This window comes from Moschus berezovskii, chromosome 12, assembly GCF_049115385.1.
Source record: "Moschus berezovskii isolate FMDL1 chromosome 12, NW_MosBer_1.0, whole genome shotgun sequence".
Classification (NCBI taxonomy): Eukaryota; Metazoa; Chordata; class Mammalia; order Artiodactyla; family Moschidae; genus Moschus; species Moschus berezovskii.
In genome coordinates this window covers 47,059,503-47,203,681 of record NC_142471.1, presented here as the reverse complement: position 1 = coordinate 47,203,681, position 144,179 = coordinate 47,059,503, and the positions used below count along the sequence as shown (strand labels likewise).

Sequence of the window (144,179 nt, the reverse complement as noted above, 5' to 3'; positions counted from 1 at the left end):
TGTTTGACAGCTACACTTGTGCCCACTTGAGTCTAGTCACCAACAGACTATTTTGCAATCCACTTGGTTTAACTTTGTATCATAAAGGCCTAAATTGTAAGAAATGTCTCCCTGAAGAAAAAGTTTTGATTCCTTAACTGAGATATGAATTGAGAATTAAAAAAGAAAATACTTTTAGTCAGCATGAACTATCTTTTTTATTTTGTTTGAATCAGTTCAAAAGTCACTTGTTTTTGATAGCTGAAGTCATTTACTAAGAATTTTTTCTTAATCACAGAAATTTTTTTAGTAAATCATGAAGTCTTTATATCTTAATTTCATCAAGTATAGCTGTAAGAGATATATTTCCAATTTTAATGCTATTTTAGAGAAGAAAATAGAAAATGAAAAGAGGAAAGAAAAGGAAACCAGCATCCTCCTATATAGCATAATATTAAAAATATTCTAAGTGAAATATTAGTTATAGAAAATTCTGCTCTAGATCTACCGAAGGAAATAGTATTAGTTACAGAAAATTCTGCTATAGATCTACTGAAGGGAAATGTGACACATTCAAAGAAACACATAAAAAACTATCTTCAAAAATGAGTACATATTTGTATTGTTGAATATGAAAAATGGCAGCTTTTCAAGATCTTACAGGCGATATGATATATAATTGAAATAAAATTCTGTTAAGGCTTTTATTAATAATCATTGTCTTCTATAAATTCAACTATTCAAACATATTTTTGAGACCTCTGAATTCTTTCTAATGTCATTAGGAGAACTTAAGATGATTAGTAGGAAGAAATTAATATAATAATAAACATTTATTAGGACTTTATTATGTACCAGGCACCATGCAGTGTGTTTTATAGGTACTAACTTAACCTACAAGTAGCCAGTGTTAGTTGACATTTATTGAGCACTTAGTAAGTATCAGATACAGTTTTAAATGCTTTATACACATGAATTCATTCAATCCTCACATCAAATCTATGAGATAGATACTGTTACTATTTTCATAAGTGAAAGTCATTCAGTCATGTCTGACTCTTTGTGACCCCATGGACTACACAGTCCATGGAATTCTCCAGGCCAGAATACTGGAGTGGGTAGCCTTGCCCTTCTCCAGGGGATCTTCCCAACCCAGAGATTGAATCCAGGTCTCCCATATTGCAGGTGGATTCTTTACCAGCTGAACCACAAGGGAAGCCCAGGAATACTGGAGTGGGTAGCCTATCCCTTCTCCAGAGGGTCTTCCCAACCCAGGATCTCCTGCATTGCAGGCAGATCCTTTACCAACTGAGCTATCAAGGAAGCCCTGATAGCTATCTAATAGCCCTAATAATTATCTTCATACTACACATTAAACACTGAGGCAGAAAGAGGTTAGGTAACCTGCTCAAAGTTATATTATCTATTAAGTGGTAGAGTTGGAATATGAACACAAGGGCTCACCTCAGAACTCATTCTTTTCAACAATTCTGTTTTTATCATTCCCATTTTGCAATGGGGAGAACTCAAGCTTTTTTAAGAAAAGTTAAGTCATTTGTCCAAGTAACACAGCTAATAAGTAATTGTATTAGTTTACTAGGGCTTTCATAACAGAGTACCACAATCTCAGTGGCAGAAATGTAACACATCATCTAAAAATTCTGGAGGCTAGAAGTTCAAAATTGAGGTGTTCACAGGACTGGTTTTTATCTGAGGACTGTGAGGGTTGGTTCTATTCCAGGCCTCTCTCCTTGACTTGTAGCAGATTATCTTCATGTTCACATGGCATTCTCACTGTGTGTGTATCAGCCTCCAAACTTTGCCTATTCATAAGGACACCAATTGCTCTGGATTTGGGCCCATCCTAACATACCTCATCTTAACTATCTCTGTACAGATGCTAACTTCAAATAAAGTCCATCATAATGTACTAGGGATTAGAACTTGAACATACAAATTTGGGGAAGATATAATTCAACCCATTACAGTAATTTGAGCTAGAGTTTAAACCTAAATACACTTTCAAGGTTCTGACAATGATAAGGAAAACATTATTTTCTCAGCAACTTAAATATAAATAAAAGTATATCCCAGGGATATTGCAAGTTCACTTCCACACTACCACAAAAGAAAAAATATCACAATAAAGTGAACCACACAATTTCTTTGGCTTCCTGGTATACATGAAAGTTATCCTTATATTATAATGTTGTCTGAGTGCACAATAGTATTATGTCTGAAAAAATTTACATATTTTAGTTTAAAATGCATTATTGGTTTACCAATCTAAGCCTTCAGTGAGTCATAGAAGTAACAAAGATCAATGATGACCCATCACCATAAGAAATATATTAATGAAAAAGCTTGAAACATTATAAGAATTATCAAAATGTGATGCAGAGACACAAGTGAGCAAATGCTGTTGAAAAAATTATTAAAATAAACTTGCCTGACACAGGATTACCACAAACCTACAATTTGTAAAAATCACAGTATCTGCTAAATGCAGTGTTAGTTAAAGTGTTAGTAGTTCAGTCATGTCGCAACTCTCTGCAACCCCATGGATTGCAGCCCACCAGGCTCCTCTGTCCATGGAATTTTCCAGGCAAGAGATGATACTGGAGTGGGTAGCCATTCCCTTCTCCAGGGGATCTTCACTACCCAGGGATCGAACCCAGATCTCTAACATTGCAGGCAGGTTCTTTACTGTTTGAGCCATCAAGGAAGCCTCAAATGCAATAAAGTGAAGTAACCTTGATAGTATATTAAAAAGCAGAGACATTACTTTGCCAACCAAGGTCCGTCTAGTCAAAGCAATGGTTTTTCCCGTGGTCATGTATGGATGTGAGAGTTGGACTGTGAAGAAAGCTGATCGCCGAAGAATCGGTGCTTTTGAACTGTGGTGTTGGAGAAGACTCTTAAGAGTCCCTTATACTGCAAGGAGATCCAACCAGTCTATTCTAAAGGAGATCAATCCTGGATGTTCATTGGAAGGACTGATGCTAAAGCTGAAACTGCAATACTTTGGCCACCTCATGCGACGAGTTGACTCACTGGAAAAGAGTCTGATGCTGGGAAAGGTTGGGGGCGGGAGGAGAAGGGGACGACAGAGAATGAGATGGCTGGATGGCATCACCGACTCTGTGGACATGAGTTTGAGTGTACTCCGGGAGTTGGTGATGGACAGGGAGGCCTGGCGTTCTGTGATTCATGGGGTCGCGGAGAGTCGGACACGACTGAGCGACTGAACTGAACTGAACAATAAAACAAGGTATGCCTGTATGACTTATACACAATTCCAGGAGACAAAGATATGCAGAGATCAGTGGCACTATATTCTCCAGATTCCTTTAACTGGAACACAATGTTCTCTCTGGGGCATTATGACATAAACATTTAAAGACCCTAATTCTCTAAGTGAAGGAAGATGATAGATAAATGGAATGACCATTTTTCTTCTCTTAGTCACAGCCATTCTGGACAGTAAATTCTGAGAATTTATCTATACTGCACATTTATTCTCTTAAATCACTTTATCAATAGTCATAACCCTGGGACTGTGGCATGTCCAGCAAGACTGCTCATGTATGTGTAGAAACCACTTAAATTATACCCCAGTCAAAGCCCTGTGAGAACTAAGTGGCTTTAATACAAATTTATTTTCTTAGCATTTCATATTTTGAATAAACTTAATTTCCTTTATGCTAACAGACTCACAATCTTAATTTTCATTTTCCCCCACCTTCAAAAAAATAGTTTTTTAGTACTCAGTAACTAGAGTACTAAAGAGATGTGATTCTGGAGGCATAAAAAGCAGACGCTTCTTTTATGAAAGAACAGAGACCACAGGGCTGCAATGTTCCCCTTAATAACATTTTTTACTTCCAGTGTGTATTTAGAACTATTATTTTGGGGGAGGGGGGGAATGAATAAAATGCTGAGCCAACATTTTAAAGTCTCAGAAAGTTTATTCTATAAGATTAGTCTTGGGTATTCCATAAAACCTAAAATAATTATTTATGTCAAGGCCTAAAGCAGGAGATATAGTTTGCACATACATTTTCAATACTGCTGTCATTTGTTCTTCAGCAAATTTTAAAATCTATGTGTTTTGATTATGGTTTGACAATAATAATTGACACTGAGAGTCCAAAGCCACTTTCTCATGCAAGATTCTACTACTGTTTTCTGAGACTCTTGCCATTTGTCTAGAATTTTTAAGCACTTCATATACATTTCATCAAATACAGTTTTAACCTATTTCTTAAAACAATTATTCAACACTGTTCTCACTCTATGTTACAGATGAAGACAATGAGACATAAAAGACTAAGGAATTGTCTAGACAGGGAAAGTGAAGTCGACTCTTTGTGACCCCATGGACTGTAGCCTACCAGGCTCCTCCATCCCTGCCTGGGATTTTCCAGGCAAGAATACTGGAGTGGGTTGCCATTTCCTTCTCCAGGAGATCTTCCCAACACAGGAATTGAACCCAGGCCTTCCGCATTGTAGGCAGATGCTTTACCGTCTGAGTCACCAGGGAAGTCCATTGGCAGGTTGGTATAAACCCCTGACAGGGTTTCTGCATAAGCCATATGAGGTCACCACAGAACTGCAGAGCAGGGCTCCTCACTTGCTTCACGCAGGGCATGTCATTCATTCACAGAAGCACACTATAGAGTTAGTAAAGTACAACAGATAACATGTTTACTAGGAGAACAAAGAACTAGAGCTCCAAGCATCCTTACCTTGTTCTAAAGAATCCCGGACGAGCCACCAAGATGAAAGGTTGCTGCTGAACCACAAAATATGCCAGGATTCTTGGTCTCCAGAAAAGAAGAATTCAATCTGGGGCCAGTGACGAGGCTTGATCGCTCAGAGCTTTTATGAAATAAAGTTTTATTAAATTATAAAAGAGACAGAGAAAGCTTCTGATACAAACATCAGAAGGGGGCAGTAATCATCTAAGGAATGGTATACTTAGAAATCAGTATCTGAAAGCTAATTCCTCTTCCTTGGTGCCTCAACTATAGCACAAGGTGCCAGAGAGACAGCTAGTCAGGAGGGGCTAGCTAGGCTTTCAATTCAGGAGGCTAGCTATGTTTTCAAAAATCAGACATTATACATATACCACAGGATCCAAGAGACAAGGAATCTAATTTCAGGACTTGTTGCTTAAACATCAGAAGTCAGTTATGATTATTCAGCCATAAAAAGGAATGAATTTGAATCAGCTGTAGTGAGGTGGATGAAACTTGAGCCTGTTTCACAGAGTGAAATAAGTCAGAAAGAGGAAAACAAATATATTAACAAATGTATATAGAATCTAGAAAAAGAGTACTGATGAACCCATTTTCAAGGAAGGAATGGAGACACAGATGCAAAGAACAGACTTATGAACACAGTAGGAAGGAGAAGGTGGGATGAATTGATAGAGCAACATTAACATGTATACAGTACCATGTACAAAATAGATAACCAGTGGGAAGCTGCTAGGTAACACAGGGGGTCGGGCCTGGTGCTCTGTGATGACCTTGAGGGATGGGATGGGATGGGAGAGGGAGCCTCCAGAAGGAGGGGATATACAATTATTGATTCAGGTTGTTTTATGGCAGAAACAACACAACACTGTAAAGAAATTATCCTCCAGTTAAAAAAAAAATTTTAAAGAGGTCAATTATGAACAAGTGCTCAGAGTTAAGCATACACAGAGTCACAAACAGCATTGTGAGTGGACCTGCTGAGCCCTATACCTCAGACAGAAGCTGCTTTTTTCGCCTTATTCAAGCTACGTGCAGGTAGACCTTAATATGTAGGTGTTGACTGCAGTTTAATGAGGATGAGACTTGTAGGTCATTATTTCCTTATAGAAAAGAAAGGAACAGAGATCTAAGTATCACTCCATGATGAGCCATGATTTAAATGTGCTAGAGTTGGGGATATGGGTATACAGTGCTCCATACACCTTCACTACTCCAGCACTGATCTCCCCAAGAAGGTTCATGCTTTTCAAGACCTAAAGGCTGGATTAAATTGCTTCTTGGTCTTTATAATTCTGAAAGTCTGCAATAGGATTGCAGTTAATGAACATCTTGAAAATCCTGGCAAATTGAAGCTTTTTCCTATGTGTGTGTTTGTTTATAAATATACTTAAAGTTTTACAAATACAAAAGCACTCTTTTTAATTTGGGGGAGAATATATATATATATATATTTATATTTATATGTATTTATGTGGACAGTTCCTTTGCTGTCCACCTGAAACTAGTAACAATATTGTTAACTGGCTATACTCCATAGAGTATAGTTAGAGTTATACTTTAACTTTAAAAAGTTAAAAAAAATAAATAAACAAAAAAAATGCCCCCCAAAAGTACTATTTTTACAAGCCTGCCAGGCTCCTCTGTCCATGGAATTCTCCAGGCAAGAATACTGGAGTGAATAGCCATTCCCTTCTCCAGGGGATCTTCCCAATCCCGGGATAGAACCCAGGTCTCCTTCATTGCAGGAAGAATCTTTACTGTCTGACTCACCAGGGAAGCCCTTAGAAAACAGCAGGAAAAGTCAATTCTTACTAAATAGAACATGTGCTATTTCCTGAGCAAAATTATTCCGGGGATGGTTGAGAGGTGTCTTGTAAATTCATGTTTAGAATTTGTAAGTAAATTATTCATAGTGAGAATGAAAAGTGTTAGTCGCTCAGTTGTGTCCAACTCTCTGTGACTCCCATGGACTATAGTTGCCAGGTTCCTCTGTCCATGGGATTCTCCAGGCAAGAATACTAGAGTGGGTTGCCATTTCCTTCTCCAGGGAATCTTTCTGGCCCAGGGATGGAACCTGGGTCACCCACATTCCAGTCAGATTCTCTACCATCTGAGCCACCAGGGAAGCCCAAATTATTCATAAATAAATTATAAATACAGATATTGATAACATTTGCAAATGAATGCTTATAAAAATAAGTATATTTTTAACTGAAATATACTCCTTATAGTTTGTATAGTCTCCAACTAGTTAAGCACATACATTTTCTTGCCAGTTAGAGAGATCTTTAATGGTTTATTATTCTGACAGAAGCTCAGTAAGCAAGTTATTTCTGTGACTGCTGCTCCAGCATCATGTCTACACACATTTTTCCCCTTATAATAGAAAGTGCTCATTTCACCCTTAAGATCCACTGCTCCCTTTAATGACAATTGATTTATGATTAAGATAGAAAAGTAAACCATTAAGGATAACTCACCTGTTCTTCAGATTTTCAAGTTATTCATTCAACTGAAAGGTGATTTTGCAACAGATGAAAGAAGGCAAGCAGTTTACGGGCAAGTCAAGCCTGTCTGTCTAACACACATTGGTCCTGTGCATGAAAAACTAAATGTTTCAGACAGTTTCCACTGTCTGGTGGTAATTTAATGAGGTAATCCTGACTTAGTAGGTGTCAGTGAGAAGGAAGTAAGCATTTTCCCCTAAATAACAAATTGGATAAGGCAAGTTTTCCCAGGGGGTTCTTGTTCAGTTTTATTTTAAAGAAAAGAAGGGAAAACACAATTCAAAGGGAACTAGAGAGACGATTCACAATCTGGAGTTTAATAAGTCATACAGTAAAATGACTTTTCAGATCAAAGCTGCTTTGCCTGTACATCACAGAGGTCCATACAAATCTCTCACTGATGTCACACAGAAAGGTGAAATCAGGTATCACTATGCAACAGGTAAACTTAGTGGGGCAAGGGTACCACTGAAGTTCTGCTTCTATTCCTCACTGTCTCTCCTCTGTCTTCACAATATCTCCCTTCTCCTCTTTCTTTCCTCCCTCATTTTACTGACAGAACCATTTCCCCAACTCTTACAAATGGCTATAGCTTGTCAGAATTCCAGCACTAGATTCTACCTAGTGTACTACAATGCAGTAGTTATGAATGGTTCAATTCAGAAGCTCCAACATCAGATACACTCCTCCCAGTTTATATGCCATATCGAAGACTCACCTACATCAAATGTGGGTCACCATCTACCTACAAAACTATGAAATTACTTCCTTCTTTACCTTCAATAATGTGAACTGTCTCTACTTTGGATCTCTACTCCACCTCACAACCCAGCAGCCATCTTCTCTACCTACTGTGGTCAAAAGGGCTACCGACCAACTCCAGCAACCTGGGATATTTTATACCTTACCAACTTGGTTGGATAGTCTTGATTAATAATCCTTAATCTCTCTATGAGCCTCTGTTTTGAGGCGAGAGAGACAGACAGACATTAAACCAGATAATCTCCAAGATTACCTCCAGATCCAATTTGTCTGTAGAACACTTTGTTCTCAATTATTTTGATAGATTCAGTATTAAATTCAGTTTGGTAAATGTCAGAGAAATGAATACAGCTTCTCTTTTTACAAAAGATTGGTCTATTTCCTAATTAACTATCTCCTGTCTCACTACATTTCATACCCTACTGAGCATGACAATATGCAGACAATACTCTTCTCTAAAGGCCAGAGCACACCAGCAACATTCCTCTGTATCTTTGTTATTACTGTTCTCTTAGTCAAGGATGTCCTTTGTACCCTTCCCTGCTATTGAAATACTATTTATATTTGAAAACCCAGTTAAAAAGTCACCTCCTCTCTGCAGCTCTTCCTGATAAGAAGAATTAATTGTCCTCTCTTCTGAGGCACAAGTTACTAATACATCTCTTCCAGCATGAATTTAATATGGATTTAAACTGTACTTACTTACTGATACATAACTAATTTATTGTTGTTTACTTGCTGTCATCTCCAATTCTTTGTGACCCCATGGACTATAGCCTGCCAGGCTCCTCTCTCCATGGGATTTCCCAGGCAAGAATACTGGAGTGGGTTGCCATTTCCTTCTCCAGAGGTTCTTCCCCATCTAGAGATGGAACCTGCATTTCCTGCTTGGCAGGTGGATTTTTTACCAGAGAAGCCCCACAGAACAAATTTCAAGTCATAAAAGCCAATTCATGCAGTCACAAAGACTTGGACACAGCTGAGTACAAATGCCTATAGCACATGGATTATTTCTTAGGCATCTTTGAATCTGCCAATAATGCCTAGCAAAGCATTTAGAATAGGGTGGGCTTTGAGTGAATGAATGAAAACATGAATAAGTGAATGAGACAATTTTCATTAAAAACATCTGAGTTCAGGAATCCACCATTCATGAGAGCACAAAACATTTTTTAGACATTTTGGAAATTCCTCCGTGGTGCAATGAGGATTCAATTTTTGTAAATATCATCACTTGATCTTATCAATATAATATCTAATCATGATTACCAGTTCAAGTAACCAGGTCAACAAGAAATAAACTAACCTCTAAAATTAGTTTAAACTAAGTAATTTTTCCCTGTTTTTAAAATATGATTTTATATTCAAACATATCAATGTTTAAAATCAGTCTCCTTTACTCACTGTTGTTCATCATGAACTTCAATGGAAATGTTAACTGTTCTATACTCAAAATCCTCTAAAAGGCAAATATTTTATCTCTTCTGCATTTTATGCCTGGTATCTTAACTATGGGGACCCGACCTTGCTATATTTCTGACTTTTTCCTCAACACCATTTAACTAGTTGTTCTAGTTTCATCTTATAAAAATGTGGTAAGGTCAGCATTCTTGAATATAATACTGTTACCCCTCCTGATTGGATTCCACAGCTATCTCTAGTTCACCCTATGAAGACAAGTTATATCCTTCTTTTGGGTATTGCTCAGTTACATGAATGTGTGTCTTCAGATCTTGGGCTGAAGTTAAGGGTCTCTTCTGAGGGATATTTAGGAAATATCAGCACCTCAGTACATGGGTTTGTAATCATCTCTCAATCTGTTGTATCCAGCCCATATGGTTGCCTGTTTGACTTTAAAAATGGATAAGCAGGAAGTGATTAGAACCAAGACAAAATTTGTCTGCAGTTTTTCAACTTATCAAGTACTTCTCCAAACTAAGCTGAAACTGTGTTTCTCCCTATAATATTACTAGTTGTATTTTTCTCTCATCACAGCTAGGGCTACTGCTTTCTATCCTCTATTCTAGAACTGGTTTAGGGGGTAAAAATGTAGGTTTTGAGAACAATTGTGCTATCTTCCCTGAAAAATACTTCTTTCAAGTAGAATACATTCTCATCTAGCTGAACTGGTTTATGTAATGTAGTTGGAACAGAGAGAAAGAACAATAAAATTTAAATGTTTCTTCTAGCTATAAAGAAGTAAAAATAGTTTACTTCAATACTATCAGAATACTACTCAGCCATAAGAATGAACAAAATAAAGCCATTTGCAGCAACGTAGATGCAACTAGAGATTACCATACTAAGAAAGACAAATGCTAATATTGCTTACGTGTGTAACCTAAAATATGGCACAAATTAACCTACCTACAAAACAGACTCATAGACATAGAGAACAGACTTGTGATTGCCAGGGGAACAGCAGGTGGGAGAGGGGTAGACTGGGAATTCAGGATTAGTAGACACAAACTATATAGAGAATGGATAACAACAAGGTCCTACTATACAGCACAAATAAATATATTCAGTATCCTGGGATAACACATAATGGAAAATAAGCCAAAAAAAAAAGAATGCATATATGTGTATAACTAAGTTGCTTTGCTGCACAGTAGAAATACAACACTGTAAATCAACTATACTTCAAGAAAAAATAAACTATAAAAATAATCATAATATCAGATTCATAAGTGAGGCCACAAGTTAGCCCCAAAGTACATGAAATTGAGATGGTTCTTTGAACACACACTAATCGAAGGTTATTGTTAATCATGTGGGTGAAGGCACTAAGAAATCATTAGTAAATGTGTAAACAAAAAGCTGCTAATGTTCCAAGATGACCCAAATATCATCTCAGGTATAGAGAATTAAGATGTATCTGCAGTTGTCCGAAACCTTTTTATATGCATCGCCCTCCGCTGTTGTTCACTCAGTTGTGCCCATCTCTTTGCAACCCCCATTGGACTACAGCACGCCAGGCTTCCCTGTCCTTCACTGTCTGCTGGAGTTTGCTCAAGCTCATGCCCATTGAGTCAGTGATGCCATCCAACATCTCACCTTGTGTCTCCCCCTTCTCCTGCCCTCAGTCTTTCCCAGCACCAAGGTCTTTTCCAATGAGTCAGCTCTTCATATCAGATGGCCAAAGTACTGGAGCTTCAGCTTCAGTCCTTACAATGAATATATTAATACTCACGGTTCATTTCCTTTAGGATTGACTGGCTTGATATCCCTGCGGTCCAATGAACTCAAGAGTCTTCTCCAGCACCACAATTCAAAAGCACCAATTCTTCAGCACTCAGTCTTCTTCATAGTCCAACTCTTACAATTGTACATGACTACCGGAAAAACCATAGCTTTGACTATACAGGCTTTTGTGGGCAAAGAGATGTTTCTGCTTTTTAATATGCTGTCTAGGTTTGAGGTAGCTTTCCTTCCAAGAAGCAAGCATCTTTTAATTTCATGGTCGCAGTCACCATCCACAGTGATTTTCAAGCCCTAGAAAATAAAGTCTGTCGCTGTTTCCATCTTCCCCCAACTATCCGTCATGAAGTGACGGGACCGGATCCATGATCTCTATTTTTGAATGTTGAGTTTTAAGCCAGCTTTTTCAGTCTCCTCTTTCACCTTTAGCAAGAGGCTCTTTAGTTTCTCTTCTCTTTCTGCTATTAGGGTGATGTCATCTGCATATCTGAGATTACTGATATTTCTCCTGCCATTCTTGATTCCAGCTCCTGCTTCATCCAACCTGGCATTTTGCATGATGTACTCTGCATATAAGCACCATACATAGCAATCAATGTATATGATTATTTTAAGTTGCTGATCTCTAAATTCCAATGCACTTTAAAAACCCTGCATTTTTACTCCCTTCCTATGTTTACCGTTTTTGACATCATATTTTGCATCTTATGTGTTTCCTTTAAATCCTATTGTGGACATAGATGATTTTACTGCTTTTCCCTTTTAACCTTCGTACCAGCTTTTTGGGCTTCCCTGGTGGCTCAGAGGTTAAAGCGTCTGCCTCCAATGCGGGAGACCTGGGTTCGATCTCTGGGTCAGGAAGATCCCCTGGAGAAGGAAACGGTAACCCACTCCAGTATTCTTGCCTGGAGAATCCCATGGACGGAGAAGCCTGGTAGGCTACAGTCCACGGGGTCGCATAGAGTCGGACACGACTGTGCAACGGAATGGAACTAGCTTTATACAATGCAGATTTACTACCTTCAATGATAATTTGCTTTTACCAATGAGATTCTTACTTTTGTAGTTTTCATATTTCTTGTGGTCTTTTCTTTATTGCATAGAGAAGCCTAACTTTTCTTGTAAAGCTGATTAGGTGGTACTGAACTCTTCAAGCTTTTGCTTGCCTGTAAAACTTTTTCAAGTTTTAAAACTTAAGTTGGAGGAGAATTGCTTTACACAATGTTGTGTTGGCTTATGCCATACAACAACATGAATCAGTCATAAGTATACATACCCTCTTTGACTTTTTAATTTTATACAGGTTTAACATGTTGATGGATTTTGAGATAGTTTCTGATTTAGAATTATTACAAAAGTGCTGATATCAGCATTATTGTTGTTCAGTCACTCAGTCATGTCTGACTCCTTATGGACTGCTGCAGGCCAGGCTTCCCTGTCCTTCACCATCTCCTGGAGCTTGTTCAAATTCATGTCCACTGAGTCAGTGATGCCATGCAATCATCTCGTCCTCTGTCATCCTCTTCTCCTCCTGCCTTCAGTCTTTCGCAGCATCAGGTTCTTTTCCAATGAGTTGGCTCTTTACATCATGGAGCTTCAGCATCAGTACTTCTAATGAATATTCAGGATTGATTTCCTTTAGGATTTACTAGTTTGATCACCTTGCAGTCCAAGGGACTCTCAAGAGTTTTCTCCAACACCACAGTTCAAGAGCATCAATTCTTCGGTATTCAGCCTAGAATCAGTATGGTTGGGGGCATATTTTTAATGGCAGAGGGGCCAGGTATAAGTATAATCAGCTTTAATAGATACTGCTACAACCAAGTCTTTCAAAAAGTTGTACTAGATTTCGCTATTACTAGCAATATGTGTTGCAATTACTACATATCTTCAAAGTGCTTTGTTATCCTCCTTTAGTCTATAAGAAATAGTATAGCCTTTTGTGCTTATCTATTGGATCTGTCTCCTACAAATATTTTTGAGTCAGAAAGCTGTGAACTAAGTGCATAATTTGCTGCCAATACTGTATTAAATTGTCATGGATGTATGAGCTCTCATAATGTATTACTGTTAAGTGATGTAGACACTTAGGTAAACATATATATTCTAACCCATCACTGGCAAATAAACAATAATTTCCTAGTAACTACAGCCTTATTACAACCTCATTCATCTCTTCAAAGTAGAAGAGAGAAATTATTTTTACCATACCGTAAAATATGAAATCCATTTTTTTTCCAAAAAAATGTTTTCAGGAACTTTGAATAGAAAAATTAAAAATCCCTAATGAAAATCCCCGTTTGGTTTGACAGTGATTTAGAACATAGCTAAAAATGAAAACGTCTTTTTGAAAAAACTTTGAAGACAAATACGCAAATATGTAGAATACAGGAAAGACAAGAATTAAGTCTCTTAATATGGCCAAAGATTGCATTTTTCAAACTAAACTCTGTTCTCATAAATTTAAAAACAACAGTAAAAACAAACAAGAATTATGTGCATGCCAGCTTTTTATGTTAACCTAAGACAACTGTGACCCCTACTATCCACATATGTTCACACATTTAACTTCAAGGGAAAGCTTTCAGTCAGTTCAGTTCAGTCGCTATTGTGTCCAACTCTTTGTGACCCCATGGACTGCAGTACACAAGGCTTCCCTGTACATTATCAATTCCCAGACCTTATTCAAACTCATGTCCATCAAGTCGGTGATGCCATCCAAACATCTCGTCTTCTGTTGTCCCCTTCTCCTCCTGCCTTTAATCGTTCCCACCATCACTGTCTTTTCAAATGAGTAAGTTCTGAGAAACCTGTATGCAGGTCAGGAAGCAACAGTTAGAACTGTACATGGAACAACAGACTGGTTCCAAATAGGAAAAGGAGTACCTCAAGGCTGTATATTGTCACCCTGCTTATTTAACTTATATTCAGAGTACATCATGAGGAACGCTGGGATGGAGGAAGCACAAGCTGGAATCAAGATGGCCGGGAGAAATATCAATAACCTCAGATATGCAGATGACACCACCCTTATGGCAGAAAGTGAAGAGGAACTCAAAAGCCTCTTGATGAAAATGAAAGAGGAGAGTGAAAAGGTTGGCTTGAAGCTCAACATTCAGAAAACAAAGATCATGGCATCTGGTCCCATCATTTCATGGCAAATAGATGAGGAAACAGTAGAAACAGTGTCAGACTTTATTTTTGGGGGTTCCAAAATCACTGCAGATGCTGATTGAGCCATGAAATTACAAGATGCTTACTCCTTGGAAGGAAAGTTATGACCAACCTAGATAGTATATTAAAAAGCAGAGACATTACTTTGCCAAAAAGGTCCATCTAGTCAAGGCTATGGTTTTTCCCATGGTCATGTACGGATGTGAGAGTTGGACTGTGAAGAAAGCTGATTGCCAAAGAATTGATGCTTTTGAACTGTGGTGTTGGAGAAGACTCTTGAGAGTCCCTTGGACTGAAAGGAGATCCAACCAGTCCATTCTAAAGGAGATCAGTCCTGGGTGTTCATTGGAAGGACTGATGCTGAAGCTGAAACTCCAATTCTTTGGCCACCTCATGAGACAAGTTGACTCACTGGAAAAGACTCTGATGCTGGGAGGGATTGGGGGCAGGAGGAGAAGCGGATGACAGGGAATGAGATGGCTGGATGGCATCACCGACTCGATGGACATGAGTTTGAGTGAACTCCGGGAGTTAGTGATGGACAGGGAGGCCTGGTGTGCTGTGATTCATGGGGTCGCAAAGAGTCGGACACGACTGAGCGACTGAACTGAACTGAAGTTCTTCACATCAGGTGGCCAGAGTACTGGAGTTTCAGCTTCAACATCACTCCTTCCAGTGAATATTCAGGACTGATCTTTAGGATGGACTGGTTGGTTGAACTCCTTGCAGTCCAAGAGACTCTCAAGAGTCTTCTCCAACACCACAGTTCAAAACCATCAATTCTTCAGCGCTCAACTTTCGCTATAGTCCAACTGTCACATCAATACATGACTACTGGAAAAACCATAGCCTTGACTAGATGGACCTTTGGTGGCCAAGTTATGTCTCTGCTTTTTAATATGCTGTCTAGGTTGGTCATAGATTTTCTTCAAGGAGCAAGCGTCTTTTAATTTCATGGCTGCAGTCACCATCTGCAGGGATTTTGGAGCCCAAGAAAGTAAAGTCTGTCACTGTTTTTATTGTTTCCCCATCTATTTCCCATGAAATAATGGGACTGGATGCCATGATCTTAGTTTTCTGAATGTTGAGTTTTAAGTCAACTTTTTCACTCTCCTCTTTCACTTTCATCAAGAGGTTCTTTAATTCTTATTTGCTTTCTGCCATTAGGGTGGTGTCATCTGCATATTTGAGGTTATTGATATTTTTCCTGGCAATCTTGATTCCAGCTTGTGTTCATCCAGTCCAGTGTTTCTCATGATGTACTCTGCATATAAGCTAAATAAGCAGGGAGACAATACACAGCCTTGACATACTCCTTTCCTGATTTGGCACCAGTCTGTTGTTTCATGTTCAGTTCTAACTGTTGCTTCTTGACCTGCATACAGATTTCTCAGGAGGCAGGTCAGATAGTCTGGTATTCCCATCTCTTTAGGAATTTTCTACAGTTTGTTGTAATCCACACAGTCAAAGGCTTTGGTGTAGTCAATAAAGCAGAGGTAGATGTTTTTATGGAACTCTCTCACTTTTTTAATGATCAAGCAGATGTTGGCAATTTTATCTCTGGTTCCTCTGCCTTTTCTAAATCCAGCATGAACTTCTGGAAGTTCATGATTCACATATTATTGAAACCCAGTTTGAAGAATTTTAGCATTATTTTAATGTGTTAGATGAGTGCAATTATGTGGTAGTTTGAGCATTCTTTGGCATTGCCTTTCTTTGGGATTGGAATGAAAACTCACCTTTTCCAGTCCAGTGGTCACTGCTGAGTTTTCCAAATTTGCTGGCATATTGAGTGCATCACTTTCACAGCATCATCTTTCAGGATTTGAAATAGCTCAACTGGAATTCCATCATCTCTACTAGCTTTTTCGCAGTGATGCTTCCTAAGGCCCACTTGACTTCGCATTCCAGGATGTCTGGCTTTAGGTGGGAGATCACACCATCGTGGTTATCTGGGCCATGAAGATCTGCTTTGTATAGTTCTTCTGTGTATTCTTGCCACCTCTTAATATCTTCTGCTTCTGTCAGGTCCTTACTATTTCTGTCCTTTACTGAGCCCATCTTTGCATGAAATGTTCCCTTGGTATCTCTAATTTTCTTGAAGAGTTCTCTAGTCATTCCCATTGTATTGTTTTCCTCTATTTCTTTGCATTGATCACTGAGAAAGCTTTACATCATTACTGACTATTCTGTAAGTTTCTAGTGAAAAAGACCACTACTAGAAACCAATATGAAATCTAAAAATATGATTCTTGTTCTCAAGAAACAGATAATTCAACAAAATTTGAATGAAGGACAGATGTGTCAGCATGTAATAGTTCTTTTCCTCAAAACTCCCTGAAAACAAGCCACAGGAATTGCAGCTGTCCCTCCTCAGCTCCCACTGTATATGGCTACGACTGCAATGTAAGATGTTATGAAAAAACCCAAATGAACTTTTTGACCAACATAATAAAAAGAAAGGTTCAATATGTTAAGTTTAAAAGGGCATATTAAGAAATGTCTAATATTTGTTCAACCACTCATTCTGGGCTGCCTGAACATGCTTGACATTATTCATATAGCCTAGATGATCATGACCTCTGCACATCACAGACACTCACACTTCTCACCTATTTTGGGCTCCAGTTTTTTCTAATCCCACTTTGGTTTAACCTTTTTCAGTATGAAGAACATCCTCCTTGACACAGAAAACAGACTCAGTTCTGCCTGCTCTGTCACCTATTTATATTACACAGTTGGCCCCAAGCACCAAACCTAATTCTTTATCCTTTTCCCTCTAAGTATGATTTATAAACCTCTTTTATTTGTCCTTAGTAGCAGGTCTGCAATTCTCAACTCACAATGGGCTTTAGTGTTCCTGATGCTTTTTTTTTTTTTTTTTTACAGATTTAGGCCATTCTGTCTATTCATCCTTAACTATATTTCCTTATTAACATCATTTGCAAATTTTCAATTAAAATGTGAACTAAACAGAAAATACCTTTATTTTAGGCTTTAAATAGGCTTTCAAACTAGTTTCTTCAAACACCTCCTCTTCATTAGGATCATCCAAATTTATTTAATCAGAATTGAATATTTGAGAGCAACTCAATTCTCTTGATCATGGTACATCTAGCACAATACATGCAAAATAAATGTTTAATGAGTAAAGATAAATGAATGAAAATCTCTAACAAGAAAAAAGAAATGTCACCCACAGATGCAACACTTATCTTGATTGGTTGTTTAGATTTTTTAGTGTAAATTCAGTAAAGACAAGTTTTCCCAGGAAGAGAAATATACTTAGTTGTAAATCAAGCATACTAGTAGCCCCTCCACATACCTAGATGGGGTTTTAATGCAACATTTGATGAAAAAGATTAACTGGACACCTTATCAGACCAAAGCAATGTTTACATACACAGTTTGAGATAAAGGGTATGGAAAAAAAGAACTGTTATTATTATTATAAAGCACTTTCTACTTTACAGTCACTGTACTAAATGCTTTAAGCTTACTTCTCAAGTTTATACTTAGAACTTTATGAGTTACTAGGTATTATCTAAATTTCAGAAAGTCTGAGTAAATTTTCAATGGTAATGATAGAGTGAAAGAGCCAGGACCCAAACCCAAGTCTGCTGCTGCTACTAAGTATCTTCAGTCGTGTACGACTCTGTGCAACCCCGTAGACGGCAGCCCACAAGGCTCCCCCGTCCCTAGGATTCTCCAGGCAAGAACGCTGGAGTGGGTTGCTATTTCCTTCTCCAAAACCCAAGTCTCAGTTCAGTTCAGTTCAGTTGCTCAGTCGTGTCTGACTCTCCGCGACCCCATGAATCACAGCACACCAGGCCTCCCTGTCCATCACCAACTCCCGGAGTTCACTCAAACTCATGTCCACAGAGTTGGTGATGCCATCCAGCCATCTCATTCTCTGTAATCCACTTCTCCTCCCGTCCCCAACCTTTCCCAGCATCAGAGTCTTTTCCAGTGAGTCAACTCATCGCATGAGGTAGCCAAAGTATTGCAGTTTCAGCTTTAGCATCAGTCCTTCCAATGAACACCCAGGATTGATCTCCTTTAGAATGGACTGGTTGGATCTCCTTGCAGTCCAAGGGACTCTCAAGAGTCTTCTCCAACACCACAGTTCAAAAGCATCAATTCTTCGGCGATCAGCTTTCTTCACAGTCCAACTCTCACATCCATACATGACCACGGGAAAAACCATAGCCTGGACTAGACGGACCTTTGTTGGCAAAGTAATGTCTCTGCTTTTTAATATACTATCAAGGTTGGTCATAACTTTCCTTCCAAGGAGTAAATGTCTTTTAATTTCATGGCTGCAATCAGCATCTGCAGTGATTTTGGAGCCCAAAAAAATAAAGTCTGACACTGTTTCCACTGTTTTTCCATCTATTTCCCATGAAGTGATGGGACCAGATGCCATGATCTTTGTTTTCTGAATGTTGAGCTTCAAGCCAACCTTTTCACTCTCCTCTTTCACTTTCATCAAGAGGCTTTTGAGTTCCTCTTCACTTTCTGCCATAAGGGTGGTGTCATCTGCATATCTGAGGTGATTGATATTTCTCCCTGCAATCTTGATTCCAGCTTGTGCTTCTTCCAGCTCAGCATTCCTCATGATGTACTCTGCATATAAGTCTACCTGACTCCAAAGCATAGGCTCTTGCACAAAACCATCCTGCCTCCCACATCCAACAACACTCAGGATTCAGATAACAGCACAAAGATCAGTTTTAACAAATGCACCATTCTGGTGGGGGACACTGACAATGGAGAAGGCTACACATGTGTGGGTGCAGGAGCAATATGAAAAATCTCTGTGCCTTACTCTTAATTTTCCCATGAACCTAAATCCGCTGTAAAAATCAAGTCTTTTAAAAAACAACTCACATAAAACGAGGAGGGAAAAGGGTTTCTTCAAAGATCAACAGAACACATTTTTCCTAATTATGAACAAATATTTATTTATTGCCACTATGTAACCAGAAGGAAATGGCAACCCACTCCAGTGTTCTTGCCTGGAGAATCCCAGGGATGGCAGAGCCTGGTGGGCTTACATCTGTGGGGTCCCACAGAGTCAGACACGACTGAAGCAATTTAGCAGCAGCAGCATGTAACCAGAAGTTTGCCCCCATTCTAAAGAGAATTCAAAATGTATAATAAAAACATGCCATGAAGTGCAGATACATAATTCCCCCAAAAAAGAGATACCTAACAGACCTTGGAAAACATGCTCAACCTCACTATTACTAAAGGATTGGATTTAAACAATAATGAGATAACAGTTATGTTTCATACTGGCAAAATTAACATTTGGCCCTTGTAAGTAATGACAAAGATATGTGGAAAGTAGTTTTGTCCTATATGGATAATAAGACAATAAGATGGTTCAACCTGCTGTGACCTGTGGAGTAATTTTACAAAGTCTAATGAAATTGAAAAGAAATATATCCTATGACCTACCAGTTTCATCTCTAGTAATATATCCTTCAGGAAATTTTTACACAGAACCTTGAGCAAGATATATATATAAACATATTTCTGCAGCATTTTTTGTTACACTGAAGAATCAAAACAACTTAGAAGTTTATCACTCAGGGAATAGATAAATTAAATATGGTCTATTAATATAATGAAATATAGCAATGACAAGCCATGAACTACATTTAAAACTACATTACAATAAAGAAATAGGTAAAATTCACATTTGGCCCTCGTAAATACTGACAATTCAGATATGACCTAAATCAAATCCCTTATGATTATACAGTGGAAGTGAGAAATAGATTTAAGGGACTAGATCTGATAGAGTGCCTGATGAACTCTGGACGGAGGTTCATGACATTGTAAAGGAGACAGGGACCAAGACCATCCCCATGGAAAAGAAATGCAAAAAAGCAAAATGGTTGTCTGAGGAGGCCTTACAAATAGCTGTGAAAAGAAGAGAAGCGAAAAGCAAAGGAGAAAAGCAAAGATATAAGCATCTGAATGCAGAGTTCCAAAGAATAGCAAGGAGAGATAGGAAAGCCTTCCTCAGTGATCAATACAAAGAAATAGAGGAAAACAACAGAATAGGAAAAACAAGAGACCTCTTCAAGAAAATTAGAGATTCCAAGGGAATATTTCATGCAGAGATGGGCTCGATAAAGGACAGAAATGGTATGGACCTAACAGAAGCAGAAAATATTAAGAAGAGGTGCAAGAATACACAGAAGAACGGTACAAAAAAGATCTTCACAACCAAGATAGTCACGATAACATGATCACTGACCTAGAGCCAGACATCTTGGAATGTGAAGTCAAGTGGGCCTTAGAAAGCATCACTATGAACAAAGCTAGTGGAGGTGATGGAATTCCAGTTGAGCTATTTCAAATCTTGAAAGATGATGCTGCAAAAGTGCTGCACTCAATATGCCAGCAAATTTGGAAAACTCAGCAGTGGCCATAGGACTGGAAAAGGTCAGTCTTCATTTCAATCCCAAAGAAAGGCAATGCCAAAAAATGCTCAAATGCACTCATCTCACATGCTAGTAAAGTCATGCTCAAAATTCTCCAAGCCAGGCTTCAGCAATATGTAAACCGTGAACTCCCAGAAGTTCAAGCAGGTTTTAGAAAAGGCAGAGGAACCAGAGATCAAATTGCCAACATCTGCTGGATCATGGAGAAAGCAAGAGAGTTCCAGAAAACATCTATGTGCTTCATTGACTATGCCAAAGCCTTTAACTGTGTGGATCACAATAAACTGTGGAAACTTCTGAAAGAGATGGGCATACCAGACCACCTAGTCTGCCTCTTGAGAAACCTGTATGCAGGTCAGGAAGCAACAGTCAGAACTGCACATGGAACAACAGACTGGTTCCAAATAGGAAAAGGAGTACCTCAAGGCTGTATATTGTCCCCTTGCTTATATAACTTATATGCAGAGTACATCATGAGGAACGCTGGGCTGGAAGAAGCACAAGCTGGAATCAAGATTGCCGGGAGAAATATCAATCACCTCAGATATGCAGATGACACTACCCTTATGGCAGAAAGTGAAGAGTAACTCAAAAGCCTCTTGTTGAAAGTGAAAGAGGAGAGTGAAAAGGTTGGCTTGAAGCTCAACATTCAGAAAACAAAGATCATAGCATCTGGTCCCATCACTTCATGGGAAATAGATGGAAAAACAGTGGAAACAGTGTCAAACTTTATTTTTTTGGGCTCCAAAATCACTGCAGATGCTGATTGCAGCCATGAAATTAAAAGACGCTTACTCCTTGGAAGGAAAGTTATGACCAACCTTGATAGTATATTAAAAAGCAGAGACATTACTTTGCCAACCAAGGTCCGTCTAGTCAAGGCTATGGTTTTTCCCGTGGTCATGTATGGATGTGAGAGTTGGACTGTGAAGAAGGCTGATTGCCGAAGAATTGATGCTTTTGAACTGTGGTGTTGGAGAAGACTCTTGAGAGTCCCTTGGACTGCAAGGAGATCCAACCAGTCCATTCTAAAGGAGATCAATCCTGGGTGTTCATTGGAAGGACTGATGCTAAAGTTGAAACTGCAATACTTTGGCCACCTCATGCGATGAGTTGACTCACTGGAAAAGACTCTGATGCTGGGAAAGGTTGGGGATGGGAGGAGAAGTGGATTACAGAGAATGAGATGGCTGGATGGCATCACCAACTCTGTGGACATGAGTTTGAGTGAACTCCGGGAGTTGGTGATGGACAGGGAGGCCTGGTGTGCTGTGATTCATTGGGTCATGGAGAGTCGGACACGACTGAGCGACTGAAATGAACTGAACTGAACTGAACTGAAATACTGACAAAGATATATGGAAAGACAGAACAACATGTCTAGTTCATGAATAATGATGTCTACACTAGCATTACATGAATTACTTCCCCTAGAACTGTGCAGTGCCTTAAACAGCATTCATGGAGATTTGCAAGATGAATATTTATGATAGCAGATAGAAGACAGGATAAATTTGAGCATATATCTATATATAGTCCGTGGGGTCACTGAGGGTCGGACACAACCGGGCAAGTTCACTTCCACTTTTCACTTTCACACATTGGAGAAGGAAATGGCAACCCACTCCAGTGTTCTTGCCGGGAGAATCCCAGGGATAGGGGAGCCTGGTGGGCTTCCGTCTGTGGGGTTGCACAAAATCAGACACGACTGAAGTGACTTAGCAGCAGTAGCAGCAGCAGTGATGTTTCTATATTTATTTTTATAGATATCTATCTGTAAGAGAATAATGACCAGAAGAAAACATACCATATTCATGATAAGATTACCTCTATGAATAGATAGAAGTGAATTTAAAACCAAGAGTGGTTGTTAAAAGAAACTACTTTCATTTGAAAGATGCTTACCTTCTTTAAGAAAATGTAGTAACAAACATATTTTTGGTAGAACTATAGTACTTACTTTTACTCATTCATTCAAAACAAATATTTTTGTTTCAACATTCCATCCTTCTTAGTGATATGAATAAGTGGAGAATAAATAGACCCACCCCCAAAAAGCTTATATTCTATTTTTTTATATTATTCATTTTACTTCTAAAAATTAAAAATTAGAAAACTTTGACAGTTATTTAACAAAATGATGGGCAACTTTGGGCTGAGGAATCCAAATCTATTAGAACAAGGCCACTTTCTGGCTTACTTGTATTCCAGCTATCCTCCATCTCAACCTGGTTTTCAGCTTTGAAAAGAAATGGAGAGTGAGAAGCAAGAACTTTACTCTTTGGCTTTTTAGGCTATTAATTTATGAAGCCACCACCTCCTGCCATCCTATTAACATGTATTGTAACATCTAACTCTGTTTTTGTTGGGTTTTTTTCCTTTAGCACTTTAAAATATCATTCCATTTTCCAATGGCTTGCATAATTTCTAAAAAGAAATCTGTTAATTATTCTTATCCTTTTTCTCTGCATATACATTCTTTTCTCCAGCTGCTTTTAAGGTTTTTTCCTTTATCATTGGATTGCAGCAATTTGACAGTGTGCCTCAATGTTGTGTTTGACCTGCTTGGAGTTCACTAAGCTTTGTATATGTGGAAGATTTTCAGCCATTATTTCTAAGAATAATTTTCCTTCCCCACCCTACTCGTTTTGGGACTTCAATCAACACATATGTGAAACTGCTTGATAATTTCTCATCATTTATCAAGGCTCTGTGTTTTTTCCCAATCATATTGCTTTCTAGTTTTCATTTCAGATAATTTCTATTGCATGCATTGAAATTAACTGATTTAATTTAATGAGTTAATTTAAATCGAATGTCATATCTGCTGTTTACTTTATCCAAAGAAATGGTACTTCAGACACTGTGTTTTTTGTCCCTGGAAGTCCCATTTAGTTCTTGTTTATTTTCCAGTTCTTCCCTCATTATGTTCATGATTGTACTTGCATCTTTGAGCATACAGAGCATACTTATAATAGCTGACGTGTTCTTTTTGTGATACTATTATCTCTGAATTTGTTACCTGTTTTTGTTTGTTCTTCATATTATGTCACATTTTCTGCTTCTTTACATATCAAGAAAATTTTCTTTGAATGATAGACATTTACATTGTTGCATACTAGATTGTATATTTCTTACAAGTGTATGAGTTTTATTTTTTTTCTCTAGAAGGAAGTTAAGTTATTGCAGGCCAGTTTGATCATTTCAGGCCTTATTTTTAAAATTTCTTCTAGCAAAACTCAAAAAAACTTTTTTTGTTTTTTTAAGTTGCTCAGTCGTGTCCTACTCTTTGCAACCTCATGGACTGTCGCCTACCAGGCTCTTCCATCCATGGGATTTTCCAGGCAAGAGTACTGGAGTGGGTCGCCATTTCCTTCTCCAGGAGATCTTCCCAACCCAGGGATTGAACTAATTTAATTCCACTTCTTAGTCACAACCCATTTACATTCTCTATTTTAATGCCACATATAGTCAATAAGATCTGTCCACTTTGGCTGGTGAGAACTTGTATGATCACCAGCCCTTTGTAAACCTATAAACTATACAGCTTTCAGATGTTTTCCATAGAATTTGTTCTTTCCTGACCTCACAGGGTTTTATCCTATACATTCTCAGATTTGTATTTAACCAAAATCTCAGGGAAAAAAATCCCTATGCAATTTTCTGGCATTCTTTCTCTATGCACCCCTCTCCTATTGGGCACTATGCTCTCAAAATCCTGTGTTGGCTTCCAGAATTCAGTTGTATCTTCTCTTTGGGTTCTGTCTTTCTTCTTCACAATCTGGAAAGTACCTTCAGGTGGAGATTCTAGCTTATGTAGTAGAGATAAACATATTCCTCCTTCTCAGGAATCATAGTTTCATGCTGCTTGCTTTCTAATGTCTGAAAATGTTTGCTTTCTATAGGTTTTTCTGGTTTTTGTTTGTGATGGAAGGGTAATTTCAAGCATTCTTACTTCACAGTTAAAAAGAAAAATTGGATTTTTTTTTTAATAAGAAGAAATGTGGGTTTCTATTGGGAGAAGGAAATGGCAAGCCACTCCAGTGTTCTTGCCTGGAGAATCCCAGGGACGGGGGAGCCTGGTGGGCTTCCGTCTATGGGGTCACACAGAGTCAGACACGACTGAAGTGACTTAGCAGCAGCAGCAGCAGTGGGATATTAATGCTAGTAGGAAAAAAAAAACAAACAGGTAATATTTGATAAAGTACAAGAAGAATTACTAGAACTAGTGCCTTGCTGGCAAAGGCAAGAGGATGTAGTATCTGTAGAACTGGAGGGTTTCAGTTCAGTTCAGTTGCTCAGTATCGTCCAACTCTTTGCGACCCATGGACTGCAGCATGCCAGGCCTCCCTGTCCATTGTCAACTCCCACAGTTTACTCAAATGCATGTCCATTGATGATATGATGATCAAAGTCAGTGATGCCATCTAACCATCTCATCATCTGTTGTCCCCTTCTCCTCCCGCCTTCAATCTTTTCCGGCATCAAGGTCTTTTCCAATGAGTCAGCTCTTCACATCAGGTGGCCAAAGTATTGGAGTTTCAGCTTCAACATCAGTCCTTCCAATGAACACTCAGGACTTATCTCCTTTAGGATGAACTGGTTGGATGTCCTTGCAGGCCAAGGGACTCTCAAGAGTCTCCTCCAACACCACAATTCAAAAGCAACAATTCTTCAGTGCTCAGCTTTCTTTATAGTCCAACTCTTACATCTATACATGACTACTGGAAAAATCTCAGATAAAATCACAAAAACTTTGTGTATGTGATTATGGGAGAAGAAATATTAGAGGTTTGAAAGAAGAGAAACATAACTCATCAAGGAAAATAGTAGAGTAAATGAACTAAAGTAGGATTTCTAAGCAACAATGAAAGTGAACTTGAGATTTAGTAGTCCTGAATTTTAAATAAGAAAAGAAATGTGTGTTTTTGACCAGTCGTATTAAAACAGTATAGTTACAGATACAAGCAGGGCAAAAATTTTGATTTAATCAATGTTAAATTCCACTTTGGTGATCCAGAATTATATGCCTTTCTAAATTACTTACTCATTAATTTACGTATTCATTTTCTTGCCCTATATACTCATGGTCCCTATAACATTTTTTTAAATGTATCTCTAAGGTAAAATAGACCATTCAGTTCAGTTCAGTTCAGTCGCTCAGTCGTGTCCAACTCTCCGTGACCCCATGAATCACAGCACGCCAGTCTTGGAATGAAAGTCATGTACTGTGTCCTGAAGCATGCTCAAATCTATTGAACTCAGGATTTTAAATAATTTTATTGCATAATTCTCATGTTTAACTTTCTCAGCTTAGCTTGATTTGTATATAAGGGAAATTTAAAAACTCAAGGAAATACATGTACTTTGCTTCTGATAATATCCTGATAGCTTCAACAAATCACAGAAAGAAAAGATGCTTTAAAGTTTGCAATTTTATCTTCAGAAAAATAAGATTCTTAATTTATAATAGAATATGTTTATCATTAAATATTCACAGACAGATTGTTCTGCTATCACTTTTTGTACACTTTTCCTGGTTATAGATAGTTACTATATAGAAAGTTACTATATAATCATTTTTTAAAATATCAAGAGACATAGCCACACTGACCCATTGTTACAGGACACATTCTTTGGATATTATCTCATCTATTCCTTTAAGAGTAATAGTAACAGAGCAGTCTCAGTGCTGCTTCTCTTTCACTTGAAGTGTTTTAAGAAGCAAGGATAAGCCTGACATGCTGCAGTTCATGGGGTTGCAAAGAGTTGGACACAACTGAGCAACTGAACAGCAACAAGAAGCAAGGATTACAGCTTATTTTTCAATCTAGCATGTCCCATCATTTCTGGGGAGAAGAGGAGACTTCAAATCATAAAAATATGTATATTCTCTTTGCCCTTAACTTCAAAATTTATAAAGTAGTAATGTTAAACTTTTAAACTTATTAAATGTTATACTATCAATGCATGAATATGTATGATTTTATAATAAATCAGTACTTGAGCCAAATAGAAAACAAGAAAATATAAAGTGAAATCTTAGCAATATTCACACTTTCTTCATCACGTTCCTATTCTTCTAAAGTCATAAGTTATAGAAATATAGTGAATTCTCAAACTCAAAGCCAGCACCTATAATCTAACAATACTTTCTTCTTGAGGTAAACATTCCTCCATCACAAAAATCAGTTTTCTAATATTAAAGAACTACCTAATTTGAGAGCTAGAATAGTGCAGTATAGTCTTCATATTAGTTTTAAGCTTTTATTGCCTTGACAGCTTTTCTCCAAATATGGAGAAATGGCAAGTTTGTCATAGCCATTCTTTTAAATGTTGCACTAAGAACCATAAACAATTATCCAGAGATTCCAAAAAAATGCAATGAGACCAGTGGAATTGTCAGTCCACGGTTCTTGCTAGGATAACCCATGGACAGAGGAGTCTGGGGACTACAGTCCATGGGGTTGCGAAGAACTGGGTGTGACCGAGCACGCACACAGCATTGAACACTGTTCCCATCTAAATAGTGTCTTTACTTCTGACATACGTGAGCTCCTTCTGAGGCGGTATTGCCATTTTAGTATGATCTTTCCCCTCTTGTCCTTAGACATTTGATTATATGAACTCAGTACAACCAATTATAGTTTTCACTATTTAATATCCTATTATTAAGGAGAGTTCTTCCAACCTGTGAAGTTTTGTTTTTTTTTTTAACTGATATTAACATTTTTGGCTTTCATTCATAAGTATAATAAAAATGTCTCAATCATGGAATCAAGACATATTTAGTGTTTTCTGTCTTAGGTATGCTAATCATACAGGTTAATTCATTGCTGGCACTCATAAAGCTTGCTCTTTGTAGATTTCTAGGCGTTCATATGATTTCATAATAAAAAATACTGAATGGAGAAGTTGTGTGGCTCAGCCTAGCCCAGTTATCAGTCTTCTGGCAAGTCATTCCTATCCTCTGAGGCCAATCAAAGGGCCCTCCTCTGTGCTTTTGCAGCCTTGTTTGTTCAGGATCCAGTATACAAGCTTTTAACATACAGCATTCAGCACAACATTGAATTTACCCACGATGTGTCTCTTCCACTACTGGATACTGAGTCTGTGTCTTTTTTATCTCAACATCCCTATCACCAAGCACCAAGCAGTAATCACAATTACTGACTTTGAGTAAATGTCAGTTTAGCTATTGAACTGGGCAAACCAGAGCAAGTTTACAGACTTGGAACATGATATCCATTCATACAATACTTTCTCTTTCTCAACCATCAACTTTTTTTTTTTTAATTTTTTATTTTACAATATTATATTGGTTGGTTTTGCCATACATTGACATGAATTCGCCCTGGGTTTACATAAATTCCCCCTCCTGAACCCCCCTCCCACCTCCCTCTTCCCTTTATCCTCCCTCTGGGTCATCCCTGCTCCCCAGCCCCGAGCATCCTGTAACATGCATCGACCCTGAACTAGTGATTCGTTTCACATATGACAACATACGTGTTTCAATGCCATTCTCCCAAATCATCCCACCCTCACCCTCTCCCACAGAGTCCCAAAGACTGTTCTATACATCTGTGTCTCTTTTGCTGTCTCATATACAGGGTTATCATTTGCATCTTTCTAAATTCCATATATATGCATTAGTATACTGTATTGGTGTTTTTCTTTCTGGCTTACTTCACTCTGTATAATAGGCTCCAGCTTCATCCACCTCATTAGAACTGATTCAAATGTATTCTTTTTAATGACTGAATGATACTCCATTGTGTATATGTACCAAAGCTTTCTTATCCATTCATCTGCAGATGGACATCTAGGTTGCTTCCATGTCCTGGCTGTTGTAAACAGTGCTGCAATGAACATTGGAGTACATGTGTCTCTTTCAATTCTGGTTTCCTCGGTGTGTATGCCCAGGAGTGCGATTGCTGGATCATATGGCAGTTCTATTTCCAGTTTTTTGAGGCATCTCCACACTGTTCTCCATAGTGGCTGTACTAGTTTGCATTCCCACCAACAGTGTAAGAGGGTTCCTTTCTCTCCACATCCTCTCCAGCATTTATTGCATGTGGACTTTTGGATAGCAGCCATTCTGACTGGTGTGAAATGGTATCTCATTGTGGTTTTGATTTGCATCTCTCTGATTATGAGGGATGTTGAGCATTTTTTCATGTGTTTGTTAGGCATCTTTATGTCTTCTTTGGAGAAATGTCTGTTTAGTTCTTTGGCCCATTTTTTGATTGGGTCATTTATTTTTCTGGAATTGAGCTGCAGGAGCTGCTTGTATATTTTGGAGATTAATCCTTTATCAGTTGCTTCATTTGCTATTATTTTCTCCCATTCTGAAGGCTGTCTTTTCACCTTACTTATAGTTTCCTTTGCTGTGCAGAAGCTTTTGATTTTAATTAGGTCCCATTTGTTTAGTTTTGCTTTTATTTCCAATATTCTGGGAGGTGGGTCTTGGAGGATCCTGCTGTGATTTATGTCGGAGAGTGTTTTGCCCACATTCTCCTCTAGGAGTTTTATAGTTTCTGGTCTTACATTTAGCTCTCTAATCCATTTTGAGTTTATTTTTGTGTATGGTGTTAGGAAGTGTTCTAGTTTCATTCTTTTACAAGTTGCTGACCAGTTTTCCCAGCACCACTTGTTAAAGAGACTGTCTTTTCTCCATTTTATATTCTTGCCTCCTTTGTCAAAGATAAGGTGTCCATAGGTGCGTGGATTTATCTCTGGGCTTTCTATTTTGTTCCATTGATCTATATTTCTGTCTTTATGCCAGTACCATACTGTCTTGATGACTGTGGCTTTGTAGTAGAGCCTGAAGTCCGGCAGGTTAATTCCCCCAGTTCCATTCTTCTTCCTCAAGATTGCTTTGGCTATTCAAGGTTTTTTGTATTTCCATACAAATTGTGAGATTATTTGTTCTAGTTCTGTGAAAAATATCGTTGGTAGCTTGATAGGGATTGCATTCAATGTATAAGTTACTTTGGGTAGTATACTCATTTTTACAATATTTATTCTTTCAATCCATGAACACGGTATATTTCTCCATCTATTAGTGTCCTCTTTGATTACTTTCACTAGTGTTTTATAGTTTTCTACGTACAAGTCTGTTTCCTTAGGTAGATATATTCCTAAGTATTTAATTCTTTTCGTTGCAGCAGTGAATGGAATAGTTTCCTTAATTTCTCTTTCTATTTTCTCATTATTAGTGTATAGGAATGCAAGGGATTTCTCTGTGTTGATTTTATATCCTGCAACGTTACTGTAATCATTGATTAGCTCTAGTAGTTTTCTGGTAGAGTCTCTAGGGTTTTCTGTGTAGAGGATCGTGTCATCAGCGAACAGTGAAAGTTTTACTTCTTCTTTTCCAATTTGTATTCCTTTTATGTCTTTTTCTGCTCTGATTGCTGTGGCCAAAACTTCCAGAACTATGTTGAAGAGTAGTGGGGAGAGTGGGCACCCTTGTCTTGTTCCTGACTTTAGGGGAAATGCTTTCAGTTTTTCACCATTGAGGATAATGTTTGCTGTGGGTTTGTCATATATAGCTTTTATTATGTGGAGATATTTCCCTTCTATTCCCACTTTCTGGAGGGTTTTTATCATAAATGGATGTTGAATTTTGTCGAAGGCTTTCTCTGCATCTATTGAGATAATCATATGATTTTTATTTTTCAGTTTTTAATGTGGTGTATTACGTTGATTGATTTGCGTATATTGAAGAATCCTTGCATTCCTGGGATAAAGCCCACTTGGTCATGATGTATGATCTTCTTAATGTGTTGTTGGATTCTGATTGCTAGAATTTTGTTAAGGATCTTTGCATCTATGTTCATCAGTGATATTGGCCTGTAGTTTTCTTTTTTCATGGGGTCTTTACCAGGTTTTGGGATTAGGATGATGGTGGCCTCATAGAATGAGTTAGGAAGTTTCCTTTCCTCAGCAATTTTCTGGAAGAGTTTGAGTAGAATAGGTGTTAGCTCTTCTCTAACTTTCCAAAACTGAACCAGGAAGAAATAGAAAATCTGAACAGACCCATCACAAGCACGGAATTAGAGGCTGTAATCAGGAATCTTCCGGCAAACAAAAGCCCAGGTCCAGACGGCTTCACAGCCGAATTCTACCAAAAATTTAGAGAAGAGCTAACACCTATTCTAACCATCAACTTTTGATTAAACAAGCCACAATGTCATATAATTTTTATATCACTCAGTAGATATCCACATGGATATTTTCACTTTTTTTTAAGATTGTTCTAAGAGTCCCTTGGACTGCAAGGAAATCCAACCAGTCCATTCTAAAGGAGATCAGTCCTGGGTGTTCATTGGAAGGACTGTTGCTAAAGCTGAAGCTCCAATTATTTGGCCACCTCATGCGAAGAGTTGACTCACTGGAAAAGACTCTGATGCTGGGAGAGATTGTGGGCAGGAGGAGAAGGGGATGAAAGAGAATGAGATGGCTGGATGGCATCACCGACTCAGTGGAGGTGGGTTTGAGTGAACTCCGGGAGTTGGTGATTCACAGGGAGGCCTGGTGGTCTGTGATTCATGTGGTTGCAAAGAGTCAGACACAACTGAGTGACTGAACTGAACTGAAGAATACTCCAGTTCTTCAAAACTCGCTTTCTCTCTCTAATCTCTGCTGCTGCTGCTAAGTCACTTCAGTCGTGTCCGACTCTGTGTGACCCCATAGACGGAAGCCCACCAGGCTCCCCCATTCCTGGGATTCTCCAGGCAAGAACACTGGACTGGGTTGCCATTTCCTTCTCCAATGTGTAAAAGTGAAAAGTGAAAGTGAAGTCGCTCAGTCGTGTCCGACCCTTAGCGACCCCACGGACTGCAGCCTACCAGGCTCCTCCATCCATGGGATTTTCTAGGCAATAGTACTGGAGTGGCTTGCCATTGCCTTCTCCGCTCTAATCTCTAGGCTCTGGCATAAAACTCTGCATCGCCTTCTCTGACTAACCACCGATTACCTTCAAATCTCTGTTATCTCATTCTCAGCAAGCTTCCCTGATCTTCCTTTATCAAAGCTGGTTTTATCTTTCTCTGTTTATATAATACCTTACCCCATTATAGCCCACTGTATTACAAGGACTAGTTTTAACTGACTTATCTTTAGAGTCTTGACTCCAAGACAGCAAGTGTATTTGTCTCCCTTACTCTTACATCCCCCATTCCTCACAGAACGCTTATCACACAGAAAGAGCCCATTAATAATATCCGCAAAATGAATGAGTGATCTATTTAAAGCAACTTTCTGAACTGCTTGAAACTCTGATTAAAAGAGGAAACAATGCCTTTTTATATATTTAAATATGAAAATATGCAGATTTTTTTAGTTTTACATGGCTATGCAGTTAAAATTAGAATTTTTGATATGTTAGATAAGCAGAAAGGGTACAAGATATTTCACATATACTCACACCATTCCAATACTTTACCTCTATTTCTCCACATGAACCACCACCTCTGCCAAAATTCATCTTTCCAAGTTGTTGGCACTTCTCTTCATATATTTTATTGGGCACTTAAACATATAATTCTGAGAATCATCTTTTTCCTTTTCACTCCATGTTACTATTTATCACTTACACTATTAACTTCATAAGTGCATATGTCCAATTTCTCAAAAGACTAAAACCTTGAGGGCAAGGTCTGCATGTTGTTTTATCTTCATACATTGATATCACAGCACTCAATTCAATGCTCAATCAATATTGCATTAATTGATGTTTAAAACCTGTGAACTTTGAGTGTAAGATATTTTATCAACAAAATTTATAACTTTTTAAACCATAAGTAGTATTAAAGTCACTAAGTTTACTCACTTCTTTGTAGATCCTCCCAAATGCTAAATTTTGAATTCCACATCAGAATATAAGAATATTGTTATTTTGAAAACTTTAACTTCTGCCTTTATATTTCAGGAAGTCACTTAAACTTTAGAAAACCCTCATTTTCTTCCTGCCAGTTACTAGTAATGCTTTATATTGTTCCATAAGATAACTGGTATTGACCTAAAAGAAATTCAATTTATTACAACTGTATTTCTCAGAACATAACTATATTGGTTGTTTTCAATGTTTCTATTTACTATTGCATAGGCACTGTTTATAGGGATGCATAATTTGAGATCATTACTGGGTCTGCAATGTAACTAGAAGAGACTCTGTTAGATTTATAAAGCACTGGGAACTCAGGAGGGACTGTTGACCAGAGCTCCTTGGTTGCCTTCCACATGGCATCATCATGTGGCTTGGGCTTTTTACAGCATGGTGGCTAAGTGTTAACAGGGAGCAGCCAAAAGCAAACATTTCAAGAAGGCAAGGTACAGTGTGAAGGTGTTAGCAAGCCTTTGAATACCCTCAGGATTGTTGTTGATGATCCCTCAGGAAAAGTTAAACCCAGAGTAAATACAAAAACGTGCACACTCAGTGGGAAGCAACAGGAGTCCACTCCAGTAGGGAGAAGCTTGCGATTGCTAACATGGTTTAAAATCGAACGAGAGGTGATAACAGAAAGCAGTTAGTTGATTTTATCATTACTTTAAATTCTCTATAGACAAAGTCTGCATTCTAGGGCAGATGGCCCCCATCTATAAAAGGCATGAATATTAGATACATAGCTCCTTTGGGGCAACCAAAGTAGCAGTCTACCACAGTGTGAGAGGTTATTTTAAGGCAACTGATTAAATATAGGAAATAAAGGAGAACAATAAGCCAAAAGTTACAGTGAAGAGTTTCAAGCCTGAATGCTGAATGTCTTAGGATATGGCTTGCTTCTCAGAAACCAAATAACAATAATACTGAAACCAGGAACTGTGTTAGTAAAATAAGATGTGTTTGGTGTAAAGTGCTGATAAAATATACAGGTAGAAATTTCCCAAATGTAATTGAAAATATGTCTAACTTATGTTAGGAGGGAATATGAGTTACCTGTATGAGATACTAAAGCATGGAGAGAATGACATGAAGGAAGCTGAAGCACTGCAGGGGTGCTCACATTTAAAAATTAGTAGGAGGAACATGCAGGGAAGGCAATGGCACCCCAGTCCAGTACTCTCGCCTGGAAAATCCCATGGACGGAGGAGCCTGTTGGCTACAGTCCATGGGGTCGCTAATCAGACACAACTGAGCGACTTCATTTTCACTTTTCACTTTCATGCAATGGAGAAGGAAATGGCACCCCACTCCAGTGTTCTTGCCTGGAGAATCCCAGGGACGGGGGAGCCTGGTGGGCTGCCGTCTATGGGGTCGCACAAAGTTGGACACGACTTAAGTGACTTAGGAGCAGCAGCAGGAGGAACATAAATCAGGAAAAATGACTTAGTGAGAAGGAAGTAGAATGAGGAAAAAGATACCAACGATGGAGAAAGTTTCAAGAAGTAGGAGATAGTAAACTGGACCAAATGCTGGGGAGATTAACAATAGTAATATCCACAAATAGGCCAATTATCTTAGATACAGCATGTCCCTTCCAACAGAATATTTCAGTTGAATAGTGTAAAATAATCAGATTGCAAGGGTTATGAAGGAGGAATAATGACAATTTAATAATAGCACCTGGCATCTGAGTGATCACTACGTAATTTGTACAGGCTTAATATATAACATCTTATTTATAAGACAACAATCCTGTGAGGTAGGTCAGAATAACCACAGTTCATAATGTCAGAAAATTATCTGAAATTTAGGAACTGTTAAAAGAAATTACTGATTTTTTTCCCAGTATAATGCTAGACTTGATTATTGTCTGAGCAATTTAATAAAGTCTGAGAGGCAAAGGTTAAAGATTTTTGCCGAGCAGAGATGAAAATAATTTTGCTGACAGAACAGGTAATGTCTACTGATGTTAACCAATTTGGTAACTAAACAAGCAGTTTTCTTATAAAATTCTTCCTAAATTGCTGATTTTTCCAAACTTTTAAAGTAATCTCTTGCTGATTTTAAAACCTTACTAGTTCCCTCACTGCAGTTTTCTGAAGGGAAGAGCAGTCAAGGTCCTGGAAAGCAGGGGCAGTGAACTAGTGACACTCATACACCTACCTGCATTCCTAATCCAGGTGGCCTTATGGGGGAGCAGGCCTTGGCCAAATAACTTTTTCTCCCCTCTGAAGTCATACTTTTCCGCCCCCAGCCCTTTCCTTTCTCTCTATCCCAAGACCAAGGTTTCATAAAATGCATTTTATTTGAAGGCTGTGAAATAATTTTCTTGTCTGTGCTACATCCATTTGACCCTCTCCAGATGCCTTCCATGGGAGAAATGGAATATTAGAGAACCAGTATCTCCTCTTTTTTGCCTTCTGACCTCACTGCAGTATAAGTGAACAAAGACTTGATTGTAACTCTTCGGTTTGGCTCATTCATCTTGCTGGTCATCTCTGTACCTGGCGGCCCATCACGTGTGAAGCAATGAACGAGCATTTATTCAGAACAAACCTCCCTGAAATGTGCTGTTTAGCACATGAATTATTTTAAGTTAAAGTCAATTGAGATCCTGCAGGCTCAAGAAAGACTTCTACCCTCCATTACTACTTAGAAGAATTTAAATTGGAGGTCTTTCTCAGAGTGAGAATTATTACCAGAGAAAATTCTTATCTGAGTGAGCCATCTGTATGGCAAGGCAAGCATCTCATTAGCCAACATGTGCTTTTTCTTATTTTCCTGTGAATTACTCCCCGTCCTTGGAAGCCCCAGGCCCCCCATCCTATCTCTTAGCTTAGAATGGCACATATGTCTCACTTCTCCTGTATGTGTGGTCTCCATGTGTACAAAATTAAATTTGGTTTCTCCTCTATTCATCTGTTTTGTAACAACTTGATTATGTGACCAGCCCAAAGAAACTTTGGATGACAGAGTAAAATTCTAACAGCGCAACATTAGCAACTTGATTTAACCAGAAATTTCTGACAATTATGGATACCAGGAAACGGATAATGGGTAAGGAAGACAGTTTTAGATTGAGTTGAACACTTGTGTATGCATTCTGGAACTGGAAAAGAAATGAGTGCAGAGGGAGAAACTAAAACAGCCAAAGGGAAAGAAACAGAAGAAATTCTGGATAGGGAAGGAGTAAGGCCGCAGCATAGAGGAACAGGTCAGCTCAGAAGGAAGGTTACTTTTTTTCTCTAAGTCAGGAGGAAAGAAAGAAATACGGAAGCACAAATGCAGAAATAGACACAGCAAGGATATTGTTTTGGCAAGTAGCAACAGGTGAAGGAATGAGGGAGTTCTCACTCAGTGACCTCAATCTGCTCAGGAAAATGGAAGACAAGGTCGTGTGCTGAGGATGAAATATTTGAGGTTGATTGGAAGGGACAGGACTGGAGTAGCCACTCAAGTGATGCATTAGGGAGTAAACGTGATATAAATACAAGGATTGCTAAGCAGCCAAGAGAGAGCAGTAGTGTTGTGACATGGTCCCACAATGCAGTCTGAGACTAGAATGGATAAAAAGGGATTGCTGAGACCCAAGATTGGAAAATCTTCAGGTGGTCACAGGAAAGGGAAAGCAAACCTAAGATTTGAGGGTACTAAGAAAGACGCATCCCTCGAATGCATGGGAGCAGCAATCTGGGGGTCTCTGTGTTCTCATAACATCCCATACTTCCACCATCACAACTTTTCTCATAAATAGTGATAACTGTTTATTCTGTAAGAGTCCCCCAAGCCAACTATATGCAACCCAAGGGCAGAGGCTTGACTCCCTCACTCACCTCTCAGTGTGTATAATACCCGACACGGTACCAGCCAGACACGTAATCAGTAAAGAGTTACCTGTTTGGGCTCTGACCAACAGCACTGTGAGCCTTCCTGATTACATACTGTTCTTATTCTAGTCACAGTCTCCTAGGCTTGTCTCCTGCTGTAGGTTCTGATTCTCATGATTTGTGTAGTCCTAACTTTGACCTAATTAGTGGCTTTGTCTGGTACACTTGTTCTTACCTTTCAGAATGATTCTCTGATTCTAGAACCATTCTTCTTGCTTGATTTCTAGTTATCAGATATCCCTATCTTGGCTCACTGCTTAAATTCACTGTACGTACTGCCCTATTTACACCCAGTACTCACTACAGTGTGGAGACCAAAGTGGAAACAAAGAAAAAATGTAGTCAAGAGTGGAAAGATGGCAAAAATTACAAAGAACAAATGTAATCACTGTGGCCCACAGCCAGCCACCCTGGAACTAAGTCCTCACCACCACAGTAGGTGGGCACCAAACCTATGATCCCACAGCCCACCTAGCCAGCCACAATCACCTGAATCATCAGTAGCTACTTTGGGGACTATGTGGCCAGTTGCACCAGACCCAGCCCACCCACACCATACAACCACCTGCCCAGGACCAGTCACAACCACCATCAGGCTGGCACCAACCCTAGGTTCCCTGGGGCACACAGCCAGCCATACTGGGACCCTACTCACCTACCAGCATGCCATCACCAGGCCCAATAGCCAGGCCCCAGAGCCAGCTGACTCAGTAATTGGCCATGCCCACCAATGGAGTCAAAACAAACCTCATGACTGGCCCTGCAGCCAGCCATGCTGAGACCAAGCCCTGCCCACCCACAGACAAGAGAAGGAAATAAAAGGACTCTAAATAAGAAAGAAGTAAATCTGTCAATGTTTGCAGATGACATGATAACTATATATAAGAAATCCTAAAGATGCCACCAAAAAACTATTAGAAGTTAAAAGAATTCAGCACGCTTGCAGGATACAAGATTAGTATACAGAAATCTGTTCTATACACTAATAATGACCTATCAGAAAATGAACTCAGGAAACAATCCCATTTACAAGTGCATCAAAAAAAAAAAAATCTAACAAAGGATGTAAAATAACTGTACTTGGAAAACTACAAGACATTAATGAAATAAACCAAAGACAACACAAACAAATAGAAAGAGGTACTGTGCTCATGGATTGAAAGAAGTATTTTTAAAATGACCACACTACCCAAGGCAATCTACGCTTCGAAGCAAAATGGACAGCTATGTGCTAAAGAATTAAACTGAACTATTTTCTCATGTCATATATATAAATCAGTTCAGTTCAGTTCAGTTCAGTTCAGTTCAGTTCAGTTGCTCAGTCGTGTCCGACTCTCCGCGACCCCATGAATCACAGCACGCCAGGCCTCCCTGTCCATCACCAACTCCCGGAGTACACTCAAACTCATGTCCACAGAGTCGGTGATGCCATCCAGCCATCTCATTCTCCGTCGTCCCCTTCTCCCCCCGCCCCCAACCCTTCCCAGCATCAGAGTCTTTTCCAGTGAGTCAACTCGTCTCATGAGGTGGCCAAAGTATTGGAGTTTCAGCTTTAGCATCAGTCCCTCCAATGAACATCCAGGATTGATCTCCTTTAGAATGGACTGGTTGGATCTCCTTGCAGACTCTCAAGAGTCTTCTCCAACACCACAGTTCAAAAGCATCGATTCTTCGGCGATCAGCTTTCTTCACAGTCCAACTCTCACAGAGTCCCTTATACTGCAAGGAGACCCAACCAGTCCATTCTAAAGGAGATCAATCCTGGATGTTCATTGGAGGGACTGATGCTAAAGCTGAAACTCCAATACTTTGGCCACCTCATGCGACGAGTTGACTCACTGGAAAAGACTCTGATGCTGGGAAGGGTTGGGGGCGGGGGGAGAAGGGGACGACGGAGAATGAGATGGCTGGATGGCATCACCGACTCTGTGGACATGAGTTTGAGTGTACTCCGGGAGTTGGTGATGGACAGGGAGGCCTGGCGTGCTGTGATTCATGGGGTCGCGGAGAGTCGGACACGACTGAGCGACTGAACTGAACTGAACTGAACTGAACATTTTTCCCTTTAGTTTTAGTGTTTTTTTTTTCTTTTTTGACTTCAGAAGTCTTCGAGGAGGTATATAAATTCAAAGTGGATTAAAGAAATAAAAGATCTGAAACCATAATACTCCAAGAAAACATAGCTAGTGTACATGCTGACTTCAATCTCAGGAATGTTATTTCTAATCCGTCTCCCCCCCACAAAGGAAGCTAAAGCAAAAATAAACAAATAGGAATACATCAAAAAGCCATTGCACAGCAAAGGAAACTATCAACAAAACAAAAAAGTAACCAACTGAATGGGAGTAGATATTTGCAAACAATGTCTCTGATATGGGGTTAATGTCCAAAATATACACAGAACTCATACAACAATCAAGAAAAATAAAATATAAATAACCCATATGAAGTGGGCAGAAGACCTAAATAGGCATTTTTCCAAATTAGACATACCTATGACCAACAAGCACATGAAAAAATGCTCAACATCACTAATCATGGTAGACCTGAAACTAATATTGAGTATAGTACTATAAGTCAATTATACTTCAATTAAAAAATGAATGAATGTAATCTTGTGGGTCAGAGGAGATAAAGCCAATGACTCATGTAGCCCAAGCAGCTTAGCTCTGGCGCTTATGGATTTTTGGAGAGAAAGAAGTGAGACTGAGACTTGAAAAATAGTCATATGTCCTCAATTATATTTATGCTCATAAGCATGGTTCAGTTCAGTTCAGTTCATTTCAGTCGCTCAGTCGTGTCCAACTCTCCGCGACCCCATGAATCACAGCACGCCAGGCCTCCCTGTCCATCACCAACTCCCGGAGTACACTCAATCTCATGTCCACAGAGTCGGTGATGCCATCCAGCCATCTCATTCTCCGTCGTCCCCTTCTCCTCCCGCCCCCAACCTTTCCCAGCATCAGAGTCTTTTCCAGTGAGTCAACTCGTCGCATGAGGTGGCCAAAGTATCGGAGTTTCAGCTTTAGCATAGTAGAATGTAATTATTACCAGGAGACGTATGGATTTAGGGCTGATCTAATATTTAAAATTAAATTTGTAAGCCACGGATTCATGAATGTTTGTTGAATGTCCATTGCATGATTATGTGCAACTCAAGAATACCCAGAGAAATAAATAAAAGAATAGTCACTTCTTTCAAGAAGCTGGTAATCTCTGGAAGACAGATGCATGAACTTACCTGGGGCAGAGATATCTTCAGATGGTTAAGGGAGCGTTTCTTCCCCTGGAGGTATCAAAAGGGACTTTCAGAGTAGGTGTCATTACAGCGAGTCCTAAAAGATGAATCAAGTTTGCAAAATAGAAACGTTCTTCAGACATAGAAATACACCTCTGAATACATCACTGTGAAAGAGCATGGTTCATTTGGTAAACCATGGGTATTCTGGCATGATTGACACATAGAAGAGGTTTTGGAGAATGACAGGAGGTAAAACAAAAAAACAAAAAAAAGTAAGCAGAAATTAGACGATTGCTAAGACACTTGGAATTTTTTACTCTAGGTAGGAAGTAAGACTCCATAAAATAATTCAGAAACAGGAAATTTTCAGCTAAGGGAATAGAGAACTCAAAGAGAACAGTATTCTTTTTCTGAAATTAACTGGGTAAAATGCAGAAATGTAAGTTTCCTATGGTATTTTATAGAACTAGCGTCAATTTGTGGACTTTAAGAAATGTTGTACATAAGGAGGATCTTTTATTTCATGTAGGCCTCTCTAACAATGAAATAGCATTGTGAGGTGGTGAGTTTCTTACCACAGGAGGTATTAAAGTAGAGGTTGTAATTTGCCTATGGCACACAAAAAAGGTAAAGTGGGAAGTAGAAAAGACAACCAATAACGTGTTCCCTCTTAGATTGTAAGATTTTCTATTTCTTCTGTAGTTTGGTATGCCGGTATGTTACATGCTACATAGATAGTGAGCAACTGATTGTCTATAGCAAATACAAAATTAACTCTGAGATAAACCTTTAAAAGCAGTTTCTAGACCTCACTGACTTTGTGGAAATACATTTATAAATCAAATTTCATTGTATAAAGAACTCAGACATCAGAAGCTGAGATTTCAAGCTAAAAGTACAAAAGGGACAGCTCTCGAATTATAGCTAAAATAGTTTACCATTCCTAAAAGTCTATTTTCCAATATTAAGAATAATTTAGCCTTCACCTCATGAAAACAAAGTCAATTATATTAAAGTATTTTAAAACTGCCTTCTCACAAGCTGGGTTTATAACATGGCTGTGTTCTTTAACAAGAAACCTGTTCCCATATTCTTCTTAGTCTAAATTATCTTACTTGAATTATTTTCCATGGAGACTAAAGTCAAACAGTATGTCAATCTTATTTTTCACCTCATATACAACAAATTCTCAAAGTTGCATTTAGCTTATCAATATGTTTAATAACACACAACTGTTCTGCTAATTTTAACTATATAAAGGTGCTCAAACATGAATGATGGTATTTTTATAGCTCTTTTTTGATCAATAAAATATTTGACAAACTAGTCAATCAGTTCATGAGAATCTTGGAACTGGTTCTTTAATATTGTTTACATGTCTTAAATATACTTGATTTGATTTTACCTGGAATCGTACCACACAGAGTAAATACTGGCTTAGTTAGCAGATCCTCCTCAGGCTAACACAGATCATAACTAGACCAAGAAAAAATATAATACAACCAGGGAAATTTGGGGGTTTTGTGTTGCATTTTGTAAGCCTTTTAACTCAGGAAATTTAAAGTCAGTCTCTTTTGACAGTATGAATTTACGCAGTCATGTCCTCATCCTCTCATCACATGTTACCTGTTATCAGAAACTATTCCTATACTGCATGAACTGTCTAGGAGGTGTTTCTGTAGCCTGACTATTCACCGGAACCAAAAATCAGAAAAAAAAAACTTTTTTAATTTCTAGGCTTCACCTAAGATCTAGAAATATTACATGTAAAGCTCTGAGATTTATATATTTTTTGAAAAGTTCCCAGTGGGGAACTGATAGAACCACCTGCATGACCTCAACTTGGGATTTCTTCCCCTTCCCTGGTCTTAAAGCCCTGATATATCCTCAGTGCCCTCCTTTCCATAAAACCCAAAAATCTTCTCCTCTATATTTCACCTCCTAGAAATGGAAGAGAAATTTCTAATTTTCACTCTTTTTGCCAATGCGTTTCAGATTACATTAACTTCTTAAGTACTAGCCTTTACTTTGATGTTCTCATTGGACTAAATCAGTTGATAAGAAAATGCATAGGTAAAGACACAGCACCCTCTTTTGGCCCTGCATAATTATCCTTTTAAATGTACTTTTCTAAACATATTGAAGGCCTTGTGTAGCTTAACTGTTCATGATTTATGCATTATGGTCCATATCATTGCCCTACATATTGACCTGCTACCATATAACACATTCACTCCTACTCACTTATAGTGAATCTCTGCATCATAATTGTACTGCTTGTAATCATCTCTCAAAACACAATGTCCTCAATGCTTAAACATGAGTTTCTTCAAATCCAGCCTATCTTCTGTCAGTGCTCATTTCTTAATCTTAAAGACAGCATCTGAGGTCTAACTTTGCCAGAGCTTTGACACAAAATAATCACCTTTATGACATGTACAAATGCCACTGAACATCTTGATGGCATTCTCACTGTGCCAGGGCAAATCAAACTTCTGGTCTGCTCTCACCAGAAAGTTTCATCTGCCTTATGTCATATATGACAAATCTTCCCTTCTGTACAATTATTATATGATATTTTCTTAAAGTAAATCATTATATGGATCGTTTGCATCCATCTCCATTTATCTATTTTTAAAATGAAAGCCCAAAGAACAAAAGAATGGCTGAATTTGGATGTCCTATTTTCAAAGATCAGCACACTCCATTACTTCTGAGGGATGGGATGAGCCAGGGGAATTCTTTGCTCTGGAACTACCAAGAACGGGGTTGTGAAGATCAAAGGAATTCAGTGACACAAGAAGAGTCCTGCTTCTATATTTTGATTAACAGTAGTCTTTTCCACAGCTTTTTCTCAATAACTACAGCATTGTGGCTGTCAGTACCCTTATCCAAATAAACCTGGATCTGAAAGCTTATTATGTAACCACATGCACCCCTAGTGTAACTATACAGGTCACCACTTGCATTTCATCCTGTAGCTCTATCACCATTTATCTTAATTTTCATGTCCTTAAAAAATATAGAGGGGAGTAGAGAATATGCTCTTTCTTCCTGGTGGCCTTGTGTATCCCTTAGTGCTATAGGAAATACACAATACAATGATTTCACAGGTAAATAAAGCCATCCTGATGGTCTGAATGTACACTAAATAACATTAATCAACGCACTGACTGTGCAAAAAAGTTTTAATAAATGCTGGAAACAGCTAATGATAAATGACAATAACCAAGTTTGCCCTCTGCAAACTGACAAATTAGAGGGTGAATCAAGCTCATTTCTAGTCTCTACTAATAAACCAATACAATACTGTAAAGTAAAAAAAAATAATAAAATAAAATATGCTAAATAAAAAAACTATATATTTCAGAAAACTATCCTCACTAATACAATGATCTAATTTCTTGACAAATTCTAGATTTTTAGAGTCAAAAGAGCCTTTGGAAATCATCTAAATAAGTCTTTCACAGATATAAAAATTGGGAATGAGACAGGAGTTAACTGGCTTGTACAAGGCCACATACAAATCTAGTTTGAAGAGTAATTAATTCTACTTTTCTGTTTCTACCTTTCCAAACAACTCTATATCGAAAATCTTCTACACCCTCAACTTTACTAGATCTTCTTGGGGATACTCAAATTTGGAAGTAGCATTTCTGGAGATAAGAAAGAGAACGTTACTCTTCATTCAATAAGAAACATGAAATTGAGAGCATTTTGTGAGAGCTGATATAGAAATTACTTCAATAAAGTCAACTGTAATGGAATCAATGACTTTGAGATCTGTATATAAATATTTAATGCCATCAAAAATTAGAAATAAAAACAAATGTTGTGAAATAACCCATCAAAAAAGGATAATAACTCAAGTAATGTTTCAGTTATTATATTACACAGGAAATTCAGTACAGTTTCCCCAAGTTCCTCCAGAATCTCTTACACAAGAAAAGTTCTATTCAGGCTTCCTGCTATTGACAAAATAGTAAAATGTATGGAGCTTCCCACCTTGCACCAACAAGCTCACTGAAAAAAATCATTGTATTAGTTACAGGGATAGTTACTAATAATATACTCCAGGTTTCCTATGTACAGCTCTATATTCTATCTTAAATAATAGAGAAAAATAAAGTGCCCACTTCCAGCACTTGGCCTGTCAGGCTGTCCCAACTGATAGAGCAAATTTTCTTCATTATCTTCATTGCAAATGGTCTTACATGTTAAACAACATCCACCCAGAATGCAAAAAAGCAATGATTATGATTGCATCGGGGTACTGAAAGCTAAAGATACTGTAGCATGACAGACTCCTGATAATATAAGCTCATAAAGTTGATGAATAAATACATTTTGGACAAGAGAAGAACATCAAACCATATATATGTGAGAATTCTGCACCTGTGAAATGAAAGCTAGGTAAATGAAATGTATTCACCTGACTGGAAGACAGTTTGATGAAATTTGATGTGGAATTTCATTTTCATAGCTTTTAATCCCTCCAAGTTCTAAGAAAAAAATACTATCTGCCCAATCCTAAGAAAAATTAAAAGCTAGAGACCATTATAGTCTTTGAAAGACATTAAATGAATCCTTCTCTTTACAACTCAGAAATCGTCAGACCAAAAAATAATATTTTCCACAAATCATAAGGCAGTTTACAGGGCAGCAGATTATTGACATATGCCCCTCAAAGCTGACAATGTGTGAGGTTCTATTTTTAAACAGCTTTCCATTCACAATCTGGTTTGATGTATTAAGCCACTGACATACAAGTAAATTAAAAGGATAATGATTGCTTCTATTATTACTTGCAATCTCCAGAGATACCCAAAGAGCTGGATGAAAAATAAAGTTTTCAGTCAATTATCAGTCAACTGATAATAATTTCAGTTCAAGAGAGCAATCGGTGTTTTCCTTACAAAAAATAGCATATTTTCAGCCACCATTCCTGCACTCAAAAATCTTGTGCTGAGCCAGAAATAAAAAGAATATATGGACAGATGAATTACCAGTATTTAAATTGAATCAGTAATTTTGAAACTCCCAACAAAAGTCCAGGACCAGATGACTTCATGGGTGAATTCTACCTAACACTGAGCAGAAAGACAACACCTATGATTCTGAAACTATTCTAAAAAGTTGAAGAAGAAGGACTACTCCCAAACTCATTCTATGAGGCCACCATCACCCTGACACCAAAACCAGACAAAGATATCACAAAGAAATAAATTACAGCCAAAATCACTGATGAACAGAGACGAAGAAATCCTCTGCAAAATAACAGCAGACCAAATCTAATAATGCATTAAAAGATCACACACCATGATCAAGTGGTATTTATCCCAGGGATGCAAGGATTTTTCAATATTGACAAATTAATCAATGTGATAGACTACATTAGCAAATTAAAGAATACAAATCATACTATAATTTTAATAGGTGAAGAAAATTCTTTGATAAAATTTGTTCAATTTTATCAACATCCATTTAGGATAAAAACTCTCCAGAAAGTAGCCATAGATGGAACATACCGCAAAATAAAAAGACCGTACATGACAAACCCACAGATAACATCATATCCAATGGTGAAGACCTGAAAGCATTCCCCCTAATATCAGGAACGAGAGAAAGATGCTCACCCTCACCTCTTTTATACAACATTTTGGAAGTCCTATCCATAGGATTCAGAGAAAAAAAACAAAAGGAATTCAAATTGGAAAGGAAGAAGTAAAACTGTGTCACTATTTGCAGATGACATTGTACTATATATAGAAAAATGCTAATGATGCCACCATAAACCACTAGAGCTCATCAATGAATCCAGTAAAGGTGTGACTCCAAATAGCCAAAATAATCTTAAGAAAAACAGTTGGAGGAATCCCACTCCATAACTTCAAACTACAGTAATCCAAACAGTATGATACTGGCACAAAAAAAGACACATAGATCAATGGAATAAGATACAGAGCACAGAAGTAAACCTATGGACTGAGGTCAATTAAACCAAGACACAGTCATGGCTCACTGGGTAACAAATCTGCCTGCAATGCCAGAGATGCAGGAGGCGTGGGTTTGATCCCTGGTCAGGAAGATTCCTCCAGAGTAGGAAATGGCAACGCTCTCCAGTATTCTTGCCAGGAGAGAATAATTCCACAGACAGAGGAGCCTGGTGGGCCCTAGTCCATGGAGTCACAAGGAGTTGGACGGGACTGAGCCGCAAACAATAACAGCAAGGAGAAGAGACAGTCTCTTCAATAAGTGGTGCTGGGAAAACCGGACAGCTACATGTCAAAGAATAAAATTAAGACATTCTCTATATCATATGTGCTTCCCAGGTGGCACGGTGGTAAAGAATCTGCCTGCCAATGCAGGAGACACAGGAGATGCAGGTTCAATCCCTGGGTCAGGAAGATCCCCTGGAGTAGAAAATGCAACCCACTCCAGTATTCTTGCCTGAAAAATTCCATGGACAGAGGAGCCTGGCATGCTATAGTCCATGTGGTCGCAAAGAGTTCAAAGAGTTGAACACAACTGAGCACACACACACACAACATCATGTACAAAAATAAACTCAAAACTGGATTAAAGATCTACATGTAAGACCAGATATTATAGAACTCCTAGAGGAAAACATTGGCAGAACATTCTTTGATATAAATTGTGGCAATTTATATTTTTTGAATCCATCTCCTAAATTAATGGAAATAAAAGCAAAAATAAACAAATAGGACCTAATTAGAAACTCTTTGGCACAGCAAAAGAAACTACGAAATCCAAAGACCGCCTACAGAAGGGGAGAAACTATTTGCAAATGATGAAACTGACAAGGAATTAATTTCCAAGATACATAAATAACTCCTACTGCTTAATATCAAAAAATCAAATAGCTCAATCAAAAAATGATCAGAAGATATAAACAGACATTTCTCTAAAGATGATATACAAATGGCCAACAAGCACATGAATGGCCAACAGGGATATGAAAAGATGCTCAATATTGCTAACTCTCAGAGAAATGCAAATCAAAACTACAATGAGGCACCACTCACACCAGTCATAATGACCATCATCAGAAAGTTTATAAATAATAAATGCTGGAGAGGATGTGGAGAAAAAGAAATCCTCCAACACCACTGGTGTTAATGTAAATTGGTGCAATCACTATGGAAAACAGCATGGAGGTGCCTCAAAAAACTAAAAATAGAGATATCATATGATCCAGCAATTCCACTCCTGGGTATATATCTGGAAAAGATGAAAACTCAAATTCTAAAACAGAAATTTACCCCAATACTTATAGCAGCAATATTTACAATAGCCAAGACACAGAAGCAACCTAAACTTCCATCAACAGATGAACAGATAAAGATGTGGTACCCACACACACACACACATAATGGGATATTAGAAATAAAAAAGAATGAAATAACACCATTTGCAGCAACATAAATAGATCTATAGAGTATCATATTAAGTGAAGTCAGACAGAAAAACAAATATGATATCACTTAATGTGGAATCTAAACAGTGATACAAATGAACTTATTTACAAAACAGAAAGTGACTTGGAGACAATAGAAAACAAACTTACGGCTACCAAAGAGGAAAGGGGCAGGGAAATGATAAGCTAGGAGTTTGGAATTAACTGACACTCCCTACTATATATATAAAATATATAAGCAAAAACGATTTATTGTGCCACAGGGAACTATATTCAATATTGTATAATAAACTACAATGAGAAAGAAACTGAAAAATAATATATAACTTAATTTCTCTGAAACTATAACACTGAAAATAAACTACTCTTCAATCTGAAAAAGTCTCTGTATCCATTGTCCATTTGCAACTAAGCTATAAACTATAAATGCTCAAGATGGTCCATACCAAGAAGTCATCTTAATGTAAATGACATTTTTAAAGACAATACATTCACATGCCCATTTGAGTTATAAGATGGCACAAGTTTTGCAATGAGAAGCACCAATGTTCTCCTTAGTTGCCAAGCCAACTATTCAGTCATCAGAGTTTATTGCCTTTAACTATTTGTCTTTACTTCTGATTGTTACCTTCAGAGCACTAAATAATATCCTTATCTCTCCTTTTATTTCTTTATTGACTTTCACCCCTCTACCTATTCCCTACTATAAAAAAAATAGGATTTATTTCTTTAGGATACCTGTTCTTAATCTTTTTTATTTTTGAGAGATATTTGATTTTTCAGTTCTATTGCTTGCCTTGGTAAAGTTGAGTGTTATATATAAAAAAACTCTACATTTGGATATCAACTTTAAATAATCAGTTGTTCACTATGCAAAATCTTTGTTTCTATTCTTTTCTTCCTGCCTGTCTTCCTAACTTTGATCTCCCAGTTTCTGCCCTTTTCTGTTTTTACATTGTTAACAGTAATAGCATATACATTTTATTTTGTAAGCTTAATTACATTATCTATGTTTTGATGAAAAGTTGATCATAAAGTTGAAAATGAAAATAAATAGAAGTTATATTGACATGTCTATAAAATGATTCATTCACTACAGGAAAAATAAGGTTGATTCTAAGAAGCTATCTGTTCTGTTCAGTCGCTCAGTCGTGTTCGACTCTTTGCGACCCGGTGGACTGTAGCCTACCAGGCTTCTCCGTCCATGGGATTCTCCAGGCAAGAATACTGGAGTGGGTTACCATCTCCTTCTCCAGGGGATCTTCCCAACCCAGGGATCGAACCCAGGTCTCCCGCATTGGAGGCAGGCGCTTTAACCTCTGAGCCACCAAGGAAGCCCTAAGAAGCTATAGAATAACTGATTCTGTCTCCTCAACAGGCCTATTAACTGAATGGCAAAGCAACTTGAGCTGTCTCTAATGGAAAGGGTTTGTTGCCTGGGAGGCTAACTTTAGGAGGCAGAGCAAGAAGTCAGAGGACAGACTCCCCCATACAACCACATGGATCAGATGAGAAGCACTTCACTCCACAACGCCAACACCCACCCTAAGGTTTTCCTTTAATTTCTTCAGAACACTGGTTCTAAATGTATGCTTTTCAGAATAACAGCAGTGGCAGCAGCACCTAGAACTTGTTAGAGCTGTAAATTCTTTTTTTTAAATTAGCATTAATTTTATTTTATTTTTTTACTTTACAATATTGTATTGGTTTTGCCATACATTGACATAAATCCGACCCAGGTGTACGTGTGTTCCCCATCTTGAACCCCCCCTCCCACCTCCCTCCCTTGCTGTCTACTCCAGAACTACTAAATCAGAAACTGAGAGCAAGGCACAGTGATCTGTTTCAACAAGCCTCCAGGTGATCATGAGGCAGGCTAGGGTTTGAAAACCACTGCTTTAGAGAGAATCCTCTAGGGTTTGGCATTGACACAAATGTGAACTACAGACAGAAATAAGGTAAAAGGTTTGTCACAGCTGGTATAAACCTTTAGTAATTCCACTCTTTTCTGAGCACACCCTCATTCTTACCTGATATCTCAGCTAATAGAGAATCTGCCTACAATGCAGGAGGCCCTGGTTCAATTGGTGGGTTGGGAAGATCCTCTGGAGAAGGGATAGGCTACCACTCCAGTATTCTTGGACTTCCCTGGTGGCTCAGCTGGTAAAGAATCCACCTACAATGTGGGAAACCTGGGTTTGATCCCTGGGTTGGAAGATCCCCTGGAAAACGGAAAGGCTACCCACTTCAGTATTCTGGCCTGGAGAATTCCATGGACTGTATAGCTCATGGGGTCACAAAGAGTTGGACACGACTGAGCGATTTTCACTCATTTTTACCATTTGGACCAGATTATCAAAATCGTGAATTTTCTATGGGGTTCTTTACAGTGATGTACTGGTAAATGTACAGTAGCTAATGAGAAGGAAAAAAGCCCAGATTTGTGCTCCCAGTATGGCCAATTTCAAGCTACCCACATGGTATCTGTGAAGTCACAGTTAGGAAGAGATGATCACAATTCCCGGTCATTGAGACCTGGCTCCACCACATCACTGGTTCCCTGGGAAAATCAGTTCTCTGCAGTACTCTTCTGCCTTCATAAGCTTTTTGTCTTACAGAAGTTCTATTAACATCTCTTTCAACTACTGATACTTTATGATTCAAGGTTTTATCATCTTTTGTAACTCTTTACTGGGCTTCTACGGTAGTTCCATTGGTAAAGAATCTGCCTGCAGTGCAGGAGACCTGGGTTCAATTCCTGGGTCAGGAAGATTTCCTAGAGAATGAAATGACAACCCACTCCAGTATTCTTGCCTGGAAAATCCTATGGACAGAGGAACCTGGCAGGCTACCATGGGGTTGCAAGAAACGGACACGACTTAGCAACTAAACTACCACCAATTCTTTACTAATATTCCACTGGGATTTCAAATGCATGTGTTCAGCTTGTTACCTTAAGGCAGAGCCTGAAAACATGTTTATCCAAAGTTTATGAGGCAGGAGGAGAAGGGGATGACAGAGGAGGAGATGGTTGAATAGCATCACTGACTCGATGGACATGAGTTTGAGTAGGCTCTGGGAGTTGGTAATGAACAGGGAAGCCTGGCATGCTGCAGTCCATGGGGTAGCAAGGAGTCGGACATGACTGAGTGACTGAACTGAAAGTTTTTAACCCTACTGCACTGGTCAAAAAAAGAAAAGTAGCCACTCACCAATGTGTTGTTAACATTACTATTTGTATTATAAGAAGGCAATGAATCCCATGTTAACAACAGCCCTGGAATTTGAGTAGTAATTATAGATCAATCATTCATCTGTTTAGTCAACAAATATTCAAATTCCTTCTATATGCCAAGAATTTATTAGGAAGATACAAATAAACAAAAAAGACTAAAATTATAACAGGCCCTAAAATATTATACTGGGGACACTGGGATGACATAAGTATGAAGGTCAGCCCAGAATGGGAAAATCATAAGAGCAGCTAAAATAGCTTGCTGATAGGAGTACTGACCAAGCTCTGCTCTCTCCCTAATAAAATGGGTGGGGAGAAATTTATGAGACTCATTTCAACCACAGAAATCATACACACTATAAAGCAAACATAAATAGCATAATGGGAATATATTGCATATGATTTCCAAAAAGACTCGTCCCTCAATCATGGTACATGTATCTTTGACATTCCAGATATACGGTCACTATTTAGTTACTCAGAAAGCAGTGGAACAGAATCCCCTAAAAAGATACACCTTAAGATAACAATACTAATCCTTCTATGACTCACTTATCTCGTCAGCAATGAGCTCATTCCCAGACACACATCTTTTTGACCATGAGGCACAGTATCATGTCTAGCAAGGAGCATGGAGTTGAAGTCTTAAACATGCTTGCACATCCTGATCAGCCTCTCCCCACTTCATAGCCTTGGCACGTTTATAACCAAAGTCAAAGTTTCCTCATCTATAAAATTAATTTTGTAATAGTACTTCAGAAATTTGCCAAAAGAATTAAAATGAAATAATGCAAAGGCAAGGTGCATAGTAAAAGCTTACTAAATGCTTGCTACATAGATTTCATCGTGCTCTAATGCTTCTTTGAACTACAGTCTATGATGTCTTCTACTCATTCACCTTTGACACTACAAAACTGTGACAATTTACAACTTCCTTCTCTTTTTTTAAACAAAATATGTTGCATTTCAGCTCTCAAAAACTTCTAATTTATAGTGAGGAAAGCTTTTTCCTCACCCAGAAAAAAATCTCTGCTCACTCTACTCTGCATGCATGCTAAGTTGCTTCAGTTGTGTCCAACTCTTTGTAAACTTATGGACCATAGCTCACCAAGCTCTTCTGTCCACGGGATTTTCCAGGCAAGAATACTGGAGTAGGTTGCCATTTCTTCCTCCAGGGAATCTTCCCAACCCAGGGATCAAAGTTGTGTCTTTTAATTCTCCTGCATTGGCAAGCAGCTTCTTTACCACTAGTGTCACCTGGGAAGCCCTTGGGACCAATCCTGTGATGTTCCACAGCAGCCTGAAGGTTCAGAAACTGGCCTTTCCTAACTTGTCTATTCTTTAGCTAGAATATTCAGTCTCAAAGAAGGCAAACAAAAAAAAAATCTCAGTCTTCTAAATTACAATGCACAAATATACAAACAGTTTGGGTTATATGATAAATGAACAAAAGTTCCACTGGAGAAAAAACATTCCACTAGAGAACACAAACAAATACACAGTTTATCTATGGCACTGACATTTCATGGAGAGGATGGAAAAAATTGTAAAAAGGCTAAGGAGAAATAATGGAAAAAAGGTAAAGAAGCATTGAGTCATAGAAAAATACAGCTCCCAGTTCATAAAGATGTAAATTGATAACTTGGAAGTTATCATGGAAAAAGTACCTAAAGTCACAAGGCTTCAAGTACCCAATAGCACTCCATAATGTTTTCGATTCTTATCTGGTCTGCCTAAGAAAAAGCATGTCCCTGTGTTCTACAGTGGCTGCTATAAGATAGAAGGCTCTGTAATGTCAGCAGAGCCCCTATAATAGAAAGAAATCCACAAGAATGTAACTTATAATTCAGGCCTGAACTCAGAGTGAAAGAAAGAATACACCAATTGGTAAAACCTAGAATGGACTGTGATTACAAACAATTCCAATATCTCAATGGTTTACAACAAAAGACATTTTATTTCTGACTCAGGCAGCATCCCTGTGGATGGACTGTGGCTCTGCCCTAGGTCATCTTCCCTCCAGGATCCAGGCTATTGAAGCGGCCTTCTTCTGGAATACTCATGGTTATGACAAAGGGAACTGGGCTTTGGGGCATGTGCTGGGGTCTAAACTTTTTATGTAGATGTGACTCATGGGCCTTCTAATTCTATTTTTTTGATCAGAAAAGTAACATGGACAAGACTAATTTAATTAGGATAGGGAAATATAATCCTTCCCCAGGGAGACTAAACAATTGGGTATAATCATTCAGTTCAGCATGCTAGAGTAATAAGAATGGTACCTTCAGTTAGATCTCAAGTCACTTGATACACTACCTTTCCTATAAGCATTATTTCATTGTATCCTTTCGTGAGATAAAAAAAAAGGCAATAGTCATTTTATCCAGTTAGATTTACATAAATGAAAACAAAAGAACTCTGTCGAGAATATACTATTAGAGTTGCCTGAAAGTGGCCAAGTTTCCTTGGGTGGTCTTGAGTTCCCCATCATTGGAAGGAGTTGCACAAAATCTGGACAACTACTTCATGCCCATGCTGAAGAGGAGAGTTAGGATCCTATTATTAACAGTAGACTGGGCAAGATAAGATTCTTTTATCCAGAAGATTTTATAATTCTGCAAGTCATCAAATTTCACATAGCTATTAAGCAGCTTGTCAGTAGTAAATGTCTTTCTCCTCCAAATGAACATGTATACATTTCTGTATACATATGAAAGTATATACATATATGATATGTATATGTATATACATGTATGAAAGTCCAGGGTAATTAAGTGATCTGGCATTCAGGTTCACTTGATCCAGTATATAAATGTTGGGAAAAGTTGCATCACAAATCACTTCTTAATCAATATGCATGAAATGTTTGTTGGTGTGGTGACTAAAATGCTATGAATTATTACTAGGAATTATCAAACTTTCTGAATGCTCTAGGTTTGCTGCACTGATGTGGTTCTGAATAAAATATAAGCATATTGGTACCAGCCTCTCAATCAATCCCCCAGACTTAAATACTCTCTTGGGTTGCGTAATAAACAAATGTTCCACTAGGGAGCAAAAATTATATGTCATTGCTTAAAGGAAGAATAATCCTTGAACAGATCAGTTGTACTGAGGTCCTGCATTTTAAAGGTATTTTTATAGCTTTACAAAGAAACAATTCACTTACTGATGACTTTCTTTCCTCCTCTTATTCTCCCCTGAGTTTTGGGTTTCGTTAGCACTAATTCTACAGGGTTATGGCTCTAATATGATTATTTGACATAGTGATTTGAATTTTTGCCATTTATCAAATGAGTACGTATTATTGGCATAAAAATAAAAAATAAACCTAATTTTAGTATTTTAAGCACTTTTAATTTAAAATGTCCCATAATTTTCTCCTAATTACTTACCATTATCAGAGGGCATAAAAAAAATCAGCAGGCATAAAAAACACAAAGGATCATGAGTATTTGACTATTGTAAGTATAGTCACTCATTCATTGTTCATTTTGGTTGGAGACCTAACTTTGATCAACTTCTCCTGAAAAATTGAAATAACATTCTCATCTTCCAGGAACAAAGAAAAGTTTAGCATTTCAGAAATTCAAGCTCTGACATCTGATCAGGATGTTGGCTCAGCCTATCCAGGAGCCACTGATGCCAATAGCTTGCAGTGCAGTGTTAGCAAATGAAATACTTTTCAAGCTGGTCAGAGCCAGAGACAGAGTAAATTATCTCCTTCAAACCCAATTTTAAGTGAGGCCAACCATTTAAAACTGATTTAAGTTCTGGCTGTCAGAAAGTCAGAAGTTATGAATGGCACCACGCTGAGCAGGCTGTCCAGGATAGAATATATCCAATATTTCCCTCCATTATTTCCCCTGAGTTATCTTCATATGACATGAACTTTGACCTGATTATGGATACGGTTTGAATATGGCCAATACCAGCACCTTCCTGGGAAAACCTCAAGCCCCACTGTAAAAGTATAACCAATTAGGAAACATAAATATATATCATTCTGCTTCAGTTGGTTTGCTCCCAGGAAGCATTTCTGAATCCCAGAGTGGTGCTTTTCCAAATGTAATAACCAATGAGGCGCATGGAGGCAGAAGAGGCACTGCTACACTCAGATAGAGGAGTCTGAAATACATGACTCTAGGGTTAAAATCAATCCATCTTCTGCAGAATTCATGGGTGATTTTTCCAGTAAGGTTTAAAATTCCATTCGTTATATTTGACACATCCAAGCTCAAATAAAGAAGACAAGGAGAAGATTCATACCTCTTAAGGAATGTTTCAGATTTCTTTAAAAGTTTAGTAACTATTAATAACAGATGCTCCTTTCAAACACAGTTTTAGATTGAACAAGAAGGGAGAAAAGGAAAGCTGATTTTACACACACACACACACAATTAATGCTTTAAAAAGTTTTGAACTCTTTCAACATTGGAGTTTATGTTTATAGGTTTCAGACTATTATCAGGTTTGGCCACTCACATGACCAACCAGTTCTTGTTTTCACAAGATTTTGTCACTTAAATTTGCCTCTCTAAATCAAGGAGATGGCATTTCATATTCTGGTGTGTTGAGGAATACAAAGCAAGGGTTTTTTATTAATACTACTGGATTTAGGTGATCTTCTTGGGATTTCTACTTATATAATTATGCTAAAATTTCTCTCTCAGCCTTGAATTGCTGCTGCCCTATAAGTCAGCAACTGTTCATTTTTTAAAATATTTAGATATACACACTTGTGTAATTATTAGTAAAAAAATCAAAAGATCAGAAGCAAGGAGGCTAAAATACATATCTCTGGATTTAAATCCCAGCTCTGACACTTACTCACTGGATGACCCTCGGGAAACCTCTTCATCTCTCTGTCTCAATTTCTTACTGTCAAAATATTGACTATGATACTACTTTATCATAAGGATGCTTCATAAGGTTGTTTAGAGGTTTAGATGGCTTAATGTTTATAATACCCTTAGAACAGAGCTTGTTACCATGTGTTTGTTATGTAATTAAATAAACAAAATAGAAAATATATATAATAATTTTATACATGGATTCATGTCAATGTATGGCAAAGCCAACCAATATAATATTGTAAAGTAACTAGCCTCCAATAAAAAAATAAATAAATAAAAATAATAATTTTATACATGCATTCAACTGTCATTCAACTGCCATCTTCATCTCTTTCAAATCTATAAAAACCCCTTTCTCCACAAATTTTTAACTGTGTGACCTTGGACAGGTTATGTAACATCTATATACCTCAGTTTCTTCATCTGTAAAATGAGGATAATGAAAGTACACACATCATAAAGTTATTGTGCATAATAGAAGCAATCATACTGATAAAAATGGTTAACAGTTGTCACATAGTAAAAGCTCAAACACATATTAATATTCTAATTGAGGCCTTGAATATACAATAAATGTGATAGTTAATTTTAGCGATGAACAGATGGGTCACCCAATAACTGTCATGGAGGCAACTATCATGCAGGAATGTAATGTAGTTATATTTTTATATCTTATTCCAAAATAAAAGCAAATGTAAAAATTAAGTTTTTAAACCTAGTTGGAGATATAGGTACTTTTTTTTTTTACAGTATATAACTTTAATGTGTAATTTTGTCTGAAGTACTATTTTAAAGGAAAATGAGAAGATATCATAGTTATTTAACAGGGATACCAAATAAGGAAATAGTTTGGGCCTCATACTGCAAAGTAGGCATTTTTCAGTATTTAAAATTTTGAGGACCATACAGTTTCTATCACATACTCAGCTGTGTTGTTACAGCAGCAAAGTACCTACAGAAAATAACAAAAAAGCTCTACTTGTGTACCAGAAAAACTTTATTTACAAAAACAGGCTAAGGACCAGGCTCCAGGGCCATTTTTCCAATCCTTATCTAATTCATCCCAGTGTCCCAACCAAAACCGACATAAAACTCAGCAAAAATCATGATGGCTTATGAAGTTTGTCATATTATCTTGGGCCTAGACTCTACAGAACATCATAAAAAAGAAACAAATAATGTGCTCTCTACCTTCAAAAACATTGCCATCTCATCAAGTAGTTCCAAATAATATGATACATGAAAAGTTAAATATACAAATGTGTGTTTCAAATTATATATGGTTCATAGTCAACTCAAACTGTGTGTCAAATCTTAAAGAAAATTATATGAAATTTAACTGAAAGTTTTTTCATTGGGATAGTAATTCTATGTATGCTCGTTTTCCATGAACACCAGCCTGTTTTTCTTAAAAAATATGAGGGAACTGGAAGATCTAATGTTCTTTCATAAATTAGGTCAAGCGTTTATATAAAATATGATCATTTTAATCCACTTACTTTGAGAATTTTACAAGAGCACCAACAATGAAAATATTCTCATTGGGTTTTCTTTGCCAAATATCTGAAAATAAGGCATTCATAATCTCATTTATTCATGCTTTTCTCATTCCATAATCAGACCCTGACTTTCTTTTTTTTTTTTGCCTTAAATTGGATGGTAAATTGATTTTCTAAAATGTAAGCCTGAGTTATCCCTCAGTTAACTTGTTAAATTATATATCAACTGTGCCATCAAGGAATCATTTTCTAGTGAACAATTAAGTTTTACAAGCATTATTCTGTCTGTTCATTCTGGCATGGCAAATATAACACTTTAGGCATCAAACTTCTATAAACTGTCTGTTAACATGTAATCTAATTGAGCTTGAGAATATACTTTTTGTCCGAAGAAGGAGTCTCCAAGACACATTCTTAAAGAATGAAAAAAGCCATGTTTTCCTCTGATGCTTCCATTAATCACCTTAAGGTCTTTAAAAAAAAAACAAAAACCTTCCCATTGAGCCTTGTTGTGAAGCTGTGGTGTGATCCAGTCTCTGGTTCCCGCAGAGGTCTCTATTTTTTTCACATCCCAGAAAACAAGCTGTTATTGACTTGCTTCTAAGCATGGTTGGCTTCCTCCATGGATCAGTGGATAAAGAATCCACCTGCAATGCAGGAGACACACAGGAGATGAGGGTTCGATCCCTGGATCAGGAAGATCCCCTCGAGGAAGAAAATGGGAACCTACTCCAGTATTCTTGCCTTAAAAATTCCATGGACAGAGAAGCCTGGTGGGCTACAGTGCACAGCATCACAAACAGTTGGACACAACTAAGCACAAAAGCATGATTCACTACAGTCCTGCCACACTGGGCTTCAGAAACCACCAGTCATTCCTGAGTCTTCGTATTTGGTATTCCCTCTGCAAGGAAATTAATGTCTTATTAACCAATACTCTGCAGGTTTTAACTCATCTTTAGTTCTTCAAATTACCTCTTCCAGATTCCTTACTTCAAAGATGATATACACATACCTCCATCAATCACTGTGAGATGATCATCTACTCCATTTTCATTACCAAGGTCTGAAATATTTCACTTGTTTGTATATGCATTTGTCTATTTTATGACTCCCTTTACCAGAATGTAAAATCCCTAAGAGCAGAGTTATATGTTGTTTTATTCTTTGTTGCATCTTCAGGTCCTAGAAAAGGGTCTGGCACACAGTAAGCACTAAATAGAAAATAATAGAAAGAGAGGAAAGAGAAAAAGAAAAAGAAGCCAAGAGAGAAGAAGGAAGAAAAACCAATAGAGAATGGATGAGGTTAGTCCAGTCTCTTCCGAATTGCCAGAGCCACATCAACTTCCAAGAGCCCTTCCTTACTCTGTCTACTCTTACAGGTATAAAGAGCCATTTTAGGTGTTAAACACAAGGCCTTTCTTCTAGGAAGGCCTCCTGTACTGTACACAAGCAAGATCAATCTGGTAGAGCAGCCATTTTCTCTGCTTCTGAGTTCACACGCTGTGTGTTTGTGTGTGCGTGTGTGTTTACATCCTATTTTATTCAACAATTTATTGACTGCTGGATGGGTACAGTATATTTTCAGCCCTTTCACTTATTGCTCCTCTCAGTTAGATCCCACGACCCTTTCTCAATCCGTAGCTCTCTACATAAAACAAAATTTTATTTTAAAAACTTTCCATTTTTTTATTCAAACTTTGAGCCAAAAAATATAATAATCACTTCCAAAATGACTTTTTTCATATTTCAGTCAGCATATTTTACCATCATGGAATTTCTTCTGTTAATGTTCTTTTCTATATTTTTACCCAATCAAACAAAAAAGAGTTTTAGAAAAAGAGCTCCCATAATTTAATATAGCATTGACCACACTGCCCCCACATCATGAATGTTCCAATCTTTTAAGTATATGTTATAATCACATAGATTTAATTTTTGTGTCAAATAGGAAAAAGAGTACAATTTGGGTGTCTAATATTAGGGGAAGACTTAGTTATGGAACATTTCTTGAATGAAACCCCACACAGCTTAATAAATATGATTATGATGTGCCAATGCAGGTTTGTCAATGGTAACAATGTACCTCTCTAATGAGTGAGGCTGATAATGAAAAAGGCTATGCATGTGTCAGGGCAGGGAGTATGTGAGAAATCTCTGTACTTTCCTCTAACCTTTGATGTGAACCTAAACTGCTCTAAAAAATTAATTCTAAAAGTATAAAAAATTAAATCTCTATAATTACCAAATCTACAAAAAATTATACATGTATGTGAAATAGGCAAAAATGGCAAGCACCATCAGAGAAAATGGCCAACAGTTTGATGCATGTGATTGATGGACTCAGAGATCTTTATTTTTTATCATTAAAAATAAAATATAATAAAATTATATTTATACCTGAAATAAAGTAAATGATCATCTAAAGTAATTTTCCGATCATGAAAAACTTTTTTTCATTCACAGAACAAAATACGGACCTTCAACTGTCACAAACGCAGGGTTTCTGACCTGCAGAGCTTATGATATAATAGAGGAGTTGAAAAAAGTACAAAAACTACTACTCTGTCAGGTAGCACATGACAAGCCTTTAATGTGAACTGCTAAACTAAAATCATTATGTTTCCAATGTGAACAAATGAAGGCTTCAGATGGAGGAAAGCTGTAAGGACAGAAAGCCTTCAAGATGGTTCTTGAAAGATGGAGGTAATCTTCACAGATAATGTTGGAAATGAGAGAATTTCCAGTTGACTGAATGCAATTCTAGCTCTGATTCCCACAGAATCTTATTGAATCATTCAGTTCAGTTCAGTTTAGTCACTCAGTCATGTCCAACTCTTTGCGACCCCATGAATCACAGCACTCCAGGCCTCCCTGTCCATCACCAACTCCCAGAGTTCACTCAGACTCATGTCCATCGAGTCGGTGATGCCATCCAGCCATCTCATTCTCTGTCGTCTCCTTCTCCTCCTGCCCCCAATCCCTCCCATCACCAGAGTATTTTTCCAGTGAGTCAACTCTTCGCATGAGGTGGCTAAAGTATTTGAGTTTCAGCTTTAGCATCAGTAATCATTAGCATAAGCAATTGGTTAAATTTAATGATTACTTTCTGCCCAAAAGAGCAACATTTCAGCCTACTGTGAAACTTCTCTCTGGCAAGAATATAATAGGATACAAAAGCTGGCTGCTTTAATAACCAGTATCAGTTTTTTTTTTTTTTTTAAATGTGTTTTGCAGAAGCCTGGCTCCTGGTGATACTCCACCAAACTCACCCAACTCTGATCATGGATTAACAGTCCACAAATCTGCGTAATAAAGTCAACATTTCTAAACTTACTTTCCCACAAAACCCTTTTAGGCTAATAGGCAATAGCTATTAACATCTTAACAGTATAATAGAATTAGGAAGCAATATGGTATGGTGGTGGAGAAGTAAATGGCAACCCGCTCTAGTATTCTTGCCTGCAGAATCCCAGGAACGGAGGAGCCTGCCGGGCTGCCGTCTATGGGGTCACACAGAGTTGGACACGACTGAAGCGACTTAGCAGCAGCAGCAGCATGGTATAGTGGTGAACAGCATAGTAGACTATGGAGATGGAGTACCTGGGCTGTAATTCTGGCTGACCTCAGGCCAGTTACTTAACCTTCCTGTGTCTTCCTTTCCTCATCTACAAAACGGGAATGACAAAAAAAAAAAAAAAGACACTGCTTCATAAAATTGTTGTAGGCAATCAAATGAGGTCCCATGTGTCCCTTAGAATAGTTTCTGACACATGGTAAGCACCAGGTAAGAGTTATCATTAGAGCAGCCTTATCTGGGTTCATTATGGGAAAAGGAAGTTCATCAGAGATGAGTAAACATGAAGTGGGCTTGTCATTGCTGGTATAAAAATCTTAGAAGGCTGCTTCACCCATAATTCTGGCACTTAGACAGAAGTTTCTGCTTTTCCCTGCAGCAGAGGACCTCAGGAATGAGAGTGGCATGCTCAGGTGAAAGGGAAAGCTGCTCAATCATGTCTGACTCTTTGCGACCCCATGGACTATGCAGTCCATGGAATTCTCCAGGCCAGAATACTGGAGTTGGTAGCCTTTCCCTTCTCCAGGAGATCCTCCCAACCCAGGGATTGAACCCAGATCTCCCACACTGCAGGCGGATTCTTTACAAGCTGAGCCACAAAGGAAGCTGACATGTTAAGTCAGCTGACATGTTAAGTTTGAGATGCCAATAGTACAGACAGACTGGTATGTGCAGTAGACTGCAGGCCATGTTCATTTCCAGTCTAGAGTTCAAAACAAAGCTTTTCAATTAATTTCTATCATTTCCTCTTTGTTGGCATACCCCTGTATACTAATGGCCTTAGGACTTGAACCCTGCTACCCTCGTATCTGTTATTATCCTAAGGACTGACTAAGGCTTGATGATCTGCTGAGAGGCTTCCCTAAATCAGTCTCCTTATTCATGCTCCGAGCCCATATCAATATATCTTTATTCCACTGTAATGGCCAAACCTGATGTCAATGACTGTGTTGAACTGCTGCCCCTTGCTATTAACGTATGTGTTATACCTGCATCACTGGCTGACACCACTTTCCATGAGTGGGCAAATGAAAGTTCCAAGTCCTAGACCTGAAAGTGTGTACCATCCCATGCCTATATAACTGGAGGATGCCGCTGAAGTCATTAATCTCATCCATGATGAAGCTGAGCATGGTCCAGTCAAGTCAAATAGACCTGGAGCTTGATTCTGGGGCCTGAGCTGGTAGAATGGCATGTCCAATCAAAGCTGACTAAAAATATTAAGAGCCAGAGGATGAATCAGAACCAAAGTTTTCAAACAAAAAGGTTCAATGTTGGAAACCTAAGGGCACTCAAACTCAAGAAGTATTCTTGAACCACTACAGATATTTGAACTACTGATCCTTCTTTGAGAAGTCTGTAGGGAGCCTTCTCATTTAAACCACATTCCAACTGAAATGTTGCAGTAACAGTATTATCTAAGTGTGGATAATAAGCCATATGTGTATTCCCAGATTTATCTGTCCTGTAGAATCAGCTGTTCCTGCTGACCTGCCAGGTGTGGAAGCCACAAGGATTCACTGGTTGATGCATATCCCTGATGCCCAACATTTATTTGGTTCTCAGTTACCTGAACCTAAGAATGTGCTGCATTCAGCAACAATGACACAATGGCTGAAATATATCCTGCTATGAACTGAATGCTTGACTTGAAGCTCTAATCCCCCCAAAATGCATGCGTTGCAGCCATAATCCCTAATGTGATGGTATTTGGAGGAAGAGTGCTTTTGAGAGATTATTAGGTTTGGATAAGGTCATGAAGATGGGGCCCACATGATGCAATTAGTGCTCTTATAAGAAGAAGAAGAAGAGGCCAGAACCCTCTCTCCTTCTGTCATTTGCAGGTGCAACAAGGAGGCTGCCATCTACAAACAGGAAGAGGGCTCACCACCCCACCCCCAGATACTGAATCTGTCAGCATCTTGATCTTGAATTTCCCAGCCTCTGGAACTACAAGAAATAAAGGCATGTTCTTTAAGTCACCCAGAAAATGGTATTCTTTAAGGCAGCCAGAGCTGACTAAGGCATGCTTCAGGTATGCATAATCGCAGAACATATTTTAAAAGATACCAATAGAATTATCATACTTCCCATATTGTAACTCTGGGACTCACTCTGGCACATAAATATCACTAATGCATGCCTATCAAATAGTGAGGTTAGCTGTACAAATAAAATATCATAATTTTTAATATGTATTATCTTGTTTTTCTCAGTTAATCTAAAATTCTGCATCAGAGTGAAGCTCAATAAGTTAAACATTAATAAGTGGCAGATAGAGATATAGCCTTTGAAACTTTATATGTTGACATTATTTCTCCTTCCCATTTTTCTGTCACAAGGCTTCATAAGGTCTAATAAATCTTTCTAAATTTCAGTTTTCTTATCATCTCTATTGAGGCAATGATACCTTGCCTATCTCAAAATTATTATAGAGAACAAAGAAAGAAAAACAAACGCACCTGTAAAAGTATAAAATATTTTACTTAATTAACATAACATTTCCTCTAGTATAAGTATTACCCTCAATACTATCAAGCAAGGAATACTTAATATTTAAAGTTCATTGTTTCACTAAGTCACTGTCAATACAAATCAATTCTACTAAGGGAGCCAAAGAGGACAAGAATAGTCTCTTTTCTAAGTCCTTTACCAGCCAAAATTAAATTGATATGCAAATAAATATGATAAATAATATGAAAAACTGCTACTTATTAATTGCCTTGATTTTGATCATAAAATAACCAAGTCATTCAGTGCATTTTCATGAGCTATCTTCAAATACTGGAAGTGAGACAGCTGTGTGATACACAACATCAATTATTAAATCAGTAACCCCTACAGATTTGGTCTATGGTGGGCCCATCAGTTCAGTTCAGTTCAGTCGCTCAGTCGTGTCCAACTCTTTGCGACCCCATGAATCACAGCACACCAGGCCTCCCTGTCAATCATCAACTCCCGGAGTTCACTCAACCTCATGTCCATTACGCGGTGATGCCATCCAGCCATCTCATCCTCTGTCATCCCCTTCTCCTCCTGCCCCCAATACTTCCCAGCATCAAAGTCCTTTCAGATGAGTCAACTCATCGCATGAGGTGGCCAAAGTATTGGAGTTTCAGCTTTAGCATCAGTCCTTCCAATGAACACCCAGGATTGATCTCCTTTAGAATGGACTGGTTGGACCTCCTTGCAGTCCAAGGGACTCTCAAAAGTCTTCTCCAACACCACAGTTCAAAAGCATCAATTCTTTGGCGATCAGCCTTCTTCACAGTCCAACTCTCACATCTATACATGACCACTGGAAAAACCATAGCCTTGACTAGACGGACCTTTGTTGGCAAAGTAATGTCTCTGCTTTTTAATATTCTGTCTAGGTTGATCATAGCTTTCCTTCCAAGGAGTAAGCATCTCTTAATTTCATGGCTGCAATCAGCATCTGCAGTGATTTTGGAGCCCAAAAATATAAAGTCTGACACTGTCTCCACTGTTCTCCCATCTATTTCCCATGAAGTGATGGGACCAGATGCCATGATCTTTGTTTACTGAATGTTGAGCTTCAAGCCAACCTTTTCACTCTCCTCTTTCACTTTCCTCAAGAGGCTTTTTAGTTCCTCTTCACTTTCTGCCATAAGGGTGGTGTCATCTGCATATCTGAGGTTATTGATATTTCTCCCAGCAATCTTGATTCCAGCTTGTGCTTCTTCCAGCCCAGCATTCCTCATGATGTACTCTGCATATACGTTAAATAAGCAGGGTGACAATATACAACCTTGACGTACTCCTTTCCCTATTTGGAACCAGTCTCTTGTTCCATGTACAGTTCTGACTGTTGCTTCCTAACCTGCATACAGGTTCCTCAAGAGGCAGGTCAGGTGGTCTGGAATTCCCATCTCTTTCAGAATTTTCCACAGTTTATTGTGATCCACACAGTCAAAGGCTTTGGCATAGTCAATGAAACAGAAATAGATGTTTTTCTGGAGCTCTCTTGCTTTCTCCATGATCCAGTGGATGTTGGCAATTTGATCTCTGGTGCCTCTGTCTTTTCTAAAACCTGCTTGAACATCTGGGAGTTCATGGTTCACATATTGTTGAAGCCTTGTGGGCCCATCACTTTATGGGAAATAGATGGGGAAACAGTGGAAACAGTGTCAGACTTTATTTGGGTGGGCTCCAAAATCACTGCAGATGGTGATTGCAGCCATGAAATTAAAAGACGCTTACTCCTTGGAAGGAAAGTTATGACCAACCTAGATAGCATATTAAAAAGCAGAGACATTACTTTGCAAACCAAGGTCCATCTAGTCAAGGTTATAGTTTTTCCAGTGGTCATGTATGGATATGAGAGTTGGACTGTGAAGACAGCTGAGGACCGAACAATTGATGCTTTTGAACTGTGGTGCTGGAGAAGACTCTTGAGAGTCCCTTGGACTGCAAGGAGATCAACTACTCCATCCTAAATGAGATTGGTCCTGGGTGTTTGTTGGAAGGACTGATGCTAAAGCTGAAACTCCAATACTTTGGCCACCTCAGGTGAAGAGTTGACTCATTGGAAAAGACCCTGTTGCTGGGAGGGATTGCGGGCAGGAGGAGAAGTGGACGACAGAGGATGAGATGGCTGGATGGCATCACCGACTCGATGGACATGAGTTTGGGTGAACATCAGGAGTTGGTGATGGACAGGGTGGCCTGGCGTGCTGCAATTCATGGGGTCACAAAGAGTTGGACACAACAGAGCGACTAAACTGAACTGGGCTCTTCAGTCACTATGTTTATTTCCAAGATAATATTAACTATGTAACAGTACTTTTGCCCTTGGGCAAGTTGTTTCCATATGTCAGAGAACAGTGGCAACTCTGTGGTTTCTTAGTTGGGTGAATGACTGTTGACAACCCTTCAGAAACAAGAAGAAAGTCAAGTTTTGAAGATATACAGTATAAAAATAAGCATCATCGCCCCAAGAGATAAGAAACCTTACGCTACTGAAATGAAATCAAGTCACTGGCAATATTGCACTAAACACACTGACACATTTTTATTATTGTAATTTATGTGACATTCTCTAAGGACATGCAGTATATGTCACATTTCAAGACTGCAAATAATTCCTTAACTTTAATCAAGAAAGCTGAAGAATGTTCCCCCTACCCATTGCCCTACATCATTAAAAAGAGAAAGCCTTTGCTTAAAGCTTTGCTCTGTTTGGAAATCAAATTATCCACTGTAAAGCAACACTGAAATTTATAACATATTAAAAGTATTCTCTCTGGAATTATTTTCATCATATTACTGAGACTATAATGTTATGGGTGACTCAATGGAAATAAATAATTCACTAGCAAGTTACAATGTCTTTTTCTGAATTAATCATAGAGGCAGTGATATTGCATACTATTATAGGAGAGGGAAAGACCTTAGCATAAGAGTTAATTTTCATGAAGAAAAAAATCTAAACATTAGAATCTATGCAGATTTTAAAGTTAGCAAGTCACTGACAAAGTAGCCAACAAAAGATAATCGTACACTTGTGTGAAAAGTCACTGGTTGATGCTTATTATGCATTGCAGAAGCAGGATAATTTATAGTTTGTCTTTCCAAAGTAAAGGGATTTGTAAGGGCAAGAAAGGGCCTGGCTAGAGCACCAAAAACAGACTTAAAATGCAACTAGCTTTCCAAAGACTCTTTCATGTGAATTTTATTTTTAAATTCAGATAAAATCATAAATATTTTAAGTGACCAAGTCACTTAGCAAATCATTTTCAGCTTTTGCATAATGTGGGAAATTGTCCGAATCATACTTTAGCCAGAAAACTTTTTAATAAAACATTTTTACCTGAAATCTAAAACCTAATATATACATGTAAATATATACATGTTTAGCTGTCAAAGAGAAGAAAAATGTTTCTCGACTCTATGAGTTAGAAGAACTAAACCACCTCTACATTCTACATCTAGGAATCACTAAATTTCAATTTAAAAGTTGATCCGTCAGGGTTCAACCACTGAAAATAAAATGCATTCTGGATGATTTTTCAACAGAAATTACAGGGCTGAGCCACTGAAGGGCTGCTACTCCTCACAGGATCAGAATGGGTCCCCTACCACATTAAAAAGTCGCAAGCTGTTGGTTTCAAAACAACCACCTCCACTTGGAAAGCTACCAGTCCAAAAAGTAACCATACTATAGGAGCAATCAGAAATTGTTATTTCCTTTCTAAATAAAAATGTTGGCACAAGATAGAGATTCCATAGTTTCTACAGGTACCTGGTCACAGCAAAAAGAAGTTAACTCACCCTGAGAAACTCATTCAATATCCACTGTATTTAATAATACCCTCTCTGTGTATGGTTCTCAGCTTGTACCTTAAAGTATTTACCTCCCATTGCTGCTGCTGCTGCTGCTGTTGCTGCTGCTAAGTCACTTCAGTCGTGTCCGACTCTGTGTGACCCCATAGACGGAAGCCCACCAGGCTCCCCCATCCCTGGGATTCTCCAGGCAAGAACACTGGAGTGGGTTGCCATTTCCTTCTCCAAAGTGTGAAAGTGAAAAGTGAAAGTGAAGTCACTCAGTCGTGTCCAACTCTTAGTGACCCCACGGACTGCAGCCTACCAGGCTGCTCCATCCATGGGATTTTCTAGGCAAGAGTACTGGAGTGGCTTGCCATTGCCTTCTCCGTACCTCCCACTGGAGACCAGCAAAGTTAAAGGACAATTTGTTGAATCAAGATCCCACAAAAATTCACAATAACTAACAGTGACATAGCATTTTCATTTCACTAGAAAAAACTTAAATATAAGTATTAGTTCTAGGATACTGAATATCCTAGAAATGTTGACATATAAAAATTCTCCTCAATGATATGCAGGAACACATAGTACTACGTCTCTGCAAGATGATAAAACCCACAAGTTGAAAATGACCTTATAGATCAGCAGGTATACACCCTTTCCAGGCAAGCATGTCCAACGACTAGTCATCCAGGCTATGTTTGGGCATGCACTGGCAAGGGGTACTCTGGTAGATGCATTATTAGACTTAATTCCTCACTCACTCTTGGTCTCCTTAGCACTAATGAGATGAAGTGTATTTCCCATGTCTTTTCTCAAATCCAAAACAATAAACTTCTTTAAATGCATCCACAATGTCTTTTCCATCCTTTGTCATTTACAATAGCAAGCACTGTCAGTGCCATGCACAGGTTCTTAGAATTCCTTTTACTCAATTAATATATCTGTTGCCACTAACAGCTTTCTCTTGCCACCTTCTCTGAAGGAGTACCTTTGGAAAATGAAAGCTGTCTTGCCTGGAAACACATGCAAGGTTGTGACCACACTCCATTACATCCAGTAGCCAGAGACTGGTATAAGAGGTACAAAAGCCCAACTCTCTTTATAGCTGATAACTTGCCACAGACTCAAACTGAGGTTAGATTTCACCTGACGACACCTCTCTGCCTAGTGTATCTCTCTGGCTTCCTCACTCCTTTTCAGGTTTCTTTTGAAAGCATTGCTTTATATCACTAGCAAAGAAATCTCTGTCTTAGGCACTATGTCCAGAGAACCACCTGTAACACTACTTTCCTTGAGTGTATACTGAGAGACATTTTCTAAGCCCAATTCTTTGTTTATTCTGTATTCCTGAGCCCTAAGAATAACACATAGGCACTCAATTACACATCTGAAGAAAGAATATCAATAGCACTTATTATTGATGATTAAAAACTTGCTGTTATGGTTCTGTAGTTATCTATGATTCCTGAATTTACTTTGTCCTTAGCGCTAAAAAAAAAAACAAAAAACTTTAGTTTGGATTGAGGTATATAGCTGATTAACAATGTTGTGATAGTTTCAGATGAACAGTGAAGGGACTCAGCCATACATATATATGCATCCATTCTCCCCTAAGCTCCCCTCCCATCCAGGTTGCCACATAACACTGAGCAGTATTCCCTGTGCTATACAGTAGGTTCCTGTTGCTTATCCATTTTAAATATAGCAGTGTGTACATGTCAGTTCCAAACTGCTTAACTATCCCTTCCCTCCAAACTGCCCGTCAACAACCATAAGTTCATTCTACTTTGTCTTTAGCATCTTGACCATGCATTCATACCTGTCTTTCTCTGAATTGCTTTCCAGTTTCACAATACATTACATACCTTAAGTGAGTTGAATTTCCTGATAAACACAGTTTTTAAACCATAGTATCATAGAACAAAGTTATTTCTTCCCTAGAAATTTCATAGTGTTTCTCTGCAGATTTTTTTTTTTTTTGTCAGAAGATAAGGATATTGGATGAGAGCCCTAAAGAAAAATATTGCCTTTATTTTGGTTACAACTTGCACACTGTGACAAGATTCAATATCTAGGTGGACAGATATGCTAGATAGGTAATATTAGATTTCTGTAATCTGGGATAAAGAAGAATGCCACCTCATTTCTACAAGGTCTCATGACAGCCTCCCTAGAATAGTTGAAGTATCTTACAGGAAGTGCTGGGTTCTCTCATCTCTTTTGAGAATGACATCATAAAACAAGGAGATGCAACATTAGACAAATACAAACACTGAATACAAGTTTTTCAGATTATAAGCAATGCTATAAGACCCTGGAAAGAGCTGAGGTCATTCACTAAATACTGTTCCATATTGGTCTTTCTAGAAACCAGCATTTAACGCTGGTCTTTTCTTTCGTTTTTCTTCATAACACTTTTTCTTCAGTTCTATGAAAGGATATGTGATTGCAACTTTCCTTTCAGCTGCTTTAAGTTTTAATTATCTTTATATCACCTAGATTTCTCTGCTAATACTGAAACAATTGCAACACCCTATCCTTGTCAGCTTCCTTAAGGAACAAAGGGACTTTAAATATTCAGGGGCCTGCATTCTTGTCTTAACCTGTTAAGGTTTTCCTTTATCCTCTTAGTTCCTTTTTTATGGTATACAGTCATTTGTTCCTTGGGCTTAAGGCTTGCTACAGACTCCTTTGTAAGTAGAGTACAGATAATGACAGATATTCTAAGAGGTTGGGAGCAACAGAGCTACATTTATAGAATATTGGCAGGGTTCACTTGGGAGAAGTGGTGGAGCTGTATATCAGAGTTTAAGGAATCAAATTAAAGGGCCATTCAGTAGTGGTAGAACAAATGCACAATTCAAAAGTAAAAGGGAATACAAAATATTTATGCAGCCCCTGTAAGAAAGGAGAAATTGATATGATTTTGAAATCATTACAAAACAAAATATGTCAGAGATTCTTTTTTCATACAATGTTTACAAAATGTGTTACTGAAAGAATTTATTGTAAACACAGAGAAACACATGATTGGAATTTTAATAATAGAGTAAAGCCACATACATAATATGGTAGTATTATTTTACATTTTTTATGAGTGGTTACTTTTTAAAGAGATTGTAGGGACTTCCCTGGCAGTCTAGCGGTAAAGAATCCACCTGCCAAGGCAGGGAGCATGGGTTTGATCCCTGATCTGGGAAAATTCCACATGTCACAGAGCAACTAAATCTGTACTCCGCAACTACTGAGCCCACTCTTTAGAGCCGATGCTCCCCCACAGGTGAAGCACAACACAACAAAGAGTAAATAAAGCCTCTCACCACAACTAGAGAAAGCCTGTGCACAGCAATGCAGCCAAAAATTATTTAACTAAGTTTTTAAAAAGAGATTGTAAATGCAATATAGGCACAATTGCACTTGTGTTATATAATAAGACACAATTTTTCAAAATTGTTAAATGGAATAGCTAGTTGCCATTAAGGGAGCAAAAATAATTTCAATACTTTGGCCACCTGATGGGAATAGCCAACTCATTAGAAAAGACCCTGATGCTGGGAAAAACTGCAGGAGGGGAAGGGGGCAACAGAGGAGATGTTTGGACAGCATCACCAACTCAATGGACATGAGATGGAGCAAACGCTGGAAGATAGTGAAAGACAGGAAAGCCTGGTGTGTTGCAGTCCATGGGGTCCCAAAGAGTCAGACATGACTTAGCAACTAAACAACAACAAAAATAATGCCTATGTTAAACTGGAATTGACAATCTAATATGAAATTATTTCAGGGAACTAGGTTCTAAGAAAGCTTTTATCTGCTAAAAGAGATCACAGGATTAACACAAATTGGTTTTGTTAAACCCTTTTGTAGACTGTTTTCTGATGTTTTTCTATCAGTTCTTGAAAACATTTTGCATTTCTACAAATTTGCAGTACACAGTGGAGACAATGTCACTGATATATTTGCATAAATCAATAATCACTGAAAGCAAATTCAATATTCACTGTGGAAGTTAAAGTGTTAGTCTCTCAGTCATGTTCAACTCTGCAATCCCATGGACTGTAATCCATCACATCCTCCGCCCATGGGATTCTCCAGGCAAAAATATTGGAGTAGGTAGCCATTCCATTCTTCAGGGGCTCTTCCTGACCCAGGGACTGAACCTAGGTCTCCTGCACCGCAGGCAGATTCTTTACCATCTGAGCCTATATCACTGTGGCCTGGGAGAAAATCTCTGGGACCAGAACTCAGACTATCTATGGTTGTTTTCAACAACATTATTAACCGACAATGAGGCCTCAGAGTATCATCTGAATCTCAGATTCCTTCCCTTTGTCAATTGTAGGCATTCTGCTCACCTACATCACATGTGTAAATAAAAACAGAATAAGAAAACAGGTATGAATGTTTTTTTAAAATGCTAACACAAGAAGCAATGAAGACAGTGAGCCTGCCTTGCCTTGACCTCAGCCACTGCTCATGGATCTCACTTTGTACCACTTTACCCCTTGGCCTCTGGACTCCACACACCTGCCACCTTCTATCAGTTACTCCCCACCCCAGTCTTAGGTCATTCCCAGTGGTCTCTTTCCCTATGACATTCTTTCACCTGTAACACACTTCACCTCTGTGCCCTACCCACATGCCCCACCCTCTCTGCAAACCTCTATTCCCCATTGCCCTTCAGATCTTGGCTCAAACACTGTTTCCTCAAGGGAACATTCTTAGACTACTCTTTGAAATTAAATCAAGGTCTCTCATACATTCTTAAGGCATCATTAACCTTCCTTCAGAGCACCTGTTTCCCACAATCAATCAAATAAACAAACAGGTGAATCTACATAGCCTCTTTAAGAGAAATTACACCATTTGAAGACTTAAGATATCCTCTCCTAACCAAAACTCCTTTTCTACCCCTCAGTTCAGTTCAGTTCAGTTCAGTCGCTCAGTCGTGACCAACTCTTTGCGACCCCATGAACCACAGCATGCCAGGCCTCCCTGTCCATCACCATCTCCCGGAGTCCACTCAAACTCATGTCCATCAAGTCGGTGATGCCACCTCATTCTCTGTCTTCCCCGTCTCCTCCTACCCCCAATCGCTCCCAGCATCAGAGTCTTTTCCAGTGAGTCAACTTGTCGCGTGAGGTGGCCACAAAAAAAAGACAATTATTTTTAACTTTCTGGACATACATAAAATGTTATTCTGAAAGCTAAAACTCATTTCTAACAATTTCTAAATACACAATGAGTAAACAAATAGAAATAAATAGAATTGATTAATGAAAAGTTATTTTCAGCTAATAAAATGGAATTTATACTTTGAAAAAACATTTTTCTGAGACTTTCATGTGATCACAAAAACAAAAAAAAAAGGCTTACCAAGTATTATGTAGAAAAAATTTATAATTATGTTACAGCGTTTTTCACTGTGGCATAAGTTATATTAAATATTGTCCTTGTAGTGCTTGAAAATTATTATCTGGTAGTTTTAAATACTTCCTTTATAGTCTTTATATTATTGAGATTTTACCCAAAATAATATAAAAATAAATTTCAATGTAACTACTGATTTTAAAATTATAAATTCTGAATTTATGATTTGAATAGTGATATGTAGTAGCTAAATTTCAATCAGGACTTCCCTGGTTGCACAGTGGATAAGAATCCACCTGCCAATGCAGGGGACATGGGTTCAATCCCTGGTCTGGGAAGATTCTACATACCATGGAGTAACCAAGCCTATGTTCCACAGCTACTGAAGCCTGCATGCTTAAAGTCTGTGCTCTGAAAATAAATTTTTTTAAAAATTCAGTGTTTTCATTTTTATAGGTAGAATTAATTTTATGGGAATTGTATTTTAATGGAATGAAATAGTATTGCATTCAGTGTTGATCTTTTTCTTCTAGAAGTTTCTCAGTTCACATAGAAATATTGCAAATGCAGAAGCCAGGGCCACACAAAGCTTGGGAGATCTTTGGAAGATCTTGAGAGATCTTGGAACATGTCAGAAATAAGACCCTCATTTTAACAGAGATAAACCAAGTTGACTTTAAAGAAGCCTTTCTAGTAAACAGTGCCAGAAACCTTTGAATTCAAGCATCCCCAAGATAACTTTGAGACTACACATTTTAAAAGGCAGTGCTTTTTAAATTCCAAGGAAGTAGTTATTTCATCTGATTTCATGACCATGTTTTAATTACTATACTGATGTCTCCAGGCAGCCATTATCCCAGGTTATAGCTCCCTAAGGACTCATACCAAGCACCTGAATGACCCCTCATTATCCAAGGAGCTAAGAAGTAATAATTTTCCTTAGATGGAGTTAGTTTTACTTGGAAGTGAGGATTTGTTATTTCTTTTTCTCTGGTCCAGGTATAAATGATAGTTCATATAGTCTCAACTTTCAGGGTTTTCCAGCCACAAAGTTTGCAGACTTATTGTTCAATCCTTGTGCTTTGGTTTTATTGTTATTATACAGTTTTTCTGTTTAAGCGAAGGGCAAAATTATTTTCTTTGAGGAGCTAGGGAATTAAAGTATTAACATTCCAAGGAAAAGATTTTAATTTCTGATCGATGTTTATAAGAGTGATCAATCTTTCCAGCAGAATGCATTGCTGGTAGAAATATAAATCACTGTAGCTTTCCTGGAATGCAGTAAATAATTAATCTATTAAAATATCTGGAATGTTATATCACTTCTGGGGCATTATCCCATACATAAAAGCACTACAACAAAAGATCCATATAAAGGGAAGCTTATAGCAGTTACATGTTTACAGTGCAAAAAAATAAACAACAAAAACCTAGAAACAAAAAAACAAATGTCCACAGCCAAGTAAATAGTTTGAATAAATGTGAATTCATCCCTTATTATACTATATAGCTATTTAAAAGAGTCAGATGTCCTCAAATTCCAGCAAAATGATGAACCTGTCAACAAAAACAAGAAGTGCTAAAAGCAAGGAGAAGGCTGAAAACCGCGGCAGTGCACACACTTGCCAACAGTGCAGCACCCAGGGGAGATACTGGAGTTGGCAATGGCTGGAGGTTCAGGGTTTAACATCCCCATGAAACAGGAGAACAGGCCACAGGCCTACGCGAGGAAGGGATTAGAACTCAGCACTCTGTAGACAGCTGGACCTGAAAGGGCTGAGTCCAGTGCAAACTCTCCATTTAATCAACTCACTCATCCAGGGAAATGACAGAAGAGTTTTGAGAGAGGTCTTCAGCACCCTGGTCTTGTCTCTCAATGTGGACAGCAAGTACCTGAGTATCCAATAAAAGGTAATCGTCTGAGGAAATTTTGTGGGGTTTTTTGGCTTTGTGCGTAAGGGATAAGTGAAGTCGCTCAGTCATGTCTGACTCTTTGCAACCCCAAGGACACCAGGCTCCTTCATCCATGGGATTTTCTAGGCAAGAGTACTGGAATTGGTTGCCATTTCCTTCTCTAGGGAATCTTCCCGACCCAGGGATCGAACCCAGGTCTCCCACATTGTAGACAAACGCTTTACCATCTGAGGCTTTGTGCATAGACAGGGCAAATGAACTGCTGGAGAGAATGTCTCTCAGAAGTCTTCTAACCAATGACAGCCAACATGTGGATATATAAACATCTCACCATTTTCCCTCCTTTGCTGAGGTAACTCTGAGGTAGGTGCTACACTATCTCTTGCAGAATTGTTCTCTAGTTACCCACAGTGGTATCCTCATCCTACATACTAAAAGTGAGAATGTGGGAAGTGAAAACAAAAGCACTGTCTCATTCACAACTGTCAATCAATCGTTGTTGGTTTTCTTTCCCTCTTTGTCTCACTTTGGCAAGTCTCCTACTGCTGGTTGTCTGGGATAACTGCCCAAATAAACTCCTTGCATTTGAATCCTTACCTTGGGGTCTCCTTCAGGGGAAACCCAGACTAAGACAGGTTGGGTCTGTCTTAGATAGGAAAGGAGAAAACAATTCTCCTGTGAGAACTGCATTACACTGATCTGGAGTTCAATTTTACTAGGCACAAGAGGTACCAAAAAATATCAACTCACAAATTTATTTTGAAAATTGGGGAAAACAAAGAAACACATCTACGGCACTTGAAAAAAGCAAATTCAAAACCATTCCAGAAAATTCTTTCCCTAAAACTTGCCATATTTACTCTCTTCAAGGAGAGAACATTTTGGGAACTTAAAAATGAATTCATAATACAGTATTATTAAAACACACAAATAGCCTACTATGAATGAGTCCAAAACAAAGTAAGCAGGGATTAGTGCTCTCCAGAACATAAGGTAACAACAACTTGATGATAAAATACCTTTTAAATTATCAGTCATTTTTAAAATCACAAAAACAAGGGACTTTCCTTCTTGTCTGGTGGTTAAGACTCCATGCTTACAATGCAGGGGGCATGGGTTCGATGCCTCATCATGGAAATAGGATTCCACATGCTGTGTGGAGCAGCCAAATTTTTTTTTAATTTTTTAATTACAATAAAAAATAAAATTACAGAAATGATAAGAAATACATAAGGATGATGATAGCTAAGCTAATACCTTGGGTTTTGTTCACTATTATTTTTTGCTTACACAAAGAAACTGGTTTTCTCACAGTAACAAATGCATAAATCATCACTCCTTTCAACATGGTACTAGAAATTTTAGCCAGTGCAATGAAGCAAGAAATAAAAGACATATTGGAAAGAAGAAACGCAACTGTATTTGCAGACAACATGATTGTCTATGCAGACAATCTCAAATAATCTACAAAGTGAGTTCAGCAAGTTAAAGATACAAGAAACGTATACACACAAAAAAGAATGAGTTGCTAAGTTAGACACAGAAAGACAAATATATCACTTGTATGTGGAATCCAAAAAAGGGCACAAATGAACTTATTTACAAAACAGAAGTAGAGTCACAGATGTAGAAAAGAAACCTATGATTACTAGGGGATAAGGAGAAGAGGGATAACTGGGAGTCTGGGATTAACATATACACACACTATATATAAAAGAGAGAACTAATAAGAACCTACTCTAAGGAGAGGGAACTTTACTCAATACTCTATACTGAGAAATATAGGAGAAAATATATTTTCTCAATACAGGAGAAAAAGTCTTAAAGTGGATATACATATATGTGTATCTGATTCACTTTGCTATATACCTGAAAATAACACAACATTGTAAATCAGCTACACTTCAATAAAAATTTCAAAAATAATAAAATCAGTTAAAATCAACTGCTTTTCTATATATTTTAAATGAACATGTGGAAACTGAAAATTAAGAACACAATACCATCTACTATGCTGCAGTCCATGGGGTTGCAAAGAGTCGGACATGACTGAGCGACTGAACTGAACTGAACCATCTACTATTGATCCAAAATAGGCTTCCCTGGTAGCTCAGCTGGGAAAGAATCCACCTGCAATGGAGGAGACCCCGATTCAATCCCTGGGTCGGAAAGATCCACTGGAGAAGGGATAGGCTATCCACTTCAGTATTCCTGGGCTTCCCTGGTGGCTCAGATAGTAAAGAACCCGCTTGCAATCAGGGAGACCTGGGTTTGATCCCTGAGTTTGGAAAATCCCCTGGAAAAGGGAAAGGCTACCCACTCCAGTATTCTGGCCTGGAGAATTCCATGGCGTGTAAAGTCCATGGGGTCACAAAGAGTAGGACATGACTGAGCAACTTTCACTTTCTATTGATCCCCAAAAATAAAATGCTTATGTATAAACCTAACAAAACATGTATAGTACACAAAAAGTTGATGAAAAAATATCAAAGTAGACCAAAATAAACAGTGAGACATATTAGGTACGTAACTCAATATAAAGTTGCCAGTTCTCTCCAAACTGATCAGCTTTAATACAATTTCATCAAAATTTTGGCAAAATTCATTTGCCAAATAATCTAGATGAGTAAGTTTTAAAATTTAAATGGAAACAAGCTAGTCTTAGCTAAAACAATCTTGAAGGGAAAAAAGAGTAGGAGGTAACACTCTAACTAATATTAAGTTTTGCTGTATAGCTACAGTAACCAAGACTGTGTGGCATCAGCAAAGAGACACATAGGTCAAAAGAACACAATACAGAACACAGAAATAGACCCACACGATATGCTTAATGGCTCTTTGAAAAAAGAGCAAAAGCAATTCAATGGAAAGAGGATAACCTATTCAAAAAATGGTGCTGGAGAAATCAGACATCCAGAGGCATAAATGAATTAAATAAATCACAGCCTGACTCTCATACCTTATATAAAAATTAACTCAAAATGGATTATGGACTTAGATGTAAAATAGAAAACAATGAAACATTTGGGGAAAACTGCAAGAGAAAATTTGGGGGCCTAGAGAAAGGTAAAGAGTTCATCCTGACAACATACATTTGATCCATAAAAGGAAAATGATGAATTTCACCTCATCAAAATTTAAAATGTTTTCTCAGCAGAGACCCTGTGAAAAGAATTAAAAGGCACAGGCTAATAAAAAGTATTTGTAAGTCATTAATCCAACAAAGGACTTCTATCCAGAGTATTTATATATAAAACAAAAAAATTCAACCACACACATAAAAAAAACAATTAAAAATTGGGCAAAGGACATGAGCAGGTATCTCAGCAAAATGGATATATGGATAGCAAATAAGTTCATACAAATACATTCAACATCTTCTGTCATTAGAGAAATGCAAACTAAAATCTCAGAGTTATCACTACATTAAACTTAAACAGTGACAACACCAAATGGTGGTGAAAGCATGGGAAAGCTGAATCACTCACACATTGCTAATAGGAAGGTAAAATGGCACAGCCACTCTGGAAATCAGTTCGGCAGTTTTATATAAAACTAAACATTCAGCTATTATACACCCAAAAATGTACTCTTGTTCATTTATCCCAGAGAAATAAGAATTCACATTCACATGAAAAGCTGTACACAATTGTTCCATCAATGCTATTCATAATAACCCAAAACCAGAAATAACACAACTGTCCTTCAATGAATGAATGCTATTACCAACTGTGATACACCCATACCATGTAACACTACTCAGGAATAAAAAGGAACAAACTATTGACACATGAAACAACCTGGATGAATTTCAAGCGAATCATGTTGAATAATAAAATACAGTCCCCAAAGGTTATATATTATAGGATCCCGTTCAAATGACACTCTCAAAATATTTTATAAACAGAGAGCAGATCAGTGATCAGCAGGAGTTGGGGATGGAGGGGGAAGAGGGCTGTGGGAGGGAGGTGGGTATGGATGCAAAAGAGCAGCCTGAGGGAACATGTGGTGATGAAACTGCCCTATATCCAAACTGTAGCGGCAGACACACAAAACCACACATATGATAAAATCACATATGAAAAGAATAAACACACACATTTCACATGCAAGTAAGTACAAGTAAAAAGGAAGAAATGAGAACAAGATCAGTGGATTGTATCAATGTCAATATCCTAACTGTGATATTGTACTATATAGCCTGTAAGACTTTTTAATAATTAAATTAATTTATTTTTAATTGAAGGATAATTGCTTTACAATATCATGTTGATTTCTGCCAAATATTAACATGAATCAGCCATAGTTACACCTATGTCCACTCCATCTTGTGTCTCCATCCCTAGCCTGCAAGATGATTTCACTGGGGACACTAAATAAAGGGTATCAAGGATATCCATCTGTCATTTCTTACAATTACATATTGAGTCTACAGTTGCCTCACAATTAAAGTGTATTTTAAAAACATGTTAATGAAAACACAAAGTATACAGAAGGTGTAAACTGAAACACAATCCACTAAAAATATTGCACAAAACAGTTCCCACTTTTCTGTAATTTCTATACTTGAGTCTAGTTTGCAAAGGACTGAAGCAGAGAGTTTTTTAGGAAGGGCTTACAATTTATGTAATAAAATAAAGTAGCACCACAATATATCATAGTGAAAGAACATGAGGGAATTCTCTGGTGGTCCAGTAAATTAGGACTCCGTGCTTCCACCACCAGGGCCTGGGTTTAATCCCTGGTTGGGGAACTAAGATCCTACAAGCCGTTCTGACAAGCCATGCAGCATACTCCCAACCCCTATCCCCAAAAGAAAGAAAGAAACATTTTTTTTCTTTAATGTTAGGGGTGAACATATTTCAGATTTTATTTTTTATTTATTTTTTATTTTATTAATTTTGGCTGCACTGGGTCTTCGTTTCAGTGTAAGGGCTACTCTCTAGTTGCGGCATGCATGCTTCTCATTGTGGTGGCTTCTCTTGTTGGGGAGCTCTAGGGCTTGGAGGCTCAGTAGTTGTGGCACATGGGCTTAGTTGCTCTGTGGCATGTTTATTTTCCCAGACCTGGGATCAAACACGTGTCCCTTTGCAACACGTATTGCAAGTCAGACTCTTAGACACAGGACCACCAGGGAAGCTGAAAATGAGGTTCTGAGCAGAGTGCATGTGTCCTCAGTCGCTCAGCTGTGTCTGACTCTTTGTGACCCCATGGACTGTAGCCCACCAGGCTCCTCTGTCTATGGAAATTTCTGCGCAAGAATACTGGAATGGGTTGCCATTTCATACTCCAGGGAACAATCCCAACCCAGGAATCAAATCTGAGTCTCTTGTGCCTCCTGCATTGGCAGATAGATTCTTTACCACTGCGGTGCCTGGGAAGCCTCTCTGAAGACAGTACGTTAAAGTTTGATCTTTGCTACTTCCTGGATGTGTTATTTTAGGAGCTTCACAGGCTAGTAAAGTCATGCTCAAAATTCTCCAAGCCAGGTTTCAGCAATATGTAAACCGTGAATTTCCAGATGTTCAAGCAGGTTTTAGAAAAGCCAGAGGCACCAGAGATCAAATTGCCAACATCCGTTGGATCATAGAGAAAGCAAGAGAGTTCCAGAAAAACATCTATTTCTGCTTCATTGACTATGCCAAAGCCTTTGACTGTGTGGATCACAATATACTGTGGAAAACTCTGAAAGAAATGGAAATACCACACCATCTGACCTGTCTCTTGAGAAACCTGTACACAGGTCAGGAAGCAACTGTTAGAACTGGACATGGAATAACAGACTGGTTCCAAATAGGGAAAGGAGTATGTCAAGGCTGTATATGGTCACCCTGCTTATTTAACTTATATGCAGAGTACATCATGAGAAACGCTGGGCTGGAAGAAACACAGGCTGGAATCAAGATTGCCAGGAGAAACATCAATAACCTCAGATATGCAGATGATACCACCCTTATGGCAGAAAGTGAAGAGGAACTAAAAAGCCTCTTGATGAAAGTGAAGGAGGAGAGTGAAAAAGTTGACTTGAAGCTCAACATTCAGAAAGTTAAGATCATGGCATCTGGTCCCATCACTTCATGGCAAATAGATGGGGAAACAGTGGAAACAGTGTCAGACTTTATTTTTTTAGGCTCCAAACTTGCTGGAGAAGACTCTTGAGAGTCCCTTGGACTGCAAGGAGATCCAACCAGTCCATTCTAAAGGAGATCAATCCTGGGTGTTCACTGGAAGAACTTATGCTAAAGCTGAAACTCCAATACTTTGCCCACCTCATGCGACGAGTTGACTCACTGGAGAAGAGTCTGATGCTGGGAGGGATTGGGGGTGGGAGGAGATGGGAATGACAGAGAATGAGATGGCTGGATGGCATCACCGACTCGATGGACATGAGTTTGAGTGAACTCTGTAAGTTGGTGATGGACAGGGAGGCCTGGTGTGCTGTGATTCATGGGGTCGCAAAGAGTCGGACACGACTGAGCGACTGAACTGAACTGAACTGAAAATCACTGCAGATGCTGACTGCAGCCATGAAATTAAAAGACGCTTACTCCTTGGAAGGAAAGTTATGACCTAGATAGCATATTTAAAAGCAGAGACATTACTTTGCCAACAAAGGTCCGTCTAGTCAAGGCTATTGTTTTTCCAGTAGTCACCTATGGATGTGAGAGTTGGACAGTGAAGAAAGCTGAGCACTGAAGAATTGATGCTTTTGAACTGTGCTGTTGGAGAAGACTCTTGAGAGTCCCTTGGACTGCAAGGAGATCCAACTACTCCATCCTAAAGGAGATCAGTCCTGGGCAATCATTGGAAGGACTGATGCTGAAGCTGAAACTCCAACACTTTGGCCACCTCATGGGAATAGTTGATTCATTGGAAAAGACCCTGATGCTGGAAGGACTGGGGACAGGAGGAGAAGGGGACGACACCGGATGAGATGGCTGGATGGCATCACCGACTCGATGGACATGGATTTGGGTAAACTCTGGGAGTTGGTGATGGACAGGGAGGCCTGGAGTGCTGTGATTCATGGCGTCTCTTAAAGTCAGACACTGAGCAACTGAGCTTAACTGAGATTTGTCATAGCTTCTCTTCCAAGGATCAAGCATCTTTTAATTGCATGGCTGCAGACACTATCTGCAGTGATTCTGTATCCCAAAAAAATAGTCTCTCACTCTTTCCATGTTTCCCGATCCAAATTAATGTGTCATATTTCTGAGTCATTACAGTGATGTTTCAGAGACACAGACTGGAACTGCAGAAGCTGCCAGCTGGCCTCACTCCTTGTATATCTTGTATATCAACACGTAATCCACTATTATTTCATGCTTACAACAATACTATAGGTAAGTACTTTACAGATGAGGAAACTGAGACTTAGAAAGATTAAGCAATTTGCCCAAGGTCAGAGAGCTAAAATCTAAAAGCAAAAATGTTAACACATAGTCATCTGGCCCTCAAGCCAATGTTCTGTTATTCTATAAACTAAATATCAAATCAGAAATTTATAACCTTTCTGATCACATAAGATCAAAGCTCAGATTCTAGAGTGAAACCAATTAGAATTACCCCTCAGTGATACTAAGGAGTGTTTGGTTTGTGACCATTAATGATTTCCTAATTTCTATACCACCTTCTTACTTCAGCAATTTGTGTTACCTCTCCAGGCTTCAGTTTGCTCACCTATTAAATTTTAAATTAATATCTTCTCCAAAAAAAGACTTTTTTTCAGATTAAAATAGAGAATGCATTTAAATTGCCTTCGAAAAATGTAAAATCTTCCAACCTCCCATCATTGCCACCATTGTTGCCAAAACATGTGAGACAATAAATCAATTCTAAATATATAAAAACAAAAATACAAATAATACATATTCCTCCTGGGACTGTTAGAAGGAAAACCAGAATATTCTCCATGGCTTGCACAACACTGGCTCTTTCTTTCTTGGCCTGTCCCGACTCCCAGAGTCAGAACTTATGCCAGGTAGCTTTGAATGTGAGCATCTGTTTGCTCTTCCATCAGTCCCCACAAAGCAGTATATGAGCTTGCTGTTGTCTTAGTTAATCCTCTGAACATGAAGAAAATTCCAAGGAGATTTCATTGGAGTTCCTTTTCTATGCACAGAAGCACTTGCCCTTCTGTCACAGCTCTACCATCTGGCAATAAATGCTCTCATGAATCTGTGTACATTGTTTTAACAAATATGGCCCCATCTTTTCACACAAGGAATAATCTGGCAAATTCTGATTCCAAACAGGAGCACTAATGAACATGGGGTTTAGGGAATATGAAGTTTGCAATGACCCATCAAAGCAGACTGTGAGCTCTGGCCCTGCAACAATCCTGCAGAACACTGATTAACACAGAGAAATAAATTGTCATCCACATAGTGACTGCCAAGGACGACAGTGAGCAGATTTTTCTCCTTATTCATTCAGAAGTGGTCATCTGGTTTCTTATTGCTTCTTGACCAACCAAAACTCAAGGTCCCCACATCTTTCTCTCCCAGTTTATTTCCAAACTGTCTATGCCTTCCCAGCCCTCATTATATGACAGATTTAGCTATGCCCTTGGAAAAATATTGCCAGCTGATAACCAGAGGGTTTTTGTTTGTTTTATTTAACTACAGTGTTATGCCCATATCAAGCATATCTTGGATTCTATATAGAAAGCCAATTTAAAAGTTTATAACCAATGCAGATTTTTAAAACTCAGCACTGCCAATCTCATTAACTGGCATTATTTTATATGCATTTATATACATTCACTCAGGACCAGGTACAGAATATTATTCCATGAAGTTTAAAGTAATGAACAAACACATCAGACCTAAGTTCATTCACTAGCTAATGCTCACTAAAATAAACATTATAAATCTGACAGTAATAATTTCTGACTCATTAAAATTTTTTGTTCTTTTTATTTTTTAATTGAGCGATAATTGTTTTGCAGATTTTTGTTGTTTTCTGTCAAACCTTAACATGAATCAGCCATAGGTATACATATATCCCCTCCCTCTAAAGGGATGGAAATCCCATCTCCCTTCCCATCCCACCCCTCTAGGTTGATACAGAGCCCCTGTTTGAGTTCCCTGAGACATGCAGCAAATTCCCAATGGCTATCTATATATACAATTGAAACATCAATTAAAATTAAATTATAGTTTTAGTGGTTTAGAAACACAACAATAAAGCTGGAATGTGCCGGTTTGCTGATGATTAATTCATATTAGACACAGAAAGTTACTATATTGCCTTGAATATACATTTTTCACTCAGAAATAAAAATGAGCACATTGATCATGATTTAACAATTTGTAAGGTTCAGGTTTAATTTTCTGCCTTAACTCAAGTAATTCAAAACTCATAGGTATTATATTTTAATCACTTTTAACAATTCTTAGTTATTAATAATTATTTTAACTATTGAAGATTTTGATGTTTTATGAGAGTTCTTAATCTATACAAAATATAACATTTAGGTTTAGAATATGTTGGTGGTTGAAACCATTCAGGAATTCAATATACAGGCTACTTTATTACTTTTGGAAAATGAAGAATAATTATCAGTTTTCTAAATGGATTTTCATTTATCTAATCTTTAAGCATTTATACTTGCCAGCTACTGCTCTGGGTTGTACTGATTCTGACTGAAGAACAAGATTGTGTCTTTAGGAAGTTGACATTCTATTGAGTAGGATAAGGAAAGACAATCACTACAAGCAAAATTTACCTAGATTTTCATTCACAATGGTTATTTCCTTCTCTTTATATTATTCATATTCTTTGTTCATGTTTTGAAAACTGAAATGGTATTACAATTCAAAAATCATAACAGCATCAGTTCAGTTCAGTTAAGTTCAGTCGCTCAGTCGTGTCCAACTCTTTCCAACCCCGTGAATCACAGCACGCCAGGCCTCCCTGTCCATCACCAACTCCCGGAGTTCACTCAAACTCATATCCATTGAGTCGGTGATGCCATCAAGCCATCTCATTCTCTGTCGTCCCCTTCTCCTCCCACCCCCAATCCTTCCCAGCATCAGAGTCTTTTCCAGTGAGTCAACTCATCGCATGAGGTGGCCAGAGTATTGGAGTTTCAGCTTTAGCATCAGTCCTTCCAATGAACACCCATACCAATGAATAAAAATAGATTTTGGTTGGATTTTCTCTGGATTGGAAGTGATTTCTAGTTTGAGAGAATACTGTGCTTCATTTTGCTGAATATGGTGACTAATGTTCAGGTTTTTTTTATTTTAATATTAACAACAATGGCCAAACTTGATTGATATCTAATTCAGCCATATGACATTAACAATCTAGTTTTGTCTGTATGGCGTTTAATCATGTGTAACTATTTTAAATAGATAAGCATTAAAATTAAAAAACTACTCTGCTATAAAACATGTTCATATGAGAATAACAGATTTTGTGTTAATTCATTGCAGTCTGGCATTTGTTCTGACTGATTATCGAGTCAAGAGTAATTTGTTCCTTGAATAGCTAGGTTTAACTTAGCTTTCTTGTTTTGAAAATATCACCATCTAATTCAATGTTTACTTATGTTCAATCACACAAATAGAAACTATTATAAGCCCCCTATTATAAAAAGCCATATCATACCTTTCCAAACCTTACCTGATGTCTTCAATGGAAAAAGATTTGTTTAAATAAAGGTGAAAAGACAGCCTTCAGAATGGGAGGAAATAATAGCAAATGAAGCAACTGATAAACGATTAATCTCCAAAATATATAAGCAGCTCCTGCAGCTCAATTCCAGAAAAATAAATGACCCAATCAAAAAATGGGCCAAAGAACTAAAAAGACATTTCTCCAAAGAAGACATAAAGATAGCTAACAAACACATGAAAAAAATGCTCAACATCCCTCATAATCAGAGAAATGCAAATCAAAACCACAATGAGATACCATTCACACCAGTCAGAATGGCTGCTATCCAAAAGTCTACATGCAATAAATGCTGGAGAGGGTGTGGAGAGAAGGGAACCCTCTTACACTGTTGGTGGGAATGCAAACTAGTACAGCCACTATGGAGAACAGTGTGGAGGTTCCTCAAAAAACTGGAAATAGAACTGCCATATGATCCAGCAATCGCACTCCTGGGCATACACACCGAGGAAACCAGAATTGAAAGAGACACATGTACTCCAATGTTCATTGCAGCACTGTTTATAATAGCCAGGACATGGAAGCAACCTAGATGTCCATCTGCAGACGAATGGATAAGAAAGCTTTGGTACATATACACAATGGAGTATTACTCAGCCATTAAAAAGAATGCATTTGAATCAGTTCTAATGAGGTGGATGAAACTGGAGCCTATTATACAGAGTGAAGTAAGCCTGAAAGAAAAACACCAATACAATATACTAACGCATATATATGGAATTTAGAATGATGCAAATGATAACCCTTTGGGACTCTGTGGGAGAGGGTGAGGGTGGGATGGTTTGGGAGAATGGCACTGAAACATGTATATTATCATATGTGAAACGAATCACCAGTTCAGGGTCGATGCATGTTACAGGATGCTCGGGGCTGGTATGCGGGGATGACCCAGAGGGAGGATAAGGGGAGGAGGGAGGTGGGAGGGGGGTTCGGGAGGGGGAACTCATGTACACCCGGGGCAGATTCATGACAATGTATGGCAAAACCAGCCAATATAATATTGTAAAATAATTAGCCTCCAATAAAAATTTTTAAAAAAAAAAGAAAGAAAGAAAGAAAAAATAAACCAAAAAAAAAAAAAAAAAGATTTGCTTAAATACCCACACATAAGAAAAAATAAAGTAATAGATGACAGGAATCCTGCAATATGAATTCATAGTTCATTTACCCCTGGTTTTCCCTTTTACTCAGTCTTGTTCACCCATGAAAATCTCCTGTTTTTATGTCATCCACTTTATCTCTCAAGGTTTAATACAATAGACCCACTATCAATTAAAAATCAAGGTGATGATGTTTGATTCAATTAATTCTCCAACTATGCAGTTTATAAAAAAACTTCTTTGCAGAAAACAGGGAGCACCACCCTAAAACAACACAATCTGAAACTACAGGTTTTTTCCAAAACTGAACCAGGAAGAAATAGAAAATTTGAACAGACCAATCACAAGCACAGAAATAAAACTGTAATCAAAAATCTTCCAACAAACAAAAGCCCCAAACCAGATGGCTTCATAGGTGAATTCCACCAAAAATTTAGAGTAGAGCTAACACTTATCATATTCAAACTCTTCCAGAAAATTCCAAAGGGAAAAAAACTCTCAAACTCCTTCTACGAGGCCTCCATCACCTTTATACCAAAACCAGACAAAGACACCACAAAAAAAAGAAAACTGCAGGGCAGTATCACAGATGAACATAGATACAAAAATCCTCAACAAAATTCTATCAAACAGAATCCAGCAACATATTAAAAAGATCATACATCATGACCAAATGAGCTTTATTCCAGGGATGCACAGCTGTATATTGTCACCCTGTTATTTAACTTATATGCAGAGAACATTATGCAAAATGCCAGGCTGGATGAAGCACAAGCTGGAATCAAGATTTCCAGAAGAAATACCAATAACCTCAGATATGCAGATGACACCACCCTAATGGCAGAAAGCAAAGAGGAATTGAAGAGCCTTTTGATGAAGGTGAAAGAGGAAGGTGAAAAACCTGGCTTAAAATTCAATATTCAAAAAATGAAAATCATGGCATTGGGTTCCATCATTTAATGTCAAATAGATGGGGAAAAAATGGAAATACTGACAGACTATTTTCTTGGCTCCAAAATCACAGCAGATCGTGACTACAGCCATGAAATTAAAAGACATCTGCTCCTTGGTAGAAAAGCTATGACAAACCTAGACAGCATATTAAAAAGCAGAGACATTACTTTGCCAACAAAGGTCCATCTAGTCAAAGCTATGGTTTTTCCAGTATTCATGTACAGATGTGAGAGCTAGACTATAAAGGAAGCTGAGTGCCGAAGAAATTATGCTTTTGAATTGTGGTATCGGAGAAGACTCTTGAGAGTCCCTTGGACTGCAAGGGTATCAAACCAGTCAATCCTAAAGGAAATCAGTCCTGAATACTGATTGGAAGGACTGATGCTGAAGCTGAAGCTCCAATAGTTTGGCCGCCTGAGGCAAAGAACTGATTTCTTAGAAAAGACCCTGATGCTGGGAAAAACTGAAGGCAGGAGAAGGGGACTACAGAGAATGAGATGGTTGGATGGCATCACTGACTCGATGGACATGAGTTTGAACAAGCTCTGGTAGTTGGTGATGGACAGGGAAGACTGGCATGCTGTAGTCCATGGGGTTGCAAAGAGTCGGACACAGCTGAGCAACTGAACTGAAGGATTCTTCAATATTTGCAAATCAATGTGATATACCATATTAACAAATTGAAAACTACTAGTTTTTAAAAATTATAAAAACCATGTGCTTACTTCAATAGTTGCAGAGAAAGCCTTTGACAAAATTCAACATCTATTTATGATAAAATAAAAAAAAAACCTCTCCAGAAAGTAAGCATAGAGGGAATATACCTCAACAAAATAAAAAGCCATATATAACAAAACCCCACCAGAGAGCTGCCAGAACTTACACAGGACTGGGAAATAGGCTCTTGGAGGGCACAAACAGAACCTTGTGCACAAGGGCCCAGGAGAAAGGAGCAGTGATCCCACAGGAGACTGACCCAGACTTGCCTGTGAGTGTCCAGGAGTCTCCGGCAGAGGCGTGGGTTGGTGGTGGCCTGCTGCAGGGATGGGGGCACTGACTGTAGCAATACATGCATGGGATCTTTTGAAGCAGGTCACCATTATCTTCATTACCTCCACCATAGTTTGGCCCAGGGTAAATAGCAGGGAGGGGACACAGTCCCACCCATCAACAGAAAACTGGACCAAAGATTTACTGAGCATGGCCCCGCCCATCAGAAAAAGAACCAGTTCCCCCCTCGTGGCTCTCCCATTGGGAAACTTCCAAAATCCTCTTATCTTTCTCCATCAGAGGGCAGACAGACTGAAAAGCACAATCACAGAAAACTAACCTTTCGGAGAAGGCAATGGCAAGCCACTCCAGTACTCTTGCCTAGAAAATCCCATGGACGGGGGAGCCTGGTGGGTTGCAGTCCATGGGGTCTCTACGAGTCTGACGTGGCTGAGCGACTTCACTTTCACTTTTCGCTTTCACACATTGGAGAAGGAAATGGCAACCCACTCCAGTGTTCTTGCCTGGAGAATCCCAGGGACGGGGGAGCCTGGTGGGCTTCCGTCTATGGGGTCACGCAGAGTTGGACACGACTGAAGTGACTTAGCTGCAGCAGCAGGAGTCCACTGTGGCTCCTTTGCCTGTATGTGAAAGGGCTTTCTTGGTGGCTCAGGTAGTAAAGAATCTGCTTGCAATGCAGGAGTTCCTGGGTTTGATCCTCAGATTGGGAAGATTCCCTGGAGAAGGGAATGGCAACCTACTCCAGTATTCTTGCCTAGAGAATTCCATGGACAGAGGAGCCTGGTGGGCTACAGTCCATGGGGTCACAAAGAGTCAGATACAACTTTGCCTTTGTGTACTAAACTGTAACTTCCCCCAATTTTAAAGAAAAACTAGAGAAACATGACAACAAGTGAAACAAAATTGGGCACAGCAGTCATTGTTTTTACACAGTAGAACAGTTTTTAAAACAAGTTTAACCATGGAATACTTTTGAAAATAATATATTGATAAAATATTTTAAATGTATTAATATAGCCTTAAAATATAGCAGAGAAATGGTTTAGCATATTGCCAGTAGAAATGACCAAATTTTTATTAACCTAGTATGCAGTAAAAACTAATAGTACAACTATAAGTTGACATTGTAGTATAAAATACACAACACACGCTAGCAATCATTAGATAACTTACTTGTAATAACATAATGGTTTGTTGGAGACTTTTACCTGTAGAGTAAGACACAGCACTGAAACACATTGGAATATCAGATATATCAGAATATCCCTTCTGACTTATGGCATTCATGACTGGGCACACCTTTTCTTAAAAGCAGGATGTTGTATATTAATGATATGTACATACGTTAGGTTTTTGTCTCATATATATATATATATTTTTTTTATTTTAGAAGAGAATATACCGTAGGATAGTTTGTTTGTTTATTATATGTTAATTCATGAAACATCATGAGAGTTTCATGACTACAGTTGTGAAACGCTGCTATGGAGTGAATCCCTTCACTCTGTTGTAATAAGATTCCTTTTTCCTTTTGATCCTGAAATTATCTATGTTTATAGAAGTAATGTAGTATATTTCTACTGCCTAGCAAAGTAGTACATAGGTGATTATATCATAAAATGGAAGTAATAAAAAGTCTTTGTTTACTTTTACATTTGAGCCACACAACTGGGTTTCCCAGGTGGTGCTAGAGGTAAAGAACCCGCCTCCCAGTGCAGGAGACATAAGAGATGCAAGTTCCATCCCTGGAGGAGGGCATGGTGAACCACTTCAGTATTCTTGCCCGGAGAATCCCATGGACAGGAGCCTGGCGGGCTGTGGTCCACAAGGTTGCAAAAAGTCGGATAGAGCTGAAGTGACTTAACACACATGTAAACTACATACTGGTAATACAAAACTGAAAGATAAAGATGACTTAGGCAGTGCCTCAGTGGCAAGCCCAAAGTGTTCTGTAAGTAAGTGATTTAGGTAAGATTCATAAAATATGTTCATAGAAAGTAAATAATGTATTCATAGTAAAGGACTAAAATTGATAGGAACAAATTTTTTCTGGCTGAAATGCTTTAGGTTTACTTCCTAATTCATTACCAGTTTGATTTAAGTAACAGCTTGGACAATTTTCTAATGTAGATATGGTACTTAACCTTGCCAGCTTCCAGGAAAGAAGATATTCTGATTGATTTTTTACAGACTTAACTCAGTCCAACCAGAAACAGTGTCTAGTCTTTGTTGCACAATATAGATGTATACATTGTATATAGCAAAATGTCTTACAGCAAAATGTTATGTTTGTATGTATATTTGAAAATCTCTGATTAGTATAAAAAAAAAAAGAAAACTAACCTTTCTAATCACATGGACCACAGCCTTGTCTAACTCAATGAAACTATGAGCCATGCTATGTAGGGCCACCCAAGACAGACGGGTAATGATGGAGAGTTCTGACAAAATGTGGTCCACTGGAGAAGGGAATGGCAAACCATTTCAGTATTCTTGCCTTGAGAACCCCATGAACAGTATGAAAAAGCAAAAAGACAGGACACTGAAAGATGAACTTCCCAAGTCAGTAGGTGCCCAATATGCTACTGGAGATCAGTGGAGAAATAACTCCAGAAAGAATGAAGAGACAGACACAAAGCAAAAACACCACCCAGTTGTGGATGTGACTGGTGATAGAAGCAAGGTCCAATGCTATAAAGAGCAATATTACATATGAACCTGGAATATTAGGTCCAGGAATCAAGGCAAATTGGAAGTGGTCAATCAGGAGATAGCAAGAGTGAATGCTGACTTTTTAGGAATCAGCAAACTAAAATGGACTGGAATGGGAGAATTTAACTCAGATGACCATTATATCTACTACAGTGGGGAAGAATCCCTAAGAAGAAATGGAGTAGACATCATAGTCAACAAGAGAGTCCAAAATACAGTACTCAGATGCAATCTCAAAAATGACAGAATGATCTCTGTTCATTTATAAGCAAACCATTCAATATCACGGTAATCCAAGTCCATGCGCTGAGCAGCAATGCTGGAGAAGCTGAAGGTGAACAGTTCTCTGAACACCTACAGGAACTTTTAGAAATAACACCCAAAAAAGATGTACTTTTCATTATAAAAGACTGGAATGCAAAAGTAGGAAGTCAAGAAACACCTGGAGTAACAAGCAAATTTGGCCTTGGAGTACAGAATGAACCAGGACAAAAGCTAATAGAGTTTTGCCAAGAGAACACACTGGTCATAGGAAACACCTTCTTCCAACAACACAAGAGAAGACTCTACACATGGCCAACAGCAGATGGTCGACACCGAAATCAGACTGATTATATTCTTTGCAGCCAAAGATGGAGAAGCTCTATACAGTCAGCAAAAACAAGACCGGGAGCTGACTGTGGCTCAGATCATGAACTCTTTATTGACAAATTCAGCCTGAAATTGAAGAAAGTACGGAAAACTACTAGACCATTCAGGTACGACCTAAATCAAATCCCTTATGATTATACCGTAGAAGTGAGAAATAAATGCAAGGGATTAGATCTGATAGATAGAGTGCCTGATGAACTATGGACAGATGTTCATGACATTGTAGAGGAGACAGGGATTAAGACCATCCACAAGAAAAAGAAATGCAAAAAAGCAAAATGATTGTGTAAGGAAACCTTACAAATAACTGTGAAAAGAAGAGAAGCGAAAAGCAAAGGAGAAAGGGAAAGATATACCCATTTGCATGCAGAATGTCAAAGAATAGCAAGGAGAGAAAAGAAAGCCTTCCTCAGGGATCAGTGCAAAGAAATAGAAGACAACAACAAAATGGGAAAGACTAGAGATCTCTTCAAGAAAATGAGAGATACCAAGGGAACATTTCATGCAAGGATGGGCTCGATGAAGGACAGAAATGGTATGGACCTAACAGAAGCAGAAGATATTAAGAAGAGGTGGCAAGAACACACAGAAGAACAATACAAAGAACATCTTCACGACCCAGATAATCACAATGGTGTGATCACTCACCTACAGCCAGTAATCCTGGAATGTAAGGTCAAGTGGGCCTTAGGAAGCATCACTACAAACAAAGTTAGTGGAGATGATGGAAATCCAGTTGAGCTATTTCAAATCCTGAAAGATGATGCTGTGAAAGTGCTGCACTCAATGTGCCAGCACATTTGGAAATCTCAGCAATGGCCACAGGACTGGAAAATGTCAGTCTTCATTCCAATCCCAAAGAAAGGCAAAACCAAAGAATGTTTAAATTACCGTACAACTGCATTCATCTCACACATTAAAGTAATGCTCAAAATTCTCCAAGTCAGGCTTCAGCAATACATGAACCATGAACTTCCAGATGTTCAAGATGCTTTTAGAAAGGGGAGAAGAACCACTGATCAAATTGCTAACATCTGCTGGATCATCGAAAAAGCAAGAGAGTTACAGAAAAACATCTATTTCTGCTTTATTGACTATGCCAAAGCCTTTGACTGTGTGGATCACAACAAACTGAGGAAAATTCTGAAAGAGATGGGAGTATCAGATCACCTTACCTGCCTCCTGAGAAATCTATATGCAGGTCGGGGGGAACAGTAAGAACTGGACATGAAACAACAGACAGGTTCCAAATAGGAAAAGGGGTATGTCAAGGCTATATATTGTCACCCTGCTTTCAGTTCAGCTCAGTTCAGTTGCTCAGCTGTGTCTGTCTCTTTGCGACCCCATGGACTGCAGCACACCAGGCCTCCCTGTCCATCACCAACTCCTGGAGTTCACTCAAACTCATGTCCACAGAGTCGGTGATGCCATCGAGCCATCTCATTCTCTGTAATCCCCTTCTCCTCCTGCCCCCAATCCCTCCCAGCATCAGAGTCTTTTCCAGTAAGTCAACTCTTCACATGAGGTGGCCAAAGTATTGGAGTTTCAGCTTCAGCATCAGCCCTTCCAATGAACACCCAGGACTGGTCTCCTTTAGGATGGACTGGTTGGATCTCCTGGCAGTCCAAGGGACTCTCAAGAGTCTTCTCCAACAGTAGAGTTCAAAATCATCAATTCTTCGGTGCTCAGCTTTCTTCACAATCCAGCTCTCACATCCATACATGACCACTGGAAAAACCATAGCCTTGACTAGATGGACCTTGGTTGGCAAAGTAATGTCTCTGCTTTTTAATATGCTATCTAGGTTGGTTATAACTTTCCTTCCAAGGAGTAAGTGTCTTTTAATTTCATGGCTGAAATCAGCATCTGCAGTGATTTTGGAGCCCAGAAAAATAAAGTCTGACACTGTTTCCATTGTTTCCCATCTATTTGCCATGAAGTGATGGGACCAGATGCCATGACTTAGTTTTCTGAATGTTGAGCTTCAAGCCAACCTTTTCACTCTCCTCTTTCACTTTCATCAAGAGGCTTTTGAGTTCCTCTTCACTTTCTGCCATAAGAGTGGTGTCATCTGCATATCTGAGATAATTGATATTTCTCCCTGCAATCTTGATTCCAGCTTGTGCTTCTTCCAGCCCAGCGTTCCTCATGATGTACTCTGCATATAAGTTAAATAAGCAGGATGACAATATACAACCTTGATGTACTCCTTTTCCTATTTGGAACCAGTCATTTGTTCCATGTCCAGTTCTAACTGTTGCTTCCTGACCTGCATACAGGTTTCTCAAGAGGCAGGTCAGGTGGTCTGGTATTCCCATCTCTTTCAGAACTTTCCACAGTTTATTGTGATCGACACAGTCAAAGGCTTTGACATAGTCAATAAATCAGAAATAGATGTTTTTCTGGAACTCTCTTGCTTTCTCTATGATCCAGCAGATGTTGGCAATTTGACCTCTGGTTCCTCTGCCTTTTCTAAAACCATCTTGTACATCTAGAAGTTCACAGTTAATGTATTGCTGAAGCCTGGCTTGGAGAATTTTGAGCATGACTTTACTAGTGTGTGAGATGAATGTAATTGTGCAGTAGTTTGAGCATTCTTTGGCATTGCCTTATTTAACTTATATGCAGAGTACATCATGCAAAACCTGGGCTGGAAGAAGCACAAGCTGGAATAAAGATTGCAGGGAGAAATACCAATAACCTCAGATATGCAGATGACACCACCCTTATGGCAGAAAGTGAAGAAGAACTAAAGAGCCTGTTGATGAAAGTGTAAAAGGAGAGTGAAAAAGTTGGCTTAAAGCTCAACATTCAGAAAACTAAGATCATGGTATCCGTTCCCATCACTTCATGGCAAATGGATGGGGAAACAGTGGAAACAGTGACTGACTTTACTTTCTTGGGCTCCAAAACCACTGCAGATGGTGACTGCAGCCATGAAATTAAAAGACGTTTACTCCTTGGAAGGAATGTCATAACCAACCTAGACAGTATTTTAAAAAGCAGAGACATTACTTTGCCAACAAAGTTCCGTCTAGTCAAGGCCATGGTTTTTCCAGTGGTCATGTAGGGATGTGAGAGTTGGACTGTGAAGAAACCTGAGCACCAAAGAATTGATGCTTTTGAACTGTGGTGTTGGAGAAGACTCTTGATAGTCCCTTGGACTGCAAGGAGATACTACCAGTCCATCCTAAAGGAAATCAGTCCTGGATATTCACTGCAAGGACTGATTTTGAAGCTGAAACTCCAATACTTTGGCCACCTGATGTGAAGAAATGACTCATTGGAAAAGACCCTGATGCTGGGAATGATCGAAGGTGGGAGGAGAAGGGGATGATAGAGGATGAGATGGTTGGATGGCATCACCGACTCAATGGACCTGAGTCTCGGTAAACTCCAGGAGATGGTGATGAACTGGGAAGCCTGGCGTGCTGCAGTCCAATGGGTCCCAAAGAGTCAGACATGACTGAGCGACTGAACTGACATATGACAAACCTCCAGCAAACATTATCCTCAATGGCAAAAAATTGAAAGATTTTCCTCCAAAATCAGGGACAAGACAAGGGTGCCCACTCTCACTGCTACTATTTAACACAGTTTGGAAGTGATAGCCACAGCAATAAGAGAAGAATTAAAAGGAATTCAGATTGGAAAAGAAAAATGCAAAACTCTGTTTGCAGATAATATTATTCTCTACATACAAAACCCTAGGGCACTGCCAGACACGCTGGTGGGGTGGGGTGCTCTCTGCGAGCCCAGGGACTTTTCTCACCCAGGCCTGGATAAAGCAGCATCCTGCTTGCTGGGTAGCTCAGGCACACAGGCCTAGCTTGAGAGGAGAAGCTATGTGCAGAATGAGTACCTCACAGGACCAGAGTGGCTGCTCCACTAATAGAGAACCCCTTTTGAGGTGTTATGATGCATGGAAGGACTTGGAGCTTGCAATTGGTGGAGTTCTCCCAGCTGAGCAGCAAATTAAAGGTAACTTGCAAGAGGTCAAAGCCCAGATTCACTGCTGCATAAGTCACCACCTGGAATGCCTTCGAAGCTGTGAGATGTGGTTGTATGAACAAGTAGATCTCATCTATCAGCTTAAAGAGAAGATGCTCCAGCAGCAGGCCCAACAGCTCTACTGGTTACTGGGCCAGTTCAATTGTCTTATTCATCAACTGGAGTGCACCCAAAACAAAGACATAGCCAATCAAGTCTCAACGTGCCTGGGCAGGCTGGGCAGTCTGACCCTCAAACCTGAAGATTCAACTGCCCTACTCTGAAGCCAACATAACTGCCCCCCATTGCCAGAGCAGAAGTCAGCATCCAGCACCACAGCTGTACCTCTCAGTGAATGGCTCCTTGGAAGCAAACCTGCCATTGGTCACCAGGCTCCTTACCTACCCAGCACCAATCTCCAGGACTGGCTCAACCAAAAGCAGACCTTGGAAAACAATCAGACATCTGCTAGAGCCTGCAGTTTCTTGAATAATATCTGGGGCAACCTAAAGGGTTTGGAAAACTGGCTCCACAAGAGTCATCAACAAGAAGTTTCTGAAAAACCAAGTTACCAAAAAGTCTTAACAGCTGTACCACTACCAGTTCTTATTCCACTGAAATTAAAAAGGTTAGTGATCTAGAGCCTCTTGATCAAGATGAGATGGATCTTTCTGGTTGGCTGGTAACTCCCCAGGAATCCCATAAACTTGAGAAGCCTGAGAATGGCGGCTGTGAAACGTCCAGTGAGAAGTTTAAGCTCTTGTTCCAGGTGTTCCGGGAGCCCTACAATGTGAATGATTGGCTTGTCAAGTCTAATTCCTGTACCAATTGTCAGGGTAACCAGCCCAAAGGTGTGAAGATTGAGAACCCAGGCAATCTGAAATGCCTGAACGACCACTTGAAGGCCAAGAAACCCTCATCCACTCCCCAGCCTGCCTACTGAGGACTGACGTATCCAGAACCATCTAGACCCATATAAAGTGGAGGAGGTCTGCAAAGCCAATGAACCCTGTACAAGTTTTGCAGAGTGCATGTGTGATGAAAACTGTGAGAAGGAAGCTCTGTGTAAATGGCTTCTGAAGAAAGAAGGAAAGGACAAAAATGGTATGCCTGTGGAACCAAAACCTGAACCTGAGAAACATAAAGATTCCCTGAACATGTGGCTCTCTCCATCCAAAAGAGAGACAGCAGAACAAGCTAAGGCACCAAAGGCGATGGCTTCTTCTAGAATTGTTCAGTTCAGTTCAGTTCAGTTCAGTCGCTCAGTCGTGTCCGACTCTCCGCGACCCCATGAATCACAGCACGCCAGGCCTCCCTGTCCATCACCAACTCCCGGAGTACACTCAAACTCATGTCCACAGAGTCGGTGATGCCATCCAGCCATCTCATTCTCCGTCGTCCCCTTCTCCTCCCGCCCCCAACCTTTCCCAGCATCAGAGTCTTTTCCAGTGAGTCAACTCGTCGCATGAGGTGGCCAAAGTATTGCAGTTTCAGCTTTAGCATCAGTCCCTCCAATGAACATCCAGGATTGATCTCCTTTAGAATGGACTGGTTGGATCTCCTTGCAGTATAAGGGACTCTCAAGAGTCTTCTCCAACACCACAGTTCAAAAGCATCGATTCTTCGGCGATCAGCCTTCTTCACAGTCCAACTCTCACAACCATACATGACCACGGGAAAAACCATTGCCTTGACTAGACAGACCTTGGTTGGCAAAGTAATGTCTCTGCTTTTTAATATACTATCAAGGTTGGTCATAACTTTCCTTCCAAGGAGCAAGCGTCTTTTAATTTCATGGCTGATTCCTGCCAAATCATAAGGAACAGTCCCTTGTCAAAGTGGCTCATGATCCCCTCACACAAAGAAGGATGTCCCAAGGAAGAGCCTCTTACAGAGGACAGGGCTGGCAAACAAAAGCTTACAAACCCCTTGGCCACCTCCTGATGTCTCTTTAACACAGCTGACTAGGTCTTGCCAGGAAAGACGACAGAAATTTTAGTACATTATCCTCAGGAGACTACAAGTGGCTACTTTGAAAGAAGGCCAAGGAAGTATTGCTTAAATCACCCCTACAGGAGGAACACAACTTTCCCCTAGATCATTATGGCCTCCCAGCAGTTTGTGATCTCTTTGCCTGTATACAGAGTAAAGTTGATTAAAAAAAATAAAGTGATTGTATCGAACCCCTCTACAGATGTGAATGAATCAAGTACTAGTCAAGCAAATTTTCTGCAGATTATCACAAATCCATGAGCTGAGTGACTGCTGCTTGTGAAATCATTGTTTCTGGGTCTGATGTAGTTCCTTTCCTGCCCAATTTCGAACTAAAGAGAAATTAGTCACCCAATTATGAGTTACTGTGTAAAGGAAAATGGCTATTTGTTGATGCTGAGGTAATTCAGTTCCTTCTTACAGAAGTATTAATTCACCCCTACACTAGAAATGCCTCTTAGTGGGTAGGTCTTTTTCATAAGCCTCCATGACTCCTTAGATTGGGTTATTATTAGAAGTACATTAAAACACTGCAGTTTTAAAAAATGAAATCGTTTGATAATCAAAGTGTATTGATGTATTCTAAAGCTAGTAAAATCACCCAACCTTTTTATTGCCAGTCTTTGGATGCTTCCCTTATCATGGGTTTTCTTCCATTAATGGTGAATTCTTCTGTTTCATTAAGATACTATTATATTTTACACAATTAACCTTGCCAATATAGTGAGTTTTCCTTACCAAAACATGAATTGAAAGTCTTGGCAATTTTTGACATTTATCACAAAACATTTTAGCTTAGGTTCCAGCTTCTACATTATTTTTCTTCTTTTGAAAGAAACTCAGCTTTTGCAGTTCTGTCTTTATTCCCTTCTCTAAATGTTATTATGAAAAAAGACAGCTCTTTCAGAAGGGCTCCATATTGCTTGAAGACTATATTCAGGGTAGTTCTATCCTCTCTCAAAATATTCTGAAGAACTACAGGCAGAAGAGCCCCGGTGCTGACTAATCATAAAGCAAAGTATATTGGAAATGTAGTACTTGAACTATTCACTATCCTAAGTGTTATTGGTGCATCCTGTGTAAATGGAAGCTGAACTTGACACCTGGTGCTTTTAACTAGGCATAAATTAAACGTCCGCTCACTGCAAGCATAGCATAACTATATCTCAAAAAGTATTATGCAGTGACATTTTAGTGAATAGGAAGTTTGGAACACTTGTGCCTTAGGGTGTTAATTGAAGCTTTATGAAAACTATCGATCTTTCCTTAGTATCCTTAAAGTTATGTCCATGCATTAAAATGTTTCTCTGTAGGAGAGAGATGGTATTTATACCATGTTTTAAAATTCTCTAAGATGAGACACCTTAGCTGCTTTCCACTTTTAAACTATTAAGCCACTCAACTTGCCTGTTATTAGAAATATTTTTAAAGTTTGTGATGTAGTAATCTAGAAAGCCCTTTTGGGGAAACTTCAGTCTCAGTGTCATTGCCATATAGCTTCACTAGAGTTCTTAACCATAGCTGAAAGGAGCCTATTATGTTTTAGTTCTTCCAGACACCATTTAGAACTCTAAAGGTGGTTGGTAAAAACTTAAGGAGTTTTCCATTATCTTAGGTCGCAGGAAACTTTGTAATTGAGATTTAATACATTGTGTATCCCTAAATTAACATTAATCACTATGCTAATGAGTAAGTGGATCACAATAAACTGTGGAAAATTCTGAAAGAGATGGGAATTCCAGACCACCTGACCTGCCTCTTGAGAAACCTGTATGCAGGTCAGGAAGCAACAGTTAGAACTGGACATGGAACAACAGACTGGTTCCAAATCGGAAAAGGAGTACATCAAGGCTGTATATTGTCACCCTGCTTATTTAACTTATATGCAGAGTACATCATGAGGAACACTGGGCTGGAAGAAGTACAAGCTGGAATCAAGATTGCTGCGAGAAATATCAATAACCTTAGATATGCAGATGACACCTCCCTTATGGCAGAAAGTGAAGAGAAACTCAAAAGCCTCTTGATGAAAGTGAAAGAGGAGAGTGAAAACGTTGGCTTAAAGCTCAACATTCAGAAAACTAAGATCATGGCATCTGGTCCCATCACTTCATGGGATGATGGGGAAACAGTGGCAACAGTGTCAGACTTTATTTTGGGGGGCTCCAAAATCACTACAGATGGTGATTGCAGCCATGAAATTAAAAGACCCTTACTCCTTCCTTGGAAGGAGTTATGACCAACCTAGATACTATATTAAAAAGCAGAGATATTACTTTGCCAACAAACTTCCGTCTAGTCAAGGCTATGGTTTTTCCAGTGGTCATGTATGGATGTGAGAGTTGGACTGTGAAGAAAGCTGAGCGCCAAAGAATTGATGCTTTTGAACTGTGGTGCTGGAGAAGACTCTTGAGAGTCCCTTGGACTGCAAGGAGATTCAACCAGTCCATCCTAAAGGAGATCTGTCCTGAGTGTTCATTGGAAGGACTGATCTCCAGTACTTTAGCCTCCTCATGGGAAGAGTTGACTCATTGGAAAAGACCCTGATGCTTGGAGGGACGGGGGGCAGGAGGAGAAGGGGACGACAGAGGATGAGATGACTGGATGACATCACCAACTCAATGCACGAGTTTGGGTGAACTCCGGGAGTTGGTGATGGACAGGGAGTCCTGGTGTGCTACAATTCATGGGGTCTCAAAGAGGCAGACATGGTTGAGCAACTGAACTGAACTAAATGAGTATGTAAAACATTCTTTTGCATTGATACATTTTGTACCTCCCTCCATTCATTGAAAGCATAAGAGCCAAAAAAAAAAAAGAAAGAAAATCCTAAAGATGCCACCAGAAAATTACTAGATGAATATAGTAAATTTCAGAATGTAAAATTAACACACAGAAATCCCTTGCATTCATATATATTAACAATGAAAAATCAGAAAATTAAGGAAATAATCCCATTCACCACTGCAATGAAAAGAATAAAATACTTAGGAACAAATTTACCTGAAAAATGAAAGACTTGTATACAGAAAACTATAAAACACTGATGAAAGAAATCAAAGATGATACAGATAGATGGAGAAATGTACCATGTTCTTGGATTGGTACAATAAGTATAGTGAAAATGATTGTACTATCAAACAATCTATAGATTCAATGCAATCTCTATCAAACTACCAATAGTATTTTTCAAAGAACTAGAACAAATAATTTCACAATTTGTATGGAAACACAAAAGACCCTGAATAGCCAAAGCAATCTTGAGAAAGAAGAATGGAACTGTAGGAACCAATATTTCTGACTTCAGACTATACTACAAACTACAGTCATAAAAACAATATAGTACTGGCACAAAGACAGAAATATAGATCAATGGAGCAAAATAGAAAGTCCAGAGATAAATTCACATACCTCTGGACACCTTATCTTTGACAAAGGAGGCAAATATATACAATGGAGGAAAGAGTCTCTTCAACAAGTGGTGCTGGGAAAACTGATCCACTATATGCAAAATAATGAAACTAGAACACTTTCTAACACCATACACAAAAATAAACTCAAAATGGATTAGAGACCTAAATGAAAGATGTTTCCTAGAGGAAAGCATAGGCAGAACACTCTGCAATAAATCACAGCAAGAATCTCTATGACTCACTTAACAGAGTAATGGAAATAAAAACAAAAATAAACAAATGGGACCTAATTAAACTTAAAAGCACAGTGAAGGAATTTTGCACAATGAAGGAAACTATAAGCAAGGTGAAAAGACAGCCCTCAGAATGGGAGAAAATAACAAACAAAACAACTGACAAAGAATTAATCTCCAAACTATATAAACAGTTCATGCAGCTCAATACCAGAAATATAAACAACCCAATCAAAAGTGGGCAAAAGAGCTAAACAAACATTTCTCAAAAAAAGACATATACATGGATAATAAACACATGAATTGATACTCAGCATCACTCAGTATTAGAGAAATGCAAATCAAAACCACAATGAGGCATCATCTCACACCAGTCACAATGGCCATCATCAAAAAGTTTACAAACAATAAATGCTGGAGAGGGTGTAGAGAAAAGGGAACCCTCTTATACTGTTGGTAGGAATGCAAACTGGTACAGCCACTATGGAGAACAGTGTGGAGATTCCTTAAAAACTGGGAATAGAACTGCCATATGACCCAGCAATCCCACTGCTGGACATATACCCTGAGGAAGCCAGAACTGAAAGAGACACATGTATCCCATTGTCCACTGCAGCACTATTTAATACAGCTAGGATATGGAAGCAACTTAAATATCCATCAACAGGTGAATGGATAAGGAAATTCTGGTACAGCAAGCCACTCCAGTACTCTTGCCTAGAAAATCCCATGGATGGAGGAGCCTGGTAGGCTGCAGTCCGTGGGATTGCTAAGGGTCGGACACGACTGAGCGACTTCACTTTCAGTTTTCACTTTCACACATTGGAGAAGGAAATGGCAACCCACTCCAGTGTTCTTGCCTGGAGAATCCCAGGGATGGGGGAGCCTGGTGGGCTTCTGTCTAAGGGGTCACACAGAGTCAGACATGACTGAAGTGACTTAGCAGCAGCAGACACCATGGAATATTACTCAGATATAAAAAGGAACACATTTGACTCAGTTCTAACAAGGTGGATGAACCTAAAGCCTATTATACAGAGTGAAGTAAGACAGAAAGAGAAAGACAAATACTGTATATTAACACACATATATGGAATTTAGAAAGATGATACCAACAATCCCACATTCAGGGCAGCAAAGGAGACACAGACGTAAATAACAGATTTTTGGACTCAGTGGGAGAAGGTGAGGTGGGATGATTTGAGAGAATAGCATTGAAACGTGTACATTACCATAAGTAAAATAGATGACCAGTGCAAGTTTGATGCCTGAAACACAGCACCCTAAATTGGTGCTCTGGGACAATCCAGAGGGATAGGGTGGGAAGGGCAGAGGGAGAGGGGTTCAGGATGGTTGGGGGGAACATATGTATACCTGTGGCTGATTCATGTTGATGTATGGCAAAAATCCATTGCAATATTGTAAAGGAATTATTCTCCAATTAAAATAAATTTTTTCAAAAATTGGTGGGTTTTTATAAATATATACATACACACACACACACACACACACACACACACATATCCATTATATCCTTGACCCGTTTGCCCAGAACATGTGGGAGTAGCAAGGAGAAGATATAAACATCTAATATTTGAGAAAGACTGAAGGAAAAAATGCTAGCACCCAGGACATTTATCATCATTTGGTGTAGTTAACTTTAAGTGTCTCAAACTGTCAGCAGTTTTTCACAGGAAGCAACAGCTGAGAAATGCCAAAACCCATTCAATTTGAATCTTTAAGTTTTATCCCAAGATCAGCTTTGTAGAGGAGCTGTCAGGATCATTTCTTAAAAAGTTAGTTGCATTTAATTGTTTCACTTCAAATGTAAATATCTTATTGGATTTTAAAATTATAATTTTTTAAGATCTATGGGAGTATGATTAATAAGTTACACCACTAAAATAACGGAATAATCAGTAGAATAATAAAAGCTTTGAAACAAGTGTGTAAATCCTTTCTTGTATATAAGAATCTAAAGGAAACTAAGAGAATCATTGGGAAATATGAGTAAGAACTATGAAGTGCATAGTTCCCTCCCTATATATGATTCACCAATGACTTTGGGTCATAAGTGTAAGACTCATTAAAAACAGCAAGGAAAAGATAAGACCAACGGCTTAGCTACTCAGAACTTTTAATTAATAACTTATTCTTCATTTTCTTAGGAGTCTTAAGAGAGTTAAGAAAAGTAGATTACTACAGTATGGGCCTATTCATTTGAAGGCAATCTGTTTGGAGTTTGAGAATCTCAGATCAAGTCATTTTTCACTGCACTGTGAGGCAGTGTCTTATACAATGGAAGAGAGTACACGCGTGAATCTTCATTGTCAACAAAAACTCAGAGAAGTATACAGCTAATACTCCCCTCCTGAATTAAAACAACTGATTTTATATACACCTGACTGTATTTAAAGATATAATCATTTTATCATGATGAAAATTTTAAAATCACATTTTGTGAGGCTTGCTGCTGCTGCTGCTAAGTCACTTCAGTTGTGTCCGACTCTGTGTGACCCCATAGATGGAAGCCCACCAGGCTCCCCCGTCCCTGGGATTCTCCAAGCAAGAACACTGGAGTGGGTTGCCATTTCCTTCTCCAATGTGTGAAAGTGAAAAGTGAAAGTGAAGTCGCTCAGTCGTGTCCAACCCTTTCTGACCCCACAGACTACAGCCTACCAGGCTGCTCCATCCATAGGATTTTCTAAGCAAGAGTACTGGAGTACTCTGTGAGTACTGTGAGGCTTAGTTCTTAATAAAATATGAGTAACACCACTTTTCCTATATCAATGATTCTGATTATTCCCTTTTCTCTATGCTTATAAGAGGGATAAACTTTGGCCACCTCATGTGACGAGTTGACTCACTGGAAAAGACTCTGATGCTGGGAGGGATTGGGGGCAGGAGAAGAAGGGGATGAAAGGGAATGAGATGGCTGGATGACATCACCGACTCGATGGACATGAGTTTGAGTGAACTCCGGGAGTTGGTGTTGGACAGGGAGGCCTGGCGTGCTGTGATTCACGGGGTCGCAAAGAGTCGGACACGACTGAGCAACTGAACTGAACTGAAATGAATGACTAACACAAACCCCAGTGTCTATATTTTGTTCATGGAAACAGCATTACAATGTATGCAGGTTTGAGGCATGTGATTACAAATAATTGAGTTTTAAGAGGAATTAGACTACCTAGACAAATTCCTTCCTTTCTACAATTGTGAATTCCAATCTCCATCAGAGACCATGAAAGTGTATTTTCTGCTACTGACTTTCTGGTGGGGGGAACAATTTATCCCGTAGAGAGATCTAAGAAATTTCTACACTGTCAACACAGGGTAAGGCTCAAAACAATAAATTCATTCAAGATAGTGGTATCACAAAGTGTGAGATCATACACCTCTTGATTTACAATGACAATAGACAGCAAGCAGTATATTATAAAAGATATTGGTTTCCAAATATACTTAGAATATATTCTTTATGTCTGGATGTATTTCTTTCAATAACAGTCATAAAAATATGACTTACACTTCAACTGGCTTAAGTGAAAGGCATATCCTCTATCAGTGACAAATGGGTAAAACAGACTATCACATCTTCCTTAAGATGGAAATATTTTAGAAAATTTACCTGGAGTCAAGATTTTTTCCCAAAACATTATGAGAATAAAGGTGAAAATGTAGTGAGAACTTTGGTAGATTCCAAAACTTTCCACAAAAATAAAATATGGACTCTTGTTATCAAGCAGATTTGACAATGAGATAGGTACTAGATTATATAGGATTTTTGCTGCAAATAATATATATACATCTTAAAGGAGCTTAAGTAGAGAGTATATTAATCATAAGGATGGTGGTTACCTCAGAGAACACAAGTAGAGGAGTGGGATAAGGCCTCTGCAACAAGCTGGAACTCAGGACTTAGAATACCACACCAAGGTTGTTCCTGCTGTTCTATGGACTCCTGTCTATACATCTGCTCTGGTCCTCTTCCCTTCCCTCCTTACAAAAGCATTTCTCTCTTCCCCAAGACCCTCTCCAGTGGCACCCAATCTTGGATCAATCCCAGTTGGGGCTGGTAAGTCCCTCTTTCAGATTTTGTGATCTAGGATTAGAGTTGTAACATGTAAATTATGATAGATTTAAACTACTGATGTCATTCTCATTTATAAGAGACTCTTACCCTCACCTTAGGAGACTCCTCTGCCACATGTGAAGAGGCCAACTATCTTCTTTTCGAAACTCTCCACACTATTTAAAACTTCAACTTAACATCTGGTAGTTCTGTTTTATGCATTTGTATTAAGTGGTGGATGTCTCTTCAAGCTTGATGTACTTTCAGATCTAGATTTTGAAAAGATTAGGTAGTAGTAGTGTTTCCATAATCCCTAATTATTATAGGTATTTTCTCTTCCCGATGCTGTGAAAGTGAAGGTTGCTCAGTCATGTCCAATTCTTTGCAGCCCCATGGACTATACAGTCCATGGAATTCTCCACGCCAAAATACTACAGTAGCTAGCCTTTCCCATCTCCAGGGGATCTTTCCAACCCAGGGACTGAACCCAGGTCTCCCGCATTGCAGGCAGATTCTTTACCAGCTGAGCCACAAGGGAAGCCCAAGAATATTGGAGTGGGTAGCCTATCCCTTCTGCAGCGGATCTTCCCAACCCAAGAATTGAACCGGGGTCTCCTGCATTACAGGCAGATTTTTTACCAAGCTACGAGGGAAGTCCAGTCCCAACCCTACAGGGAAACATAAAACCTCAGAAGTCACATACATGGCAAAAAGTCCTCAATGAAATTTTAAGGAACATAATTGTAAAGTACATTTCCAAACTGTAGAACTCAGAACAACATACGTGGAAAGACAAATAGGTGGTTGGAGAAAGAAATAGAAGTTTGATATGAAATGAAAATTTCAAGTAAGATTTCAATATGCAGTTTTAATTAACTTTAGAAATAAGTGCTTTTTCTAGTGTACAAATATGTACCTACTGATATAAAAAGTGTACTTAAATGTCTAATTAGAAGTTAACTTTGTCAGTCTGGATTGTTAACCAGTTCATATCTGTTTTTCATAAAAGCTCAGCAAACAAATATATGATAGAATCAAATTCCTTGAAATAAAAGAAAAAGAGACAAAGTTTAAATTTAATTCTACAGGTTTCTATGCAGAAGTTTTCAACTTTATTAAAAGAATCACTGAAATAATACACATAAATATATTCATGACTGTCATTTAGGAAATTCATATTTGTGAGTTCCAAATTTGCATGCTATTCAAAGTATAATTTTTATTTAATTAAAATTTAGAAAATTTAAAAATTATGCAATGAATATGCCTAAAATCCATCAACTAGAAAAGATGAAACAGTATTGCCATTTTTGGAAGTTTCCTCCAGGAAGACATTGAAAATTAATTAAGGGCAGAATTTTAAAATCAAGTCATTTTAAGCATTCATTTAGGTAATAAGATTTTGATAAATGTGACATTATACTAACCAAACTGAAATTCAATTCAGGAAGCAAAAAAGAATTCGTATCTACAAAGGCAGTTAGGACTATTCTGCAAAATACCAGATTTATGAAGTCTCTTAAGAAGCATCTAAAGAACAAGAGTATAATTAAATTTTTAATTTTGCAAGTATGAAAAACTTAGAATTTTTCATGAAGTATTTAAACCAAATGAAAGAGAAATCATAGCATCTAGACAAAATCACTTATATCTGGTTTCCTTATGCGATAACATATACCAATTTCACTGTGATGTCATAGGTGCAAATGACATAATGCTTTGGAAAGCATATGATTATTTTCTCCCATGTGTCAGTGTGTTGTACTCTGTACCTTGGCTGTTGCAGAGTCAGTGCCATATGATCATCAAATGTCATTTCCTTTTCCTCTTGGCCTACATTCTCCAGTTTGCCCGTGGGTTTGCATACCAAAAATTGCAATTCTATGCTTAAGCTTTGCAAATTGATAGTTTTAATTTTTCCAATTGAACTGTGATGATCACGCAAATATTGTACCCATAAGCATGAATTTCCTAAATGGCAATAATGAATATTTTATATGGATTTTTTTAGTGATACTTTTAATTAATGAACTTAGAAATTTCTAAGCTATAACCTGTAGAAGTTAATTTGACTTACTAATTTCTCTCTTCAATGGACTGTGAGCAAAGCGATATGCCATTTTCAGGCCACACCTCTAAAACTTCCTGCATGACCTTCCATGGTCAGCTATATGCAGAGGACCCAGTGCAGAATTCCAAGGCCCTAAATGATGGTGAAAATATATTTATATTTCATATAAAACTATATGAAAATAGTCAGTCCCTCCATGACTCTGTGAAGGAAATTGCACTGTAGACCTACACTGGACAATCCAGTGAGTGAGAAATAAAATTGCATTGTGTTACAACACAGAGATATAGAAGCTGTTTGCAACAGCAGGTAATTACACTGATTTAAGAACCTGACTTATTTCTAGTTATTACAAATGGGAAGTCAGTACACATATTGGAGAGGAAAATGGCAACCAACTCCAGTATTTTTCCTGGGCAATCCCATGGAGCCTGGTGGTCTACATACAGTCCATGGGGTTGCAAGGAGTTGGACACAGCTGAGTGACTAAATAGCAGTTCAGTTCAGTTCAGTTCAGTCGCTCAGTCGTGTCCGACTCTCTGTGACCCCATGAATCACAGCACGCCAGGCCTCCCTGTCCATCACCAACTCTCGGAGTTCACTCAAACTCATGTCCATAGAGTCGGTGATGCCATCCAGCCATCTCATTCTCTGTAGTCCCCTTCTCCTCCCGCCCCCAACATTTCCCAGCATCAGAGTCTTTTCCAGTGAGTCAACTCGTCACATGAGGTGACCAAAGTATTGGAGTTTCAGCTTTAGCATCAGTCATTCCAATGAACACCCAGGATTGATCTCCTTTAGAATGGACTGGTTGGATCTCCTTGCAGTCCAAGGGACTCTCAAGAGTCTTCTCCAGCACCACAGTTCAAAAGCATCAATTCTTTGGCAGTCAGCCTTCTTCACAGTCCAACTCTCACATCCATACATGACCACGGAAAAAACCATAGCCTTGACTAGACGGACCTTGGTTGGCAAAGTAATGTCTCTGTTTTTAATATACAATCTAGGTTGGTCATAACTTTCCTTCCAAGGAGTAGCAGCACACATATAGGTATAAGAGTATTACTGACTTTTTGGTAATAATGTGATTTAATGAACTACAATAGGACACTAACAATTAATGTCATGTACATATATGCCATACACTGAGTCAAGCACTTGACATGTATGACCCCAAATAAACCTTAACATCAATGAAATAAGCAATATCATCACTCTTCCAACACAAATATTTAATAGTTGACTTTGGGAAAATCATTTCAAAATCTGGACCTCAGATTTCTAAGGTTCCTTTGAGTAGTAACATTTTGTAAGTCTAATTCAGAATTAAGATGCTTAAAATTGCTCAGTTATCAAGTGCAAGTTGCTCAGTCATGTCTGACTCTTTGCGACCCCATAGATTATACAGTCCATGGAATTCTCTAGGCCAGAATACTAGAGTGAGTAGCCTTTCCCTTCTCCAGGGGGTTTTCCCAACCCAGGGATTGAACCCAGGTCTTCCACATTGCAGGCGGATTCTTTACCAGCTGAGCCACAAGGGAAGCCTCTTTCTAAATCAAGCTCTCATAGGTCTGCTTTTTTCCCTGATATAGAACACATTTCTTAAAATTCAAAAATTTGGAAATTGGGATAAAAATAAAGCACCACATATAGAAATTTTTTATAATAGAGAATTGTTACCTCTCTTGCCCCTTGAAAGAAAACAATCAAAAATATTATGTTATGTTTAGGATTTTGAAACTGAGTATCTTAGGGTCTGCAAATGAACAATGAATCAAAGATATTGTGAGAAAAAGAAATGTGAGACCTCACATGAGAAACAATTTCATTTGTAAGCTTATGAAATACTTTGACTGAGTCTTTCAAATAAAAGGTACTGAAATAAGTTCATGGTCTAAGTATTAGTCTTAAAGAGAAAGGCCAGTCAGGAAAAGACTGGACTGTGTCTGACAGGGCAGAAGTGGGGTTCATGCCTTAGCATGTCTTAAGGGAAGATATTTTTCAGAGAATTACTTTGAGACCCTGCTTAACCTTGACATCTTTTTAATTATTTATTTATTTTAATTGGAGACCAATTACTTTACATTATTGTATTGGTTTTGCCATACATTGACATGAATCTGCCCTGGGGTGTACATGTGTTCCCCATCTTGAACCCCCTCCCACCTCCCTCCCCACCCCATCCCTCTGGTTCATCCCAGTACATCAGTCCCGAGCATCCTGAATCATGCATCGAAACTGGACCGGTGATTCGTTTCACATATGATAATATACGTGTTTCAGTGCCATTCTCCCAAATCATCCCAACCTCGCCCTCTCCCACAGAGTCCAAAATACTGTTCTATACATCTGTGTCTCTTTTCCTGTCTCGTATATCATTATCATCTTTCTAAATTCCATATATATGAACCAGCCAGAGATAAGGTCCCTGGAGAAGCCAAGAAGGTGTTCTATACACTGTAGTCTCAAACATCCTGAGGAAAAAGAAATTCTTTCCTGAAAAACCTCCTACTTGAGGTCAGGATATATGAGTAGAGCCATAGATGACAGCTGCTACACTTTTTCACACTTTCTCTTTAATACTCAATCATGTATTTTCCTTTCTTGGGATACCTGGTGTTAATAACCTTTAAACTGAAACATGAGTAGACAAGAGAAAATTGAAGTGGGCTGTTAGTAATATATTAGTGAAAGTGAAAGTCGCTCAGTTGTATCAGATTCTTTGCGACCCCATGAACTATACAGTCCATGGAGTTCTCCAGGCCAGAACACTGGAGTGGGTAGCCTTTCCCTTCTCCAGGGGATCGAACCCAGGTCTCCTCATTGCAGACCAGATGAGCCACAAGGGAAGCCGAATGTTAGAGATAATCCAAAAGGAATTCTACAATACCTGGGTATCACAATTGTTCACATGTGTACTGTTCTCTAAAGCATTTAATCTAAAGTTTCACTATTATCTACATTAGGATTTCTTTTGTGTTTTGTTTAACTTTCAAGCCTGATTTAAAATATATGTTAAACTAAACAATCTAAAGTAATCATATACTTCCTTATAACATGCTATTCATATTTTATAATTTAATATGGTCACAATAGTCTTACTGTAGCTATGACTTGTTATACATTTTAAGATTTCCATTTAAAACAATTAGAGTGATTTAAAACAAGTTTATCTTTATATCATGTTTTTCATTTATTTTGGTGATTTTTTTTTTAAATAGGCTGCTCTTTCATCTCTGTCATTCAGCACTATATCTCTGATTGCACATGGATAGCTAGAGTGTCAAGACAGAAAGAAAACATGAAATGAAAGAACAAAAGGAGGATGCAAATATACCCAGTAATTTCAGTTCAGTTCAGTCGATCAGTCGTGTCCGACTCTTTGCAACCCCATGAACCGCAGCACGCCAGGCCTCCCTGTCCATCACCAACTCCCAGAGTTTACTCAAACTCATGTCCATTGAGTCGGTGATGCCACCCAACCATTTCATCCTCTGTCATCCCCTTCTCCTCCTATCCTCAACCTTTGCCAGAATCAGGGTCTTTTCCAGTGAGTCAGCTCTTCTCATCAGGTGGCCAAAGTAGTGGAGTCTCAGCTTAAACATCAGTCCCATCAATGAACACCCAGGACTGATCTCCTTTAGGATGGACTGGTTAGATCTCCTTGCAGTCCAAGGGACTCTCAAGAGTCTTCTCCAACACCACAGTTCAAAAGCATCAATTCTTCGGCAATCAGCCTTCTTCACAGTCCAACTCTCACATCCATACATGACTACTGGAAAAACCATAGCCTTGACTAGATAGACCTTTGCTGACAAAGTAATGTCTCTGCTTTTTAATATGTTGTCTATGTTGGTCATAACTTTCCTTCCAAGGAGTAGGCATCTTTTAATTTCCTGGCTACAATCAGCATCTGCAGTGATTTTTGAAGCCCAAAAAAATAAAGTCTATCACTGTTTCCCCATCTATTTGCCATGAAGTGATGGGACCGGATGTCATGATCTTAGTTTTATGAATGTTGAGCTTCAAACCAACTTTTTCATTCTCCTTTTTCACTTTCATCAAGAGGATCTTTAGTTCTTCCTCACTTTCTGCCATAACGGTGGTGTTATCTGCATATCTGAGGTTACTGATATTTCTCCCGGCTATCTTCAATCCAGCTTGTGTTTCATCCAGCCCAGCATTTCTCATGATGTACTCTGCATATAAGTTAAATAAGCAGGGTGACAATATACAGCCTTGACGTACTCCTTTTCCTATCTGGAACCAGTCTGTTGTTCCATGTCCAGTTCTGACTGTTTCTTCCTGACCTGCATATAGATTTCTCAAGAAGCAGGTCAGGTGGTCTGGAATTCCCATCTCTTTCAGAATTTTCCACAGTTTATTGTGATCCACACAGTCAAAGGCTTTGGCATAGTCAATGAAGCAGAAACAGACGTTTTTCTGGAACTCTCTTGCTTTTTCCACGATCCAGTGGATGTTGGCAATTTGATCTCTGTTCCTCTGCCTTTCTAAATCCAGCTTGAACATCTGGAAGTTCATGGTTCGCTTATTGCTGAAGCCTGGCTTGGAGAATTTGGGGCATTACTTTACTAGCGTGTGAGATGAGTGCAATTGTGCAATAGTTTGAGCGTTCTTTGGCATTGCCTTTCTTTGGGATTGGAATGAAAACTGACCTTTTCCAGTCCTGTGGCCATGGCTGAGTTTTCCAAGTTTGCTGGCATATTGAGTGCAGCACTTTCATAGCATCATCTTTCAGGATTTGAAACAGTTCAACTGGAATTCCATCACCTCCACTAGCTTTGTTCTTAGTGATGCTTCCTAAAGCCTACTTGACTTCACATTCCAGGATGTCTGGCTCTAGGTGAGTGATCACACCATCATGATTATCTGGACCATGAAGATCTTTTTTGTACAGTTCTTCTGTGTATTCTTGCCACCTCTTCTTAATATCTTCTGCTTCTGTCAGTCCATACCACTTCCAATAACTTCAGTGGGCAAGAACACAATATATAAAAAGATTCTCAAAGGAACTCACTGCTTCATATAATCACTCTATGAAAACATTTCAAATACCATGAAGAACACATTCCTGCCTCAGCCTGGAACTCTCACACATCACACTTGCACTTATACTGGAGGTCTCTTCTAATCAAGAATATGAGATAAGAAAAAACTACACCAAATCTGCCTTGGATCAAGTGAGGTGGAAGTAACTCCTTATGATATGGAAAAGATAGAAACAGGCTTTAACTGTCCTAATTGGATTAAACCCAAAGGGAGAAAAGGTACTTATCTTGCCTATTTTGCTTATCTAAATTACTCAAGCTATCACTGTTAGCAGTTCTCAAGCTCTTTCCCCAGCCTCATACAGGCAGTAGTTGTTCAATGCCTATGTATACGAGTACTACCCTCTTGCTCAGGACTATTTTTTTCAGAAAATAGTGGGGGTTTTTTGCCAACTACTAAATTCTTACCACTCAGCTTTTCACTATACTCAGCTACAAGGCAAAAATGAGAAAAGGATCATTTGTCCTCATTATTATTTTAAGCAACAGTTTTCACACTCCTGCCATAAACTTCTTTACCAACTACTAGTTAGTCTTTTACGTCTTTATCTTTACACGTTACTTTTTGTATCTGTGTCACATCTGACAAGATGTGTGTTCACTCAGAATTTTTCCTTATAGGTACCCCACCAGAATATGTTCCATACCTATACATGAAACTATTAAACTAATAAATATTAAACAATGAGGAGCAAATGAGGAGCAAAATTAAAGATCTGAATAAATGAAGAGAATTACCATGTCCGTGGATTGGAAGACCCAGTATTTTCAGAGATGTATAACAATTAAAACTGTCTCTTCTTCCAAACAAATCAATTAAAACTTTCTCTTCTCCAAAATATACCATCAGGAAATGGAAAGACAAGCTAAGCTACAGACTGTGAGGAAATCTTCAACATATGTATTTAACAAAGGCTTATATAGAGTTGTGGCTCAGCTGGTAAAGAATCCACCTGAAATGCGGGAGACCTGGGTTCTATCCCTGGGTTGGGAAGATCCCATGGAGAAGGAAAAGGCTACCCACTCCAGTATTCTAGCCTAGAGAATTCCATGGACTGTATAGTCCATGGAGTCACAAAGAGTTGGACACGACTGAGCAACTTTCACTTTCACTTTATATAGAGTATATATCAAGAGATCAACAATGAGGAAATAAGCAACTTAATAAAAATAAGGCAAAGGATTTTAACATTCATGTCACAAACACACAAAAGTTGCAAATAAGCACATGAAAAGATGCTAAACATCATTACTTTCAAGAAAATGAAGTAAAAGCACAAAGAGATAGGACTTCATATCCTTTAGAATGGCAGGAATTAAAAAGGCTGATGATACCGACAAGTGTTGGTAGAGAGATGTAGAGAAACTGAAACTCTCATATTGTGGGTGGGGTGAAAACTTGTGAAACAATTTAACAGTTTCTCAGCTATAAAGTTAAGACAATACTTTGTATAATCCAGAAATTTCACTTCTGGATATAGGCATACCTCATTTTACTGTGTTTCACTTTGTCGTGCTTTACAGATACTATGGAGGTGTGTGTGTGTTTAATAAACTGAAGGTTTATGACAACCATGTTTTGAGCAAGACTAACAGCAACATTATGGAGAAGGCAATGGCAAGCCACTCCAGTACTCTTGCCTAGAAAATCCCATGGATGGAGGAGCCTGGTAGGCTGCGGTCCGTGGGGTTGCTATGGGTCAGACACAACTGAGCGACTTCACTTTCACTTTTCACTTTCACACATTGGAGAAGGAAATGGCAACCCACTCCAGTGTTCTTGCCTGGAGAATCCCAGGGATGGGGGAGTCTGGTGGGCTTCCGTCTATGGGGTCACACAGAGTCAGACACGACTGAAGTGACTTAGCAGCAGCAGCAGCAACAGCAACATTTTCCAACACCATTTACTCACTTCATGTCTTGTGTCATATTGATAATTCTGTCATACGTTAAACGTTTTCATTATTATTATTATATTTTTACGGTGATCTGTGATCAGTGCTCTTTGATGCTACTATTCTAATTGTTTCAGGGCACAACAAACTGTGCTCTTATCAAACAGCAAGCTTAATAAATAAAAGTTGTGTGTTCTGACTGCTCCACTAACCAGCCATTCCCTCTTCTTTCTACCTCTCCACAGGCCTCCCTATTCCCTGAGACATAACAACATTAAAATTAAGCTAATTAATAACCATACAATGGCCTCTAACTGTTCAGGTTAAAGGAAGAGACACATGTCTCTCACTTTAAACCAAAAGCTAGAATGATTAAGCTTAGGGGCAAAGGCATAGTGAAAGCTGTAACAAGTCAAAAGCTAGGACACCTGCACAGTAGCCAAGTTGTGAAAGCAAAGTTAAAGTTCTTGAAGGACATTAAGAATGTTCCTCCAGTGAATATACAAATGATAAGAATGCAAAACAGTCTTATGCTGATATGGAGAATGTGTCTGGATAGAAGATCAAACCAGCCACAATAATTCTCTTAAGCCAAAGCCTATTCCAGAACAAGGCCCTAACACTCCTCAGTTCTGTGAATGTCGAGAAAGGTAAGGAAGCTGCAGAAGAAGAGTCTGAGGCTAGCAGAAGTTGGTTCACGAGGTTTTAGGAAAGAAGCTGCCTCGATAACATCAAAGTGCAAGGTGAAGCAGCAAGTCCTAATGCAGAAACTCTAGCAAGTTATCAAGAAGATGTAGCTAAGACAATTAATGAAGGTGACTATGATAAACAATGGCTTTCCAGGTGGTACTAGTGATAAAGAACCTGCCTGCCAACATAGGAGACTTAAGAGACGTCAGTTTGATCCCTGGGTTGGGAAGATCCCTTGGAGAAGGGAATGGCTACCCACTCCAGTATTCCTGTCTGGAAAATCTGCTGGACAGAGAAGCCTGGCAGGCTATAGTCCATAGCTTCGCAAAGAGTTAGACATGATTGAAATGACTTAGCATGCACACACGCTGAACAATAGATTTTCAATGTAGACAAAACAGTTTTATACTGGAAGAAAATGCCATCTAGGACTTTCAAAGTTAGGGAGAAGTCAATGCCTGACTTCAAAGCATAGTCTGACTCTTTTTGTAGCGGATCCTGTAGCTGGAGACTTGAAGTCAACGTTCATTCACTGTTTGCAAAATCCTAGGGCCCTTTAGAATTAAGCTAAATCTACTCTGTCTGTGCTCTATGAATGGAACAACAAAGACTGGATGACAGCACATTTATAACACAGTTCACTGAATATCATTGAATATTTTAAGCCCATTGTTGAGACTTGCTGCTTAAAGAAAAGATTCCTTTAAAAATGTTACTGCTCATCGATAATACACCTGGTCACCCAAGAGCTCTGATGGAGATATACAATGGGATTAATGTTTTCACACCTGCCAAAGCAGCATCCTTTCTGCATCTCATGGATCAAGGAGTCATTTCAACATTCAAGTCATATTATTTAAGAAATAACATTTCTTAAGGCTATAGCTGCTATTGGAGAAGGAAATGGCAACCCACTCCAGTGTTCTTGCCTGGAGAATCCCAGGGACGGCGGAGCTTGGTGGGCTTCCGTCTGTGGGGTCACACAGAGTCGAACACGACTGAAGCGACTTAGCAGCAGCATAGCTGCTATAGACACTAATTCCTCTTATGCATCTAGGTGGAGCCAACTGAAAGTGTTCTGAAGAGGATTCACATTCTACATGCCATTAAAAATATTCACGACTCAGGGGAAGAGGTCAAAATATCAACATAACAGGAATTTGAAGGCAGTTGCCAACCATCATGGATGACCTTTGGAAGCTCAAATATTTCACTGAAGAAAGTAATGGCAGTGGCAGAAATTGCAATAAAACTTTAGAAGTGGAGCCGGAAGATGTTACTGATTCTTATATGCAGAGTACATCATGAGAAACGCTGGGCTGGGGGAAGCACAAGCTGGAATCAAGATAGTCAGGAGAGATATCAGTAACCTCAGATATAAGGATGACACCACCCTTATGGCAGAAAGTGAAGAGGAACTACAAGCTTCTTGATGAAAGTGAAAGAGGAGAGTGAAAAAGTTGGCTTAAAGCTCAACATTCAGAAAACTAAGATCATGGCATCCAGTCTCATCACTTTATGGCAAACGGATCGGGAAATAGTGGAAACAGTACCTGACTTTACTTTTTGGGGCTCCAAAATCACTGCAGATGGTGATTGCAGCCTTGAAATTAAAAGATGCTTACTCCTTGGAAGGAAAGTTATGACCAATATAGCAGCATATTAAAAAGCAGACACATTACTTTGTCACCAAAGGTCCATCTAGTCAAGGCTATGGTTTTTCCAGTAGTCAGGTATGGATGTGAGAGTTGGACTATCAAGAAAGCTGAGCACTGAAGAACTGATGCTTTTGAACTGTGGTATTGGAGAAGACTCTTGAGAGTCCCTTGGACTGCAAGGAGATCCAACCAGTCCATCCTAAAGGAGATCAGTCCTGGGTGTTCATTGGTGGGACTGATGTTGAAGCTGAAACTCCAATACTTTGGCCACCTGATGAGAAGAGCTGACTCATTGGAAAAGACCCTGATGCTGGGAAAGATTGAGGGCAGGAGGAGAAGGGGACAACAGAGGATGAGATGGTTGGATGGCATTACTGACTCAGTGGACATGGGTCTGGGTGGACTCTGGGAGTTGGTGATAGAAAGGGAGCCCTGGCGTGCTGCCGTTCAAAGGGTCGCAAAGAGACAGACACAACTGAATGACTGAACTGAATGCACAATGATAGACTATATTGTAAACATAACTTCTATAATGCACTAGGAAACCAAAAAAAATTATGTGACTTGCTTCATTGTCATATTCCTTAACTTCAGTGTTCTGGAACCAAACCTACAGTATCTCCAGGGCATGCCTACATCTATTCAAAATGAATTAAAATATTTGTTCATACAAAGACTTCTACACAGATATTCATAGCAATCTTGTTTATCATATCCATTAACTGGAAAAATGCTAATGGAACAAGAATTAATATATTCTGGTAGATCTGCACAATGAATATCAATCTGCAATAAAAGGAATGAGCTACTAATAAAAGGAACAACATGGGTATCTCACAGACACAAAGCCCAGTGAAGAATTAAAGTGAAAGGCAAGGATTCCATTTATATTAAAATATAGAAAATGCAAAATTAATATACAGTGCAAGAATTCAGATCAGTGATTTCCTGAAGTGAGTGGAAATGGAGAATATTGAGTTTGAAAGGACACATGGGACTTTCCGGGGAAACGGAACTGTCTTACATATTAAGTGGCCTGGTGGTAAGACAGGCATTGACCTAAACATCTAAATGTGTGAACTGATCATATATAAACTATATCTCAATAAAAAGAGTATGGTAAATGTAGAACAAAACACTCTTTTTGATAACTAGACCTGTGATCAATCCCTAAGCTTCTATTCTATGCTATAGATAGCTTATTGATGGACTAAACCTGGAAATCACAAAGAGTTGGACACAACTGAGCAACTTAACTGAACTGAAACCTGGAAACATCATTGTTAATCATCTTTAATTAAGAATAACACACATTTTTTCAACATACACATCTCATGTAGTTGAAATATTTAAATTAAGGAACTACAGGTAAAGTTATAATCAATTTATTTTTTTTATTGGAGGCTAATTATTTTACAATGGTCATTTCAAAGTCCCACTGCACTAATAACAACTAATTTAACATATACTCTCATAAGGGGCTTCCCTGGTAGTGCAGTGATAAAGTCTGTCTGCCAATGCAGGATATGCAGATTAGATACTTGGGTCAGGAAGGGCCTATGGAGAAGGAAATGGCAATCCACTCCAGCATTGTTGCTTAGGAAACCTCATGGACAGAGAAGCTGGCAGGGTGGGGGCTACAGTCCCTGGGGTCACAAGAGTCGGACATGACTTAGGAACTAAGCAATTAACAATGCTCTGATGAATGAAACCTGCTTAGCCAGTTCTTTATAGCTGAAGACCAAGCTTAGTCTTAACTATAAAAGAAAAGTTGATTCCACATCATGAACATATTGTGTAAACAGTGCTGATGAGCACTTTTCATTGTCATATACTACAGACCAGAGGTGGCAAATTGATGGTACACCTATTTAACATGTACCACACATTCTTGGCCTGCACTATCTTTATTTTTTTTAATTATTTGTGAATATATAAAACTTGGGAGAACTCCCAAATAATTCTGTATTTCTTTCTTTGCTTAAATAACTTGCCCATTTGGCATACTGAGCTTCACTCTCATGTGGTACTCTCCACACAGCCACAGTCTCTACTGCTCCCTAATGTTGCCCTTACACAGAACCCAAGAATCAGTTGTATTATTCTCATTTTAGCAGTAACCAGACAGTTTCTTATACCCAAAGTGATGATTAAGCAAACAATGAAGTCAAGAATGTTTTTGAGAAATGGGAATGCACACATTTCTTTACAGCAGTTCTGTCTAAAATGCCAAGCAGCCGGCTCCAGCGGTGCAGACACGAGAGACGCCCGGCTCCGGCGCAACCGACCACGTGCAGAATCGTGGCTGAGAGGAGCTACCCCGCGCCCAAGGTTAGGGCGGTGGCCGAGAGGCGCTGTACCACGTCCAAGAGGCGGTGGCTGCTTGGGCACCGGAGGGCCGAGAGGAGCTGCTCCACATTCAAAGCAGGAGGGGCGGCCTTGAGGGGATACCCCTCGTCCAAGGTAAGGTACAAGCGGCTGCACCTTGCTGGAGCAGCTGTGAAGAGATACTCCGCGTCCAAGTGAAATATAAGAATCCATTGTTTTGGGGAGGAAGGAACAAGATGGCGGAGGGATAAGACGGCGAGACCACTCTCTCCCCCACAAATTCATCAGAAGAACATTTGAACGCGGAGTAAAGTCCACAAAACAACTTCTGAATACTGGCAGAGGACATCAGGCACCCAGAAAAGCAGCCCATTGTCTTCGAAAGGAGAGAGAAGAAATCCAGCTCCACCCACAGAACACCAACGCATGCTTCCCTAACCAGGGAACCCGGACAAGTCACCCGTCCAACCCCACACACAGTGAAGAAACTACATAATAAAGAGAACTCCACAAACTGCAAGAAGAGGGAAAGGCCACCCCAAGCAAAGCAATATAAGCAAGATGAAGAGGCAGAGAAATACCCAGCAAGTAAAGGAACAAGATAATTGCCCACCAACACAAACAAAAGAAGAAGATATAGGGAATCTACCTGATAAAGAATTTCGAATTTTGATGATGAAAATGATTCAAAATCTTGAAAGCAAAATGGAGTTACAGATAAATAACCTGGAGAAAAGGATTGAGAAGATGGAAGAAAGATTTAATAAGGACTTAGAAGAAATAAAAAAGAGTCAATATATAATGAATAATGCAATAGATGAGATCAGAAACACTCTGGAGGGAACAAACAGTAGAATAACAGAGGCAGAAGACAGGATAAGCGAACTAGAAGATAGAATTGTAGAAATAAATGAAACAGAGAGGAAAAAAGAAAAATGAATTAAAAGAAATGAGGACAATATTAGAGACCTCTGGGACAATGTTAAACGCTCCAACATTCGAATCATAGGAGTCCCAGAAGAAGAAGACAAAAAGAAAGACCATGAGAGAATACTTGAGGAGATAATAGTTGAAAACTTCCCTAAAATAGGGAAAGAAAAAATCACCCAAGTCCAAGAAACCCAGAGAGTCCCCAACAGGGTAAACCCAAGGCGAAATACTCCAAGACACATATTAATCAAATTAACAAAGATCAAACACAAAGAACAAATATTAAAAGCAGCAAGGGAAAAGCAGCAAATAACACACAAGGGGATTCCCATAAAGATAACAGCTGATCTTTCAACAGAAACTCTTCAGGCCAGAAGGGAGTGGCAAGACGTACTTAAAGTGATGAAAGAAAATACCCTACAGCCCAGATTACTTTACCCAGCAAGGATCTCATTCAAATATGAAGGAGAAATCAAAAGCTTTCAGTTCAGTTCAGTTCAGTTCAGTCGCTCAGTCGTGTCCGACTCTCCGCGACCCCATGAATCACAGCACGCCAGGCCTCCCTGTCCATCACCAACTCCCGGAGTACACTCAAACTCATGTCCACAGAGTCGATGATGCCATCCAGCCATCTCATTCTCCGTCGTCCCCTTCTCCTCCCGCCCCCAACCTTTCCCAGCATCAGAGTCTTTTCCAGTGAGTCAGCTCGTCTCATGAGGTGGCCAAAGTATTGCAGTTTCAGCTTTAGCATCAGTCCCTCCAATGAACATCCAGGATTGATCTCCTTTAGAATGGACTGGTTGGATCTCCTTGCAGTATAAGGGACTCTCAAGAGTCTTCTCCAACACCACAGTTCAAAAGCATCGATTCTTCGGCGATCAGCTTTCTTCACAGTCCAACTCTCACATCCATACATGACCACGGGAAAAACCATTGCCTTGACTAGACGGACCTTGGTCGGCAAAGTAATGTCTCTGCTTTTTAATATACTATCAAGGTTGGTCATAACTTTCCTTCCAAGGAGCAAGCGTCTTTTAATTTCATGGCTGCAATCAGCATCTGCAGTGATTTTGGAGCCCAAAAAAACAAAGTCTGACACTGTTTCCACTGTTTTTCCATCTATTTCCCATGAAGTGATGGGACCAGATGCCATGATCTTTGTTTTCTGAATGTTGAGCTTCAAGCCAACCTTTTCACTCTCCTCTTTCACTTTCATCAAAAGCTTTACAGACAAGCAAAAGCTGAGGGAATTCAGCATCACCAAACCAGCTCTCCAACAAATGCTAAAGGATCTTCTCTAGACAGGAAACACAGAAAGAGTGTATAAACTTGAACCCAAAGCAATAAAGAAAATGGCTACGGGATCGTACTTATCAATAATTACCTTAAACGTAAATGGGTTGAATGCCCCAACCAAAAGACAAAGGCAGGCTGAATGGATACAAAAACAAAACCCCCATATATGTTGTCTACAAGAGACCCACCTCAAAATGAGGGACGCATACAGACTGAAAGTGAAGGGCTGGAAAAAGATATTCCATGCAAATAGAGACCAAAAGAAAGCAGGAGTAGCAATACTCATATCAAATAAAATAGACTTTAAAACAAAGGCTGTGAAAAGAGACAAAGAAGGAAACTACATAATGATCAAAGGATCAATCCAAGAAGATATAACAATTATAAATATTTATGCACACAACATAGGAGCACCGCAATATGTAAGACAATTATTAACAAGTATGAAAGGGGAAATTAACAATAACACAATAATAGTGGGAGATTTTAACACCCCACTTACACCTATGGATAGATCAACTAAACAGAAAATTAACAAGGAAACACAATCTTTAAATGATACAATAGACCAGTTAGACCTAATAGATCTCTATAGGACAATTCACCCCAAAACAATGAATTTCACCTTTTTCTCAAGCGCACACGGAACCTTTTCCAGGATAGATCACATACTGGGCCATAAATCTAGCCTAGGTAAATTCAAAAAAATTGAAATCATTCCAAGCATCTTTTCTGACCACAATGCAGTAAGATTAGATCTCAATTACAGGAGAATAACTATTAAAAATGCCAACATATGGAGACTGAGCAACACGCTGCTGAATAATGAACAAATTATAGAAGAAATCAAAAGAGACATCAAAATATGCATAGAAATGAATGAAAATGAAAACACAACAACCCAAAACCTCTGGGACACTGTAAAAGCAGTGCTAAGGGGGAAGTTCATAGCAATACAGGCACACCTCAAGAAACAAGAAAAAAGTCAACTAAATAACCTAACTCTACATCTAAAGCAATGCCAAAGAATGCTCAAACTACCGCACAATTGCACTCATCTCACACGCTAGTAAAGTCATGCTCAAAATTCTCCAAGCCAGGCTTCAGCAGTATGTAAACCGTGAACTCCCAGATGTTCAAGCAGGTTTTAGAAAAGGCAGAGGCACCAGAGATCAAATTGCCAACATCCGCTGGATCATGGAGAAAGCAAGAGAGTTTCAGAAAAACATCTATTTCTGCTTTATTGACTATGCCAAAGCCTTTGACTGTGTCGATCACAATAAACTGTGGAACATTCTGAAAGAGATGGGAATCCCAGACCACCTGACCTGCCTCTTGAGAAACCTGTATGCAGGTCAGGAAGCAACTGTTAGAACTGGACATGGAACAACAGACTGGTTCCAAATAGGAAAAGGTGTACGTCAAGGTTGTATATTGTCACCTTGCTTATTTAACTTATATGCAGAGTACATCATGAGGAACGCTGGGCTGGAAGAAGCACAAGCTGGAATCAAGATTGCCGGGAGAAATATCAATCACCTCAGATATGCAGATGACACTACCCTTATGGCAGAAAGTGAAGAGGAACTCAAAAGCCTCTTGATGAAAGTGAAAGAGGAAAGTGAAAAGGTTGGCTTGAAGCTCAACATTCAGAAAACAAAGATCATGGCATCTGGTCCCATCACTTCATGGGAAATAGATGAAAAAACAGTGGAAACAGTGTCAGACTTTATTTTTTTGGGCTCCAAAATCACTGCAGATGCTGATTGCAGCCATGAAATTAAAAGACGCTTGCTCCTTGGAAGGAAAGTTATGACCAACCTTGATAATATATTAAAAAGCAGAGACATTACTTTGCCAACCAAGGTCCGTCTAGTCAAGGCAATGGTTTTTCCCGTGGTCATGTATGGATGTGAGAGTTGGACTGTGAAGAAGGCTGACCGCCAAAGAATCGATGCTTTTGAACTGTGGTGTTGGAGAAGACTCTTGAGAGTCCCTTATACTGCAAGGAGATCCAACCAGTCCATTCTAGAGGAGATCAATCCTGGATGTTCATTGGAGGGACTTATGCTAAAGCTGAAACTGCAATACTTTGGCCACCTCATGCGACGAGTTGACTCACTGGAAAAGACTCTGATGCTGGGAAAGGTTGGGGGCGGGAGGAGAAGGGGACGACGGAGAATGAGATGGCTGGATGGCATCACCGACTCTGTGGACATGAGTTTGAGTGAACTCCGGGAGTTGGTGATGGACAGGGAGGCCTGGCGTGCTGTGATTCATGGGGTCGCGGAGAGTCGAACACGACTGAGCGACTGAACTGAACTGAACTGAACATCTAAAGCAACTAGAAATGAAGAACCCCAGGGTCAGTAGAAGAAAAGAAATTGTAAAAATTAGGGCAGAGATAAATGCAAAAGAAACAAAAGAGACCATAGCAAAAATCAACAAAGCCAAAAGCTGGTTCTTTGAGAAGGTAAATAAAATTGACAAACCACTAGCCAGACTCATCAGGAAACAAAGGGAGAAGAACCAAATCAATAAAATTAGAAATGAAAATGGAGAGATCACAACTGACAACACAGAAATAAAAAGGATTATTAGAGAATACTATCAGCAATTATATGGCAATAAAATGAATAACCTGGAAGAAATGGACAAATTCCTAGAAAAGTACAACTTTCCAAAACTGAACCAGGAAGAAATAGAAAATCTGAACAAACCCATCACAAGCATGGAAATTGAAACTGTAATCAAAAATCTCCCAGCAAACAAAAGCCCAGATCCAGACGGCTTCACGGCTGAATTCTACCAAAAATTTAGAGAAGAGCTAACACCTATTCTACTCAAACTCTTCCAGAAAATTGCTGAGGAAGGGAAACTTCCAAACTCGTTCTATGAGGCCACCATCACCCTAATCCCAAAACCTTGTAAAGACCCCACAAAAAAATAAAACTACCGGCCAATATCACTGATGAACATAGATGCAAAAATCCTTAACAAAATTCTAGCAATCAGAATCCAACAACACATTAAGAAGATCATACATCATGACCAAGTGGGCTTTATCCCAGGAATGAAAGGATTCTTCCATATCTGCAAATCAATCAATGTAATACGCTACATTAACAAACTAAAAAATAAAAATCATATGATCATCTCAATAGATGCAGAGAAAGCCTTCGACAAAATTCAACATCCATTTATGATAAAAACCCTCCAGAAAGTGGGAACAGAAGGGACATACTTCAACATAATAAAAGCTATATATGACAAACCCACAGCAAACATTATCCTCAATGGTGAAAAACTGAAAGCATTTCCCCTAAAGTCAGGAACAAGACAAGGGTGCCCACTCTCACCACTACTCTTTAACATAGTTCTGGAAGTTTTGGCCACAGCAATCAGAGCAGAAAAAAACATAAAAGGAATACAAATTGGAAAAGAAGAAGTAAAGCTTTCACTGTTCGCTGATGACATGATCCTCTACACAGAAAACCCTAAAGACTCTACCAAAAAACTACTAGAGCTAATCAATGATTGCAGTAAAGTTGCAGGATATAAAATCAACACACAGAAATCCCTTGCATTCCTATACACTAATAATGAGAAAATAGAAAGAGAAATTAAGGAAACTATTCCATTCACTGTTGCAACGATAAGAATTAAATACTTAGGAATATATCTACCTAAGGAAACAAAAGACTTGTACATATAAAACTATAAAACACTAGTGAAAGTAATCAAAGAGGACACTAATAGATGGAGAAATATACCGTGTTAGTGGATTGGAAGAATAAATATTGTAAAAATGAGTATACTACCCAAAGTAATTTATACATTCAATGCAATCCCTATCAAGCTACCAACGATATTTTTCACAGAACTAGAACAAATAATCTCACAATTTGTATGGAAATACAAAAAACCTCGAATAGCCAAAGCAATCTTGAGAAAGAAGAAAGGAACTGGGGGAATTAACCTGCCAGACTTCAGGCTCTACTATAAAGCCACAGTCATCAAGACAGTATGGTACTGGCATAAAGACAGACATATAGATCAATGGAACAAAATAGTAAGCCCAGAGATAAATCCACGCACCTATGGACACCTTATCTTTGACAAAGGAGGCAAGAATGTAAAATGGAGAAAAGACAGTCTCTTTCACAAGTGGTGCTGGAAAAACTGGTCAGCCACTTGTAAAAGAATGAAACTAGAACACTTCCTAACACCATACACCAAAATAAACTCAAAATGGATTAGAGAGCTAAATGTAAGACCAGAAACTATAAAACCCCTAGAGGAGAACGTAGGCAAAACACTCTCCGACATAAATCACAGCAGGATCCTCCAAGACCCACCTCCCAGAATATTGGAAATAAAAGCAAAACTAAACAAATGGGACCTAATTAAAATCAAAAGCTTCTGCACAGCAAAGGAAACTATAAGTAAGGTGAAAAGACAGCCTTCAGAATGGGAGAAAATAATAGCAAATGAAGCAACTGATAAACGATTAATCTCCAAAATATACAAGCAGCTCCTGCAGCTCAATTCCAGAAAAATAAATGACCCAATCAAAAAATGGGCCAAAGAACTAAACAGACATTTCTCCAAAGAAGACATAAAGATGGCTAACAAACACATGAAAAAATGCTCAACATCCCTCATAATCAGAGAAATGCAAATCAAAACCACAATGAGATACCATTCACACCAGTCAGAATGGCTGCTATCCAAAAGTCTACATGCAATAAATGCTGGAGAGGGTGTGGAGAGAAGGGAACCCTCTTACACTGTTGGTGGGAATGCAAACTAGTATAGCCACTATGGAGAACAGTGTGGAGATTCCCCAAAAAACTGGAAATAGAACTGCCATATGATCCACCAATCGCACTCCTGGGCATACACACCAAGGAAACCAGAATTGAAAGAGACACATGTACTCCAATATTCATCGCAGCACTGTTTATAATAGCCAGGACATGGAAGCAACCTAGATGTCCATCTGCAGACGAATGGATAAGAAAGCTTTGGTACATATACACAATGGAGTATTACTCAGCCATTAAAAAGAATGCATTTGAATCAGTTCTAATGAGGTGGATGAAACTGGAGCCTATTATACAGAGTGAAGTAAGACAGAAAGAAACGCACCAATACAGTATACTAACACATATATATGGAATTTAGAATGATGGAAATATAACCCTGTATATGAGACAGCAAAAGAGACACAGTTGTATCGAACAGTCTTTGGGACTTTGAGGGAGAGGGTGAGGGTGGGATGATTTGAGAGAATAACATTGAAACATGGATGTTGTCATATGTGAAACGAATCAGCAGTTCAGGGTCAATGCATGTTACAGGATACTTGGGGCTGGTGTGCGGGGATGACCCAGAGGGAGGATAAAGGGAGGAGGGAGGTGAGAGGGGGGTTCAGGAGGGGGAACTCATGTACACCTGGGGCGAATTTATGTCGATGTATGGCAAAACCAACCAATATAATATTGTAAAATAAAAATAAATAAATAATTTAAAAAAATAAAATAAAATGCCAAGCAAGTGTGTCTGTGTCAAAGGAACTAACCCGGCCGCCATATTCACGTTTGCTGTTTGACCACTCTAACCCTCTTACAGAAAATATACTGGATGGAGTTGGCAATTATTTCTCTCATGGACCTTGTATGTGTTAGCCGCTGCTGCTGCTGCTGCTGCTAAGTCACGTCAGTCGTGTCCGACTCTGTGTGACCCCATAGATGGAAGCCCACCAGGCTCCCCTGTCCCTGGGATTCTCCAGGCAAGAACACTGGAGTGGGTTGCCATTTCCTTCTCCAATGCATGAAAGTGAAAAGTGAAAGTGAAGTCGCTCAGTCGTGTCTGACCCTTAGCGACCCCAGGGACTGCAGCCTACCAGGCTCCTCCATCCATGGGATTTTCTAGGCAAGAGTACTGGAGTGGCTTGCCATTGCCTTCTCCGGTGTTAGCCGCTAGTCATGTCCAATTCTTTGCGACCCCATGGACTGCAGGCTGCCAGGATCCTCTTTCCATGGAATTCTCCAGGCAAGAATACTTGAGTGGGTTGCCATCTCCTTCTCCAAATAACAACTTGAAGCTAAAAAATCACATTATATAATCAAGTACAACCAGTAATGCTGAAGAAGCCGAAGTTGAACGGTTCTATGAAGACCTACAAGACCTTTTAGAACTAACACCCAAAAAAGATGTCCTTTTCATTATAGGGGACTGGAATGCAAAAGTAGGAAGTCAAGAAACACCTGGAGTAACTGGCAAATTTGGCCTTGGAGCACGGAATGAAGCAGGGCAAAGGCTAATAGAGTTTTGTCAAGAGAATGCACTGGTCATAGCAAACACCCTCTTCCAACAACACAAGAGAAGACTCTACACATGGACATCACCAGATGGTCAACACCGAAATCAGATTGATTATATTCTTTGCAACCAAAGATGGAGAAGCTGTATACAGTTAGCGAAAACAAGACCAGGAGCTGACTGTGGCTCAGATCATGAACTCCTTATTGCCAAATTCAGACTTAAATTGAAGATAGTAGGGAAAACCACTAGACCATTCAGATATGACCTCAATCAAATTCCTTATGATTATACAGTGGAAGTGAGAAATAGATTTAAGGGACTAGATCTGATTGATAGAGTGCCTGATGAACTCTGCACGGAGGTTCGTGACATTGTACAGGAGACAGGGACCAAGACCATCCCCATGGAAAAGAAATGCAAAAGAGCGAAATGGCTGTCTGAGGAGGCCTTACAAATAGCTGTGAAAAGAAGAGAGGCGAAAAGCAAAGGAGAAAAGGAAAGATATAAGCATCTGAATGCAGAGTTCCAAAGAATAGCAAGGAGAGATAAGAAAGCCTTCCTCAGTGATCAATGTAAAGAAATAGAGGAAAACAACAGAATAGGAAAAACAAGAGACCTCTTCAAGAAAATTAGAGATTCCAAGGGAACATTTCATGCAAAGATGGGCTCGATAAAGGACAGAAATGGTATGGACCTAACAGAAGCAGAAGATATTAAGAAGAGGTGGCAGGAATACACAGAAGAACTGTACAAAAAAGATCTTCACGACCAAGATAGTCATGATAACGTGATCACTGACCTAGAGCCAGACATCTTGGAATGTGAAGTCAAGTGGGCCTTAGAAACCATCACTACGAACAAAGCTGGTGGAGGTGATGTAATTCCAGTTGAGCTATTTCAAGTCTTGAAAGATGATGCTGTGAAAGTGCTGCACTCAATATGCCAGCAGATTTGGAAAACTCAGCAGTGGCCACAGGACTGGAAAAGGTCAGTCTTCATTCCAATCCCAAAGAAAGGCAATGCCAAAGAATGCTCAAACTACCACACAATTGCACTCATCTCACACGCTAGTAAAGTCATGCTCAAAATTCTCCAAGCCAGGCTTCAGCAGTATGTAAACCGTGAACTCCCAGATGTTCAAGCAGGTTTTAGAAAAGGCAGAGGCACCAGAGATCAAATTGCCAACATCTGCTGGATCATGGAGAAAGCAAGAGAGTTTCAGAAAAACATCTATTTCTGCTTCATTGACTATGCCAAAGCCTTTGACTGTGTCGATCACAATAAACTGTGGAATATTCTGAAAGAGATGGGAATCCCAGACCACCTGACCTGTCTCTTGAGAAACCTGTATGCAGGTCACGAAGCAACAGTTAGAACTGGACATGGAACAACAGACTGGTTCCAAATAGGAAAAGGTGTACGTCAAGGTTGTATATTGTCACCTTGCTTATTTAACTTCTATGCAGAGTACATCATGAGGAACGCTGGGCTGGAAGAAGCACAAGCTGGAATCAAGATTGCCGGGAGAAATATCAATCACCTCAGATATGCAGATGACACCACCCTTATGGCAGAAAGTGAAGAGGAACTCAAAAGCCTCTTGATGAAAGTGAAAGAGGAAAGTGAAAAGGTTGGCTTGAAGCTCAACATTCAGAAAACAAAGATCATGGCATCTGGTCCCATCACTCCATGGGAAATAGATGGAAAAACAGTGGACACAGTGTCAGACTTTATTTTTTGGGGCTCCAAAATCACTGCAGATACTGATTGCAGCCATGAAATTAAAAGACGCTTGCTCCTTGGAAGGAAAGTTATGACCAACCTTGATAGTATATTAAAGAGCAGAGACATTATTTTGCCAACCAACGTCCGTCTAGTCAAGGCTATGGTTTTTCCCGTGGTCATGTATGGATGTGAGAGTTGGACTGTGAAGAAAGCTGATTGCCGAAGAATCGATGCTTTTGAACTGTGGTGCTGGAGAAGACTCTTGAGAGTCCCTTATACTGCAAGGAGATCCAACCAGTCCATTCTAAAGGAGATCAATCCTGGATGTTCATTGGAGGGACTGATGCTGAGGCTGAAACTGCAATACTTTGGCCACCTCATGCGACGAGTTGACTCACTGGAAAAGACTCTGATGCTGGGAAAGGTTGGGGGCGGGAGGAGAAGGGGACGACGGAGAATGAGATGGCTGGATGGCATCACCGACTCTGTGGACATGAGTTTGAGTGTACTCCGGGAGTTGGTGATGGACAGGGAGGCCTGGCGTGCTGTGATTCATGGGGTCGCGGAGAGTCGGACACGACTGAGCGACTGAACTGAACTGAACTAAACTAGTTGAGAAACATTTAGAAATATGGTTTAAAGTTCTTTTTTCAGGGAAAAGGAAACCTTATGTTAACTAAAAAGTTTGGGAAGTTGGTTGAGATAGATATGTTGAGCTTTTCTCAAGTGCTTGCTAAGTGCTAAGTTGCTTCAGTCATGCCTGATTCTTTGTGACCCTATGGACTGTACCCCACCCGGCTCCTCCAACCATGGGGTTCTCCAGGCAAGAATACTGGAGTTTGTGGCCATGCCCTTCTCCACGGGATCTTCCTGAGCCAGGGATCGAACCCATGTCTCTTATTTCTCCTGCATTGGCAAGTGGGTTCTTTACCACTAGCTCCACCTGGAAATGAATATAACAAATATTGTATATGCTTCCATCTATGTCATCTAAGTCTTAAATAAAAATTAACAATCATTAAAAAAGAAAAATAATGTTAGTAATATGGTAATGTCCATGAAAAAAATTTATAAAATGTAAAAGGCACACAAACTAGTAATTTTGGATCTTTGTTTAAAATATTACATGTAGAATTGCCATTTTGTTACCTCAAGACATAATAACTGAAACTAAAAATTTGCCATTGTTTTCTAAACAATATATTGGTAAAAATGTAAATAAAATCTCTATTAGCCATTGCTATCAATGGCTAATCTTTTTATGTGGTTTTGAATAAATTATTTCAGAAGCCTTCTACAATCAGAGGAGAAGTTTTCAAAGTAAATTATGACAGTGGAAAAATCACTTAACAGACCCTATTTGTACACTTCATATTATATAATCTATTGAACTTTATATGAAGTCAACAAAACCCAGTGATGTAAAGAAACAGATTTTATTTTCTAAACTGTCAAACTGTGAACTATGAGAATTAATGAGATTTGTTCATCTTATCACGAATAGCTAAAAATATTTTATAGGAAACTATGTTAAGTATGATTCATTTTTTTAGTATTATTAGGCCTGGCAAGTGTGTGTGTGAGAGAGAAAGTCTATCTCTCTAAAAGACTTATCAGTTCTGAAATGATAACATCTTTACACTGCTGAAAACTCTTTTAAATGAACTGTAACAGCAGTAACTATTTCTCTGGGCCAACTGCTTTGCAAATTATACATGAATCGATACATAATGAAGGGGCGAATTCATGTCAATGTATGGCAAAACCAACCAATATAATATTGTAAAATAATTTGCCTCCAATAAAAAATAAATTAATTACCAAAAAAAATACATAATGAAGCACAAACAATTTATCTTTGTGTGATCCATAAGAAATTCAATTGCATAATTAGATTATCTATCACCTGTCAAAAGAGCAAAATAAATAGAGCTTGTTACCCAAGAGATAAAGAAAGAAATAGAATAAATACAGACCAAGGCAGCAAAGTGCTGAAATAATTACGGGAAAAAACATTCCTTAGGAAAGGTCTGAGAACCACAACAGTAAAAGGGTGTAAGTGAAAGTCACTCAGTCTTTTCTCACTCTTTGTAACCCCATGGACTATATAGTCCACGGAATTTTTCACGCCAGAATACTGGAGTCAGTAGCCTTTCCCTTCTCCAGGGGATCTTTCCAACGCAGGGATCAAACCCAGGTCTCCCGCATTGTGGGCAGATTCTTTACCAGCTGATCCACAAAAGAAGTGCAGTAAAAGGGTAACTAGGTTTTACGTTTGAAGCTCAAGGGTTGACATTTACAACTTTCATATGATTATTGTTATGTGTAGAAGAGAAGCTTCTATACATCTTACGTTATATTCTATACAAGTTATGTATAGAAGAGAAGTTATGTACAGAAAAGAAGCAAAAGGAAAAGGAAAAAAGGAACGATATACCCATTTGAATGCAGAGTTCCAAAGAATAGCAAGGAGAGACAAGAAAGTCTCCCTCAGTGATCAATGCAAAGAAATAAAGGAAACAATACAATGGGAAAGACTAGAGATCTCTTCAAGAAAATTAGAGATTCCAAGGGAACATTTCATGCAAAGATGGGCTCAATAAAGGACAGAAATGGTATGGACCTAACAGAAGCAGAAGATATTAAGAAGAGGTGGCAAGAATACACAGAAGAACTGTACAGAAAAAATCTTAATGACCCAGATAATCACGATGGTGTGGTCACTCACCTACAGCCAGACATCCTGGAATGTGAAGTCAAGTGGGCCTTAGAAAGCATCACTAAGAACAAAGCTAGTGGAGGTGATGGAATTCCAGTTGAGCTATTTCAAATCCTAGAAGATGTTGCTGTGAAAGTCCTGCACTCAATATGCCAGCAAATTTGGAAAACTCAGCAGCTGTAGCCACAGGACTGGAAAAGGTCAGTCTTCATTCCAATCCCAAAGAAAGGCAATGCCAAAGAATGCTCAAACTACCACACAGTTGCACTCATCTCACAATCTAGCAAAGTCATGCCCCAAATTCTCCAAGCCAGGCTTCAGCAATACGTGAACCATGAACTTCCAGATGTTCAAGCTGGATTTAGAAAGGCAGAGAAACCAGAGATCAAATTGCCAACATCTGCTGGATCATGGAAAAAGCAAGAGAGTTCCAGAAAAACATCTATTTCTGCTTTATTGACTATGCCAAAGCCTTGACTGTGTGGATCACAATAACCTGTGGAAAATTCTGAAAGAGAGGGACTACCAGATCACCTGACCTGCCTCCTGAGAAATCTGTATGCAGGTCAGGAAGGAACAGTTAAAACTGGACATGGAACAACAGACAGATTCCAAATCGGGAAAGGAGTATATCAATGCTGTATATTTTTACCCTACTTATTTAACTTATACGCAGAGTACATCATGAGAAACGCTGGGCTGGATGAAGCACAAGCTGGAATCAAGATTGCTGGGAGAAATATCAATAACCTCAGATATGCAGATGATAACACCCTTATGGCAGAAATCAAAGAAGAACTAAAGAGCCTCTTGATGAAACTGAAAGAGGAGCGTGAAGAAGTTGGCCTAAAGCTCAACATTCAGAAATCTAAGATCATGGCATCTGGTCCCATCACTTCATGGCAAATAGATTGGGAAACAGTGACAGACTTTATTTTCTTGGGCTCCAAAATCACTGTAGATGGTGATTGCAGCCATGAAATTAAAAGACGCTTACTCCTTGGAAGGAAAGTTATGACCAACTTAGCATATTAAAATCAGAGACATTAATTTGTCAACAAAGGTCCATCTAGTCAAGGCTATGGTTTTTCCAGTGGTCATGTATGGATGTGAGAGTTGGACTATAAAGAAAGCTGAACACCGGAGAATTGATGCTTTTGAACTGTGGTGCTGAAGAAGACTCTTGAGAGTCCATTGGACTGTAAGATCCAACCAGTCCATCCTAAAGGAAATCAGTCCTGAATATTCATTGGAAGGACTGATGCTGAAGCTGAAACTCCAATACTTTGGCCACCTGATGCGAAGAGCTGACTCATTGGAAAAGACCCTGATGCTGGGAAAAATTGAAGGCAGGAGGAGAAGGGGATGACAGAGGATGAGATGGTTGGATGGCATCACCAATTCAATGGACATGAGTTTGAGTAAACTCTGGGAGTTGGTGATGAACTGGGAGGCCTGGCATGCTGCAATCCATGGGGTCACAAAGAGTCGGACACAACTGAGTGACTGAACTGAACTGAACGTACTCCAGTTAGAGAAATTGTATCAAGAAATTTGAGCCTAGCATATCTGTGTATTATGAATAAAACTCCTTCACTGAAAAGCAAAGTACAAGTTGGATGGCAGAACAGTGATAAGAGATGATTTTCAAAATGCTTAATCATCACAGCAAAAGCATCAAGTTTTCTAAAATATTTGCTCTAAGGGTATATAAAAAGGCAAACGTTACAATGAAATGGGGAGTGTGTATAATCATATAACTGATTCAAAATATTCAACATCAATGAGATTCCAGATTTAAATGACCAACTATGTGCTCAGAATAATGATTCAGAATTCTATCTGCATCAATGAGCATTATTATGAAATTTCAGAACTCCGGGAATAAAAATGAAAATACTAAAACTTCAAAAGAGAAAAAAAATTGTTTGACTCCAGGATTAAGAATGAGACCAAACTTCTCAGGAGCAAAATTGAAAACCACAAAAAATAAATAAATACCTTGACAATCTTATTCTACATCCAGCAGAACTATCCTTTAAGTAAGAGAACAGAATAAAGGTATTTCAAAGATTCAGTGGCTTCAGTAATAAATTTCCTGTGCACTTTTCTCAGGAAACTAATAAGAGGACCATGAAACAAAATGAAGAAATGTAAAGTATCAAAACTTTTCATATGCTGTAATGCCCTTAAAATATAAACTCCTTTAAAACATGCATAAATATTCTTGCCACTAAAATTACACCACTGACAACATTTCTCAGAAAACTCTCTTAAAGGAGTAATATTGGACATTTTTTTCTGAATCTGTAACGCCATTTTGACACATAATACACAAATTGTCTGCAAAATAATTTCCAATGAGCCCCATTCTAATTAGCACCTGCCTGAAGTCAAATGATTCTTTATAAAACTATTGAGAAGTAAATTACATTATTGTGAATCACACAACCATTGTACAGCACAGTGATAATATCCATATATCAGAAATGACAGCCCATTTTCTATCCACTATTATAAAAAGGAACAGGTGATACAAAGTCATTGCATTTTCTGAGTTAATACCACATTATACAGCCAGCTTGTCTCCTACTTTGTCAATTTTCCCCAAATGAAACAAATAAGGCTGCCACTGGCTCCTGTAGATAATAGCCTTCATGCTGGTCTATACATTTCATCACTGATATATTAGGCAGTTCACAAAAAAAAAAAAAAAAAGGATTTTGACTGTCACTACTTATTAGGTTCCCCTCAATTGTTTTCCACAGAAACTGTCTCCACTATCAGAAGAGGACTGCACACAGCACTGCCTCAAAAGGTCATTCTAAAATAATAGTCTTTGTATTATATGAGATAATAGAATCTACCTCATAAGTTGAGAGCTTTAAATGAGGCAATGGGAACCACTGAGCACCGTGTCTGCTACATAGCAAGTGTTCAATAAATAATGCATTTATTCAGTTCAGTTGCTCACTCGATTTATTAGTGGCTCTTAAACTGGGGAACAGCATGAAAAAATCAAGACTCGGGAAAAGGTACAGCAAGGAAAAAGAAATCAAGACTGTGGGACTTGTCTTGATGCTAAGATTTGTCCCCTGGCATTTAACAGGTAAGAGGAATTGTATAAGAGTGAAATTAGAGTTAATCAGAGGCATAATATCTTCTATAGTGTTTGGGGGCCTGAAAACAGAGGCCACTATTTTAGGAGAAGTATCCAGGAGGTGTGATTTAAGAAGGCAAGCTTCATTCTATGTATTCAAGATTTCCAAAAAAATTTCACAGGTTATTATGTGAGAAAGTCCCCCCATAATTCCATGATACATTGCATATATAAATATCATCCACTTCAGCTAATCACTATGAAATTGCAGGTAGCATTCAGTTGTTAATGCATTACTCAACTTGTGAAGATGTTTCACATGGAACTTCCTAACTATAAGTTCTTTAACTCTTCATTGTGCCTGTCTTGATTTTTTCCATCTACACCAGGAATACAGTGGCACATGCCCACCACCTCTTCATTTGCTAGAGTAAGTACATCAGATAATTTGACATGAGACATCATGACAATCTGTAGAAACTTACTAATGAAAACCCAGGGCCTCATCCAAGATCTACTGCATCAGAATTTCTGTTATAGAGGGTCTAGGAAATGATCTATTAAGTTAATAGAGTACTTCTAAAGTTCAAACTTAACTAAAGATTTCTTAACCTAGAAAAGCAGCATTAGTTTAGAAATCTGTAGAAACTTACTTATGAAAACCCAGATATCAGGGCCTCATCCAAGATATACTGCATCAGAATTTCTCAGATTGAGGGTCCAGGAAATGATCTATTAAGTTAACAGAGTACTTCTGAACTTCTAGAGATTTCTTAAACTAGAAAAGCAGCATTAGTTTAGAAATAAATGGAGTCTATTCATAATAGAGACTATACAATCAATACAAATATACAACTAACATACAATTATTTCTTGAAATGTGTGCAATCAGGAAACATGTTTGATTTTACAACACAAAGTATCTGAGCCTCTGATCAAAGGAATATGATAGGAGTCATTCTGACATGATTTTCAAACTAAATTCTTATTTCTTTCTACCAGTACATCAAAGAATGTTATGGAGTCAGAGAGGAATAAAGAGAAGGAAAAAATACAAAGGAGAGAAAATGTACAGGGAAAAGACAATAGGAGTATTTGCATATGTGCTAGTTTCCAAAATCTTAAAATCCAATTAATTTTTTAAAAGGCAATACGCTCCATAAAAATTGTGTTTTAAGCCTTGACACCTAAGTAAACTTTGAATACAGCATATGGAGAAAAAAAGGAATTTTTTAATTAATTCTAAAATTCTTGACAGAATACATGTAATAGTAAAGATAAGATGAAGACTATAAAGAGAGGCGATATATATTAAACAAATATTCAAGCAAATGAAAAAAGAAGACAAAGAGGTCTTTCCTACAGCCACCCTCAGCTGTAAGGTTTTCACTGGGCTATGAAGTTTAGGGCTGAAATGCATATTATGAGTGTATGCATGTATCTACTAAAATTAATATATTCAGTAAACTATGCACAGTTCTTATTATAGAATTTTCTTTAATGATTCACTAATAATCCTTTTTTATGTTAAGGTTACAAAGTATCTCTCATGTATTGCTAAAAATCAGACATCCACACTAAACTAACTGGGTTACACTCTCAGCAATGGTGGAGTAAACTCCTAGGGCTGACACTCTCACAGATAACTATAAAGTCTAGACAAAAAAGAAAAAGTAGATGAGCATACTGCAAAGCTAAGAAAAGTATACACATCTTGTAGGAAAGCCGATATTTGGGGGGAATGGGGGGGGGGGGACTAGCTCTGGGCCAGTTTCCTGCTTTTAAGAGTTTTTAGTTGAGAGCAGACCCTGTCAACACCATGCATGGGAGCTAAAATCCCAATACAAAATCCACCATCATTCTAGAACCAGAGGAAGAAATTGAGAGCATGACAGCCACTGTTTAAAAGTGAGAGAGGCAAACTGGAAAAGAGAGTCAGAGGTTGGCTGCCCAAAATTCTATGTATAAATTTTGCCCACTCTCTGGTGAATCTCTAAATAATGCATGCATGGGCAGATCTCAAATAGCTAAAGAAACTAAAATAACTAAGCCACTGTTGAAGAGTCAGAGCTATAGTTTGAGACCAACCAAATACATTACCACCTAGAAGAGATTAAATAGAATTTAAATGAGTGGAGAGCTAAACCATATCCATGGATCAAAACATCCAGTATTGTTTAGATATCAATTCTCTCCAAACCAATCTTGAGAGTCAACAAAACCCTACATATTCCTAGCATGTTTTTATGCAGAAATTGATAACTGATATAAGCATCCCAGTGTTTACTACAGCATTATTTACAATATAGCTATGATATAGAAGTGTCTAGTCTAATTCCACTGGCAGATAAATGGATTAAGATGATATAGAGGGATATGTATTTACATGCACATTCATAAACATGAAAAAGGACTGCAACAACATGGATGGACCTAGAAGGTATTACCTGCACTAAGTCAGACAGAGAAAGACAATACTGTATGTTTTCACTTATATGTAGATCCTAAAAAACAAAGCAAGCAAATAAGCATAATGTCAGACGACCATTATATCTACTACTGTGGGCAGGAATCCCTTAGAAAAAATGGAGTAGCCATCATGGTCAACAAAAGAGTCCGAAATGCAGTACTTGGATGCAATCTTAAAAATGACAGGATGATTTCTGTTCGTTTCCAAGGCAAACCATTCAATATTACAGTAATCCAGGCCTATGCCCCAACGAGTAATGCTGAAGAAGCCGAAGTTAATCGGTACTATGAAGACCTACAAGACCTTTTAGAACTAACACCCAAAAAAGATGTCCTTTTCATTATAGGGGAATGCAAAAGTAGGAAGTCAAGAAACACCTGGAGTAACTGGCAAATTTGGCCTTGGAGCACGGAATGAAGCAGGGCAAAGGCTAATAGAGTTTTGTCAAGAGAATGCACTGGTCATAGCAAACACCCTCTTCCAACAACACAAGAGAAGACTCTACACATGGACATCACCAGATGGTCAACACCGAAATCAGATTGATTATATTCTTTGCAACCAAAGATGGAGAAGCTGTATACAGTTAGCAAAAACAAGACCAGGAGCTGACTGTGGCTCAGATCATGAACTCCTTATTGCGAAGTTCAGACTTAAATTGAAGATAGTAGGGAAAACCACTAGACCATTCAGATATGACCTCAATCAAATTCCTTATGATTATACAGTGGAAGTGAGAAATAGATTTAAGGGACTAGATCTGATTGATAGAGTGCCTGATGAACTCTGGACGGAGGTTCGTGACATTGTACAGGAGACAGGGACCAAGACCATCCCCATGGAAAAGAAATGCAAAAGAGCGAAATGGCTGTCTGAGGAGGCCTTACAAATAGCTGTGAAAAGAAGAGAGGCGAAAAGCAAAGGAGAAAAGGAAAGATATAAGCATCTGAATGCAGAGTTCCAAAGAATAGCAAGGAGAGATAAGAAAGCCTTCCTCAGTGATCAATGCAAAGTAATAGAGGAAAACAACAGAATAGGAAAAACAAGAGACCTCTTCAAGAAAATTAGAGATTCCAAGGGAACATTTCATCCAAAGATGGGCTCGATAAAGGACAGAAATGGTATGGACCTAACAGAAGCAGAAGATATTAAAAAGAGGTGGCAGGAATACACAGAAGAACTGTACAAAAAAGATCTTCACGACCAAGATAGTCACGATAACGTGATCACTGACCTAGAGCCAGACATCTTGGAATGTGAAGTCAAGTGGGCCTTAGAAACCATCACTACGAACAAAGCTGGTGGAGGTGATGGAATTCCAGTTGAGCTATTTCAAGTCTTGAAAGATGATGCTGTGAAAGTGCTGCACTCAATATGCCAGCAGATTTGGAAAACTCAGCAGTGGCCACAGGACTGGAAAAGGTCAGTCTTCATTCCAATCCCAAAGAAAGGCAATGCCAAAGAATGCTCAAACTACCACACAATTGCACTCATCTCACACGCTAGTAAAGTCATGCTCAAAATTCTCCAAGCTAGGCTTCAGCAGTATATAAACCGTGAACTCCCAGATGTTCAAGCAGGTTTTAGAAAAGGCAGAGGCACCAGAGATCAAATTGCCAACATCCGCTGGATCATGGAGAAAGCAAGAGAGTTTCAGAAAAACATCTATTTCTGCTTCATTGACTATGCCAAAGCCTTTGACTGTGTCGATCACAATAAACTGTGGAACATTCTGAAAGAGATGGGAATCCCAGACCACCTGACCTGCCTCTTGAGAAACCTGGATGCAGGTCAGGAAGCAACTGTTAGAACTGGACATGGAACAACAGACTGGTTCCAAATAGGAAAAGGTGTACGTCAAGGTTGTATATTGTCACCTTGCTTATTTAACTTCTATGCAGAGTACATCATGAGGAACGCTGGGCTGGAAGAAGCACAAGCTGGAATCAAGATTGCCGGGAGAAATATCAATAACCTCAGATATGCAGATGACACTACCCTTATGGCAGAAAGTGAAGAGGAACTCAAAAGCCTCTTGATGAAAGTGAAAGAGGAGAGTGAAAAGGTTGGCTTGAAGCTCAACATTCAGAAAACAAAGATCATGGCATCTGGTCCCATCACTTCATGGGAAATAGTTGGGGAAACAGTGGAAACAGTGTCAGACTTTATTTTTCGGGGCTCTAAAATCACTGCAGATGCTGATTGCAGCCATGAAATTAAAAGACGCTTGCTCCTTGGAAGGAAAGTTATGACCAACCTTGATAGTATATTAAAAAGCAGAGACATTACTTTGCCAACCAAGGTCCGTCTAGTCAAGGCAATGGTTTTTCCCGTGGTCATGTATGGATGTGAGAGTTGGACTGTGAAGAAGGCTGACCGCCGAAGAATCGATGCTTTTAAACTGTGGTGTTGGAGAAGACTCTTGAGAGTCCCTTATACTGCAAGGAGATCCAACCAGTCCATTCTAGAGGAGATCAATCCTGGATGTTCATTGGAGGGACTGATGCTAAAGCTGAAACTGCAATACTTTGGCCACCTCATGCGACGAGTTGACTCACTGGAAAAGACTCTGATGCTGGGAAAGGTTGGGGACGGGAGGAGAAGGGGACGACAGAGAATGAGATGGCTGGATGGCATCACCGACTCTGTGGACATGAGTTTGAGTGTACTCCGGGAGTTGGTGATGGACAGGGAGGCCTGGCGTGCTGTGATTCATGGGGTCGCGGAGAGTCGGACACGACTGAGCGACTGAACTGAACTGAACAGAAAAAGGCTCACAGAGAACTAGTCATTGCCAGATGTAGGGGAAGATGGGATGTGCAAAGTAGGTTAAGAGGGTTAAGAGGCAAAAATATCAGTTACAAAGTAAGTATAAAAGAGGGAATATAGTCAAAAATGTTGTAATAGTTTTATACTGTGTAAAAGAAAGTGAAAGTCGTTCAGTCATGTCCAACTCTTTGCGACCCCATGGACTATATACAGTCTATGGAATTCTCTAGGCCAGAATACTGGAGTGGGTTGTCATGCCCTTCTCCAGGGGCTCTTCCCAACCCAGGGATTGAACCCAGGTCTCCTGCATTGCAGGCAGATTTACCAGCTGAGCCACACTGCATCACTAAGTCTTACACCTGAAATAATTTAATATTGTAAATCAATTATACTTCAATTAAAAGAAATAATCCAGAATGAATGTTTCTCCACATGGGTAATCTTCTAATGACTAAACCGTACAGATCAGGGAATTTCATGACACAATGTCATGAGGAAAAATTCATTGTTCAGAGTAGTATGTCTGAGCATTGTGCACAAGGAACAAAATGGAATTTAGCCTCGTTAGCGGCAGAAAGCAATGACTGCAAGACCTTAAAAAAGAAGGGGTGAACACTTCAGGCCACAATCAATAGCTAGTGGCAGCAAAAGGAGCTATGATGGAAGTTTGGTTCAAAAGACAAATTGTTCTTTTATTGACAGGATTCCTCTGCTGTGACCAGTCTAAAGAATTGAAGGAAGCAATGGGATTTCAAAATTATCACAAAAAATAATCATTTAAGGGGAGAACATTTGCAAAGATTTTTTGTAAATAAATGGTCATATAAACACTTGAAAATCAGGGGCTCCATTCTCAACAGGTCAGTTAATTCCAAAATTATAAATCTCTTTTGCTTGTTGGTTTGGAAGAGTCACAGCAACAATGATTACCCCATTTTTCCTTCCCAAGGACTCTTTTTTTGACATTTGATTAAATTTCATAGAAACTACCTCAACATTCTTAAACTTAACTTTATCAATATTCAGCAGGATTTTCCAGAATTTTGTAGATGCTGAGTTACTAAGTTTGCATAATGGTAAAAAGTAATTTGAAGCATCAGACCCATTTTTTAAAACTCCCATTAAGAAGCTCACATATAGCAAAAGGTGCTCAGCCGGATACTTTGAGACAACCTAAAGGAGTAGGATCGGAGAAGGAAATGGTAACCCACTCCAGTATTCTTGCCTGGAGAATCCCATGGACGGAGAAGCCTGATAGGCTACAGTCCACGGGGTCGCAAAGAGTCGGACACGACTGAGCGACGGAACGGAACGGAAAAGGAGTAGGATGCGTGGGATGGGCAGTAAGAGGGAGACGCAAGATGGAGGGGATATATGTATATCTATAGCTGATTCATGTTGCTGTACAGCAGAAACTAACAACACTGTAAAGCAATTATATGCCAATTAAAAATAAAGCAAAAAAATAAAAACTAAAACTCCATTAAGTAATATGAGAAACTGTACATAGAACACTGTCTGGCTCATAGTAGGCACTCCCCTCCTCCCCTTCCATACTTCACAAATGAGCATCCATAAGTCATAATTTTATATCTCAGACTTTAGTGCAACCATTAACCTTCCACACAAATATGGTATGTTTAAGCAGCAGCAGTACAGCCTCCAAATTACCTTCTTTTCTCCTGTCAGAACACATCTCTCCCAAAGACAAGAGGAAAATGAGAATGCAGTTTCTCCAGGTCAGGTTTTCCTGAGCCATGATCTCCTACTTTATTCAAAATGTACAGTATCAGGTTCAATGTATCGTCTTCCAATGGTAATTTGCCTGGGATCAAAACCTCTGGTTTTTTAATCATTAAAAACATATAATGTGCCAGTCATAGTTTGCCATTCTGCAGTACTATTTATATTGAAAGTCTCATATGAAATATGCCAAAGTTACCCACAGAGCAGGTCTATTTTGCTTATATTTTACAGCTCTTACCTTTTCAGTCTATAAACCCTTTCTACTGAAAGTGGTTTTGACAGTGACAGATATCAGGATAAATTTTAAAAACAAGTAACTGATCTCAGAATTCAGTTCCCATAAGCCAATAGTTCATGTCACAGATAACAGACGACAGATTCTTTGTTGACTTTTTCACTAAAGAGGAAGTTTAGAAACAGCAGCAATTTTTTTCTGAAAACTGAATAAGACTGTGTCATCTACCATGACACATCTTATTTAAGCCAGCAAATATTTACTGCATGAATAATTTATTTACTAGTAGAAGAAAAAAAGACTTTCAAATAGGAAACACTCTGGATTCAAATCCTGATTATACCAATGCTGATCGTGTGACCTACAGACAAACAAATAAGCTGAATCCTGTTTCCTTGTCTTAAAAATTAAATTAATATCTCACATGTTTAATTTTCCAGTCAGCAGAAAACGTGCTGTGCTAAGTTGTGTCCCACTCTTTGTGACCCTATGGACTGTAGCCTTCCAGGCTCTTCTGTTCATGGGGATTCTCCAGGCAAAAATACCAGAATGGGTTGCCATGCCCTCCTCCAGGGGATCTCCCCGACTCAGGGATCAAACCCAGGTATCCCACATTGCAGGCAAATTCTTAAACCATCTGAGCCACCATGTACACTTAATTTTTCCCAGATGTAATCACACAGTTACTTCAGTCTTCGTATCCACACTGGTAATAATGCTCCTGTATCTTTCTACATAGACAGTGTGCTTCCATCTGGTTCTGAATAGTTCAGAGAAAGTCTGTCTAAATTAGGCCTTATATTAGCTTGCAGCTCAACAGACACAACAGCATCCTGGTAGGTATCCCAGTTTAAACCCACGTACCCTCAACAGATTTAGCAGATTTCAAACTGGTCTTACATCTAATCCTTAGTCAAATACTTCAAGCGAACATATATCATCAAATACAACAAGCCTTAATAGCCACAGGTCCACCACCTCATCTGCTGTGCCACATCCCCCAACAATTCATTCACCCGGCACTTTGCAGTCACCTGTCCCTAGTTAGTATAATATTAAGAATATTTAAATAAGGCCTTGAAAAACAGGTGACATTAAACCTGTAAACATCCAAAGTTCAAGACATTGTCCTTTAAGAAATTGTTTTTAACCAATACATTGAATATTGTCAAATTGACAGTGTGACAAGAAGTTTCTCACAAATTTTTCTGTGAAAAGTCAATCCATAGAGCTAGTAATACCACAGTACATTGTTGCAAAAAAACAAACATCATATGATGTCAATATGTAGAATCTAAAACAGCCAAACTCATGACAACAGAGACTAGAATAGTGATTACCAGGGGCTGGGAAATGGGGGACGTGGGGAGATATTGGTCAAAGGGTACAAACTTCCAGTTGTTTGATGAGTAAGTTCTGGGAAGCTAATGCACAGCATGGAGATTACAGTTAATAAAACTGTATTATAATCAAACAGCATAACTTGTATGTCAATTATACCTCAAGAAAGTTGAAACTTTAAAAAATAATACTGCATTATATACTTGGAAGTTGCTGAAAGAGTAGATTTTAGATGTTCTCGCCACAAAAAAAGAAATGGAAATTTTGCAATGTAATAGAGGTGTTAGCTAATGCTACGATGGTAACCATTTCACAATATAAGTGTATTATATCAACACATTGTACATTTTAGACATATACAGTGTTATATTTCAGTTATCTCAATAAAGCTGGAAGAAATTTTAAAATAAAATTAAATCAAATTAAATTCCTCACATGAAACGTGGTCTACTGGAAGACTTGGTCACCAGTGCCTAACCATATACCCTGATCTCGTACCCCATTATGTTTAACTGTGTATATATTCAATGCTTAGATTTTCCTAATACTTTTTCAGCCATGTCACTACTAACTTTTAACACAAAGGGAAAAAAAAAAGAATGAGGGCTATTTGATTTTTAAAGCTTTCAGTGAAACAATGCATCTGTGAAGAAAAGGAACAAGGGTTAACTAAACTGCTTTCCGCTGCACAGGGCCCGTGGTTAGTGGTATTCTTGGACTTGCCTTTGTCTTCCTCAAAAGTGCCTTCCCACTGCGAAACTAGCAACTGAAATCTAAAGATGAAAAGAGAAGAAGCATGTTTTCTGTGCAACAGATGCGATAAAATACCCCAAAGCTTTTCTTATTGAACACATCTCCAGAGTCTGCTTGAAGTGATTTCTTTTCATCTTTAGTCCTTTCTTGTATCTCTACATGTATAGTGTAATAGCCTTTAGTAAACTGGTTTTCTTTTCT

General features: G+C 38.7%; 1 pseudogene; it reads left to right on the top strand.

The window, feature by feature from the left end:
• Positions 1-95,004: 95,004 nt before the first annotated feature.
• LOC129555990 (nuclear receptor coactivator 4-like) lies at positions 95,005-97,443 on the top strand (annotated as a pseudogene).
• Positions 97,444-144,179: the final 46,736 nt, after the last annotated feature.